We start from the raw sequence: 135556 nt of genomic DNA on the forward strand, positions 1-135556 counted from the left end.
TGTAATTGACATACAATGAACTGCATGTTTAAAGTGTGCAATTTGGTAGATAACTGATGGATGGATGTATACCTTCTGAAACGATCACCACGATAAAGCTATGAACCTATCCACCAGCCCCAAAGTGTCCCTCTGCCCCGACCATCGATCTGCTTTGTCGCTACAGATTAATTTGCATTGTCTACAGTTTATATAAATGGAAGCTCACACAGCGGGCCCTCGTTTTTGCCTGGCCTCTTGTTCTGCATATTTGAAATTCACCCACGTTGTTGAGTGTATCAATATCTGGTTCCTTTTGATTGCTCAGTGGTATTCCACTGTGTGGATGTACCAGTTTGTCCCTGTTGTAATCACGAATTCCTAACTTTGTCTTTTTTTTTAAAGATTTTATTTTTTTTCCTTTTTCTCCCCAAAGCCCCCTGGTACATAGTTGTATATTATTCGTTGTGGGTCCTTCTAGTTGTGGTATGTAGGACACTGCCTCAGCGTGGTTTGATGAGCAGTGCCATGTACGTGCCCAGGATTCGAACCAACGAAACACTGGGCCACCTGCAGCACAGCGCGCCAACTTAACCACTCGCCACGGGGCCAGCCCCAAACTTTGTCTTTTTTAAGAGGACTCTGGCTGGCTCAGCGGTGTAGTGGTTAAGTGCGCCTGCTCTGCTTCGGCCGCCTGTGGGTTCGCAGGTTTGGATCCCACGTGCAGACCTTCGCACGGCTAGGCCCAGAGGGCCTTCGCGCTGTGCAACCGGGACGCCACTGTGTGCCCTGTCTGAGCATTCGCCTCCTTACAACCTCTCCTGAGGTAGGTGCTTGCAGTGTCCCCTTTTACAAATGAAGAAACTGAGGCACAGCGGGGTTCAAGTCAGCCGAAGTCACGCAGCTGGTGATGGAGTTTTTCACAGCATCCTATCACCGGAAAAAGAACGAGAAGGCTCGACAACTAACGCTGAGTATGTAATGTGTGCTTTGTGATTTTCCGAATTTTTGATACATCAGCCTAAATTCTTATTTCCTGTTGATAAATGTCACAAAGAAAAGCAAGGCCTTGCCCGGGAAGTTGAAGTCGCGCATGCGCCTTCCCTCCCTCCGCGCCCGGAGCTCCGAGCGCGGGGACGCTCGGCACTGCCGGCCCTTTCCGGGCGGGACTTCAGGACGCGGGGCCGGAAGTCGAGAGAGGGGCCGCCCGGGCCTCTTCCGGCGGGACGGCGGCCGTTGAGGCCGTTGTGGAGGCGGCGGCGGCTCTGCGCGCTGGGTCCCAAATGGAAGCGGCGCCGGAACCCAGGCCGGGGCTCTGCTGCAAGCCTGGCGGGCGGCTGGACATGAGTCACGGCTTCGTGCACCATATCCGAAGGAACCAGCTCGCCCGGTACCGCCCCGCCCCGCGCCGCCGCCCCCAGCCTGGCCCGGCCCGGCCGTCCCTGACTCCCGCTCGGCTCCCCGCAGGGACGACTACGACAAGAAGGTGAAGCAGGCGGCCAAGGAGAAGGCGAGGAGGCGGCACACGCCCGCGCCGACGCGGCCCCGCAAGCCCGACCTGCAGGTGTACCTGCCGCGACGCCGAGGTGAGGCCGCCCGCCTGCTCGAGCCCGCGCGCTCTTCCGGCCCCGGGCTCTCTGCCCCGACGCTCTCCTTTCTCTGTGTGGAAAAAACCGCTTCTTAGTCCCCAAGGCTCAGCTCACCTCGTCCCTTCGCGGAACCTCCTCGACGCTCCTCAGTCTCCGCTCAGGAATTTCGCAGAACAGGGAGAGTTTATGGCTCCCAGTTAAGCATCATTATTATAGGACACACGTGGAAGCCGGCAAGAAGCTGTCTGTCTGCCGGTTTACCCCACCGTGCTAGATTTTCCTATTTCCACTACCTAACGGAAAGCCTGGCCTAGCTGTAGGCGACCAGGACATAATTGTGGAATGAAGCCCAAACCCCGTAAATGGCCTTTTTCCCCAGCTTACCTGCAACCAAGAGAGCACGATAGTTAACATATGGCACTAAATTTGTTGAGCGTTACTTAAAGTGCTCTTAGATCTTACGTACATTAATTCACTTAGTTTTCAAAGGACCCGGTAAGATGGGAACTGTTATCATTTCTATTTCACAGTTAGGAAACAGGCACAGAGAGGTTAAGTAACTTGGCCAAGATCTCAGAGTTAGTAAACGGCAGAGCCTGGATTTGAACCCAAGCAGAGCTCTATCCACCTCTCCACTATTTTCCAACCCTACTCACTAGACAAATGCATTGTGTACCTACTATGTGATAGGACTGTGCTGGCCCGGGAGCAGGGGTACAAAGGTAAATGAAACTCCTGATTGGCGGCACACTTCACACACACACACGCACACACACACACACTGTCCATAAGAAGATTGGGGCTTTCTTTACAGTATGTTTTCCGATGTCATCTCTGTGGGCAGGGGCTCCAGCAGCCTTTCCCTCTTCCCTCTCACTCTGGTTCATCCTTCCAGATGTTTCTACCCACCCAAGCAACCCAGACTGTGAGGAGTCCGGTGAAAGCAGCAGTAGTGGTGGCTCCGAGCCAGAACCTTCTGGCCATCAGCTCTTCTGCTTAGAATATGAGGCAGACAGCGGAGAGGTCACCTCAGTTATCGTGTATCAGGTATGCCTCTTGGAAACAGCTGCAGCCTGAAGGTCCTGGGCCATGGTAGAAATCACTGCCAGACCCTGAATCATTGTTTTCCTCAGTGCCAGTGGGAAACGTCTGCTCCACATGGGAGCAGAGACTGCTGGGCAATACTTTTGAGCACAACTCACTTCCATCCTACAGTGATTCTCAGTGGGCAACAGGGAGGGCTCTTGGCCCCCAGTTGAGAATCACTATTACAGGGGACACCTGGGAAGTGACAGGCACTGGTGAGAAGCCATAAGTCAAACGGAGTTCTGTGAGAGTGTTATCTAGGAACAGGGCAGGTCGCCTTTCCCGAAGAGGCCAGGCCCTGAGCTTCCTGACTCTTCCCCCACGTAGGACGATGATCCAGAAAGGGTGAGTGAGGAGGTGTCAACACACACGCCTCTGGATCCACCCATGCGAGAGGCCCTCAAGTTGCGCATCCAGGAAGAGATTGCAAAGCGCCAGAGCCGACACTGACCAGGCTGAAGGCATTCTCTCCAGGCTGGATTCACTGCCCAGGGAGCTCACCCCTAGTTTGGGGGTGCCAGGACCAGTCTGAGCTGATCTTGAGACCCCCACAGAGCTGCCACATCCAGAGGAAAAGGGTGTTGCAGGGACTGTGCATGGCCACCTCCCTCGCGGCTATCCTTGTACATTGGCCCATTTGACCAGCCTAATATTCTGGAATTTTTTGAGAATTTTATCTGGCTAGCTTGGTGTTCTGGAAGCAGGGGTTACAGGGAGAGCTGAGTTTTATGAAGCATTGTGCCAACATGGTGCTTTTTCACTGAGGTCATATGCTGTAGGACACCTGGCCACTGCTGTTCCACCCAGCTCCATAAGCCATGTTTGTTTTATGATTTCTTTCTATGTGCTTCTGCTCACTTCTGTGTTTCCCTAGATCTTTTTTCAACTCTGTTTCTTTGTTCTTTCCTTTCCCTTCTCTTTTTGTCTTCAGAATCCATCACTTCCACCCCACCCCCACTTCCCAACGTGACTGTGTACCTACAGCTACTCAGGACTTTTAGAGGTGGGGAGTTCTGGGAATCTGCCTTTCTGACAAGCTCTCCCAGTAATTCCGATACCAATAAAATGGGAGATCTTCAGTTTTGAGCCCTGCTTGCAAGCATGTTTCCCTCCCCTTCCATGGCTTTTGCAAGTTTTTCTCATGCTGAACCACTTTGCACTGTCTAAATAAGGAGACCTAGGAAGATGATGCCAGATTTCTTGCAGCAAAACTTGCCTTGGTTAGGGCTATAATTCCAGCTTTCGAGCTCCTCTCTAGTGGTGAACAGACCATCCCCTGCTCAGACTAAAGGGAATTAGCAAAACAAGCTTGAAATTAACTCTCCAAATGTGATTTCACAGTCTTGAATGTATGTACAAGGGAATTCAACATTAGCAATAATTGCCTGTTTGGAGCCTAGTTGCCAAAACGAAAAGAAAAGACCCAAACAATGCCCCAGAGAGAGTGAAGTGAGCTGCTCTCATTTGCCAGTCTCATGCCCCATGCTTCCTCCTTTCCTATCTCTCAAGAGTATACAAACTGAGATCCTTAGAGTAAAGATCCCCAGGAATATCACTGCTTTCACCTAAGTGAACATTTTTCCTAAAGCAGGGTTAGGCTAAGGTCTGAGAAGTCCACAAGACATCCTGCACACTAAAGTTCCAGGCCACTTCAGTTTTCCAGCAAATCGGCCCAACTTCATTGACTTGAAGTATAGGATTTAAGTGAGCCTGTCAGCACTGAGACTTGTTGAAACCAAAGTCCCCCTGCCCTGGGGGTTTCTCAACATCAGGGTCTCAAGATCATTCTGGTTGTTCCATCTCAGCAGCTTTTCTCTTAAAGGACAGCTGACGACACTGTTGGTTTGTGCCTTACACCCCTGAAAACCTACCACCTCAGATATGAGGCAAGGCAGCTACTTAAACTACAACCTTAAACTGCAGCAAGCCACAGCTTGCAGTGCCAGTAGAATGCTGGAAGGTAAGTGAGGTGGGTAAGTTGAAGGGCCTGGTTGTGAAGGCATCCAGGACCAGACTGCTGCTGACCCACAGAGCTGACCCAAGGTTAATGCCTTCGACTTGCCAGTCCTGGACTCAGTTCTTCTTTCAAAGGAGAAAGTCTGCACTCTACTTACTCAGCTGGGCTAGAAGTGCCTTTTGACTTATAATGTTAACTACCCTCCAGAGCCTTCTGGGTCAAGGAGGCTATGCCATACTTCATCCCCAATCTTCCTACAGCTCAGAGGAACAGTCATTTTAGTCGTCCAGCTCTTCAACTGATTTGACTTGGACATAGGATTTCACTGGAACTCTTAGGCTTCCTAGACCAGAAGTTCTTTTTGGGTCCATCTTCTCACAGCTGGATGGCCTGTTTCCTGGATTAATTATAGAATTTAGAGAGAAGACCAGAGGAGAAGGTTGGGAGCATGGCACCTCAAATTTTAGCCTCCATTCCTGTTTTGTGAGAAGGGAAGTGTGCGCCTGTTGTGTCCTTTTATGTGTTTATCATGTAATCCCCACTCTCAGATAAGAGACTGATGGGAACTCCTTGCTTGTAAAGTTTTTTTCTCGAGGTGCTTTCTTTATTAAGTGCATATAAAATATTTTTCTCCCAAGAAAGCAATCTAATTCTTAGCTAATTTAGGCAGTATGATTATATAAAGCACTAAGCCTGGTACTTAAATGAGAGGTTGTCCTTTAGACTAGGAGGCCTGCTGATGGTGACAACTGCCATTGCTCCAGGCATGCCTGATATGCTTCTCTGGTGATGACCCTCAGCCAGTTGACACCCTTTTAACTCAGGCTCATTGCTTATTGCTATTCCTCATCTGGGGTCCAAGATGGTACTACCCAGTTTATTCACCAGACTTGCCTCCAGACATCTTCCAGCTGTTTTCAAAGATTGGTGCTTTGCCATCAAGGAGCATGGCATTTCCCACAGGCTCTAGAGCTGTCCCACAGAGGACTCTTCCCTGCTGTTTGATGTGGTGGCAGCAGAAGTGGACCAGCTGGAGCTTTCCAGCAGGCTGCTTCAGAATCAACACTCATTTGACTAGATACATTCTTGGCTGTCTAAAAAAAGTCTGGTAGCCTGATAGACGTATCTCATACCCATCCAAAAGGAAGTGGTCTTCACTTACTGAGGGTAAGCCGTGGATTTTAAGGCGCTGTGTTGCCTGGGCCACAACGGGTGGTGTTACAAACAGAAGGAAGCTACGGTTTGCAGAGGCTTTGGGCTGTGCAAGAGTAAACACTAAAGCTTGAGTTCCAGCCCGCTGGCAAGCATGGAAGTGTCTGAAGAACGTAATGCAAGAAGGGAAAGAAGAATGTAAAGTTTTTTGTACTGAGTGAGAGTGGGAGCCTGCGGAGTCTGGCCAGCCAGTAGGACCGACGTGAGCAACAACCAGTGCTTCTCCCTGTGGAAGAGCCTCTGAAGGGGACATTCTGTCTCCATGGTCCACTCTGAAGGCACTGCCAACTAGAGATTAGCCCATGGAGCTGGAAGAAACCCTTTGGGGTAGTGAGTATCCAACCTGTGCGTTTGGCAGGATCCGGGAATGGTAGAGTAGTGGATTCCCAACTGGTTCACAAGTGTAAATAAGGCCTTTGCATATAGAAAGAGGAATAAGGACAGATTACTTTCCTACCTCTGAGTCTTTTGGGAGAATCACCATGGGATGTTGACAGTTACTTTAAACATTTTAAGCTCCCTCATTGAATTCCTGTCCTGTCCCTGAGGAATCTGATGGCCTAGAAGCCATAGGCACCCACCCCAAATTTCCTTAGTAGTTGGAGTGATGCTAGAAATGAAAACCTTCCGAGTGAATGGCTCCTCTGCCTTCTCAGAGCCACCAGGATGAGAGACTGGTTGCACTGGTCATGTTGTGATGTTAAATGTATAAAAAGCCATACATTCTGTTTTCTCATTTCCAGCATTTTTGCTGTGTGGATGAATAAAGTGAAGTGTACGAATTATTTGAAAATCCTGGAAGGAAATTACTTTTCAAAAACAGTATTCTTTTTAACCAATAAACTTAACTATTTTTACAGCACAGTTTTTGCCAGGAGTGATGAAATCACTTGTGTACATATGAGAAGTGAAGATTAAATGCCTGCCTTAAAATCATTCAGCATTTAAATCTCATCTCTTACTTTGCCTGTTTTAAGAACTGTCCTGATTAGGGCATAACAACTAGACACACATAGCGTTAGAGCTGGAAGGGACTTTTAAAGACATAAGGTGGCCCCTTATGGGTGGCCCCGGGGCTAAGTGGTTAATTTAGCATGCTCAACTTTGGCGGCCTGGGGTTTGCTGGTTCAGATCCTGGGTACGGACCTACAGACCATTCATCAAGCCATGCTGTGGTAGCTGGCATCCCACGTAGAAGAACTAGAAGGACCTGCAACTAGGATATACAGCTATGTACTGGGGCTTTGGGGAGAAAAAAAAAAGGAAGATTGGCAGCAGATGTTAGCTCAGGGCCAACTCCCTCACCAAAAAAAAGTATATGAAAAGAAAGACATAAGGTTCTATTTCTTACCTGATATGCAACTCCTCCTACCAACTACCCAGGAAGAGCCTTTCTGTTATAGGGAGCTCTATTTTGGGGTAATTTTATTTGAGGGACTATTCAGATCGTCATATTAAGCCAGTCTGCCTCATCGTAGTTCTCAAGTGTTTGTCATACCCCCACTGTGTTAGAACAGTCAGTTTAGAACCCGAGTAGTCCTCTTCGGCCTTCCCCATGGTAATGGTTGGGCAGGAACTGAAACCCAGTTCAACAAGATATAGTAAGATTAAGAATCGCAAAACTTCCAGTGAAGTCGGAAATGCTGAGTTCACAGCACCATTGGGCAGATGAGAAAAAGGTGCCTGCTCCAATGGGAACACACCTGGGCAGGAAGATGGTACATCTCTGAATTAGAAAGAGGTACCCCTTTGTCCGGGGGCACAGAGCATGACCAGCAGAAGGTGTACTATTTTATAGTGCCGTTGTCTGTCCCCCCCCACCCCCAGTACAGGGCCTTGTTTCTGCAGATTACCTTTGCCTCACCAACACTGCCAAACTTAAGCTCCCCAGCTCCTGGCAGGCTGGATCCATGCTCCCTTCAGGTAATGATTTGTCAGCCCCAGTGTTGTCTCACAAGGGCTCCACAGGGCTGCCTTCTAGAGTGACAGGCATGCTTCCGGTATGTGAAAGGAAGTATTCCCCCCTACCCCTTTTAATCATGGAAAGAACGTTCGGAAGGGCACTCTTGGCCTGTAAGTTTTGGTGAAGATGGTGGGTAATTTATTCTAGCACTATTCTGTTTCCTTTTCCCAAATTGCCTTGGGTCTCCCGCCTTCATCTCCTCTCTTTTGCTTACCAACACCTGGCTACGTGTGTCTACTTAGAATGGATAACCATTGGTCTCTGTGGCCTTGCTTCACGTGAGTGTTCAGCAGTCAGGAAACATGTTTTGGGCACTGACTTCTGGACAGTAGTCTGTACTTGCACCCTTGAAAATTAAAAGTATCTGATAAAAGTAGCCCTCCTCCAGAGTTTGCTGAGCCGAGGGAAGCAAAAGCCAAATCCAGGGCCCTTGAATTTCTTAAGGAAGAGCCAAAGGTTTGTGCTCACCCAAAGGTTTGTGCTCACTTCTCTGCGGACCCGCCTAGCCTTGGACAGAGGCGAACACTGGGCGCCACACAGAGATGTTCCCCGAAGTCTCACTACAGGCTGGCGGGTCCAGGCTGCAAAACGCGCCCAGCGGCGGAGGGAGGCTTCCTTCAACCTTTGCACATGACAATCACAGGTGGAGCTTGAGGGCTGTGCAGCCCCGGAGCCTCCCGCCTCCCGAAGCTTCCACCGCAGGAACAAGGCAAACGAGACTATCCTTCTCTCATCTCGGCGTCAGAGCTTCCTTTCGGGTCCCACTCCACAGCCCTCCGCGCTCAGATCCCCCGAAGTTGGGGCGCCGCCCACGTTTCCACCGTGACGCGGGCGCGGGGGCTCGGGAGTTGTAGTCTCGGCCAGGGCGCGGGCGCCGGGGCCGGGGCCGCGCGGACTCCACGTCCCGGCGGGCGGCGCGGCGGGGCCTGGGGCGTCGGGGGCGGGGCCGCTCGGCCCTTTAAACCTTTCAAGGCTGCTGCGCGGGCCGCAGCCGGAGACGGCGCCACGCGGGGGCCGAGAGGTGCACGGCGGCGACGGTGGGCGCTCCGGGGAGGTGCGTACTGGCCCCTTCGTTTCCCCCGGACCTCCAGGAATCACCCGGGGAGGCTCGTGTCCCCGGATCCCGGCCATGGGCTCCATGCGCCCACGCGAGCGGGCGCCGGGCTGGGCTTCCCACGTGAACCCGCCTCTTCCCTGGGGCACCGATAGTCAGGTGGTTGCCTGCGCGCGGCCGCCGCTCCACCAGGGCCCCGGACCCCGTCCCAGGCTTTCCTTGGCGTAGGCCCCCTGACTCCTAATTCCAGCCCCTTTCTTAGCCCGCGTCCCTCAGGCGACGGGCGGTGGTGATTCCCTTTCCAGATGTTTTGGCCCCTACTGAGTCTCTGAGCACGCCGATGGCATTTGGGTGGAACGCGGAGGCCCCTGGTGGATGCCACAGGGTGTCCACGTTCTGGCGGGGCTTAGGCCGAAGTGTGGGCCCTCAGAGCCCCAGCGAGAGCTCTGAATCAGGTGTTGACCACCTTCCTCTGCCCCTCACGGGCTTTGGCCAGTCAATGGACCCTGGACTTTGACCTGTTTCTCTCCACCAGGCCCGGGCAGCTGATGATTTTGGTGAAGTATCTTGAGGTAGCTGCGCCCGCCCCCTCTTCCTCACCTACCTCTTATCCTGCCCCCAACACCACCACCACCCTGGCTCCCCTCCCTCATGACCGCCTGGATCCTCCTTCCTGTCAGCCTGTCAGCATTCTCCATCACTGGCCTATGGACTGTGTGAGTAAAGAGGGGGAGGGGAAGGACAACTAGGGGACAAAATGGGCCTAGGCTGGGGAGGGACAGGGCCCAGTCAGGACCCAAAAGGAGCTTGACGACACACACAACGTCCCTTGTCCTATTGCAAGCTCCAGGGTGGTACCCAGGGTCACTCTGGCCAAAGCCTGGCCTGGTGCCTGGACACACAGCCCCTTGGGACAAGCTGGTACCACTGCTGTCCAGCATTGTAGCCCTGACAGACATACTCCTAGCCAGCACAGTTTCTGGAGGTCCTCTAGTTGGGGGCTGTGCTGTGGGTTCTGGTGTGATGTCAAACCTCAGGGCCACACCAACCTGAGTCCCCAGCTGAATGAGGCCAGAATTTAAGGGAGAAGAAAAGAGTCAGTGGGGGTAGGCTGGGCTGGGAGGGTCACAGGGGCAAGGTGACAGTTCTGCTCCCGCAGGTATGCCATGGCCGTGATGAACCGCCACGTGTGCCCCGTGGAGAACTGGTATGGCGCACTCTGCAGACAGCCTCATTCTAAAGCTCCCTTCATCTCTGTTCCCTCTTGGGCCGGGGCTGCTGTGAGCCAGACGGAGACCCTGGGCTTCACTGCTCTTCTCTGACATTGGCAGCGCCTGTCCCTCCCCAGGCATGGCTTCGTGCCCATCTACCTTCTTCCCACCATCCTTTCACCCCTTTGGCTTCTGTCTCAGGCAGGCCCTGGGAAGCGGGCTCTTCTGCCCGTGCCAAGGGAGGTCTGGGAGGGTGGTCTCTGAGAGGCCTGAGGCTACAGGCTGAGGGCCTGGGGGAACCCCTTTCCCCCAGTCTATTCTCTGTCCTGCCTACCAGGTCCTACAACGAGTCCTGCTTTCCTGACCCTGCTGAGCAAGGGGGCCCCAAGACCTGCTGCACCCTGGATGATGTCCCCCTCATCAGGTAAGGCCTGGAAACTGGGCAGGTCAGGGAGACCCGAGGGCCAGTCAAGCCCCTCAAGCAAAGGCCTGTCCCTGGTTCTCAGGAATAATTATGTTAAGAGCACTTAATAACAATAGTACTTGCCAATTACTATGTCCCGGGCACTGTGCTGAATGCTTTACATGCATAATGTCATTTAATCTTCCCAGCATTGAGGCAGCGATTGTTTTCACCATTTTATAGGCAGGAAACAGACTGAATTATGTCATCTGTCTAGGCCACGCAGCTAGTTAAGTGGAGGCACCCAGATTTAAGCTCAAGCCCTCTGATTGCCCAGCGCAAGTTCTGGCTCAAGAAAAGCCAGTCCCGCTGCAGGCCTTGGCAGTCTCAGGGAGTCCAAGAGTCTCGGGGTCTGCTGAGCAATCCTGCGCACTTCCTTACCCGTCAAACACAAGCTCTGCTTTGGGGGGCCCCAGCCTGGGGCCAGTTGTTTGAGGGACACTGGCCCTTCTCATAAATCAGTGGCTTGCCTGCTACACAACAGACGCAATAGAGCAAGAGAAAGCAGGTAGGCCAGAATGGGGGCCCTCTGGTGCTCCTGCCCCTCTCTCACTTTGTCCTTGCCCCACCTCCTCGCAGCAGGTGCGGCACATACCCCCCAGAGAGCTGCCTCTTCAGCCTCATTGGCAACTTGGGTGCTTTCATGGGTGAGTTGTGCCCTCAGCCCCCCTAGTCAGCCCAGTCCAGTCCACCCCCACACCCTCCCCAGAAAGGCCCAGGAAACCCTTGCTCAGTGCAGCCCACCCCACTGAGGGCTAAAGCAAGAGGGGCCACTTCTCTCCAAAGGCTGACTATCAAACACAGCCATCCTGCTGGCTGGAGCCTGAGGAAACCCAGTTCACCACCCACCCATCTGTTCCCTTCCGGTCCTCAGAATGTCTGGGGGGAAGCTGGCGGGCTTGCTAGGCTGGAGGAAGGCGCCAGTGCTGGCCCCACCCATGCTGTCCTCCCCCAGTGGCCCTGATCTGCCTCCTGCGCTATGGGCAGCTTCTGGAGCAGAGTCGTCATTCCTGGGTTAACACCACAACGCTCATCACAGGCTGTACCAATGCTGCAGGCCTTCTGGTGGTCGGCAACTTCCAGGTACGCCTGCCTTCCCACCTCTTGAACTTGAGGGCAGCCCTTCAAGGTTGGGGGTTGGGGGAAGGAGGTCCTAGGAGGGAAAGGGGGGAGAAGAGGGACAGAGGAGGTGCGAAGGGGGATGGAGGGGTGGGGCTGCTTCACAGATCAGCCCCTCTCTGGGCTCAGGTGGATCATGCTAAGTCTCTGCACTACGTTGGAACTGGCGTGGCCTTTGCCGCCGGGCTGCTTTTTGTCTGCCTGCACTGTGCCCTCTCCTACCATGGGGCCACCGCCCCCCAGGACCTGGCTATGGCCTACCTGCGGATTGTGCTGGCAACCATTGCCTTTGTCACCCTGATTCTCAGTATCCTTCCAGGTCAGGGCAGCCAGGAACTCATCTTCTAGCCTAACCCTTCTCTCACCCAAGACGAGGGGGGAGGATGGCACACCTTCCAGATAACACTGCCCAGTATTCTATTCTGCTCCCCCTCCCAGGAGGTGAGGCCTGATCCTTTGCCCCAGCCTAGTTATATATCTGGGAAGACAGAAGGGGTGTCGCCAGGCTGCCACACATCCTACTGAACATTTCCTTAGCCTCATTCCAGGTGGTGTCTTTTTCATCCATGAGAGTTCTCAGCTGCAGCATGGGGCAGCCCTGTGCGAGTGGGTGTTTGTCATCGACATTCTCATTTTCTATGGCACCTTCAGCTACGAGTTTGGGGCAGTCTCCTCAGAGACACTGGTGGCTGCACTGCAGCCCGCCCCTGGCCGGGCCTGCAAGTCCTCTGGGAACAGTAGCACCTCCACTCACCTCAACTGTGCCCCTGAGAGCATTGCCATGATCTGAGGTCTGGGGAGGGTGGCTGGCCCAGCCTCCGCAGCTCCCCACCCCATATCTTCTTTGCATTTATTTTGTACCAAAAACTATTTTAAGAAAGTATTCTGTTGGGATATAGGCTTCTTCGCTCCTGGAGGAGTGACCATCCCACACCCACCTGTGCCATAGAGGAGCGGACCGTGGCAGCCTGAGCTGCGCATGACCCACTCCCCAACTCTGCAGTGTTGTTTTTATGTTTAAAGGTCACATATCCTCATTCACCCAGCCAGCCCTTCAGGTGCCTTCTACTCCCCAGTGCTGAGGCCAGACCACTGGGGTTTCCTGCTGCAGGAATTGGGGGCTGGGAACAGCAAGAAGGATAGAAGTCAGGGGGGGCGGGGGGTGAGCACATCTTAGTCTGTGAAAAGGCCCACTTTTGGGCCCACTGAGTTGCACTGGGATTCTTCACTCTGCCCAGTACTTTCTTTAGGGCAAATAACACAGCAGAACCACGTGGGTATTTTAGTACTTTTTTTTTTTATATCTATTAAAAGAATTCTAATTTGCATGTTTGTAGTCTGTTCTGGAGAGTCAGAGAGGGCCTGATTGAGGATGGCTTTCCCTAGGCAAAGGACAGGAGGAAGCCCCTGCCCCCAGGGAGAGACTTGAGTGCCCAGTACTCTTTTTGAGACTAGGGCTGCTAAGAACAAAGGATGCCAGGTGCTATCCAAACACCCCTCCAGGGCTGGAAGCCCTTTCCGGGCCTTTAAGCAGTCTAAAGAACTGACCTGGTCTCATCATTTCACACTTCCTTCCCCTGCTCAGAGTCTGGTTTGAAGTTTGATTCCTTAGTATGGGATATGGGGAGGTGGGGAGAGAACAACTTAAAAACATTAGAAGCAATTTTCACAGTGGAGCTAAGGAAAGCCCCTAGGATTCCAAGGTTGACTAAAAATTGCAGGGGGAGGGGGATCCAGGCTAGTTTTTCTTTACCATCTTTAAGTAGCTACTGGCTGCCAGACCCAGACACATTTTGCTTTCTAGCCACGAAGACAGAGGCCCAAGCCCTGGATGATCTAGTGGCGAGGTTCTTGACCTGGGCTCCACTGACCTCAGGCCAGACAAGGCAGCAGGCTTGGCAGGGAGGGATACGCAACCTGAGGCCTTCTGTGGTTCAGGACCACCTTCCCCATTAGCAGTAGGGACCTAGTGGAGGGTGCAGAGGCCCTGCCCAGACCTCTGAGCAATGCAGCCGCAGGGTGGGTAAAGAAACCTTTAATGAGGATTCGTGGTGCAACAGGAAGATGTTGTGGAAGACCGGTGCCCAGCCCCAGCTGTCTCATGTGTACATGGCTCCATGGAGGTTCTCGAGTCGGTGCTTCTGCTGCTGCTTGCGAGCCTAAAGGAAAGAGGGCACGCTGGGAAGGGGCCATACCTGAAGGCCTGTGGGTGAAGGGATGGGGCAGGTTCTCACTGTTTTCAGGCCCCTAGCATCTGTATTGCCAAGGCTCTTGCCCCTCACTAAAGACACTGGGAAGGTGGCCAGAACCAGGGACCCTAAGGTCTACCCAACCCTGCTGAGGTGTGGAATGCAAGCATTGAGGACAGGGACTAAGGGAGCCCCATCACCACCCCCTCTGCTTACCCCAAACCCCTACCTTATCTCGTCTGTGCTCCTCATAAGTGTCATCATCAGTAGGCAGTTCATGGCGGCACAGGGGGCAGGAATTTGTCTGTGAAAAGCAGGGCAGTGTTCCAGCCCGGGTCTGGTCTTCATAAGCTAATATCAGTCCCCTGCTACCAATTCCCACTCCTACCCCTCTTCCTTCCCTGATCCCCCAACAGTCCATAAACAGAAAGAGGCTTGAGAACTGGGCCCAGGGCAGGGTGCAGGCTGGGAGAAAGGAAGCAGTACCTTGCTTAGCCAGGGCAGAATGCAGTTGGAATGGAAGAGGTGATGGCAAGGCATCTCAATGGCAGTCTCCTCCTCCTCAAATTCCAAAAGACACACGGGGCACTTGAGCTCTTTAGGAGGGAGTGCTGATCAGGAGAGCTGCTACAGGCCCTACCTCCCAGCTCCCACTCCTGAAGGACACTCTTGCCCCAACCTGGCCTGGAAAATTAAGGGCCAGACCATAGTCTGGCTGGGGTAGGAAGTGGGTCTGGCTGACCTGCCCCAAACAGCAGAAAGAATTAGTGTTCTCACCAGCCTGAGGGCCCCTGATGACTGTCCTAGGGAGGTTCTCAACCACAGTCTTAGCAGCAGGTGGAGGCAGGTGGTGATCCCAATCTACAACCAACCCCAAGTCTTCAAAGTCCATCCTATTGAAAAGTGACCTGGGAAGAAGGATGCAAAGTCAGAACCAAAGAAAATCATCCTTTCTCTTTGCCCTCACAATCCACTAGGCGTTAACAGATACATACCCTGCCCAGTTAATAGTAATCATAGCTACTCCTCAGTAGTGCTCACTAGATAAAAAGCAGTGGGAAATGATTTACAGCTACTATCAGACAAACCCAAGCACGCAGGCCGTTTATTCCCATTTCATACAGGCAACAGGCTCAGAGAAGTTATTCAGGCCACGCAGGGATAACCTGGTAAAGCCAGATTCCAAGTGGCAGTGTCGACTTCCGTGCTTGGAGTTCCTAACGAACGTATTTACTCACACCCTCAGGCCCCTACCCCGCCCCCATGACCCGCCTCCTCCCCTACTTCCTGGGGCCCTCCTCCTCCCGCCCGTGACCCCACCACCCCCCTACTCTCCGGCTCCAGTCTGTCCCAAAATCCCCTTGCCCCGGCCCGCTCACGAATGATCCAAATGATCAACTTCCCCCCGAATCTCGCCGCCGGACTAACACCCCAGACTATTTATCCGTCCTCCCCAGAATCCGCTGCCCCAGATAATCCGGCTTCTCCAGCCAGCCCCAGCCCAGAAACCTGCTGCCTGGGCCCCACCTCCCAGCCACCCACCTTGCAAGCTCCAGCAGCATGTTGGTTCGGGCCTCCTGCTCGGTATCCAACGGCTCGCAGTCATGTTCATCGAAATAGGACGCCATGGCAGCCGGGTTGGCTGACACAGCCCTCACAGCCCCCGGTACTGCGGCCTCGCGGTACTAACCAATAAACTGGCGACTTGAGTGAGGATGACCAATCAGAGCACCCGAAAGGCGGGCACAGTGGCTCGTTAGACGCACGTGAAGCGGAAGTATCAATTTTGTAGCTTCTCATTGGCTCAAAAAAGTCAGCTGACCAAAGGCTAAAGCCAATGGCAGAGCCCGGGGCTGGTCAGGAAGCGGCTGTTCTGGAGTCCGAGTCTAGGTTAGGTACCTGGAGATGACGTGTGGATCGGGTCTGTAGCACCCGGAAAAGCCAAGTATTTGGGATGTGGGGGTCCTCAGTCTGCTCTGCGGCTCAGAGGGCCTAGGCAGTGCAAGATGCTAGAGACCTCAGAGAGAGGGAGGCGCTGGCCCAGGGGCTCAGGGTTCTGCGAGCCTAGGGAAAGAGCCTGGAGTCAGGGTGCTTCCCGCTGCTCTGCCTTGGACCCCGCTGGACACTTACGCACCCGCTGGGTTCTAGTTGGTTCAGGGGTTGGCGCTTGATTCCCCCTAGATCCCCGCAAGACAAACAAAAATGTCCTGCTCATTTCTTCTGTGTTAGGCACAATAATAAAATGTGGGGCAAACCTCCCCAGCTGACAGGGGGAAGATCCCTGCCGGGGAACCTGGGGCCTTACCTGCTCCTGGGACTATCTATGTAACCTTCAGCCCATTGCTCAACTTCTCCCCTAGCTTCTGTAAAACTAGTGTCTTGAATTAAATAAGTTGTTTGCATCCCTGACTACCCATGAATCTCCTGGAGAGAGAAGGAGAGAAAAGGTTGTAGCTTTAGAAAAAACCCGTGTCTGATAATCTCAAAGACTAATTTCACTGATCCGATTTAACTGAACTGGGCATGGTAGTTTTACAGGTGATTCTATTTTTTTTTTTAACATTTAATTAATTTACATTACATGGAAACAGTCTTAAGAGGATTTTTTTTTTAGGAAGATTAGCCCCAAACTAACATCAGCCACCAATCCTCCTTTTTTTTTTTTGCTGAGGAAGACTGGCCCTGAGCTAACGTCTGTGCCCATCTTCCTCTACTTTATATGTAGGACACCTGCCACAGCATGGCTTGACAAGCAGCATAGGTCCGCACCCAGGATCCAAACCGCCAAACCCTGGGCTGCTGAAGCTGAACGTGCGAACTTAACTGCTGTGCCACCCGGCAGCCCCTATAGGTGATTCTATTGTGAGGCAGGGTTGAGAACCACTGTACTAAATGATTTGGATGATAGCTACCATTTATCTGGCATCTAGAACCCATTACATTGATGGATATTTTACACACAGCATAAATAATCCTCACAATTGTCCTCGGAGATAAGTATCATTATCCCTTTTTACATATGTAAAACACAAGTCCCAGAAGTGGCTTGCCCATGTTTGCACAGCCTCTAAGTGGTGTTGCTGACCCTGGCAGAGCCAAGGGCTTTCCTCCTTCTTCCCCAGGAAAGGAAGAGGGTAATGAGCCCAGCCGAAGTAACAGGATCTGTGAGGGTAAAGCGCCACACAAGTCTCTGGCTTGTTCTTGTTTCTCAGTCAGCCCTCACTCTCCCGAAAAGGAACTGCTTCTGTTAAACCCTTCACCCTGAATTCCCCTTCCCACCCACACTTGAGTTTGAGATGGAGTGAAATAGCCCAGGCAGAGGCTGCCCTGCTTCCACCATCTTGGTAGGGCCTACTTTCCTTCTTCAACGGCCTTCACCCAGTGATCTTTCCTGTGGCCCAGAAGGCAGTGCTGACTTGGCCCTCTGTGGCCCTGGAGCTTTGAAAAGTCCGAATTCTTTCTTACAAGGCAAACGCCAGGCCATCCTTTGTGAGTCGGCATTGTAGCACCATAGAAGCCCTTCCCATTTTCATTGCTGCCTGCCTCATCTGTAATTTGGTGTAAAGTTTGAAGAACGTGGGCAGTGAAATTGAGGAGGAGGAGGCATTCAGAGAGGGAAAAGTCTACCTGAAGGTGACAGTCTCATGATATAAAAATCTTTGAAGTGCTTGCCTCATTGTCATACCATGTAGCATCCCACTGGTTCTCTGAGCATCCCCAAGACATCAGAAAAATAATAGATTTCATTCTCAGAGAAACAGGCCCAGAGGACAATGATTGAAGGGTCTGGTTTGGGGGCTGTTGTGTCTTTACACCTGCACTCCGAAAGGATCTGTCTGTGAGGGGTGGATCAAGTAGGGAAGGGAGAGAAGGGGGCCACCTCCCAGGGATGGAGTCCTTTGGCTGGTGGACTTTCTAAGCAGTCCTGGGGTGGAAGCAAAGCAGGATGAACCAACCTGGACACCTTCAGACATGCACACACATACACACACACACACACCAGCTTTTAACCAAACAGCAGCTTTTACTGAGCTCCAGGTGAGGCTGGCCTGGCATGGCCAGTGCAGCAGGCTGCCCTCAAGGGCCAGTCTGTGGCATGATAGGAGATGCAAAGGTGGACACATTGGGGCTGCCCTTCAGCACTCACTGGGGTGGCTCAGATGGGAGCAAACGCCAGGGTTCTCTGGAGACTAGAACCAGCCAGTGCGGTCATTCGACCTCTCCTCCAGGCCAAGCTGGGTCAGTCCCCAGGCCTTGAGATAATGCCTGTGTCCTGGGCCTGTGGGACACTGTTGTCCTTGCTTGTCTGTGGGAGAAAGACGGCCAGCAGCACAATCAGGATGATGAGCAGGACAAAGCCCACCACCAGCCCCAAGCAGATCCGGCAACGGATGTTCTCCCAGCGCTTCTTCTGGGCCAGGGTCTTGGTTGTCTTGCTGAAGGCTGAGCTCTGTGGATGCCCCCCAGACACAGGGTAGGAGTTAGTTGTTCCCCCAGAGCTCCAGAGCCAGCTCCTCCCAACCCCACCCCAGCATGGCCTAGTTTCCTCCTGAATCCTCCCCATCCGGTCTGCTCCCTTTCTCCACACAGCTTGTGCTGGGACCCTCCCAGCCTGACTCCTGGTCTTGGGCACTGGTGTAGCCCTTGACTCACAGCCCTGTGGACTCACCCCCAGTTAACAATGCCAGTCCTTAACGTTCAGGAAAGTCCACAGCTTTAAACCAAGGACTTATTACTTCATGAAGCCTACCCATTGCATATCTAGACTCAGGGTGCCTCAAGAAACCCACAGGCCCCACACTGGCCCCCAAGCAAGCCTCAGGTTCCACGAAGGGGCTGGAGACCCTGAGCACAGCCTGACAGCTCCCTCTGAAGAACCCCTGCAGCCTTTCCCTCCCTGCTCCCTGCTTCCCCAGGCCTCACACCATGTCCAGGAGTTGGTCTGAACGCTGCTCCAGCTCCGCCAGTTTCCCATCGCGTTCCAGGACCTTGTCGAAGTTGTTGAGCATGATTTCCGTCACCTCCTCCGCCTGCCGCTGGCACCGTTCCAACTCATTCCCTGCCTGGGCATCAAGCCCAAGGTCAGGGCTGCAAGAGGCCCCCATCTGGCCCTCATCCTGAGACCTAGAGGCCTCCTTGCCCCCACTGTGTTTGTGTGTGTGTGTGTGCGCGTGTGCGTGCGCACGCAAGCCTGTGTGCACGTGCACGCACACACACATGCAGTGTCTGAGTAGGGGAAACAGCATCTTTCATGTAAGGGTATGATATGTGAAGAGTGAAGGGCCGGCCTCCTGGCTGAGTGTGGCTCACCTTGGTCTCACAGGCTCCTCTCCTTGGCCATCAAGGTAGGTCCTGGGTCAGCCTTGGCTTCAAGCATCTCAGCTTACTCTAAAGTGCCTCAGGATGGGACCTTCCCAGGACCCCAGCCTCCCACAAAGCAGACACTTTTCCCACCTGCTCTAGGATGGCCTCTACCCAATGTATGCCTGCCTCATGGCTTCCCATTGGCCTAAGGAGGCAGCAAAGAACAGGGAACCAAGCTACTTGGCTAGAAGCCAGACAGGGAGGAGATCTACCCTACAGAGCTAGAAAGGTAATTTGGGACCACCACACGTCATAACCTCTGCTTAACCCCACAGACACACACAGACACAAACTGAGATCAGATCTCCCTCCCTGGGCCTCTGACTGGTCAGGCCAGTTCTGCCTCATGGCTTGACCCTACATCCACATTAATGCTCGAAGTTGATTCCCTGTCTGCCTGGGAACCTCAGCCTTCCTGGCCTCTGGTCTCCAGCCTTCCAGCTGGCCTGGATCTTCACTAGGATCCAACTCACTGAGACAAGACCAACTCATGGATTTCCCAGCCTGGGCAGCAGCCTCTCCTGACAAAATAATCAAGCTCATTTCAGAGGACTGGGAAGGGAGGTGCAGGGTCCAAGCCAGGGGAGGTTGAGAGGACAGGAGAGAGGAAGAAAGCACAGGATACAAGCAAGAAAGGAACTGGGCTTTGGATGCATGCAACTGAGAGAGACTCAGGGCAGAAGGCCCTAGCGAGAGCTGGAGGTCCAGGAGCAGGTCCAGGGACATGTCAGGGAGATGCATACCAGTGGATTAACAAACCACAGTAACTCCTCCCAGCCTTGTCCCCCACAGCCCATCCCTGTTTTCATCTCCTCCCCACAGAGCATTGGCCAAGCTCTCTTTCCTGCTAAACCGTATTGCCCATTGTCTTCAGCAAACATTTTGGCACTTGACTGAATTCCACTTAAAACCAGAGAAAGGGAAGGGATCTTGTGGTCACAGAGGGCCACCTACTCAGGCAAGAATCCTTATTCAGGATCCTTGCAGCTGTCTTGCACACAACCTCCAAGCATTCCCAGTATATGAGTCCTAGCTCCCCAACTGGACCACAAGCTCCTAGAGGGAGGGCAGGGGCCAGTGCCCTGCCTTTGTCTGCCACCATCCCGGGGAGGCAGAACAGCACTGACCATTGCACGGACTCAGTGAGGGGGTCAACTGCATTTTAGCCTGTCCAAAAGCAGCTCTGATTCTCAAGAGATGTTATCCCTGTGTGTTTATCTAGCCCAGCAGGAGTTTCGAGGGGCAGGCATCTGAAACCCAAGTAGGTCAATATTTACTCATGAGCTAGAAAAGCAACCTCTTTGAGACGGGGCAGGCAAACCACAGCAGAGGGGTGCACTCACAGACTGGGGGAAGCAGTAACTGGGGAACAAGGAAGAATGATGAAGAGAGCAGAGAAACTGCACTTGTCTCTACCTTTTCCTGAGTCAACCATCATCATTGCTATTATTACTGCTATTTTACTCAACAAGGCTCCATTATTTGGAGCCTGTCACATTCAAACAGTCCAAGGCACGCACACACCCCCCATTCAAATAGTCCAAGGCAAAAACCTGGAAATGGACAAAGATTCGAAAATGAGAATCACTACTAAAGATGGGTGGGACACTGGATATTATTTTTTCTACTCTGAATGCTACAGCTGTTGTTATCTTATTCTCCAACATGGGGTGACGTTGGGTCACATTCTCCAGGAGAGCTGGCTGTGCCTCCTGCTGCAGTCTGTAGCCTCCTTCCCCCACTACAAAAGTCAGCCCTTTCCGGAGCCAAGATGGGCCCAGGAGTAAAAAAAACATTCACTCCAGGGAGCACAGAGGCCTCAGGCTCAAGTCTCTGGCCCTCCTTGGCCCCACTCAACCAGAGGAAAACAGACACTGTATGCACAGGTCTCTGCTGGCACAGTGAGAAATAAAGAATTACAGGTGTGGAAGGAGGTAAGCGACCAGAGGGCAAGGCCACGCCGCCTCCTGCCACAGTGAACTCAGCATAGTGCCTAGCACACAATGGATGAGCAGAAAATATTTTCTGAATGAATTGCGCCTGTTCTTAAGAAGTCACTATAGGTTGGGGGAAAGAGACATATATGAGACAATCAGAGAAAGTAAAGAGTTACACTGTGAGATACAAATAGTGAGGGTTGGAGTGGCCCACAGAGAGGGGGATTCTTGGAACTGCGATGGACAGGATGTGAGCCCTTGATGGATGGGGTGGAAGTGGGGCATTCTCGGCATGAAGAGACAGACAGACGCTCAGGACAGTGATGGAGCAGGCAGCGGGTAAGGGTGGAGGGGCAAGAAGGGGCCAGAGAAAGCAGTAAAAGTCAAGAAGAGGAAGCTCCCTTGGAGGGAGGGATAGAAGGAGAACTAGTGTAGGTTTCTGAGCCAAGGGTAACACTGAAGAGGTGCTTCAGGATAATTTCTCTCTTGGTGGTAGACTGGCATGGACAGAAGTGAGAAAACTCAGGGCAGAGAGGCCACCCAGAAGGGGTGGAGAAGTGCCACCAGCAAGGGTATGAGGAGATGTCCGCCAGGCTAGCGGGGAGCACAGAGCAGAGAGAGGAAGGGAGGGTGAGACAGGAACTTCCAAGCCCTGCCAAGGGCCTGCAGGACTTAAGGTTTCGAGCCGGGGGAGGGAGGGGCAGCAGCGTTGTTGGCAGACAGAGGGTGGTAGTTACACAGGAAATGTTCTTGATAGACCGCTACCCTCTGAAGAGAAGATTCCTCTTTGATCTGAAAACAAACCTCTCAAACACCTCCCTGTCCGAACTCTCCTGTCTCCCCTCTCTTTTGGTTAGTGCCTAAGACACCCTCTTCCAGCTGTCATGGTCATCATAGTCAGATGGCCCCGGGCAGCAACCGGGTGTATCAACTCCTTCCTGGGTCAGCACTCACTCACGTGAGCTCAGAGACTAAGAGCAGTTCTTTACATTGGGGCCCTGGGTTCCTTCAAATCCTGCCTCTGCTGCTCACCAGCTGAGTGACCGAAGACTGAGGACATGACCTTTCTGACCCTCCACTTCCTCATCTGTAAAGTGGTGACAATAACATCTACCATAATGTTGGCTAAGGCATGTGACATATTATAAATAAAGTGCTTAGCACAATACCTGACACATACTAAATGCTCAATATATAACAGCTATTATTATTGATGTAGCTCAAGTTTCCTTAGTTTATTTTTTTGCAGTCAGATCCCAAGAACTACACAATACTTGTGGTCAATAAAACCTCTTATATATACACAGCCCAGCAAGCTCTTCCTTATCGCACTTAATTGCTTCTAACCTAAATAGAGAACTTGACATGGGCCTTTGATAACCTACATCTAGTTTATTTTCATCAGGCACTACAGGCTGTTGAGAAGGTTTTATATCTTGACAGTAATAACATCCACTATTCAACGGGCACATACTCTGAGCTAAGCACTGTGCTGCTAGCTGTTTGCTTTATCTCATTTAATCCTCACAACAATCCACTGAGGACAGTACTATTATCCCACTTTTATAAGAAACTGAGGCTCAAAGGGGTTAAATCCACCCATCCAAGGTCACAGAGCCAGTGAGTAGAAGATCTGAAAATTGAACCAACATACACTCCAAAGATCACATTAACCTTAACCCCTGTGCTCAGCTGAATGCAGGTCGAGGTCAAATGCTTTAGCTGGCTTGTTAAAGACTCACTAGACCCCTTGATGCTGCCAACTCAACTTGTATATGTGTGAGGGAGGTCCATGGCTCAAAACCCAAATTCTTTGGACAGTGCATGAGAGGACCATCTATAAGATGAATGAATTCAAGTCACTACCCATTCAGTTTCCATCTTTCCCATCACTTTTTTGTTCCTACTTTATCCCTGTACCCATCACCATGTCTGGCACAAAATAAATGCCCAAGAAATACTTGTTGATTGAATGAACGAGAGACGAAGAGAAGAGAAGGGAAAGGAAGAAGGACCAGGGAGGGAAGGGGGATGGGAAAAAGGAAGGGAAAGATTGAGGGGCAGAGAAAGGGGCAGGAGTGAAAGAAGAAACAGAGGATGGGGCTAGGAGATGGGTAGGAGAGAGAGGTCAATGTACCCTCCCCCAGGCTCTGATCCACTGTTTGCCTCACATGAACCTGTAAGAGTCCTAGAGTTTTCCAGTCCCCCCCAATAAATTGTCCTGGCCTCAGCCTTCATTTCAGGAGCTTCCTCTTCTCCCCAAGTGCTAAGAGTCAGCTGGAATCCGACCCCCAGGCCCATCTGATCCCTTGCCCTCCATGCTAGGAAGTGGGCTCTGGGCTCTGTCGCATTCTCCAAGCCTCCCTCAGTTTCCTGGCGTGGCCTTAGAGCTCAGCACCATCTTCCTGCCCTGCTTCCTCTTCCTGCCTCCAGTTCCCTGGAGATGAGGCCATCCAGGCATCACGACCCCTAGCCAGGCCACATCCACTACACTTCTGCCAGCTCCTCAGTGGCCGATCTTAAAGCTCCAAGCCTGCTTCCTGCCAGGCCCATCTTCCCAGAGGTCCCAGAGAAGAGGGGAAGCAGTGGCACCACCTGCTTCTGATACCTTTGCCATGGAGATGGCAAGTGAGGACAGAGGCCAGAGTCTGCAGCAGGAGTGGAGGATGACTCAACTCAGGAATGTGTCCCTAGTTATGGGTTAGGAGGGACTCAGGCCTAAGCCACACTCTGATAACTTCAGTGGAACTTTTATAGTAAACATCTTCCTTTCTTTTTCCCCAGAGGAAGGAGTTTGCCCTCCAGCACCCTGCCACGGGGCTGGCATGGCCCCCACCACCCCAGCTGCTCAGGTTTCCAACTCCCAGCCCGGCTTGGCTCCTCGCAGCTCCAGGAAGGGCTGAAGAGGTCATCACATTACCTACCACTTTTGGAAGCAGGTTTTGAGTGCCGGGCGGGCCTCTGTCATTAACCTCACAAAGACCCAGCAAGGCAGGTATTGCTGACCCCACTTCACAGATGCGGAAGAAAGGCTCAGGGACGTTAAGTGAGTTGCCCCGGGTCACAGTCCCGGTAAGTGGCCACCACCAGGCTCTCAGCCTGGAGTCTGACTCCCAACCCGGTGCTCGTAACCACTTCGCTCAGGGAAGTGGGCAGCCCGAGTCCCGCTCACTCCGCCCGCACAGCCCGGACCGGGAGCACGCCGCATTTTCCCTCCCGGGGAGCGCGGGGAGCGGAGGGTCTGGCCGCGGTCACCTCGCCGCCGAGGGGACCAGCGCAGGTCCCGAGGGACGCCCCCTCCCTCGGACTTCAGACTTCTGCCTCGCACCCCCACGCTCTCCCTCTGCCCCTCGCCCGCCGGCCCCGCCCCGCCCGGGGGCCTCACCATCGCTGCAGCCGTCGCCTGGCCCTCTCCAGCTCCTCTGCCCGCCGAGCGCCCACAGCGCCCGAGAACCAGGAGGAAGCAGAGGGGCGGGGCGGGGCGGACCGCCGGCCCAGCAGGGGCGGGGGGCGCGGGGCGCGCCTTCCCCTAGCGGCTGCCGAGACCAAGTCAAATCGAAAGCGGCCGGCGACGGCGATCCGGGTCGGTCGGGCGCCTCCTCCCGGGCCGCTGGCGCCCAGCTTTGGGTAACTCCCCAGCCTCGTGAATTAGGAGCTACGGCCCAGCAGCCTGGCACCGGGTCTGCACGCTGGCCACTCCTCGGGGGGCCCAGTCTATGAAATGGGCACAGTGGAGTGGGCTCTGGAGCGGGCTCAGGAAGTCCTCCCTGGGGCTGCATCCAAGATCAGGTAGATTGGGTTTACCTGGGGAGGCATCATTCATTCATTCAACAAGCATCTGTATGAGTGCCATTGTGGGCACTGTGCTAGGCGCTGGATACCCCTGAACAGCCAGGTGGGGTCTTTGCCCCCTTGGTGAGTGCGTCTCACCCGCAACCAAAAACCGACCCTAAAAGAGTTTTGAAATGAAAGTCTATTCACAGTAAACATTGTGAATGCACTACCTGCCACTGAATTGTACATTTTTAAGTGGTCGATTGCATGTTATATGAATTTCACCTCAATTAAAAAAGAAAGCAGACCCCCGTGAAGAAGGTGCTAGTTCTAGCTTTTCTGTAGTGCCCTCTTCACCACGAGGGCAGGTGCAGCCCTGCCCTGATATGACCCTGCTCCTCAGTCAGAGGATGGGTGAAGCTGGTGGCCCCTCGAGAGCCTTCCCTGGGTGAATCCCCAGTCCATACCTTCTCCTCTCACTGCTGCAGAGACGTCACCAGTCACCGATTCTCCACCCCACCCGATGTCACCATATCTCAAATGTGGCCCCTCTTGAGGAAGGGGGTTGAGGGCTTCCCTCCCTGTGCTTGAGCCCTTGAGAGCACAGACCTGACCCCTACCCTGGACTGTCTGGGTCCCAAAGAAGAGGTTTCATCCCAGTTCCTTAGACCTCGAGTCCAGGAGTGGATTGAGGAGAGAGAGAATGGACATAGTTGTGGCAAAGATTTCCCCAAGGGTCTCTTCCATGCTTTCCCCCTCCCTCCCCAGTTTTCAGAGCATGATTCCAGAACCTGACTTGCCAGTATGAGTCCCAAATCCTATGTCCCAACCCTTCCCCTTCCACACTCCCTCCCCAAAACAGGTTGTTTTCAATGCTAGAAAGCCTATGGGGGAAATAGGAACAGAGATGGCAAGAACCCTTCCCCCGAACTAATGCAGACTGGGCACTGGAAAGAGTGACAATGACGGTGGAACCTGGTGGGGAGGACGGAGGCCCAAAGACAGAGAGGCCCATTGTACATGGAGGGGAAGGAAGGCCACAGGCCCTGTCCTGTGACACTGACTGTGCCCAGCCACGGGACATGGAGCAGAGATGCTCGCCCCCTCAGGACAGCTGAGACCCAGAGGCCCTGCTAAGTCCCAGAAGGGCAGGGGCAGACAAAAGGCAAGGAGGCCTTTACCCAGATCCCTAAATGCTCTGTCCAGATAGACCTCATGTCTCGGCTAACAGTTCCAGCAGAAAAGTAATAAAGGGACATGGCAAGACTTAAGGGGGACACTTAGGAGTCTTGCACACCAGGCTAAAATGCCATAAAGGTTTTGAATTTTCCATATGCCAAGACCCCCAGAAAATTCTTGTTCGTGAGACCTGTGACAATGAACAGAATAAGGAGGAATGAAGAAAGACAGGGAGGCCCCGTCTTTCTTCTCCAAACATATGCTCTCCAACAACCTGGGCCTCAGATAGGAGAACCTTAGCCAGAGGGTGTTCTAAGGGAGAAAAGAAATAGAAGGTCCAAAGGAGGACTGGAAAGGGAGGAAGTGCCTCACACATGTAGGGACACTGAAAGGTCTTTATTGCCCACCGGCCACCAGCAGTTTCCCAGCCACAAGCTGGGCCCTCTGGGTCTCTCCAGCCAACTCTGAGGACCCATGAAATGCAATCACAGTCCAGCTCTCTCCTTCTGGGGGACCAAAGTGCTCCCTGGGGCAGACATTGTGGCAGAGGCGCCTCAAAGTGAGGGGTAGGAGGACCGAGCAGCATTCCCTGTGGAGAAGAGTAGGAGAGAGGGCCACTCGTGGCACCGGTTATGGAGGGTTGCCCCGAGGAAGAGGGCAGGGTGGGAGGGGGCTCCCTAAGTTACTTAATGGATGACACCAGTGGCAAAGAGCACAATGAGGAGGACGATGATAAAAACAATCACGCAGATGAGGACAATCATCTTCACGTTCTTCCACCAGAACTTCCGAGCCACCTTCTGCGACGTGGTCTTGAAGTGTTCGGACTGTTGGGGATAAGGTAGAGTGAGCCAGAGGTGCCTCCCACTGGAACAGGAGTACAAACAGGGGCCCATGTGTGATACACCTAAACAGTGAAGTGGTAAAGTTGAGGTAACAGACTGTTAAATAAAAACATGTTCTGTCCTCCTACCTTGACAAATATACCTTCATAACAATCTGGTGGGCCAGGTTCAAGTTTAGAATTCTTGGGCTCCCCCTGGGCCCCTGCCTGCCTGCTTCTCTTCTTACCCCTGCACTGGTCATGCCCAGTAAAGGGCCTTTTACACTCGCTCACACCCAGGGACACAACACTGGCAGCACAGTCCGCCGTTGGGAGGCAGACACTGGGGCCGAGGGGTGCAAGCTCCAGGTGGGCACCTTTCCTTGGTTCCATGTCTCCTTGCCCATGGGGACTGCTGAAGCTGAAGAGGGACCAGGGGGATATGGAGGTTGGAAGTGAGGGAAACTGCTCTTCCTCTCCCAACTTGAGTTGCAGAAATTAAGTTTCCCTGGGCCATGCTCCCCAGGTAAGGTTGCAGAAAGAAACACTGAGTCCCAGGAAGAAAAAGAAGCTCTACCCAAGATTACACACAGGACTCAGAAAGCCACAGCCAGTCCCTCGCCATAGACATAGAACCCTAGGCTCCAGCCTTTGTTGAACTTTAAAGTTACTCCCTCCCTGAGCAGCTGACTGGAGAGAGAGAAGAATGAGATCTAGCAAGATGTGTGGGAGATATTATTCTAGCCTTCAGCCAGCAAGGACCTCGGCATCAAAGACTCACTGCGCTTCCCAGATTCTTTTTAAAGCGGACTCAGCAAGACTCTAACAGTTTTCCACCCCGGGCCTAAGAACTGGAAAAGGTCAAAGGCCCAGGGAGGATTTTCCAGAGCCAATATTTTTGTCCTGGGGAGGTGAGGTCCAAATGGTTGTCAATGGCAGCCTTCAAAGGGAAAATCAGTTTCATAGGAGAGAAGCCTAAGAAAGCACGGGCTGGATGAGCCATCTATCTGTCTCAGAAAACGCCTCCAAGGGTCAGCCCCTGTGCCCCAACCCCAGTCACTGGACGCATTCCCTGGACCCCAGTACCGATCAGCGGGGTAGAGCAGAATCAGAGGTGGGGACTCAGATCCCATCAATTCCTAAAACAGGTGAAAAGGCAGACTTCCCTCCTATCCATTTTGCTCCCAATACCACCAAACCTAAACCCCCAACAACCCTCCCTTGCTCTCTTTTTCTCGCTCCCGTGGGTTCTCCATCTCACTGTGGCTTCCAGATCCTCTGTCTTGTTGCGGAGATGGTCCAAGTTTTCTCCTCGGGCCAGGATCCGCTCCACATTCTGGGTCATAATATTCTTGACTCCCTCCACCTCACTCCGCAGGTCCCGCACACGATCATTTCCTTCACCTCCACTGCCCTCCTCCTGGACAGCAACACAGGGGTTAATCGGGCCAAGTGGAGGAACTGAGACTCAGCCTCAGAGGCTAGAGGAGGGGAAGACCTAAAGTGGGCCTAGTGTTTTGTAAAGCTTGAAATGTTTACAAAGAGAATGTTTTCATGTATTACTCATGTAATCAAAACTAAATGCCTATTTAAGCTCCAGAAGATGAGAGCTGTCGCTAGACAGACCAGATCAAACTTCTTCTTGGGCCCTCCCTGACAAAGAAGAGAGGCATACCACTAATCCCTCTCCCCTGCTTCTTTGCTCCTCAGAGAGGGTCAGAGAAGACGGCTGAGCTGGCATCTCACAACGCAGAACCCCGGCGCTATCTCCCAATTCCCAGATCCCACAGGGTCCTTATTATAAACGTCTGTGCTGGCCAGCAGAATGCCCTCACCTAGCCCAACTCCCCCTCTCTCCAAGACATCAGCTGGAGAGCTGCTCTGCCTCTGGCCTCCCGGGCAGCCTAATTGCTGTGACCCAGAGCAACAGCAACTAGGCTCCAAGTATCCTCACAAGGCCCCAAGAGAGAGCCGTTGGGCCACAAACTTCTGCTTTCCCCACCACCTAGCACCAGGCGCAGGCACCACGCCACTGCCTGCTTAAGCAGATATTAAATAAAAGCAGCAGGCTGGGCAGTGGGGAAAAGAGAAAACAAGTCTTCTCTGGCTGATGCCTCATCATCACGCTTCATGATAAGGTTTTTAAACGAGGGAAAAACGCTATTAAGCTCCTCCCTCTCCGACCCACAGGACCTCCAGACACAGGCCAGGGATGTGGATCCAAACTAGATTATCGCAGAGAACCAACTTCTGGTTCTTTTACAAACCCTTAGCTCTCTTCCTCATGTTTATGGAGGGGAGGCCGATTCCCTGGACTGGAGGAGAGACAAATATTCGGAGTTTCTGTACAGGGATAAAGTGAAAGGCAGAGGCGAAGAGCTCCTGCCGCTGGGCTGGAATCTGCGCTGGGAACAGCAGAGGCGCTGCCCAGAGTGTCACAACACCCAGCCGACCGCGCGGGCTGGAGGAGGAGATGAAGGGCCGCTCGCTTGGCAGCTCACTGCCTGGAACTTGGATTCCCCAAGCCCATCCACCGAAGGCCTGCTCCAGGCCAGCACTGAGGTCAGGGAAGGAAGTCTAGAAGGAGGAGGAACACCCGCCAGGGCAGCTCAGAGCTTTGTGGCGCCAAGTCATCAAAGAACAGAGGCCACAGTCAGTGCCGGCCCAACCCTCTGACTTTGCCACCAACTCTCCTTTCCCGATCCCCAGCCCACAGGCCCCTCTGGCTTGTCTTTAAATCAGCCCCTTCCTAGTTCCCAGCTCACTCACCATGTCTCCGAACGGCTGGGGCCTGTCAGCAGCTGAACTTGCTTAGTCTGTTTCCTCTTGGGGCGGCCCTCGGTTCACTTCCTGCTTGCTCCAACTTTCAGCCCGCCCCCGTCTACCTCGCATCCCGAGCCGCTCCAGCCACACCTCACGCAGGTTCCCCCAGGTAGGCGGACACCTTCTACTGCCCTCCTAGTCTCCTCCCAAACCAGGGCTTAGGCTTAAAGCAACAGGGCTCCCTGGCGCCAAAGGTCTTTTTAACTGCTTAGGAACAACAACAAAAAAATCAAGCAGCCCTCCTAGGTTTCCTGAGGCTGGGCCTCCTGAAGGGAAGGGGCAGCCATCTCCTTTTTTCATGTCCTGAATACCTGAGCCCAATTCTTAGAGACTGAAATCGACTGTAAGCACCCTGCCCGGCCTAGTTCACAGGGAAACAAAACGGAAATACGAACATTTTTTGCTGGACAGCCATTGTTCCCATGTCCGTGGGTGGGCAGAAAGCACTAAAACTCCCAAATGGAATGCTGTGATCCGGACTCTGGTGTCAGAGTCTGAGTTACTAGCTGCATGACCCTGAGTGAACCTCTTTGCCTCTCTGGGTTTTGCAGGTGCTGATGCAGACCTCAGAGAGCGCTGGTAAGGAGTAAAAGGATTGCACAGGTAATGTGCCCAGCGCAGTGCCTGGACCGAAGGACTGTCCACTGTGCAAATCAGGAAACAATGGCTCCCTTCCTTCCAAAATTCAACAATCCTACATTTCCATTCAGGGGCCACCATGGGAGTTGGTGAGCCCACTCAAAAACGGTCAGAGGACTGCCCTATAAACCAGAGAGGGGGCCCGGGACAAAGGATTTTTCCACCAACCGGGCTCCAGGCCAGAGAAAATCCACTCTTCCCGGATGGTGTTTATCAAGTCAGAACAGTAACAGAGACATGCAGAAGGGAACATTCCTGTCCCATCCCAGTTCCAAGGGGGAAATGTCAGCTTCTCTAACAAATACTTTTTTTTTTTTTTAAAGATTTTATTTTTTCCTTTTTCTCCCCAAAGCCCCCCGGGTACATAGTTGTATATTCTTCATTGTGGGTCCTTCTAGTTGTGGCATGTGGGACGCCGCCTCAGCATGGCTTGAATGAGCAGTGCCATGTCCATGCCCAGGATTTGAACCAACGAAACACTGGGCCGCCTGCAGCAGAGCGCGTGAACTTAACCACTCGGCCACGGGGCCAGTCCCTCTAACAAATACTTTTTTAAAAGGTCTAATAAAATTTTGGACCTCTGTAGCACTTTGAGACACTTTATTCTAATTTATAATGAAATCTAATTCCCAATTAGATGATCATATTTTGCAGCCCTGAATTTTGGTGGACAGTACCAGCCTGCTTTCACAGAGAATGTGGCTGCCCCACTCCTCACCATCCTTAGAAAGGCTACAACATGGCCAAGTGGAGGCAGGTCAGAATCCTTGATCTATACTTGTGCTGTCCAATACAGAAGCCACTGACCACATGTGCCTGTTGAGCACTTGACATGTGCCTAGTCTGAAATGAGATGTGATTTAAGAGTAAAATACACACCAGATTTCAGACTTATTATGAATAAAAGAATGTAAATATCTCTATCTCATTAGTAGTTTTATATATTGATGACATGTTGAAATAATATTTTGGATATATTGGGTTAAATAAAAAAAAATATTGGGCCAGCTTCATAGCCTAGTGGTTAAGTTTGGCATGCTCCACTTCAGCGGCCTGGTTTGGTTCCTGGGCATGAACCTATACCACTGGTTGATGGCCATGCTGTGGCGATGACCCACATACAAAATAGAGGAAGATTGGCACAGATGTTAGCTCATGGCAAATCTTCTTCAGCAAAAAAAAAAAGCAGCCCTAGATAGTATCGACAAGAATGAGTGTGGCTCTTAAAAAAAAAAATTATAGGGGCTGGCCCTGTGGTGCAGTGGTTAAGTGTGCACATTCCACTTCGGCAGCCCAGGGTTTGCTGGTTCGGATCCCAGGTGTGGACATGGCACTGCTTGGCAAGCCATGCTGTGGTAGGCATCCCACATATAAAGTGGAGGAAGATGGGCACGGATGTTAGTTCAGGGCCAGTCTTCCTCAGCAAAAAGAGGAGGATTGGCAGCAGATGTTAGCTCAGGGTTAATCTTCCTCAAAAAAAAAAAAAATATATAAAATTAATTTCATGTGTTTCTTTTCTCTTTTAATTTGGGTAGTAGAAAAATATAAATTACAAATGTGGCTCAAATTACATGTCTGTACTTCTACTAGAAATGGTGATCTATACCTTAATATTTATGTGACCTTGGACAAACTTACGTAACATCTCTAAGCCTCAGTTACCTCACCGTCTGTGCCTGGCACTTAAACATCCTCAGTAAACGGTGGCTGTTGTGATTACTATTATTAAGAGTTTCATATTCTAAGTGAGGTAGTGGATAGGGGAACATGAGTGGTACCAAGAAACAAAGGACCAGAGTAGGAGGACTTAGGGGAACAGGAAGAAATGGAGGGGGAACCCCAGCGTGGGAATAAGGTTGAGGAGTTCGGGGTCTGGTATGCCCCTGCCAGCCTTGGATGTACTTTGGTGTCCCTCAGGGAGCTGACCCTTGGCCTAGACCCAGCAACCATCGGGGGGGTTCCAAAGTTGGGCCTGTGACCTCTTCACCCTCATCTTCACCCGGCAGAATCCCTGCAGGCTTGGCCTCACCTGTGCAAACATTACGATGTTACCCTTTGTCAGAAGACCACCTTGCTAATACCCTCACAAGGTGAGACATTCAGTAAGGCATTGAACAACACATTATGAGCAGCAATGGGCAGGGTACAAGAAGAGAAACAAAAGTCATGGATTCCTCTCCAGTCAATGAAGGCCCTCTCCCAGGAGAAATGGAGTGTCAGTAACTGTGTAAGGAAAAGATGCTGGGCGGTAGGAGTTGCAGCGAAAGAAGCCATGGTAGTGTGATAGAGAGTGTTCTCAGTCCCCCTGTGATCAGAAGATCTGCGTATCAGCTCTACTACTCCCTGGCTGTGTGGTCTTGGGCAAGCCACTTCCCTCTGGGAGCTTCAGTTTCCTCATATGAAAAATGGGAATAAGAATGAAAGATGCTTTGCAAGGTTATTATTAGGATTGAATGATATGGGTATATATTTCTATATTTCTGCTAAAGCACTTTACAGATGAAAAAGGAGACTAATAGAGAAAATGGAATGAGAAAATAAGGGAAGAGGAAAATTAACAGCCTGCAAAGCAACTAGGCAAACTTTGGGGTACATTAGTATATATCTCAGTCTTCTTATTTATGGCCCAAGTGGGCAGTTTACTCCTGTACCTCTCAGGGAAAAGGCTAGAGAACAAGGAAAAGGCACATTCAGGAGGCTCAACTGGAATTGCTCCCTGAAGAATCATAAAGCTCTCATCACTGCCAAGGCCTCTTTTGTGTCCAAATCCTTCTTTGTAAGCTGTCACACAATGGGCCACCCCATCTGCGACACAGTCACCCCCCATCTCTCCCAATATGTTCTCTTCCTTTCTGACCATGCTCTTAGAACCCAAAGGTTCTGCCCTTGGCCGTCTTCTCTTCTGACTCTGCACTCTCTCCTAGAGCAACAGTTCTCTATGGGGTTGATTTTGCCCTCCAGGGGACATTTGACACCATCTGGAGACATTTTTGGTTGTCACAACTAGAGGGGTGTGCTAATGGGTAGAAGCCAAGAATGCTAAATTTCCTACAATGCAAAGGACAGCATTCTCGACAATAAAGAGTTATATAGACCAAAATGTCAATAGTGCCGAGGACCTCCGTCTCCCTAGGGAAGTGCAATGCCTTTACATTTTCAACAGCCATTTATGGACAAGCCCCAAATCTTATCTCCAGCCCTGTGCTCTCCCTCAACTCTCTCAATTGCCATTGCTGCCTTTCCAATGCCCTGCACAGTCCAGAGACACCTCCAACAGCCAAACCAAACCCTTTATCTTTTCCCCATGTTCCTCCTCCTGGGTTAAACTCCCATGCTACCAGTTTCCCAAGCTAGGAACCCCTAAGCCATCTGACATATGCAATGGAACATCACTAAGTCTTGATTCCATCTTGGTCTTGTCTCTCATATCTACCCCTTCCTTTCCACACCAACTCCTGCTTCCTAGGTAATGCCAGCATACTCTCTTCTCGGAATAATTCCATTCACCTCCAAACTAACCTTTCTTTGTCCATCCATTCCCCACGGGGCTGCCTGTTATCTTCCCAAAACACAGATTTGAGTATGCTCCACCCTGCCCCAAGGGTAAGGCCCAAACTCCTTAGCTTGGCATTCCAAGACTGTTCTCAACCCGCTTTTTGAAGCTTACCTCCCATGAGCCTCACCTCCCAGCCCCCCAATCATACCAAATTACATGCCCTTCCCGAAACACACCATCCCTTTTTATATCTTTGCTCAAGTGGACTTTTCTCATGATGAATGAATATGCTGCTTCACTCATCACAGCCTATGAAAAGTCTATTCATATTTAAGACATTGCTTCCATGAAGCCTTCCAGATTTCCCTACTGAGGTTAATGTCCTCTTTTTTTTTTTTGAGGAAGATTAGCCCTGAGGTAACATCTACCACCAATCCTCCTCTTTTTTTGCTGAGGAAGACTGGCCTTGAGCTAACATCTGTGCTTATCTTCCTCTATTTTATATGTGGGATGCCTGCCACGGCATGGCTTGATAAGCAGTGTTAGGTCCACACTGAGATCTGAACCAGCAAACCCCGGGCCACCGAAGCAGAGTGCACAAACTTAACTGCTATGCCACTGGGCTGGCCCAAAATAACTTTTTTTTTTTGTGAGGAAGATTGCCCCTGAGCTAACATCTGTGCCAACCTTCCTCCATTTTATGTGGGATGCCGCCACAACACGGCTTGAAGAGTGGTGCTAGGCCTGTGCCTGGGATCCAAACCTCCAAACCCCAGGCTGCCGAAGCTGGGTGCGTGAACTTAACCATTATGCCACTGGGCCAGCTCCTAACATCCTCTCTTTTTTTTTGTTTAAGATTGGCACCTGAGCTAACAACTGTTTCCAATCTTCTTTTTTTTTTTTCTCTTCTTCTTATCCCCAAAGCACCTCAGTACATAGTTGTATATTCTAGTTGTAGGTCCTTCTGGTTGTGCTATGTGGGATGCCACCTTAGCATGGCCTGATGAGTGGTGCTAGGTCTGCGCCCAGGATCCAAACTGGTGAAACCCCGGGCTGCTCAAGCAGAGTGCACCAACTTAACCACTCGGCCACGTGGCTGGCCCCCTAACATCCTCTTTTGATCTCTGTCAGATTTTATCTTTCATAGAATCCATAATATGCTTTGCCATTAACTGCATACGCATTTGACTCCTCTGAGACTCAGTTCAGTGAAGGCAGGGGCTGTGTCTTTACTTTACCCCTCATAGAAAATTACATATACCCCTCTCATAGTAGGCACTCACTAAATGTTTGGAGTACTGAATTGAGAGATTTGAAAGAGGGCCTCTTTCTTCACAGTCCAGACAGAAAGATAATTTTCATTAGACAGGACCCATGAATAAGTTTCTTTTCTACATTTTGGGTATTTTATTTCTATTTTATTTGTATTAAATTTTATGGATAAATGAATGCTAAATGCCACAAGTATATTGTATATTGGTCCTGAAAGGATAAACTGGAGATCAACTCTTTGAACAGAAACAAGTTAAAATCATGGGATGGAGAGGTGCTGAGTTAGCACAGCTCATTTATTAGCTGCATTTCTCTTACCCAGAATGCTCTCAGTTCACCCAACTATTAAGAATTTTTTTTTAAAGATCTTATTTTTCCTTTTTCTCCCCAAAGCCCCTGGTACATAGTTATATATTGTAGTTGTGGGTCCTTCTAGTTGTGGCACGTGGGACACCACCTCAGCATGGCTTGACAAACGGTACCATGTCCACACCCAGGATCCAAACCAGCGACACCCTGGGCTGCCGAAGCAGAGCCTGCAAACTTAGCCACTCGGCCACAGGGCCGGCCCCCTATTAAGAACTTTTGATTTCCCTCTTTCCTCTCAAAATTGTACTCATTCTTCAAAGCCCAGCTCAAGTTTTCAAAAAAACTTTCCTGATTTCTCCAGTCATAATTCACTTTGAACCTCATTTAAGACTTATGACTTTTTACATTCTATTATTATTATTCTATTATTTCTATATTCTTTTATTATGTTTACTTGTCCTTAAAGTCCTATAAGACAGGGGCCACAACTTAATCATTTCCATTTCCTCCTCTGTAACTTGTCCAGTTCTTGGCATGTAACAGACCATAAATGCTGGACTTAGTGGAACCATCTAATTTTGAGTGGTCCTAGAAGAACTAGCCCAAACTTCCCGACCCACACTGAATTCATTTGGACTGGGGTTTGACAGCAGGTTAAGAGAGCCATCCCCTAAACGGATCTATGGCTTCTAGTGACTTGTCCCGCCTTACCTGTTAGGATGCCCTAGAAGTGGGCCAGACCTTCGAGAGCAGTAACACTGTTAGCCCAGTGATTCCACCTGCCAAACACATCTGTCCCCAGTAATCCCTACTTTTACATCTACCCCTGCCATTCTTTTCCTTGTTAGGATAGCAGTTCTCAGCACATGGTCCATGAACTTCTACAGTCTTCCACAACAAAACTACTCCTATAATAATCCTGAGATGTTATTTGCCTTTTTAACTGTGTTGACATTTGCGCCAAGCCAATGATGCAAAAGCAATGGTGGGTAAAACTGTTGGCAACTTAGCAGGAATGAGACAGTGACACCAAACTGTAGTAGTCATCATTGCATCGCTCCCTGCCGCGCCGTTGCAATTTTTTAAAATGCCATTTTCAATTAACACCCTTAAAGAAGCAAAATAAAATTATTAATTTTATTAACTCTTGATACTAGAGTACACACCTTTTTACTATTTTGTGTGAAGAAATGGGAAATACGCACACAGCGCTTCTATATACCCAAGTCAGTTGTTCTGACACAAAGGACTTGGGCAGTTAAACTGTGAGCTGAAATAACTTTTGTTTTTAAGTTAATAGACTTGATTTTTTTGAGTAGTACAGACGGTTCCCATACACCCCTTCACACTCTCCCAGTATTAACATTAACATCTCTCCTATTATTAACATCTGGCATCCGTTTGGTACATTGGTAACAACTGATGCACTAATATCAATACATTATTACTAACAAAGTCTATAGTTTACATCAGGGTTCACTTTTTGCTGTACATGTATGCTCCATGACACCATTAGAGGATCATACAGAATAGTCTCACTGCTCTAAAAATCCTCTGTGCTCCACCTATTCAGCCTTCCCTGCCCCTATGCTTGGCAACTGCTGATCTTTTACTATCTCGGTAGTTTCGCCTTTTCCAGGATCATATAGTATGCAGCCTTTACGGATTGGTTTCTTTCACTTAGCAATATGCATTTAAGCTTCCTCCATGTCTTTTTGTGATTCGATAGCTCATTTCATTTAATCACTCAATACTCCCTTGTATAGATGTGCCCCAGTTTATCCATTCACCTGCTGAAGAACATCTTGGTTGCTTCCAAGTTTGGGCAATTATGAATAATGCTGCTATACGTTCACAAGCAGGTTTTGTGTAGGCATAAGTTTTCAACTCATTTGGGTAAACACCAAGGAGCACAATCACTGATCATATGGTAAGAGTATGTTTAGTTTTGTAATAGACTGCCAAACCATCTTCCAATGTGGCTGTACCATTTTGCATTCCCACCGGCAATGAAGGAGAGCTCCCACTGCTCCACATCCTCCTCAGCATTTGTTGTCAGTGCTTTGGAATTCAACCATTCTAACAGGTATCTCGTTGTTTTAATTTGCAATTCCCTAACAAAATAAGATGTTCAGCATCTTTTTGTTTTTTGAACTAAGGACCATTTTATTTGAAAAGACATCGGACAAACTATGGTTATTCAAACGGGCACATTTGGCAGATATTTTCTCAAAAACGAAAGGAGTAAGCCTGTTCCTTCAAGGAAAACAACAGACAGTATTTGATGCCAACGATAAAATTTGACCTTTCAAGTGAAAACTAGAATTGTGGAAAACTTGTATCTGTCGCTGTGAACTTGGCAGCTTCCCAACATTTAAGAGACTGTGTTTGGAAAAGCTGCATAATTCAGTGAACCAGTGTCTTCCAAATGATGATATGTATGATTTTACAAAGTCATGCATGCATAAGAGGTCCTTTCAAAATGCGAGATATACCAATGATTTTAATGTAATAGAGCATAAAGTTCCTTAATATGGTTTCAGATTCCACATCCGACTAACCTTTAAAAAACTACCACTTCTAAGTTTAGGTGTTGTATCAAAAATATCCCCAATTATCTAAAAAGGCTATTAAAATACTTCTCCCTCTTCTAAGTATCTGTGAGGCCAGATTTCCTTCATCTACGGCAATCAACACCACTTTACAATAGATCGAATGCAGAAGCAGCTATGAGAATCCAGCTGTTTTCAATTAAGCCAGACATTAAAGAGATTTGCACGCGAAACAATACTACTTTTCTCATGCAATTTTTTTTTGCGGAAAACATACTTTTTTCATAAAAATGTTATTTATGTAAACATGTAATGGGTTTATTCCTTTTTGTGTGTGAGTCAATACATATTTTAAACATTTGTCAGCGTAAATTTCCAATAGGGCAAATACGGAAAAAGAAATAAAAGGTCTTCAGGGTTCTCAATAATGTGTAGCGGTGTAAAGGGGTCCTGAGACCAAAATAACGTGAGAACCACTGCTCTGGGATGCCTTCCTCTTATCCTGCGGGCCAATCCCAGTGCGGAGAATTCCAGTGGTGTCGCAGACTCACCTCTAAGAATCTCCCCTGAGGGACCACACTCTACTCACTGCCCCTGCTCTGCATCCCCTCCGCAGTTACGCTGTCCTGGTGTCCCCTGCTGCTTTCAAACCTCTCGTTCTTGCCAGGTACTGGGAGAGGGAAGAAAAGAACTCGCACACGCTCTCTAGGCTGCGGCAGCCCTTCCAGGCGCGTCCTCAACTCGGCGGTCACCCTCCCTGGGGAAGAGTCTGACATTTGCGTCCGCATCGCTCACGTCAAGGAGCACCGCAGGGACGCAACAACCTGCAGAAGCCTCATGGGAAGTGGGGGGAACTCCGAGTCTGCTCAGGGTTGAAAGCGCGGAGGGGCCTCGGGAGGCTTCTGGAACGAGACCGGTCCCGCGGCGGAAGACGGCGCGTGCCGGAATTGCCGCAGCCTCACCATCACCAGGTAAAGCGACCCCTTTCTTCGCGCCTGCGCCGCCCCGCCCCGTCTCCTCGCTCCGCCCCTTGCCGCCAAGCAGGGAACCCGGCGCCGCCGGCCAGGGCCCGTCACGACAGTCCTGGCGCTTCCCGGCAGGCCGTCTGGCTGCTGATGTGTCGGGGAGGCGGGGATTAGGGGAGGGGCTTCTCGCCACGCCCTCTGCTCGGAAGGGGCTGCTGCGGCCGACCTACCTAGGTAGAGCCATGGCGGAGCCTTCCCTGTCCGCGCGGGCCTCGCCGGACTCAGGTAGGCTCAGAGCCCCACCCTGTGGCGGACAGAGAGGGGCGCTGGTCTCCGAGGGGCGGGGCAGGAGGACTGCCATGTGAGACTTGCGGAAGGGGGCCTCGGTTGGGAAGGGACTTGTAGAGAGAGATTGCCGTCTGCGGCTTCGGGGTGATGATGACATTCGGGGGCTCTTTGCGGTGAGGGGGCTGTGGTCTAGGGGGGTTCTGGGGCATTGGGCGATCCTGGAGAAGGGGCTGCCCTGCAGGGATGTTTCTGATCAGAGATCAGTGGGAGAACCCAGGTAGGCAGAAGCCCGGGGGCTGCTGGGGCTGTGATTTCTGCTGTTTGGGCAGGAGCCTGTTTTTAAGCACCTGCACCCCAACGCGCTCATGCACACTTTTTCCATTTATTGCTTGCAGATAAAGCACAGAAAGACAAGGCTGGACAGACCTCAGGGCCCAGTCAGGGCAGCCGAATGGGGAAACTCTTGGGTTTTGAGTGGACAGATGTGTCCAGCTGGGGGAGGCTGGTGACCCTGCTGAATCGACCAACGGATCCTGCAAGTCTGGCTGTCTTCCGTTTTCTCTTTGGTAAGTCCAGTTTCTGGGAGGGGCCAGTGTGGTTGGGGGTGGGAGAATGATAGTCGTCCCTTGTCCATTTCTTGGTTACTTAGTGGACTTACCCTTTTCCTCAGAGCTGAAGATATTGATATCCTGGAAGAGGTCTTTGTGGAGTTAAGGATCAAACCCAGCTTTGTCTCCTCTGATTAGGGTTTGGAGGCCAGAGATGCTTTGATCTGAGGCTCTAGGAAACAGAGGGGCAGAGGAACAGGGACCCATTTTGCTTGTGGAGTGAAGTTGCCCAGGAACTATGCTAAAGACTAGACTCCAGAGAAATAGCAGAGGTGACAGGGCAGACGTTTTGACTGTGACTCCCTAATGTGGAGCTTCCTAACTCAGAGGCCACAGCATGTGTGCTTGGAATGGGTTGCAGATGTGCTGAGATATTAATCTCCTTAGCCCAGTGGTTCTCAACTAGGGGCGATTTTGCTACCCCAGGGACACTTGGCAATGTCTGTAGACATTTTTATTTGTCACAACCTAGGGGGAAGGGGAATAGGTGGCTACTGGCGTCTATGTAGGAGGCAAGAATGTTGCTAAATGACCTGTGATACGCAGGATAGCCCCTACCTGCAAATAATTAACCAGCCCAAAATGGGGATGGTCCTGAGGTTGAAAAACCCTGCCTTGACTGGAGCTGGCTTCCTGACCTGAGTGGCCCCTTCTGTTTACCTCAGAGTGTTAGCCAAATACTGCTGTTTTCTCTCTGTGCCCGGAAAAGGTCACGAAGCACCACCTAGAGCACTTTCTGTATCCCAGTAGGACAGACCTTTATAAATATAACTATCAAAACCTGAACAACATTCATAGCATTTTGTTCACTTCTCTCATTTAACCCTCTCTGTAACCTTGTAAAATATTATGAGCCCCATTTCACAAGTGAAGAATTGGCTCAGTGTGAGGTGCAGTGGCTGTCTGAGACCACACAACTGGCCTAATACGTAGCATAGAGTAGGCACTCAGTAATTATTGTTAAATGAATGAATAAATGGCAGAGTCACAATCAGGAGAGAAGTCTGACCCTGGAGCTGGGTGCGCTCGACTGTATTCCAGTGTATTCCACTGCTTCCTTTGCTGAGCCTAATTGCCCCCTCCTCCACTGCCTTCTTAGGGCTGTTGATGGTGCTAGACATTCCCCAGGAGCGGGGGCTCAGCTCCCTGGACCGAAAATACCTGGATGGGCTGGAGGTGTGCCGCTTCCCCTTGCTGGATGTCCTGCAGCCACTGCCACTTGACTGGATGTATCTTGTCTATACCGTCATGTTTCTGGGTGAGGGAAACTGTGGGATAGATGGGAGTATTGATTGGCCTGCCTAAAACACAGAAATACAAAGCATGTTGATGAATGACCAAGGTCTTGGGTTCCTTATTTCATTTCTGCTGTGACTCATAATTTCATCTTGCTGACCTGTGTATCATCTGAACTGTGACCCCATAACTCTTTTTAAAAATATTAAAATAACATTTAATTTTCATTTAGTTTTACCTCACTATGGAATGTCTGATGATTTTTCTTAATCCCACCCACAGCCTGTCCCAGGGGAGCTGGGCCTGTGGTGACCCTTTGACCTCCTAATCCTCTCCTCCACAAATCCCAGGGGCACTGGGCATGATGCTGGGGATGTGCTACCGGATAAGCTGTGTGTTATTCCTGCTGCCATATTGGTATGTGTTTCTCCTGGACAAGACGTCGTGGAACAACCACTCCTATCTGTATGGTTTGTTGGCCTTTCAGCTGACATTCATGGATGCAAACCACTATTGGTGAGTCTAGGGGAAAAGATTGGGGGGGGTGGCTGGGTCAGGATGGTTACCAGTGATAGGGGCCCAGTGAAGTCCTAGAATTTGCCCCAGCAAGCATATTTTCAGCCATTCTTTGCAAAGGTTGGTTACAAGGTCACACTTTCATTTGGATGGATTTGGGAGGGGGAAGGGTCAGCGAGGTTGGGGCACTTGGGATGACAAAAAGCAAAATGGCTCCATTCCCACCCCTTCACTCTTGCCATATTTCCCCAGGTGCCTTGATCTATCCACTTCCTTTAATCCTCTTAGAGAGAAGAAGAGAAGACTAAAGCCAGACATAGCTGTTTTCAGATACTTCAAGGGTGGTCATGTGGAAGAGGGAGCAGACTTGCTCTGTGTGAGCGCAGAGGGGCAGAGTTAGAGCCCAGAGTAAAAGTTGCTGTGAGGCAAAGCCATGTCTGAAGGAGAGGGCCCAGCAGGGCAGCTCAGCACTGCTGTCCTGGGAGGAGGCGACCCTCCCCCACCTCTCGTTTAGGTGACCATCTTTCAGCGCAGGTGGAGAAGGGATTTGGAGACAGGGTGGCAGGGCAGATGACCTTTAAGGATTCTTCCCAGTATGAAGTGAAAAGCAAATATGACATGTCAGTAAGATGGTAAAGGAAAAAAAAATCTCAAACATTGAATTCATTAGTGATTTATCAGTCATTAATTAAGTTTCATTCATTAGTACACAGATACCCCTTTTGTAAACCTGTCAATTCATTCAGAATAGCCAGCTCTGATCATGTAGAATTAAGAGGCAGTTTTGACAGAAGATCCCTGAAAAGTTTCATTTGTATGACTTTTTACACAATTTGAAAAAAATACCTATCACTTACTGAGGGCTTTCCACATGCCGGGCACTATACTAAACGCTTAATTTTTCTTCATTACAACCCCATGAGGCCCATAGTGCTATTCCCGTTTACAGATGAAGAAACTGAGGCTTAGAGAAGGAAAGGATTTGCCTAAGGTCAGATAGCAGGTAAGAGGCACAAGTGAGAATCCAGGTCTCCTTCACTGCAGACTCCAGGGCTCTTGACAATAAGTGTAAGCTACCCCTTTCCCAGAGACTCTGCTCATTCGTTGTCTTCTTGAAAACCTGCTTTCCTTCTGCTTCCCCACAATACATCTAGTTTTAGTAGCCTGGGTTTATCAGTTCTCTCCCAAGGTAAACTGTTAGCAGGTACGGTCTGCCACTAGATCCTGGCATCCAGGTCTGTGAAATGTCAGTTTGTCTTGGATATTGATTTTTTTTTTTAATGCACTGTATATATTTACATATAGCTTTAGCTTTTCAAACACTCCTTCAAATTCATTCTTTTTCAAATTCAGTTATATTCTAGCATTGTAGTCTTTTTCGTGATTTGTTCCATTAGAACAAACTAATTTGCTAACTAACTAATAGTAAATGCTGAACTTTTTGTTGTTATAACTCACTAGTTATATTTCTGTTACGACTTAATCACTGTTATAATTTGTTCATTTAATTCTAAAGGGCCTTAGGAAAGCCCAGAGGACCAGAGAGGATATGGGAGATGTCCTGGGATAGGTAGATTATTATATTTTAAAAGAAAGGTGGAAATGTGGCTGCACTAAGGAACTCTCCTCAATGCTTACTTTCCTTGGCCTAGGTCTGTGGACGGCATGCTGAATGCCCGTAAGCGGAATGCCCATGTGCCCCTTTGGAACTACACTGTGCTGCGTGGCCAGGTACAAGATTTTAGGAAAGAGGGAGGTGTTCTTCAATAGCCGTTGTCAGCATGACCATCCCATTGCCAGGCTGCACTCTACTCTGCCTCCCTGGGTCTTCTCATTTTTCCCTTTGGCTGGAAAGCTACGCTTGCTTTTCTGTTGTTTCTAATCCTTTAATCTCTGGGTTCTCTCACCTTGTCAAGGAAAGAATAGAGCTTTGTCCCTGCTAGAGTAGAATCCTCATGAGGGAAAGAATAACGTCTGTGCTTCATGACTTTCCTTGGTGCCTAATGCTGTGCCTAGCATGGGTAGGATGCCAACAAATACTTGTTGGATGAATGAATATCAGAGATGAGTGAATAAAAGACTGGATCTAATCTTCCTTGGGCCCTGAACTGAGATCAGAACTTATTTAATTTTTGACTGTCTCTGGAAAACAAGGTTCTTTTTTTGTTTGAACATTCATTTTGCATTTTGTGTTTGCAGATCTTCATTGTTTACTTCATTGCGGGGGTGAAAAAGCTGGACGCAGACTGGGTTGAAGGCTATTCCATGGAATACCTGTCCCGGCACTGGCTCTTCAGTCCCTTCAAGTGAGTGGCTGTCAGGGCAGAGGCCTTGTTGAGGCACAGGTACCAAGTGGGTGACTCGCCTCTCTCAGGTCTGCAGTGATGGCTGCTGTTCCTACTTTGCCTGAATTTGCCACATGCTTTCCTCTGTCCGCTCATTTTCCTACTCAGCAGAAGGCAGAGTTGATGATAGCAAAATATCTAGGCCTAGCTGCTCCTGGGAGACTTATGATATGGGTGGGAACAAAGGGAAGAGAAATGAAAAGAGGAAAAGAAAGAGGCCGAACTAGGTAACTTGGTGGATGAGTCAGTGCCCCAGCAGTTGTCATGGGGGCTTGCCTATGTCCTTAGGTTGCCACCTCAGCCTCTTGCCAGAATTCTTCAATCAGTGTACCAAGAAGATGGACAGTGTCCCTGCCCTGACAAAGCCATTGTTACCAACTCTTTACCAAAAAGAGGCTTGCCTCTCTGATTTCTCTCTTCCTCCCATTTCTTCTTTCCTCTTCTTTTACCGTGTTGTTTTTCCTCTTCGCTGTTATTTCCCAGTTCCTAAAGGTTGACTTCATTATTATGTTAGTCACGCATTCATGTCTTAAAGTTTTTTTTCCTTTGTAACCTCCATGAAGAGCCTGCCCTGCACAGCACACACACTTCTCCATCAAATTTTGCCCTAGGAGATCTGCCCTTACTGCATAGGGTATCTTGGAAAACGTTGGCCACCTAAAGTGTGTGGAAATGAAAGGGGTTGGAAAACTCTACTCCCATAGGGTGTCTTTGTGCAGAGTTCTTCTGCCCACCTGCTGGGGTACATGCTTTGGCAAGGACAGGGTAGCAGAGGTATGTTTGCTGTGAATGCTGGGTTCTCTAGTGGGCAGGTGCCTGACCTTTGTCCCTGGTGTCTGCAGACTAGTGTTGTCCGAAGAGATGACTAGTCTAGTAGTGGTGCACTGGTGCGGCCTGCTACTGGACCTCTCAGCTGGTTTCCTGCTCTTCTTTGATGCCTCAAGATCCATTGGCCTCCTCTTCGTGTCCTACTTCCACTGCATGAATTCCCAGCTTTTCAGCATTGGTCAGTACCTATAGTCTGGTAGATAACAGGAAACCACAGGCTTCCAGGGAGGGACTAGCCAGAGGCATTGTTTAGGAGTGTGAGATGGTGATGGGAACGGGCTGAAGTGAGCCAGATGCAGTCACTGTGAAAAGGAAAGAAACGGGGAGGAGAGGATTGGGGCTTCCGGGCTCAGCTACTGTGTTGTGCAGTAAGGAATCTCTGGGAAGTAAGTATCCTCTCATTGAGAACTTCTTTGCTCGTAAGTGGAATACCTAGAAGAGGCTTCCTAAGGGAAGAGAGTTGAGGGGATTACCCACGTTCCCCCCAACCAAACTCCTGAAATGCTTATTTTCTTCCTGCTTTCCTAGGTATGTTCTCCTACGTCATGCTGGCCAGCAGCCCTCTCTTCTGCCACCCTGAGTGGCCTCGGAAGCTAGTATCCTACTGCCCCAGAAGGCTGCAAGAACTGCTGCCCCCCAAGGCCGCCCCTCAGCCCAGCACTTCCTGCATGTATAAGAGGAGCCGGGCCAAAGGTGGCCAGAAGCCAGGGCTGCGCCATCAGCTCGGTACTGCCTTCACCCTGCTCTACCTCCTGGAGCAGCTCTTCCTGCCCTATTCCCATTTCCTCACCCAGGTGTGTATGGGCTGGGGCTTAGCTTGGAAGGTGGCAGAGGTGACAGCAGTAGGGAAAGAATGGGACTGGTTTTGTAGCCCTTCCTCACTAGAGGATGTGAGAACCATTGAGCTGATTCCCTCTGCCCTGCCTTCTCAGGGCTATAACAACTGGACAAACGGGCTATACGGCTATTCCTGGGACATGATGGTACACTCCCGCTCCCACCAGCACGTGAAGATCACCTACCGTGATGGCCGCACCGGCGAGCTGGGCTACCTTAACCCTGGGGTGAGACATCTGATGCTGACAACTCACTGTTCTTCAGGGGCCCCTTGAGCTTTAGGGTCTGGTTTGGTCTTAAACACAATCATAAAATAAAACAATTTTGGGCCCACTCTGCCCTTTCTCAGGAGCCAGGTTGAACCTTCTTTTATGTGGGTTGAAAAAGGGCAGTGTCATTTATTTCCTTGAATTGAGATTAGATTTAGGAAAGGTAAGTACCACTTGCCCAGCATTGAAAGATTCTTCCCCAAAGACAAATTCAGGGTTTTTTTCCTGGTCAAAATGGGCAGCAGGCAGGGATCTCTCTGTGCCATTGGCAGTGCATGAACTGTCTGGGAGGTGATAATGAGGAAGTGGGACTAATGTGGGGGTTTGGGGCAGGTATTCACACAGAGCCGGCGATGGAAGGATCACGCAGACATGCTGAAGCAATATGCCACTTGCCTGAGCCACCTGCTTCCCAAGTACAATGTCACTGAGCCCCAGATCTACTTTGATATTTGGGTCTCCATCAATGACCGCTTCCAGCAGAGGTGGGCAAGGGGAGCAGAGTTGGGGGAAAAATGAAGTCCAGCTCCTTTTGCCAAGATGAATAGCCCATGCTCCCCAGTGTTGTCTTGCTTGAAAGGCTCTCCTTCTCTGGTGCATGTCCCTGTTGACCTGGTTGTGGGCAAAGCTGATTACTTCCAGCAGGGGGCACCATCATCCAGAAGGAAAGGTAACTGACTTGTTCTTTTAGAAACCATTAACACCGTTCTCCTCAGGTGGCCACTAACCCCCATTCTTCCCAATGCTCCAGAATCTCTTTCCCCTCCTCTTTCTGCCCCAGATTGGCAATAACATGTTGACATAGGCCATTTCTTCTATCAGGAAACCCTGTTCCCTCTATCTGGAAACGGTGATGAAAGGAACAGAACCGGAAGTTCTGGTGGGTGGGTGGTTGTGGCCTCCTTAGAACATGGTTTTCTTTCCTAAGGATTTTTGACCCTCGTGTGGACATTGTGCAGGCCACCTGGTCTCCCTTCCAACGTACACCTTGGCTACAGCCACTGTTGATGGACCTGTCTCCCTGGAGGGCCAAATTACAGGAAATCAAGAGCAGCCTGGACAACCACACGGAGGTGGTCTTCATTGCGGATTTCCCTGGTATGGAGCAAAGCAAGGGGAGGCTTTGCATGTGGTAGAGGGAGGAGGGGGCATTCCTGGTGGGAGGAATGTTTTTGAAACCTGAAGGGTGGTAGTGGTGACCATATGATGTCTCTGTTCTGGCTGGGAGTGAGTTCACTCTACCATGGGTGGGGATGGATGGGGAACTTTGTTGCCTCTGGCAGGGCTGCACCTGGAGAATTTTGTGAGTGAAGACCTTGGCAACACTAGCATCCAGCTGCTGCAGGGGGAGGTGACTGTGGAGCTGCTGGCAGAACAGAAGAACCAGACTCTTCAGGAGGGAGAAAAAATGCAGGTATTTTGTTGGCATTAACAATGACAGAAAAGTTTCAATAAGTGGAGTTAATTTATTATAGACTCAAAATACTTTACTATAGGAGTGATGTAGTGGGAGCTCAAAAAGCAAGGGCCCTGGGGCTGTGAATAACCTCATCCAGGATTCTAGGGATGAGTTCTTTTGGACTCCAAAACCCGATGAGAAGAAAGATGCCTGGAGGCGAGGGCGGGGGAGGGGGGTGTAGTGTAAGGAGCCCATAGGCTGGCTAGGGAAAGGCTAGAGAGTGAAATCCATCCATTTCTTCCTGCTTGTCAGTTGCCTGCTGGTGAGTACCATAAGGTGTATACGATATCACCCAGTCCATCTTGCTACATGTACATCTATGTCAATACTACCGAGCTTGCACTGGAGAAAGACCTGGCATATCTGCAAGAATTAAAGGAGAAGGTGGAGAATGGAAGTGGTGAGTACCTGAAGATTGGGGCTGACAGGGAGTGGGGGTTGTGAATGAGGTCTAGCCGTTAAAGAATGAGCTTGAAGTCTCTAGCTGGTGAAAGGGGGATCTGAGAGAGAGAATTCTCTCTCTCTCAGTGATTCCTCTTTTTGCCATCTTCTGGGCAGAAACAGGACCTCTACCTCCAGAGCTGCAACCTCTGCTGGAAGGGGAAGTAAAAGGGGGCCCTGAGCCAACCCCTCTGGTTCAGACCTTCCTTAGACGCCAGCAAAGGCTCCAGGAGATTGAACGGCGGCGAAATACCCCTTTTCATGAGCGATTCTTCCGCTTCTTGCTGCAAAAGCTCTATATCTTTCGCCGCAGGTAAGTTTTCCCCACAATACTTGTCATTGCCGTCAGATGTTTGCAGTCTGGGTAACTTTTCTCTGGTGAGGGTAACAGTAGGGACTCTCTCCCAGGAAAGGACATTCTAGCACTAAATCCCTCTTTTTCACTCTTTGTTCTCTTCCCCCTGATTTAATGGAAGAGTAAATGATCTCTGTCTGATGGCCTGCTGTCTTGTTCTGCCTCAGCTTATCTTCCACCTCCCTGTAGGTTATTCCTACCCGACCCCGGAATCCTCTTCCAGGCTCTATAAGGAGTAGGGTGCCCTTCCAGCTGGGATGTAGGGGTCACTGGGAGGAGATTTTCATTTATGCCTGGGTGAGAGGAGGTAGGACCATGTGGGCCCAAAGGGCTTAGGCAGGAATTCCAATGTTGAAACAGGAGTATGGACTGCATGGCCTTTTCCCTCTTTTTCAGCTTCCTGATGACTTGTATTTCACTTCGAAATCTGGCATTAGGCCGTCCTTCCCTGGAGCAGCTGGCCCAAGAGGTGACTTACGCAAACTTGCGACCCTTTGAGCCAGTTGGAGAGTCGAGTCCTCCAGACACAGATTCTTCAGATCCTCCTGAAACAAATGCTGACGCTGTCCACTCAGAGCTCTGAGGGGGCCAGACGTTGGATACAGATATGGGAGCAGCCAGTGACAAGACCATTACCTACACAGCGGAAATTTATTTGAAAATATTTCAGATATTTTTTACATTTTTCTTCCTTCTCCATAGCTATTTTAAATTCAGAGATGATAGCTTAGAGGAGCCAAGTAAGTAAAGCAAGGATAATAATTTATCAAGCCAAGGTTGAGGGGCTAAGAAGGGGTTAAAAGCAATGTGAAAATGTCCTTCTAGGATAAAGGGGTAAGAGTCAGGTTTAAAGTGACTGGCTCCTTGGGGAAAGAAATTTAATGTACCATGATGAAAATACTAGCTGACTCTTCTCAAGTGCTTGCTGTGTGCTAGGCACTGTGAAGCACTGTGCCTACATTATTACATTTAGTCCTTAATAGCCATTGTGGCCCCATTTTACAGTTGGAGAAAGTGAGACTGAGAGGTAATGTGACTTGCTCAAAGACATACACCTAGTAAGGGACGGATTGATGGTTTGAACCACGAGTCCATTTGATTTAAGGTCCTAAATACCCTGCCTCTTGTAATTTTCAGTATCACCAACAATAATTCTGAAATAATGTAGCTTAAAACTCGTCTTCGTAATTATGATTAGGATAGTGATCAGGGTCTAAACGCAGAGTAATTTTCTCACTACAGCTCTAGTTCCTTCTTTGTTCCTAATATCTATACAACCAGTAAGTTTTTCACCAGCAGTTATGCAAGTAGTTAGAATAGCACAAAGTTAAACTAATAATGGAATTTAGATGATTGGTAGTAGTATTTCTCTAAAAATAAGCTTAGTATATTTAGCATTATCATAGCCTTCAGTAAGCAGAACGTGAAGTAAGAATTAACCAAACTTGGTGAGGGTTTAGGGAATGTTTATAGTCACTTTGTACGTTTGGATGAACAAGGGTGATTCAGGAAGCTTCTCAATTCCGTGAAAATTCAAAGGCCTGGCACTGGGCTAGGAAGTGAGAATGCATAGAGTAATAAAAATAAATAAAAGGCCCCTGCTCGGGTCTCGTGGCAGAGACTGGCAGTAAATTGGCAGTCCCACCAACTTTGATAAAAGATTGCATCTCTATTTTCAGGCTTCTCTTCCCATGCCCCACCCCACCCCCTTGGACAGTGGTCTCAGGATTCTTTCCGAGGCAGCTGCCTTTTCACTGTACACACTTTGGATGATTATGTCCACTCCATGGTTCTCAGTGATCCTGCTTAGATTTCTTTCCTATGCCCTAGACCTCTATCAGCCAGCCCTGGTGGTCTAATGGTTAAAATTTGGGGCTCTCACCACTGTGGCCTGGGGTTCATTTCCCAGTCAGGGAACCACACCACCTATCTGTTGGTTGTCATACTGTGGTGGCTGAGTGTTGCTGTGATGCTGAAAGCTATGCTGCTAATATTTCAAATACCGGCAGGGTCATCCATGGTGGATATTTTTCAGTGGAGCTTCCAGAGTCAGACAGACTAGAAAGAAGGACCTGGCCAGCCACTTCCAAAAAAAATGGCCATGAAAACCCATATTGCACTAGAAGGCAAGAGGATGGCACAAAAAGACCGGGCAGGGTTCTACTCTGCTCTACACAGGGTTGCTAGGAGGTGGAATTGTCTTGACAGTATTAACAAGACCTATGTACCTAACCAGTCCCACCTGGATATCCCAGAGCTTTCAAACTGTCCTAAAAAGAACTTACATTCATCCCCAGTCCACTTGCTTCATTAATGAATGCCACTGTATTTTTTTGACCAAGTCATTTGTGAGTCATCAGCCATCTCTGGTACCTCTGTGTTCTTTCAGCCTTTATCTTGGAATCTAGTTAGGGATAGACCAGAGCAGGGCTACCATGTGGTTGTGCACCTTGGGCCCGAATAAGGGCACCACAGAGGCCAAGTAGGGTCTGACAGTTAAGTCCCTCTAATTCATACAAGGCACTGTATGGGTGAAACACTGGTTTTTGACCCTTTTGCATCTCTCTCAGTGACACTGTGTGCTTTGCCAGTAAATTAAGCTATCTTCTGTTCCCCTCATCCCTTCTTCCCTAATATAGGCAAGGATGCTGCTTTCTCCAAACTGTTAGTGTACCTACCACCTCTCTGACTCATTTTTCCCAGTGGAAATATTGGGGTGGGGTGGAGAGAAAAATGGGCCTAATACTGATTTTTAAAAAAGCTGTTCAATGGAGATCTTGGTTATTCAGGTTTCAGGAGGAATCAGGCCCTGTGCAACTACAGCTGTCCTAGGACTGGGTTATCACCTTCCTTTTTAGTATCCTTTCTACCCCCAGCATTTGGATATTGTCTGACTGATGTCACCCCCTTTGAAACTTTGTAGGATGGCTGGTACAAATTTTTCAACCTAAACATGAAATATTTGACATTGCTTTACATAACACTCACACTTCATGCTTGTTCAACTATTTGTAATGACCTTCACCCCATTTTATGCCTTTGCTTCTACTCTCTCTAGGCTGGTTAATGCTCCTCCACTTTCTTATCTTTAGGATTCTTTTCCCCCAGGGGCAGAGAACAAGCACCTGCAAAGTGAGTCATTAGTGTGCACATCCCTTGAGGGCAAGGATTTTCCTAGTAAATATTGAACCCAAACTTAAGGCAGTTACTTTGGTGCTACCACCAGCCTACAGGGACCTACTCATCATTTCCCTTATTTGGTCAACCTGGTTGTGTTCAGCCGGTAATGCATTATCTAAGCTTTTCGAAATTTATTCGCAAAGTTGAGATTCTCAACTTTGAGTAGGTTACAGTTGGATACTCCTAAATTAGACTTAAATCTTACCATCCCTATGATTTCTCAATTTTTAGACCTCCAGGTAAATGGGTACAAGCAAGCATTCCTCGAGTCTCACATTTGCAGCAGGCACCCGGTAGAGTTGAACCACCTGACTTCATACATGCTGGTAAAAACATGTGCCAAGTGGCTCCAGCCTATACTTTAGCTCCTAGGCTTGAGAAAGGATAGTTGGAGTTGTTTGAGCCTTCTATACAAACTTCCACAAATTTTTTGAGGAAGATTAGCCCTGAGCTAATTACTGCCAGTCCTCTTTTTGCTGAGGAAGACTGACGCTGAGCTAACATCCGTGCCCATCTTCCTCTACTTTATACGTGGGATGCCTACCACAGCATGGCCTTTGCCACACAATGCCGTGTCTGCACCCGGGATCTGAACCGGCAAACCCCAGGCTGCCAAGAAGTGGAACGTGCAAAATTAACCACTGTGCCACCTGGCCGGCCCCCAAACTTCCACAAACTTTGAGTAAGCCTTTGGAAAGTTGTATCTTTGCTGTTAATTTTAAGTTCCATTTTAGTTCATTCATTCTATCTTTTTAGATTGAAAGCTGGTCTCTCACTGTTTCAAAACACTTTCAAACTGTAATGTGTACTGAGCATGTAACTTGTAGCCTGTAACATTTATATAAAGGGATTAATACTTAAGGTACATTAAATAAACCCATTTTTCCACGTTAGTCAAAAAGATGAAAAGTTAATGTTTTAAGAACTGAACATTACTACTCTCTCCACATTATACTCAGTGGTTTTTATGCCTTTAATGGTTTTGAGCCCTTAGACAATTTAAAACACTACTGGTGGTACAAGAGTGACTGCTGCAACAAGGAGACATGAATTTTGGCCATTGCATTGGCCAAAAAAGGCAATGCGAGACAGAGGTCAAATCATTAACTTTCTTCTTAGTGCTAAGGATAGGCTTTACAAACCTACTAAATGCCAGCAGTCAGGGTCTAAGGATTGAAGCGATTTCCCTGAATCATGGGTAGGACTGCAATTTTTCAGGGTTAAAGAGTATGCTCTCAGATCATATTCATAACCAAGACACTTTTAAAGAATAATGGACACAGTTAAGGTAGAACCTAGCATTTTATTTAGATCTTCATTAAACTGTTGGAATTGAGAACCAGACATACGTAATAAACCTCCAAAAATAGATCCTGAAAGGCACTTTCTGCTTAGGGCAAGCAGTCATGGAATAAGCATGTAAACAAGCTGGCTTCTCTGTACCACACCAGCCAAGTCAGCTTTCTCCATGGCCAGCCGCACCAGCTCTGCCCTCCCTTCTGTTAACACCAGCCAGACCCCCCGTAGGTCTAACCCAAGGTTTTTCTGTAGGACACCTTGGCCTACCTGGGAATGCTGGAAACATGTTATTAAAGGAATCATGGTGTTGAGGAAAAAAAAAAAAAAAAAAAGAAGAAAAAAAAACTTTTAAAAGCTGCCATCTGAGGTGATGGCTTCTCTGTACTTACGCCATACCCCAGAATACAATAAATAAGCAATTAGAAAATGTTCAAGTATGAAGGGATTTCCTCCTCCCCGCCAAAAGCACTGCTCTCTGAAGGAAGCTGGTTTCTCTGTAGCTACACCAGCTGTTCAGAAAGCTCATTGGACCTGGTTTTGAAAATAAAACAAAGTTAAAACCCTAGGAGGAGTTATTGTGCAGTGTGGAATACTCAGTCTTTCTTATAAAGAAAAAAAAAAGTTATCTGGTACCAAAGTGTGCAACCTACAGACCCTCAGGTACTGCCCTGTGACTTCTCTGTATAACATCACAAGGGTGCCAAGTGCCTGTTATCTAGAGCTAGGAGTTGGTGGTTTGGCTAGTGCTGAACCCATGCATAGAATTGGTTTACTAAATAAAAACCTTATTACGTACGTCCTCCAAAAGACAGCTGAAAAGTGGAGAGATTTTGATTTGGTGCTGTTTTAAGAGATGGCAATTAAGAGCATAAGCACCAGGGAGATGGTTTAATGGTAACTGCCTTTTTTTTTCTTTTTAATGTCAGGCTAGAGCTCCAGCTGGAACTTGCGTTACATGCAAGAATGATTGGATAGGGAACACTCCCTGACAAAGAGCTACATAATTAGAAATGGATCAAGTTATAGGGAGGATAAGGGAAGGCTTCACATTCATAATAGAGCTCAAGACATTACAAATTCATGCTGACAGGGCTGTGGCATTGCCAGACAGAGGCTATAATGGAACTACAAGTACTTTACGTGCACATTACAAGGACATTTTTCAGCATTTGGTTGGGAAGTCAATGCAATTAGGATTTTAGAGGGTTGGGTGATAGGGCACAAAGGTTCAATTTCAAAGCATTATTTACTACAGTGTTGTTGGTTTGTTTCTAGGCAGTTACATGGATCACCTATGCTCACTAAATTCATTATAATGGTGAACAAAACACCTAGGGACAGAATAGCAAGCCCAACTTACAGTCCCCCACACAAGCTAAAATTCATGTCATTGACTAGAGTGACTGCAACTGATTGGGAGCTGAAAGAGGACAGGAAAATTTAGGAAGAAGGGCCCTTTCCCTCAGAGCTTGAAGGCTTCTCTGTAGCCTACGCCAACAAGTCTGGGGAAAAAAGGCTAACACTTTCAATATTTAAGCTTTTTGGGCACTTCCCATGGGAAGCTGTCCCTACCAAAGTGGCCATAGGCTGCAGTCCTCTGATAAATTGGCTTCTTCAGATCCAGATCCCTGGAATATACAAGTCCGTAACTTAATATGTAGCATTCAATTTAAATAAAGCAAAACAATCAGCAAGACTCATTTTCAAGAGTTCTGGCAAATGAGTTCAGTTCTCTGGGGTATGCTAGGAAAAAAGTTTGTGGCAAAAAATAATTTGTTACTTCCCTGGTGTCCAAACTCCTTGCACAGTCCTTATTAGTAACTATAGTTCTTGTTTTTCCGTCCCTGGCTCAACAAATATGAAAACTTGTCATTATTCTGAGAAATTTCAAGTATCAAAAGCTCATCTGAGATCATGGCATACTTACCCAGGTCCCATGCCCACACCCTAACACGGTTATTTTCTCTGTTACCAGCCTTGGACATTCCATTTATCTGTACTAATTTCTGTTAAGTAAACATCCTTAGGTAACATGAGCACAAAGCCCAATATAAGATGTGGACTTTCTAAAGTCGTTAGTCTAAGCCATGGAGCACTATAATTTTACGTTTTTCTTAATTTAAGCCTTCACTGCAGGAAATTTAAAGGATAACATCAACACCTTCTAGAAATTCAACTTCCCCACTGGATGAGTCTTTCTTCACACCTTCACCTTCTCAGATTTGAATATATCTCAAATATATATACACGCACCCACACCCTCATCATTTTTCACTAGCAACAGGCTTTACCATCTTTACCTGACAATGACCCCAGGGCGGAGGTCAAAATTCTTCTTCACAATCTCTAATAGCTCTCTCTCACTCTTCTGAGAGGTGCCATAATGGAAAATGGAGATAGACAATGGATGAGAAACTCCAATAGCATAAGAGACCTAAAAGGATTCAAATGTCATAAGAGTCAGTGATCAAAAGACACACACACTTGTGTAATACAGTGGTATAAAAAAAAACGTAGATCACTACACTAAATGCCCTCCCATTTACATGCCTTTTAATCACTCTGGTTATATAAAAGTATATACCTGCACAAGAACCCTTCTGCACAGACCTCCTTTAACAAGGGATTTTGCCACCCAACGAGCAGCATAAGCAGCTGAACGGTCCACCTTGGTATAATCCTTTCCTGAAAAGGCACCTCCTCCATGAGCTCCCCAACCGCCATAAGTATCCACAATGATTTTCCGGCCAGTCAAACCAGCATCGCCCTGAAATTACAGGATTTTAGTCACTTTATGCCTAATCCTTTCAAATATGTAGTTCTAGATCACGTTTGTTAAATGTCTATTCTGTATCACTCAGCAAATATCCTCAGGAGATTCACATGTAGGCTTCAGAAAACCTAGAAAAAAGGTGAAAGTAGCCAAATTTCTGCAAGTAACCATCACAGAAGATGCAAAAAATAACCTCAATTGACACCGTAAGGCCTTACCTGAGGCCCACCAATAACAAATCTGCCACTTGGCTGTAGATGATAGATTGTATCCTCATCAAGATATTTTGCAGGTACAACGGCTTTGATGACTTTCTCCTTTAGGGCATCCCTCATCTCATCGATACAAACTTCTTCATCATGCTGAACAGATATAACAATTGTGTGGACTCTGATAGGAAGCACAGCACCTCGATCCTGCATATATTGCACAGTCACCTTGAAGGCAACACAGATCCATCAGTACAGTTAGTCTACTGAACAACAGCTCTGTTCTTGGTTCTTTACTCTAAGTTACAATATAACGAAAGACAAATGCTATTCATTCTTTTTTTAGTTAGCTTTATTTAAACAACTTTACTGATGTTCTGTGCCAATGTAACATGTGTAATCTAGCTTTATGATCATCACTTACTTGAGTTTTAGAATCTGGGCATAACCAAGGCAAAGTGCCATTGCGGCGCAGTTCAGCCAGTTTGGCATTGAGCTTATGTGCTAACACAATGGTTAAAGGCATACATTCCTCTGTTTCATCAGTGGCATAACCAAACATCAAACCCTAAAAAAGGAAAGGTCACCAATGTGATCAACTGAAGCGTCAGAATTTAGTCTTAGAAAAGATGCAAATAGCGTCTACTAAGATACCTGGTCTCCTGCACCAATGTCTTCCTCATTTCGGTCAAGATGAACACCTTGAGCAATATCTGGTGACTGTTGCTCCAAGGCTACTAGCACATTACAAGTCTTGTAATCAAACCCTATAAATAAAACAATGTGCCTTGTTAAAAAAAAAAAAAACACAAAAAAAAGGCCACACGGTCAGCCCCATGGCTGAGTGGTTAAGTTCACATGTTCCACTTCAGCAGCCGGGGGTTTGCTGGTTTGGATCCTAGGCGTGGACCTACACACTGCTCGTCAGGCCATGCTGTGGCAGCACCCCACAGAGAAGAACTAGAATGACTTACAACTAGGATACCCAACTATGTACTTGGACTTTGGGGAGGGGGAAAAAACAGGCCACAGGAATGCCTTCCATTTGCAACAATTATCTGGAATTCTAAACACCACTAAAGAAATAAAATACAACTACAGCTTAGTACTTTTAAAGAACGGAACAGGGGGCTGGCCCAGTGGCTGAGTGGTTGAGTTCATGCACTCCACTGCAGGCAGCCCAGTGTTTCGTTGGTTCGAATCCTGGGCGCGGATATGGCACTGCTCATCGAGCCACGCTGGGGCGGCGTCCCACATGCCACAGCTAGAAGGACCCACAACGAAGAATATACAGCTGTGTACCAGGGGGCTTTGGGGAGAAACAGGAAAAAATAAAATCTTAAAAAAAAAAAAACGGAATAGGACTGGAACAAAAGGATAGGGAAACTACACAACTGGAGTTAAAGATTAGCAGTAACAATGTAGAAGACAGAGCTAGAGAGGGTTGAAGAGAACATCTGAAAAAAGGAGGAGCTTAAAAAATCCAACTCATTAAAACACACCTTTGGAAGAATCATCATATCCAATGTGTTTTATGGTTTCACGAACCACTTTCTGGTAGTCAACAGCAGCTCTGGACGTAATTTCCCCAGCAAGAAGGATCATTCCAGTTTTAGCAACAGTTTCTAATAAGAGAGAGATTTACACTCAAATGTCACTTTTATAAAGTAGTTTTCATGATGTTACCTTTTCATCAGTTGATAAGCAAGCTGTATTCTGAACCTACCACAAGCCACTTTGGCATCAGGGTCCTGTTGAAGGTGGGCATCAAGGACAGCATCACTGATCTGGTCACAAATCTTATCTGGAAAAAAAAATTCTTGGCTCAATTTCTTTAACTTACTGTTACTCTAACACCAATTTAACTATTTTCAAGTGTACAATTCAGTGGCATTCCAAGTATGGAGATCTTAACTGCTGTCTAATTAAAGCACTGCTTTACCAGAAGCCATTTGCCTGAAGAATAAATGCTGTATACAGTACTACATGTTACTTGAAAACTTGACACCATGGTCTTAATATAGCTGTACCACCAAACTTACCAATTCTATCTGCTAGAACTCCCCGCATGTTTAATATATTTTAACTCATTATGATATGCACTTTACACCTTACAAGGACTTCAGTCCCATCTCTAAAGTCTTTCAGACATTTTGAAAAATTAAGTTCCCAGGCAAAACAATTTCCACTGTTAAACAGAACAGCGACATAATTGAGATCAAGTGAAAGTAGAAATAAAGTGGTTCATTTCCAAATCTAGAAGTAAAGCAACGAAACATTTAGCTTTACAGTATCTCCAAAGACAGTAACACGTTTATTCCAAAAATTTAAAGTATGCATTATAAATCTAACCACCAGAAGAGTAAACTGTTTGTCTTGTTATCAATTTCTCCCTGATCCTAAAGAACACCAATTAGGGCAACGAGAAATGATGTCAATTAAAGAGTTAAACAATGAAAGTAAGAATACCTTACGAACAACAGGCATAAAAGAGGAATCATTTGATTTTGTTTTAAGACTAGCCCAGGAACAGGAGCTGAATGAACAGACTGGGATATGCCCAAAATGCATTCTGAATCCTTGTTGATTTTCTCATCACTATATTGTCGTCTATTAAAAATTGGGAGAGGAACAGAAATAACCCCCCAAATGTCACTTTCCTGAATTTTCTATAACCATCCAAAACAAAGCAAAATATGTTGCAGTCAAGTCAGAAGCTCAAGACAGTCTACAAACTGTTATAAAAGCTTGTGACTTAAATGATTAAAAAGGTGGGTCAAACACGTGCGATGCTCTCAACATTGGGGGGGGGGGGGACCCAGTCGAACCAAAAAAAAAAACCCCACACCACAGCAGAATACCTCTAGGTTGCTTGTGGGATTTCATCACAGGCACGGTAGACTTACTAGAGAGAAATGGATGCTTCGCCCATCAGACTAAATAACTATGTCATGGTGGTCATCCTAAGAAAGGGCAGAGGCAGTCTAGCAAAATCGTGATCTTCACTAGGTGACGTCTGCAGGCTGAGATTCAAAGTTCCTTGAAATAGCTTCTCCCGTTCACGTGTAAATCGATCCCCATAATGGCGGACCAGTGGACAAAGCCCGGAGGAGGAACGGTGAAGGCAAACCTTGCCTAACGGTAAGCCCCAGCCTTTAAAAGGAAACCCAACGCAACGGCGGCTTACACTTAATTCATGCTTCCTAGCCTTCTCCCGCATGGCCCAAATAAGGCAGGCCTTCTCCGACGCGCGCTATATTTAGTTGGAGGCTGTCACCTTGAAGACGGGGCCGCAGACCGCCTAAGGGCACGTCCGTATTCCGCAGCGTGTAGTAACGACCCACGCCAAGGAATTCATGGGAACCAGGCGGCCCGAGGCGCGGGCCCGGCTCCGCAGACCCGTGCGCTCCCGGGCCCGCCGGCTCCCCCGCGCACGGCCTCCACATGCGGCAAGCACGTGGTTGCGGCCGCAATGCGGGGCGCGCGCTCCCGACGGCCGGCCGCGAGCACGCGGGGCGGGTCGCCCACTCGAGGGTTTCCAGCCGGCAGGGCGGAGAGGAGGAAACAGTGCCCTCCCCGGGTAGAGCACTGGCTGCCGCAGCCCCCGCCCTTCTCATTTCTGGAATCTTCCGCATGCCGAGGCGCGCGGCCGGATGGGAGGGGACGAGAGGAGAAGGCGGGGGTAGCGGCGGCCACGCGCTCGGCACCGGCGGCGCCACGAGGAAGGCGCGCAGCCGCCGCTCTTCCCACCGCCCGCCGGGCGAGGGCAACCAGCGGGATGTGATGGGCACCGCCGCTCGCAGGTCCCGGCCGGCCGGCCAGCCCCAGCGCGGCCCGACGCCCCGCCCCACGCGTCGCTCCAGGCCCCGTCACCTCACCTGGGTGGCCTTCCCCCACGGACTCTGAGGTGAAGAGGAACGTGCCCTCCTCGATGAATCCCTCGTGGAAGCCGTTGAGCTGCCCGTTCATGGTGGTGTTGGTGACAGTGGCGGGGAGCGAAAGCGGCGCTGAAGAGAGAAGCGAGCGGCGAGGAGACGACTGCGAAATGCGCAAGCTGAAGACGACGTCCTATTCAGCTCGGGCGGGCGGCGCGGAGCGAACGAGGCGGCGGGCTCTGCGGCCCAGCATTTATATACAGCGCCAGCGCGCGCCCGGCTCGGGCCCCGCCCCTCGGCGCCGCGCGCCAATGCGCCATTCGCGCGAGCGGAGAGGGCGGTGCTTTGAGGGGAGCGCGGGCTGAACCACTCTGGCAGGCAGGGGGAGGGAGCGGAGGTAACGCGCCCCTCCTGCGAATATGTAGCTATCTCAAGCAGTTAGAACAAGGGGTAAGTGGAAACGCAAGGATACTGGGTCGTGGTACCCTTCTGTGCTGAAGGTGGAGGGTAAGCGACAAGGGTTTTGTGGGCCTCCCCCCCTGTGCTGTGACATGGCACCTCCTTTCCGACCGTTGGCCAGGTTATCTGGCCGCGAGATCGCGTCCCCCAGCGGCGGTGGCGGGAATCGGCGAAGGTTTTGTCCTCTGACTCTTCCCGAGGGTCTTTCCGGCCGCCCCGCCTTTAGATGCTCGAGTGACGGGGAGCCAGTGGCCTTCAGCCATGTGAAAGTGGCCATCTTGGCTGGTCAGCGTCCGATTCTTCGCACGGCTGTATTCATCCCCGCGCTGCGCGCTGCTGGCGGCTGGAAGTCCTGAGGGGGGCCGCCTGGTTGCTAGTAATGTCTTGGTTCATGCCTCTGTGGTGAAAATGGCCGCAGAGCAAGATAAGGAGAGTTCTGTCATCCATTTAAACGACAGCTGTCCTCCTTTCACCCCCAGCGCTAACGTTTGTGAGAGAGGCCCTTCTCCCTTGCTGACACCGCAGTGGAGGCCGCGCTCCGGCTCCTTCAGCTCCGGCCTTTTCTCTGTCCAAGAAAGGAGGCCGCTCGCAAGGCTGACCTTGCACTTGCTGACTTTCCCATGTCTTTGAGGAAAAACCAAAAATCGTTGTTTAGAGTGTCATTTTCATCTTCTGTTCAAGAGACTGTTGAATGTTTTTCTTCGGAGGGGGGGAACCCTATTTAGCCCTTGTATGTGATTAAGCAGATCTCTTGACAGGGTGAAATGGTCTGTTTCATGAAGCTTTCCCTTTAACATGTCCACTTGCGTTTGTCTCAGTTTTGCCCATTAAAGGAATTATACGAAGAGAAGGAAAAAGAACAAAACTTGAGCCAAGAAGGAGTAGGGAGTCAGGAACCGATTTCATGGAGTCCCCGCGTGGAAGGAGCCCACACGTGGAAAGGAGGGCGGGGGTCACTTCCTCTCGTACTGAGGCTGCGACTCGGTGCAGGTCTGGCAGGGGCTGCTGCTGTCCCGGAGGCCCCGAGCGTATTAACATCGGGTTTAATGATGTTAGTAGGGAACGCCTGCTCTTAGGATAGGATGCACCGTGCCCTGGGGAGATGAATGCGACCCCTTGTAGCAGCCTTCAGCTGCCTCTCGCTCGTAGAATTAGGTAGATTCTGAACAACAGTCCTCTCCGCGGTCTGCGGGAGGAATGGTGGGAGTCTGCCAATTAGGAAGCAATGGAAGCACTTGGGCTGTGCTAGGGGCTTTGACAAAGAAGGTAAAGAAAGAGCTCATCTCTAGACTTCATGACGGCATTCATGGTCACTCCGAGCAGGCAGCTAGAAAAGGTTAGATCACAAAAGAGACAATATATGTTATTTTTATTTATTGGTGTTTGTTTCAAACTAACTTAATGGAAAAATAACTGTATAAGACTAGTTCATAATTTTTTGTGTGTTTTAGTGGATTTCACCTTTTTTTTTTTTAAGCAGAATGCCAGTTTACTAACTCACAATGACTAATAAAATTGCCAACTGGAACAAATTGCGTGTGTAGGCTGGTCAGTGCATTATCTCCTAGCAGAAAACTCTATATGGGAAGCCAGAATATAATTAGAAGGTTATTTGATTAATATGGAGTCAGAACAAGGGGATTAGTTAAATTCAACGATTAGCTCTTTAAACCCTGATACCCCTATGCTACCAACTCCACAGTGACGCTGTTCCTGCCAAGGAGATTAGAATCAGCTGTTCATACTTGCTTACCTACTTCTCTTTCTTGCCCAGAGTACGTGTAATGTAGTAGTTAAGAGTAAGGGTTTTGGAGTCAAACCTCTGCCACTTATTAACAGTTTTGAGCAAACAACTTAACCTGTCTACACTTCAGTGTCTTCAGTCTGTAGAACTGGGATAATAACAGTACTATCATAAGATTGCTTCAAGGATTAAATGAAATCGTCCAAGTAAAGTCTTTAGCACAGTATCTAGCACATAATGGCTATTTTTTTTAATGTTAGCTGGAACAAATAACCCTTTAGTGGCTTCCACTTGCTGTTAGGGTAAAGACTAAAATCCCTACACACCCTTAAAGGCCTGCGTGTGATTTGGCTGCTACGTCTTCAACCTCATCTTGTGCCACTTTCTCCTTTCTGTCTTCTACTTTGGATTTCTTTTAATTAGTAACAGTTAAATTTATTGATTGATTAGTATCAAAACAAAGCAGGACACATTTTCATTGATTGTATATTTTTCTCATTGTCTTTTCCTCCCACAAATATTTATGAGTACCTCGTCAGGGCTGGTGCTCTGACAGTCCTGGTCTCTGCCCACCTGGAGCTCTAAATGGGGGAGATTCCGGACTAACTCCTCCTCATCCCTCCCACCCCAGCTCAGCTGCCGCTTCCTGTATGAAACCTCTACCTACACAGACTTCTCACAGGGTCCTGTGTTTTCCTATGTGGCACTAAGTGCTGTTTGAAATTACAGATGTGATGATTATTCGATGAATGTCTCAACTCCCAATTAGGTTTGTAAGCTCCGTGAGAATGAGAAGGTGGTCTGTTTTGTTCACGCTTTGTTGCTGACTGCCTGACACACAGAAGGCGCTTAAGAATGTTTGAGGAGAGGGAGAGAGAAGACAGGGAGAAAGAGAAGGAGACAAAAGGAAAAAATGAATAAATATAAGGGATGGCAGAAGGAAGTGGGGAAATGAGAAACCCTGGGGATCATGTAAAATAATGCAGAGAGCTACTGCTTTGTTTTAGTCACAAGCATAATTAATAAATTTGAGAGCTCTTTACTAACAGGGAAGCTCATTGCCATCCTGTTCTGAGAGGAATGAGATTTCTGATTCCGCATATTAGTGCCTTAAGGGTAAAATAAACCAGGAGAAGTTATTGGTTTATTTCATGTTTAACATTAATGAGCTTTGTTGAATGTGAAATCTAAAGCACATAGAAAAAGTCTAATCACTGCCTAAAGGCTCCAGGTTTCTCAACCCAGAGAATGTTAATGTGGCAGTAGTCCTACGAAAGGGGCAAGGTTGGGATTAGATAAACTGGGTTTGTGACTCAGGCAGCAAGTATAACTCCAGGTCTTATCAGTCTGCCACTCAAGGAGAGAGTTCCAGTTAAGTAAGAAAAAGTATTTGCAGTGCAAGAAGCTGTTGATTTGGCAAGAGAAAAGAGGAAGATGATACTAGGTATTATCAAAGAGCAATAGGGAAGATGTGGAGATGTTGAGAAGAAAGCTTCTAGGCTGTGAGTCTTGAGTACCTTCTACGTCATGACAGGCCAAGAAGAAAGAAATCTAGGCCAGATATCTCCAAAATTGTGCCAGTCCTTTAGGGCCAAAGCTCAGACATCTCAGATGGCCTCAGAAGCAAGCTAACTCTAGTGGGATCTGAAAGAAGTAGTATGTGAACCCCTCATTTTTAGGCTTCTTGTAATTTGTTTTTGTTTCTCTGGTTTTTTTCTACTGATACTTTAGTCTTTTGACAGTCTCGAAGTAGTGAGGGATGGAAGAATGCATAGGGTACAATGAAGAAGATACTGAAGGAGACAATAGTATAATGATGACAATATCTATGATTTATTATGACAGGCACTGTTCTAATATCTATGCCTCACAACAATTCTAATGAGGCAGGTACTGTTTCTCTTCCTGTTTTACAAACGAACAAACATGTAATTCTCCCAGGTCAAATCAGAAGTGGAGCTGGGACTTGAGCTTGGGTCTGATCTCTAAATTCATGCTCCTTGTTACAAGTCAAACAACAAATACTTCACACTCCCTGAGGTAATTAATGGTAAGATTTGGTTTGTATCATTCTATACTTTTTTCTGTGAAGATGCATCCGCGCACACACACACACACACTCACTCACTCACACATTTTAACTGAAACATGGATTTTTCTCTTAACAATTTTCATGGTCATTTCTCCCGGACGCTGTGTAGAGATATAAATCATTCTATTTCTCTCTCTCTCTCTTTTTCATATCGTGGTAAAAGAAGCATAACTTAAAATTTACCGTTTTAACCATTTTTAAGTATACGGTTTTGTGGCATTAAGTACTTTGACATTGTTATACCAAATCATTTCTTTTAATAACAGTCAAATATACTTAGTATGACTCTGCCATACAGTTCACTCAGTTGTTGCCTTATTGGTTGACGTTCAAGTTGTTTCTCATTTTTGCCCTATACACAATGCTGATGAACCTAACATCTTTATACATATACTTTTGTGAACCAATGTTTTTATTTTTGTGGAAAAGACGTCCCAAAGTGGGATTGCTGAGACAAAGATTATGCACACTTTTACATATTAGTAGTTATAACCAGATTACTTTCCAAATGGTTGTCAAACTCACATTCCTACCAGTAGGGTATGAGAATATCATTTCCAACTCTCTCACCGATGCTGAGTGTTATCACTCTTTTTGATTTTTGTCAGTATGACAAATGAAAAATCCAGAAGCCACAAAGGAAGAGATTGATAGATTTAACTACATAAAAATGAAAAATTACTGTATAAGTAAAATCCAAAACAAACAAATGGGAGAAAACATTTGCAGCACATGACAGACAAAGGGTTTGTACCAATTGCTAAGAAAATGACAAACAGCCCAATGAAAACCGGGAAAAAGAATGTAAGTGAGTAATTCACCAAGAAGCAAAGGCAAATTGTTGATAAACATATGAAACGATGCTCAACCTCATTAATAGGGAAATGAATTAATTCATTTGTATGGTGAATTTTGGAAAAACAAAAGTGCATAGAGGAGGGGAGACTAGAAGGAAGAATCTAGATAATAGGATGCTCCATCTCTAGTTTCCCCCTTAGTTTGGCCTCTGATAGAGCTTTCAGGATTCTGATGATGCTTTCCAAAATTTCTAATGGCGCCATTCATGGAGGTGTACAGTGTCCAAGCACTAGGATTCAAATGTCTCTCCTACCCAAGTATGGATGGAGTTCTCATGATTGAACCAAGTCTACCTGTGGCCAAAGATTACTATCAGCACTCAGGGACTCCTGTAAGATTTACTCTCACCATTTCTGTTGCTGCTTAGTTCAGCCACTTGGCCATTGTCTAGAGCCATGGCTATTCCCTTGAATCATCAGTATCTTTGTTGGGACAGGTTGAGATTGTTTTTGCTATCGTGTAGACTTACCACATGCCATCCTCAGTTTTCATCTGAAGGCAGGTGCCATTCCCCATAGACAACATATCATTTGGAGACTTACCTCTTTAGACCCCACCCTAACACTTCAGGAAGACACATACCCACCTCTTAAGACTGGTTGCAGTTTAGGTTTGCCCTGAACTCAGGGCTGAATCTGCCCTAGATGATTGCCGGCTTTGTCCTACTGGTATACCTGCTTGCTTTTGCTTCTATCTCCAGTTTTTTTTGCTTGGTACCTGGGCCTCCTGACCTACCTTTTCATCTCTGACTCTTTTTCTCCCTTTTTTGGGCTCAGTGTGTTTGGACTAACCTCTCACTAACTGATACTGGATTTGGCTTTGGGATCCTTCTTTTGTAAACTGCCTCCACAGGAAGCCAAAGGAAGATTCTGCCCCATGCCCCTGGGTAAATGAGGATGTTGGGGTAGAAGTAGGAAGGAACTCCTGTATCCTTTATCTTGCCCAACTCTGCTCTGTGAGAGGACACAGCTGTCCCCAGGATGAAGAATGCTGACTTGGTGGGGCACTTGGGAGCACCAAGCCCTGTCCTCAGTGGTGTTGCCTTCACAATTCTCAGAGACCTGACATGCCTGCCAAGTATTTTGCCATACTCTGAGAACTTTTCAGTCCTTCAGGCTACTCAGTCTCCAGGAAGCCTGAGTAGTTGGTGTTCTTACGTTATCATTTGACTGAGAAGGGAATCCATGAAGGCAAATATAAGAGATTTTGGTTTTACTGCACTCTGTGATTAAAGGCCTAGCAGAGGAAGAGTATAAACCAGGCCATGGTCAGGATCAACTGAGGCTGAGATCTTCTCAGCTGCTGGGGAGCAGAGTTCTAGTCTTTGCCCCCTAACTTGATCTGGAGTGATGTTACCCTTTATGTGCAGTCTCAGAGGGTTCATGGCACCTATCACAAGGAAGAAGGTGGTCTAACAGAGTGATCACCAGTATGTCCTACTGGAATGATCCTCTCTATGGGTTCCTACATTGATACCCTCTTTCCAGGCTTCCAGCTGGATTGGAAGCATCAACCTAACTCTCATGGATTAGGTTATATGCAGATTAGAACTGGCAGGACCTGTTTTTGGAGTCCCTTGACAACCGCAACAGCTAGGATTCAGAGTATTGGGCAACCTTTCTCAAGTATGTAATTCAGAGGAAGTGTTGTGGTTTCAGCTCTGGCTGCACGTTAAATCAGCTGATGACTGGACCTCACCCTAGACTTATTAAGTTAGAATCCCTGAGTTTGGGATAGGCCATAGGTATGTTTTAAAAGCAACCCAGGTGATTCTAATGAACAACCAGGATTGAAAACTGTTGGGCTAGCTAATTGTTGGTTTAATCAGTGGTAATAACCCTACGCCTTCAAGAGGCCTGCAAGATCCATGTTATATGTGTGATAAAAGTGTCATCCTTCAAGACCATGGACACCTTCGCCAGAAGCAGTGGGTTCTCAAACTTTAATATGCATACAGATCACGTGGGGATCTCATTAAAATATGCATTTTAGCAAGAGTCCACAATTCTGATTAGGTGGTGCTGGTCCTGCTGGACTAAGGACCACACGTTGAGTTGCAAGGATCTTAGACTAGGAGTCTGCAAACTGGCATAGGGTACCCGTGGGACTACATGAAGCTTTCCAAGGTCCGTCCAGACATTCATAGTTTTAATTGAATAAATTTCCAGATCCCTAACTTCCATATGGACTATTTTCTAGAACTGATCTGCCTGAGAATGGGCCTGAGATGGAAAAGTAGGTTCTCATCCCCCATTCTCCTTTCATAGTGGCCCTTCTCTTAAGTATATTAGAGCAGGGAAGACCTCTCACCCAGCAGAATCTCACTCTGGGGTGCTAAACAAAGGAACACACTAAAATATTGGTGTAGGTATTGAGAAAATGAATAATTCTGATGACTGACAAATCTTTTTGCAAGTTAAATCTTGTCTAATCCTTTGTTTTCTACACAATTGGATGACTTAATGGCATTGTTAGCTGACAGATCGTTAAGCATAATTTTGGATGCTAGATCACTATGAGCTTTTTGTTTGTTTGTTGTTGGGTTTTTGTTTGGGCGTTTAACTCAAACAGAATTAAAAATATTTAGTAAAATTGTTCTAACAAAACTTCTTCCATAACAATCTACTTATTTATATGAACAAGTTTACTCAGTGCTTACATTTATAAAAATGAAAAATAGGATTAAAATCAATAATGAGCTCTTTGTAACAATGAGTAATATTCTTCCATGGATTTTTAAACTAATTGGGAAAAACGTGCATGTCATAACACACACGAACATATATGCTTATGTGTTTGTCCTTTTTGATTGATAATTATAAAAAATTATAATATATTTGTTATTTTGATCAACTGTGTACTGATTATTGTATTGATAAATCAAGCCAAAGAAAATTTTGCTAACTCTTAGACTTTTTTTTTCTGCTTTTTCTCCCCAAATCCCTTCAGTACATAGTGGTATATTTTTTTTAGTTGTGAGTCCATCTAGTTGTGTCTTGCGGGACGCAACCTCAACCTGGCCTAATTAGCGGTGCCATGTCTGCGCTCAGGATCTGAACCAGCGAAACCCGGGGCCGCCAAAGTGGAACACGCAAACTTAACCACTTGGCCACGGGGCTGGCCCCTAGAGACTTATAATAAACATTTTAAAATATTTCAATTTACTTGCATATTTTGGTACAAAGTAGGTGATAGGGTGATCAATAAAAGGCTTTCAAGATAAAATATACATTATTTATGTATAAATTTTGTTGGGGAAGTAAGTTGGAGTTCATAGAAAAAAAAGAACAATACAAATTATCTATTAAAGAAGAATTTGTTCATATATTTTTAACTTTACTTTTTTTTGTTCATTTATTTTGAAAATGATGGTATTAAATCTCTGTAGTATTTAGATTTCATTGGATATATTTAAGAGCGATGGTTTATTATTTTTTAAATGCCAATATTTACAATATACTGAAAAGTACAACCTTTTCAACTATACTATCTGTAATGAAAAACTTTGGATGTCCATTTAAAAATGTACTGGTAGCACATAATTTCTTACAATTATTTTTGGAGTAAAATGCCACAAAAATTTGAAGACCACCTACCTAGACCCTTTGAGAAGAGAGGGTACCCCAAGAATTCTGCCTCAGATTATTCAAAAATGTCTTTCTTTGAGTTTCTGTAAAAGTGATTGTAAAAAAGACAACCCAGGATGGTCCAGGCGGAAACTTCATGTGAGCCAGGTCTAGGTAGCATGTGGAAATATTATCAAAAGTCTGATCACTCTCTAGTCCAAAATACTTTGTCGATGCTATTAATCAGATATTTTGCAGGGGTTCTCCAACCTTGGCAGTATTGACATTTTGTACTGGATAATTCTTTGTTGTGGGGAGCTGTTCTGTGCATTATAGAATATGTTCCTGTGTCCCTGGCCTCTACTCATTAGATGCCAGTAGCACCCTTCCCCCACCCCTACAAGCTGTGACAACTGTAAATGTGATCCCCAATTGAGAATCACTGAGCTATTGGAAATATTGCAGGGTTATTGTTAATGCAGAAGTTCTTAAGTCAGGGTCCAAATTGCCCATACCCTGTCTGGAAGGCAGCTTTGCTTTCGTTCCCTTTGAGGATTGGAATGAGGTTGTAAGTCCCTAAAAGGCTTACAGGATGAAGCCCACAGCCCTGCAGAGTATAAGGCCCCTGTCTATGGTCTACTCCAGACTTGAGTCTGGTTCTGACAGGGAATAGTCCCACTTGGCTGGGCTTATGGACACTGGATGTGGGAGCACCATGGGCAAAGAGGGGTGGTGAGCAGATCTGAGGCTGGCCACTGTCCTCACTGCCTGGAGGCAAAGCTATAGGTAGTGGTGAGATGGCCTCCCGGCAGGAGAATCAAGAACAGCAGCTAAGCATACTTATCTGATCTAATTGAGCCTAAGCACCATCCAGGAACACAGGAAGTGTGTGTGGCCCCTTACCTTTATTCTAGGGGCAAGACATATCTGCTCTCCTTGCAGTTGGTCCTGGACTTTGACAGGAAGTGGCCCTTGCTGGACAAGTACCTGCTGGATAAAATTGCTCAAGACCTGCAAATTCACTACCTGTGGATAGAGCCACAGGTAAATGCCAGCTCCCCATGGCTCGGTGGCTCATAACCTTTTTTTTGGTCTGAAGAAAGCTATGGATCTCTCCTTAGAAACATGTACCACACATACTCACACACACGTAATTGTATATATAATTTCTGAAGCTCAACCATATACTACAAACTAAGAATCCTTTCTAGTATCTCTTATAAACTTAAATTCACATTCCCTAGTATCCTGCAGTCCCACCTCTGGCAATCTATTCTAAAGAAATATTAGCATTCAGGGCCAGCCTGGTGATGTAGTGGCTGTTTGTGCCCTCTGCTTTGGCAGCACTGGTGTTCGCCAGTTTGGATCTCGAGTGTGGACCTAGCACCACTTATCAAGCCGTGCCGTGGCGGCATCCCACATATAAAATAGAGGAAGATTGGCACAGATGTTAGCTCAAGGTAAATCTTCCTCAAAAAAAAAAAAGAAATATTAGCATTAAATGTGTAAATATGTGTGTGTGTGTTTATATCAGCATTATTTATAATAGCAAAAATATAGAAATGGCTTAAATGAATACTAACAGGGAAATTGAAAAATTATGGTACTTAATTCACAATGGACCATTATGCAGCTATTAAAGAGAATGAGGTGGAACTATATCTACAGATTGAACATAGGTCCATGATATTCTGCTATACAAAAAAACATGTTGCAACAATATAGAATATCATCTTATTTTTTAAAAAATTATTACATATCTGTAAGTACAAATACATATAATAAATAAATGTAATTCATAGAATAAATCCTAGGAGCCTAAACACCAAACTTTACAGTGACTACCTCTGTGGGGTAGGATTAACGGTTTTCCTGTATTCATGCCTGTGTTATTTGAAATTGTAAAAACTTGCAAGAACTATTTCTGTAAGTTCAAAAGACAAAAACGATTAGGGGCCAGCCGGGTGGCCAAGTGGTTAAGTTCACATGCTTCGCCTTGGTGGCCCAGGGTTTCGCAGGTTTGGATCCTGGGCACGGACACGGCACCGCTCATCAGGCCATGCTGAGGCAGCGTCCCACATGCCACAACTAGAAGGACCCACAACTAAAAATATACAACTATGTACTGGGGAGCTTTGGGGAGAAAAAGGAAAAAAAATAAAATCTTTAAAAAACAAAAAAGATTAATAGCAACAAAAGTGGATTATCTCCAGGGTGTGGAGTGTGGTAGATGAACAGGCTTCAGCGTAGTTGGCTCCCCCAGGTAGAGTAGGCATTTTCCGTGGAGCATCTCCCATGGGAAGCTCCCAAATAACAGTTGACCTGCTTCTGAGGTGCCAGCACCACTGCAGAGCCCTCTGTGAAAAGAACAGCTCTCTCATGCTCCATTGTGTTGATTCTTATGAAATCATTTGTCCCCAGAGAGACCACAGAATTTTAATTTTTTTAAATATAGAAACTTTACAAGATAGCCTATATAGACTTCTCTCTCACACACACACACACATACACACACATGCACACACACATGCACATACACTCTGGAGACTGCCCACAGTCCCAGCCTAAGTTACAGTGTTCTGAGATACCCTATACCAGAATATTTATCTACTCCAGCGTACACTGGCCTAGGCATTCCTTTGTATTAAGAATTTTACTTGGAGATTGGACTACATTCATGGTATCTGGACTGTGGCTCGGCCTTGAGAACCATCTCTTATAAACTACCCCATGGGTAGCCCTTGCAGGTATGGCTTGTGTGTACAGACTCTGTGCTCTCCTTGGACTCCTGCCCATGCCAGGCCCACCGCTGACACCAACGACACTGTCAGGTCTGACCCTCTCCCTTTGCCTCCTGCCATGCTTCCATCCTGAAGTTCCCTCAGACACACTTGGGAGCACAGGAAGTGAGGGAATTGGGTGTGTTGAAGACTCTAGTATAACATTCAGTGTTTGCTCTTATTCTAAGCAAGCAAATCATCAAAGACAATTTTTAATAGTAAATGTATCCCATGTGGGTTTTCCTCTTGGGAACCAAACAATGAATACAGATATCCCTTCCTCTTCACCGTTATTTCCTTAAGATTATTTTTTATATATAAAAGTAATAAAGTACATTAAAGAAAGTTTGGAGGAATAGAATTAAGAGTCCAGAAATAAACCCACACATCTATGGTCAATTGATTTTTGACCAAGGTGCCAAGACCATTCAGTGGTGGAAAGAACAGTGTTTTCAACAAATTGTGCTAGGACAACTAGATAGCCACAGGCAAAAGAATGAAATCGGACCCCTGCCTCACACCATACACAAAAATCAGCTCAAAATAGATCAAATAAATGTAAGTGCTAAAACTACACAACTAGAAGAAAACATAGAAGTAAGTCTTCACTATCTTGGACTAGACAAGAGTTGCTTAGATATGACACCAAAAGCACAAGCACCTAAAATAAAAAGAGATAAATTGGATTTCATCAAAATCAAAAACTTTTCTGCATTAAAAAAACTATCAATAAGGTGAAAAGAAAACCCACAGAATGGGAGAAATATTTATAAATCATATATCTGACAAGGTCTAGTATACAGTATACATAGGGAACTCTTACAACTCAACAATAAAAAGACAAGAAACCTAATTTTAAAATGGGCAAAGAATTTGAATAGACATTTTTCCAAAAAAGATATGCAAATGTCCAATAAGCTCATGAAAAGATGCTCAACATCATTAGTCATTAGAAAAAAGCAAATCAAAACCACAATGAGATAACATTTCACACCCACTAGCATGGCTATAATAAAATAGATGGACAATAACAAGTGTTGATGAGGATGTGGAGAAATTGGAATCCTCATACACCGCTGTGGGAATGTAAAATGGTGCAGCTGCTATGGAAAACACTGGTAATTTCTCAAAAAGTTAAACATACAGTTACCATATGACCCAGCAATTCCACTCCTAGGTATATACCTGAGAGAGTTGAAACATGTATTCACACAAAAACTTGACCACAAATGTTCATAGCACGTTTTCTATAATAGCCAAAAGGTAGAAACAAACCAAATATCTATCAACAGATGAATGGATAAGCAAAATGTGGTATATCCACACAGTGAATAGTATTTGACCATAAAAAGGAATGAAGTACTGATATATACAACATGGACAAACCTTGAAAACATTGTGCTAAGTGAAACCAGTCAATAACAAAGGACCCCATATTATATGATTCCATTTATATGAAATGTCCAGGATAGGCAAATCTATAGAGACAGAAAGTAGATTAGTGGTGGCTTGGTGCTGAAAGCAGAATGGAATGATTACTAATGGGTATGGGGTTTCTTTTTAGGGTGACGTTCGCACAACGCGTAGAGAGTGGTCAGATGGTTGGGCCAAGCACCAGTATACAGAAAGCTCCAAGAATAGGCCCTTATTTTCAAGAGCCACGCAATCCTCTTCGACTGACTGAGGCTCATACTTGGATGATGGTGAAATGCGTGGAATTCTGTCAATCTATTAACTTCTGTGGGAGACTATAGTTCAAACACTCAGACTCATTAATTTTAACACTGTAGAGGCGGAGGATATAAACAGTCTACAAGAAACACAAATGGCTAATAGACATCTAAAAGGTATTCAACTTTACTCATAAAGAGATGCTTTGCAAAACAAAAACATTCCATTTGTCATCTATCAGATTGGCAAACAAATAAAAGTTTGGTAATGCTCAGTATTCACAAGTTTATGGGAAAATGGGCACCCTCATACACTGGTCCTGGGAGTGTAAACAGATTCAACTCTTCTGCAGGGCAGTTTAGCAATGTCTATCAACATGTTGAATGCTTGTCCTTGTTGACTCAGCAATTCTACTGCTAGGAATTTGCCCTAGGGAGATACTGGCAAAATCATGTCCAAGGATGTTCACTCCAACATTGTAATAACAACAAACTGGAAAGCATTTAGATATTCATCAGCAGTGGATCAGTTAAACGCATCCGTGTAATGGAAAAGTATGCAGTCATTAAAACACGAGGTAGAACTGTATATGCCGACATGGAAAGATCTTCCAAAATTGTTTTGTTTAAAAACAAAAACAAGAACAAAAATAATGTGCACAGCAATATAATCTCATTTGTGTTAAACTTAAAAAACAGATGTACAGGTATATTCAGACTTTTTTTCAGGAAGGATACATAAGAAGTGATGATAACTTTTGGAGAGTGGCACTGGGGGTTGGAGGGAGGAAAAGATAACTTGTGCTTTTTATTTGATGCTTTTCTATAATATTTTTTTTAAAGATTGGCACCGGAGCTAACAACTGTTGCCAATGTTAGTTTTTTTTCTTCCCAAATCCCTCCAGTACATAGTTGTATATTGTTTTTAGTTGTGGGTCCTTCTAGTTGTGGCATGTGGGACGCCGCCTCAGCGTGGCTTGACAAGCGGTGCCACGTCTGTGCTCAGGATCCGAACCAGCAAACCCCGGGCCACCGAAGTGGAACGAATGAACTTAACCACTCGGCCATGGGGCCAGCCCCTAATATTTGATTTTTTAAAGTTCCATGTAAATGTAACCCTTTTCTTAAAATAAATATTTTAAAAGCAGACAGGAATGTGGAGGGATAAAGAAGACAGAGACGAGGGATCCCTTAGATGGGAGACTACGGTTTATCTTGACACAGGACAACCCTGTTTTAGCTGAATTAATAAAAGTGTTGTGACCAGATTATTTGGGATTTTGGAAGACCATGAGGGCAGCAGCCTGGAGGAGGGAGGGGAGATGTGAGACCAGAGTCAGGGGGACTGGTCAGAAGGTTTTTGCAATAGAACACGTCTCAAATTTAGGAGGTGTTAATGGGGATGGAGGGACAGCCCCAGACAGGAGAGTTATCAATAAGGGAAATTGACAGCCTTGGTGCCTGATTAGACGAGAATGGGAGGCCCAGTGACCTGCCTTGGGCTGCTAAGCGGATGGCAATGCTGCCTAAGAAAACACTCGGAAGGAGAAGGTTAGAGACCAGAAGAAGGTGGGGAAGAAAATAGTGAGTTCAGTTTTGAACATGTTGAGTTGAAGAATGTGTTGAATTTGATCGTTTTGAGTAGACATATAGGTATGGAGCTCAGAGAATTCTGAGCTGCAGGTGGAACGATTCAGATCAGGTGGTAGTCAAAACTGAGTATAAGCAAATCGTGTAGACCAAAAAAGAGACTCAGTTCAAGGTGGCACTCTAGAGATCACTTACGCTTAAGTGTTGGTAGAGGAAGAGGAACCCGAAGTGAGGCTGGGGTGTGATCAGAGCCATGAGAGGGAAACAGGAGGAAGTGGGTCACGGACGGCTGCTCTCTGGTCCTGGCTAGACACCGTGGCTGATTTGTTAAGCTACCCCTCACTAGTGCCAATTCTTTTGCTTTTGCCACATCTGCCCAGTAAAATCCCAGCCCTGGATTTTCTGTTTATGCTCCTGAAAAAGGCCATCCAACCAATGACACTGGCCCCACTCCACATTAATAGTTTATACCCCCGCTGGGCTTTCTCTGTACCACCCATCAATTTATTTTTACTTCCTTGGTTGGCTCTGGCTCTCCCAGTTATTCTAAATTATCACCGTGTTCACGTCTCACATCTCACTTCCACTCTCATCTTGGTTGCCTATCTTGTCTTCCTATTTCAGGGACCCAACGAGATCCTCAGGGGTGAGTGCCTTTAACATCTCAGCCCTCTCTGCATAAATGTATGTAAAACACTATTTACCTTCTTTTCCAAGTATTTAGCCTCTGAGGATGAAGTTCAGCTCCTGTTTAGCTCTAGAGTCCCTGTGGGAGGCCTCGCTGACCCTGCTCTATCTCTGAGCTCCTTTTTCTATCTTTATTGCTGTAACACACAGTACATATTTGTCTATCGTGGCATTTACCATGCTGAACTAAAGTCATCTCACTGTCTGTCTCCTTCAATTAACTTGATCCTATGCATGATATTTTTTCCCCCTAAGTTCTTGATATATAACATCCAAGTAGAAAAATGCACATGTTGTAAATGTATAGCTCATAGAATTTTCAAAACTGGACATACTCATGCAGTCAGCACCTAGATGAAGAAACCAAACATTACAGCTCCCTAGAACCCTCCTTGTACTCTTACATTCTCTATCTCCCTCCCCAGGGAACCACTATCCAGTCTTTCAACAACAAAGGTTAGTTTGGGCTGTTTTTGTAAAATAAAAAAATAGACCAACAATAGTGTGTACTCTTTAGTGTCTGGCTTTTTTGATGAACGTCACATTCATGAGAGTCATCCATGTTGTCGCATGCAGTTGTAGATAGTTCATTTCTGTTGCTGTATAATATTCTACCGTGTGAATAGGCCACAATTTATTGATCCATTCAAGTATGATGACGAGCTGCTGCATTTGGGGCTATTGAAAATAGCAGGCACTGTGTTTTATTCATCTTTATATCTCCAGCATTTCACACACACCTAGCATAATGGCTTGTGTATAAACAGGTGAGAGAACTTAAGCAGTACTTTTCCACTGTATTCTTGGATGGTCATATAATACCTGAAATATTAGATTCAGTCCTGGGTACCATGTTTAAAATGTTAAGAAAGAGTCATTAATAACTTGAGTTGTCCATAGAGGGCAACCATGGTGGTGTGTCTGGAAGCCATACAGTATCAGGTATGGTGGAAGGCACCGAAGACATTTATTATGGAAGTGAAACAAAGGGGATCAGATATGGACCAGATTGCTTTTGAAGACAGCACTGGGCCAATGGCTAAAATATTCGGAGGAAGCAACTTTCTGCCCAATAATAACCATGATACTGGCTCATATTTAGAGAGCACTTACCATACACCAGGCTCTGGCATGGGCTCAGTACCTGGTATCCATTAGTTCAATACGAGAATGACTCTTTTAGTGATGAGACTTGAACACGAGCTGCCTGGTGAAACTGTGATCACTTCATGGCTGCAGAAACTGATGATCGTGAGCCCTGGGAAGTTACATTTATAGACTCATGGTTTGTCTGAAAAGCCTTCCTCTGACTTGGCTCCCTGCCCTGCTCCCATCCTAATAGAACTGCCTTCCTTTCCTGAGAGCGGCCTACTGCTCCGTCCCCCTGGGTCCCATCACAGCAAGCAAATTATAAAGTGTTTCTGTCAGGAGCTTCCTTCCACTCTAGGCCCGCCTGTCCTGGCCAGGCCCCTCTCCTCTTCACCCCAGGATGCGCTCTCCTTCTGATGACTCAAAACTTTCACCTGCATGGATGATAACTTTGGCTGCGGCAGTGGCCACAGTAGGCCTGACCCTTCGGGCAGCCAAGGGTTATCCTAAAGTTTGTTTGGGACAAAAAGTGTGAGGTAGGAGCAATGAAATTTAGAAAGTGCCTGGAAAAATAGCTGGAGAACTCCTTCTCTAGATGTATCCATCCAATTTAGCCCTCAGAAAGAAAAAAAGCCCCGACAAATACATCTGGGTTGCTGAATGCAAAAGGCATTTGTTAGGAGAAGCAAACTGCTGTCATTCTCACAGGATACGCTGTGCTGCTGGCCCCAGGACAAGATGCTTTATCTCGCCATTGGCGCCTGAGGCCAAGGCCTGGCAGCTGCAGAATCACCAAAAAGACAGTGGCCTGAGTGAGACAAGCAGGCGTTGTGAGGTGCTGGCGGCTGTGTCCCCACCTCTGTCCGCCCTCCCTCTCAATTTCTCTGCTCCATTCCCTGCCCCAGAACTCTGCTCTCGCCTCACTCTTGTTTCTTCTGAATCCTTTATCATTATTATTATTATTATTTTTTGGAAAGGGCCTAGAGGGAGTCCAAGATTTAGGAAAGTGGACAACATATGGGCAGATCCCAGAGGCCTCATTCTCCCCGACTCCAGCCGCCATAATCCTTGTCTTCTATTTCTTCTCCTCTGCTGGACAAAGCCAAACACAGAATAACAGTGTTAACAGGATAAATATCAGCAGTCTTGACCTTTCTCTCTGGGTCCTGGAGTCTCCCTGACTCCCAAGCTCCGACTTGCTGGTGCTTAAAGTGGATTAGCACTTCCCGTAGGCTGCGGGGCCCTGCGCTCGGGCTGGATGGGAATCAAAATAGAGATTACCTTATTTGACTTAAAAAAATTTCCACTTGAAAGATAGAATCCCCCAGAGAAAGACAGTGGGGCTTACACATATACAACTTTAAATTGGATTTTAAAAATAGTGTGCCAGCTGTTTGCTAGGTCGTGCTTTAGGTTCTCGTCCTTGATCAACGTTGGATCCATTTGGGAAAGGAGGCCAAGAGGGGACAGAGGGACTGCCAAGGCCACAGGATCCTGGATGCCTGGGGACTTTCCCAGGAGTCCTGGCAGTTGTTGCCATGGGCTTTAGAAACCCTCCGAGCCCTGGCACCAAGGTCTGCATCTCACCCGGAGAAATGACAGAGCTCAAACCACCTCCCCGAGACCTCACCTCGTCCCTGAACTGCCTTTTCTAGGCCAAGGTCTGAAAAAAGAGAAATGAAGGACTGTTCTCAGCTGGAAGGGTCTTTCACACTTTTTGTCACTAAATATTTATTTTACTTCTTTGTATCACCTTCAAATGATGCACACAGTGGCCATCTGCCCAGAACTCTCACCCCCCTCCTCTATTCCTGCCTGACTGCCCTTCATCTCTCAGGTTTCAGCCAGGAGGTCACTTTCTAAGGGAAACATAAAGGGCAGCCAAATGTGGTGCTTAAGAACACCAGTATGCCCAGGTTTGAATCCCGGCTCAGCACTTCCTAGCTGTGTGATCTTGGGCTAGTCACTTAACCCCTCTGTGCCTCAGGTTCCTCATCTGTAAAATGGGGATGATGAGAGCACCTATCTTCTTAGGGTTGCTGTGAGGATTCAGTGAGTTGATATACGGTGTACAGAATGTGTAAAGTGCTTAGAACACGGCCTGGCACACGGTAAGCATCTACTCATGTTACTCTCTAAAGTACATCTCCCAAGCTCAGTTGCCTGGGGCTGCCCTTTACTCCTTTATCCTCCTGTGCTACTGTGCAGCACCTGTCCTCGTTTATCTTCACTGCTTCATTATCTGTCTTCTCCACAAGGGCAGGAACCACGTCGGTCTTGCTCTCCACTGTCCAATCCTCACAACCTAAACAGTGTCCAGCTCATGAGATACTCAAGAAATGTTTGTTGGCTACAATAATAAAGGAAATGTAAAAAAGAAGAAATGCTAAATGACAGATGTGATCCAGAAAACAGAGAAACTTGGGGCTCTGGGTCGTTTTTCCCCATCTATATTTGCTCTGTATATATACTTGGCCTTTTCATTTTGTTTGTCTGACTGCTAAACAAAGAGAGAGTTGATGAGTTTCAAGTTCCGGGATTATGAGGATAAGGCTTTGTAATCACGTCCTTTGCAGGAGACTTCCACCCCCATCTAGTTTTTCAAAATCCAATTAAATATTAAATGCATACAAAAGGATAGATCATATGAGCAAAATATTAAAAAATGAACACCCAACTACCTGCAACCCCCCTTAAGATATAGGTTACAACCCACACCATTGAAGCCCCCTTGTGTACCTCTCCCCATCCCTTATACACTCGTGTTGATTATTCTCTTCCTTTTCTTCATAATTTTACCCTAAAATGCCTATTCCTGAACAATATACTAGTTTTGCATGCTTTTGACCTTTATATAAAATAAATCATATAGTATGTATTCTTTGATTTGCATTTCTTACCACTCAACATGATGTTTGTGACATTTGTCTATGCTATGGCATGTGGCTATATAATATTCTATGATGTGAATACTCTGCCATTTTCTTCTCCATTCTCCTCTCAATGGACATTTGGATTTTTCGCTTTGCTGGCAATGCTGCTATGAACATTCCTGCAGATGACTACTGGGGCCCATGTTTCTCTAGGGTTATTTCTGGGTCCTAAGATTTATACATTTTCAACTTGTCTAGATAACGCTAATTGATTTTCCAAAGGAGTTTCAGCTTCCCATCTGGTCCCAAGCCTCTGTCCCTGCTACATCCATCTTCAGGTTCTGTCAGACCTGTTGGAAAGGGGCTTTGAGGCAGGGCCAGAGAGAAACCTGTCAGCTCGCACTGCCGTGGCCCCCACTTCTGGGCACAAGAGGTGACAACCTGGCCTGGGTGACTTAGAAAACCTCCCTGCTGGCTTGAGTGAGTTCTCTCCAGTTCACAAGCACCGCTCAGAGCCCCACAGGCAGGAGCAAGCTCTGTTGACCCAAAGCCAAAAAGCCCATTGAAAACCAAACAGATATCTGGAAATAGCCTTCTGACTAACCCATTTCTTTTCTTTTCAAGTTTTAATTTCTTCAGGTAACTGAAAGTAGTATTAAAAAACATTAATTTCCTTGTTATAGCTTGCCTTTGAACTCAGTTTTTTAAAATCCTGAAATGTCTTGATTGTAGTAGGCTTTCAACAAATACCGACTTTTATTTTGGGGCATTTGCTGCCTTCATCAGTAGGGTATTCAGGGAGCTGTCTGCCAAAGCCAAAAGTGGAAATCCTTTCTCCTGTTTTCTCCACTCTCTTCAATGGTTTTATGTTGCCCTTATAATAATAATTTGAAAGAGAGATGTGACAGTGAAACCTGATGAATCCCTAAGACCTGTTGTGACTTTCTCCTGGAAACGCTTATGTGTTTGATCACTGGCTGCTCAACAGGGCGTCCTGGCCCGGCTTCTCTGTGGAGGAAGGCACTCAAAGTTCATTGGTCACTCATACACCCTTTTGAGATGGCGCCTTATGCTTCAAGAAAGTAATTGTACTTGGGGTAGTTCGTAAGCAAAATCTGTTGTTAAAAGCCATAAGTTATAGAAATAAGCCAGTATTGTGCATAAACGTAGTCACACCTAGTCTGGGCTGAGGCCTCAGTCACTTTGATTTCCTAATTCATCCTTTTTCTCCCATCACATGCAGTCACAAACTCTTGCCAATTTGTCCCTTATAATGTTTCTCCTGCCCATTCCATCATTGTGTTTGGGCCTTTTTCACCTTGTGCTTGAATCACAAGGGATCGAAATTATCTCCCTGCTTGAGTTCCTCCTAATTCTACCCCACTGCTGCTGGATTAATCTTTAAAAAATAAAAACCAATCAGCAACAAAACCCCACACTTAATAACTATTTTTCCCATGAGACCCCTCTTTTCCACCCCCTACTCATTGGCTTCCACAGAATAAAATCCAGAACCTTCAGCCAAGGCGTGCAAAGCTCTCCCCAAACTCCTTTGACCTCTATGGCCACCTCTGCAGAAGCCTGTACAAACACACCCTGCTTTCAGCACAGTTTCAGGGCTCAAGGCCCCTGAAGCCAACCACAGCCCAGGGGTTCCGAGCTCGTGCTCTGTGATACAGCCCTGTGTTATCATCTACTCCCCGCCGTCACACAGCTCTTCTCCAGCACGCTCCGCACGCCAGGTTCTTCAGACACAGCCGGCTTGTGTCGGCCTCCACAGCTTTGCTTGGGGTTTCTCCCTACCCAGAACCCACCTCTCTCGGCTTTGGTCTCTCAGGTCTGGCCCATCCTTCAAGGCCCCACCTGTTCGAAACCTTCCCTGACTCTCTCAGCCTTTGGCCATTGCCCTTTCTTCTAGACTTCTGTCCTGACCCAGAATCTATAGGTATTCCATACAGACCACCCAACTGGACTGTAAGCCCCCAGAGGGCAGGAATCACGATGTGTAGGCAGGCCAGTGCCTTCCATGGATTCTATGCCAATATATGTTGCATTGCATAACATGATGGTGAATGTGATAATGAAAGGGGAAAAAAATGAAAGGATGATTCCCTCTTTCCTTATTTCAGATTAGGCCCTCCTTCCCCCTTCTCCCAAAAATTCTGCTAAAAAACACCCAGCATACCTCCTTTATCTGTCTTGTATAAAATGAGGAATCAGGGGCTGGCCTGATGGTATAGTGGTTAAGTTCATGCACTCTGCTTGGGGGGCCTGAGGCAGCATCCCACATACAAAATAGAGGAAGACTGGCACAGATGTTAGCTCAGGGCCAATCTTCCTCAAGCAAAAAGAAGAAGACTGGCAACAGATGTCAGTCTTCCTCACCAAAAAATAAATAAAAAATAAAAATAAAAAATAAATAAGTAAAAATGAGGAAGCAAAATTCCAGAGAATAGAGAAGTTGAAAAAGCAAACTACTTCATTTCTTTTAATGACTCAAATAGTCTAGGAAAGATAAATAAACAACCTGGACCTGAGACAAAAGGTCGTTGGCTGCAGAGGGAGGCAATCCAGGTGCTTCTGAGTCTGAGCTGAGCCAAAGCCTGGGTGGGACAGCCAGAAAGGTTTCTGTTGCTGAAGGAAGTCTGCAGAGTGAGTGATAAAGGGAAGCTGATTACAAAACAAAATGAAACAAAAGGTGCCAAGTTGAACCTCAGGGGTCATCCCTAAAATACCAATGGGTTAATATGGTTCTTGAAAAAATGTTTTTAGGGGCTGGCCCCATGACCCCGTGGTTAGGTTCACGTGCTCCGCTTCAGTGGCCCAGGGTTTCGCCAGTTTGGATCCTGGGCGTGGACATGACACCACCCATCAGGCCACGCTGAGGCAGAAGCAGTGTCCCACGTAGCACAACTAGAAGGACCCACAACTGAAAAAATATATATATATGCAGCTATGCACTGGGGGGGGGGGATTTGGGGAGAAAAAGGAAAAATAAAGTCTTTAAAAAAACGTTTTTTAAGAAAATGCGAGCGTGCACAGGAGTGCACACAAACACGTTTGATAATGGTGGGAAATTCATGGTTGTAAATCCTTAGGGCCTTGAGCAGAGACCCCATCTGATTTGGGACCTGCAGGGCCTTGACAGTCATCTCATAGTGGTGTAAGCTTCCGTTTTGAAGGGTAAATACACTTCATTTAAAGGGAGAACAAATATTCTGGGAAGGACGTGTCTTTAACAGGAAGGAAAATCACCTATCCTAATTTCCTGGGTTATGTTGCAAATATTTAGGTTTCTTTAAAAGAGCGGGAAAAAAATCTGTCTTTTTTCTTCAGTCTCTTCATCACTTCATCCTGCCCATCTCTGCAAAACCCATCTTCAAATTCTTAGGTGAGAAAGGCACCTCAAAAATGCGTGATGGTGGGGCCAGCCCCGTGGTCGAGTGGTTAAGTTCGCACACTCTGCTTCAGCGGCCCAGGGTTTCGCTGGTTTGAATCCTGGGTGCGGACATGACACCACTCATCAGGCCATGTTGAGGTGGCATCCCACATGCCACAACTAGAAGGACCCACAACTAAAAATACACAACTATGTACCAGAGGACTTTGGGGAGAAAAAGGAAAAATAAAATCTTAAAAAAAAAAAACATACGTGATGGTTTTCTGTTTCCTGATGAATGGGATGAGGGTGTTATCAAGCCTGCCTCTGAGGCCCAGCTGTCTGGTCCATTCCTACCTGCCTAAAGTTGCTTCCCCTTCCCCACAGCCAGCCTCCTCCCTGCTGGGTGCATGAGTGTCCGCACCGCACCCCTGCCCCCAGGCTCGCCCGGAGGCCCGGCTCTTCCTTGCAGTATGAGGCAGATATTCCAGTGCACAGGGAGCTGGGAGCTTCCTGTCCACCACACAATTTGGCAACTGTAACCCCCTCTTGAATGATTTTTCTGTGGGTTACACTTAACTGCCCGGCTAAAGGGTAAAGTCCTCGAGGGCAGGGACTCGTCTTATTCACCAACGAACTCACTTCTGTGTCTGGACGGCAGCCAGCCTAGGGTGGCTAAAATCTCTTCGAGCCAGGTTAATCAGGACATGTGGCCCTCCTGTGCCTTGTCCCCTCACTGTCCTCCCCCAAGACGAATGCCATTTCCCTCTGAGTCTCAAATCAGGGCATCCCTCAGTGCCCCCACTTATCTTAAGCAGATAAGAATAATCAGAGATGACGTATTTGAAGCCTTGGGGGAGCAATTGCAAACAGCCCAATTTCCTCTACAGGGGACTCTCACTGTCATCTCATACGCAAGCAAAGGAGGCAACTACCACTCCCATTTTACAGATCTGATAAAAACGTTAGAGGGATGAAATGCTTTGTTTAAGGTCACACATATAAGATGTGTCAGAACTGGCACTTAAAGTCAGGACCTGTCTTTCAAGTCTGACAATACGCTTTTTCCTACAACAGGGTTTGGTGGCCATAGTAATAACAAAGCTATTTTTATTTATCTAAAATGAAAAGTAAATTTATGTTTAGTTTTTTTTTTTCTGATAAAATGCTAATCATTACCATCCTGATGAATGCAAAATATTGAAAATGTTTCTGTCTTGTCTGTCTTCTCTCTCTGAATTTGGGATAGATTTTAGGATTAAAGTATCGCTGGCCACCTCACTTGTTTATGTTTATCACAGTGAAATCTGATTAGCCTTTTGGGTATTGAATGAAAACGCACGTGCATTTTGCAAAAACTACTTAAAGTGTCTGCATATTGGCAGCAGCATCTTGACGTATAAAAGATAGCATGTTATTTTTAGGCATTCTTGGAACTGTGAAACTTAGAAAGCACAGTTATTTTAAAAAAATGTTTGTTTATGCTTTGACACCGTTATAGTCCTTATGAAAACACTGTGGAACAAGTGTGTGAGGACTGGCATTTTTATCTCCACTTTAGAGATGAGGAAACCTAGGCCATGATGCCTAAGTTGACCAGGGTCATCCCGTGCAGTAGTGGCTGCGTTAGTCACAGTCGTGGCAGGAAACAGAGGACACACTCTGAGTGATTTCAGCAGAATTCAATAAAGGAACTCTTTACAAAAGTGGGGGCAGGGTGGAGGGAAATCACAAGGGACAGTGTGGTGGTGTAGGGAGCAACTGGGCCTGTGAGGGAGAGAGGAGGGCACAGTTACCAGAACCTGGAGAGACCCACGGTGGGAGGGTACAACAGATCTGGGAAGAAGTCAGGGGAACTAACACCCAACCTCTCTCCTCTCTGGCCTCACTGAAGCTGGGGAGCAAGGGAGCCTGTTGAGATTCATACAGGTCAGCCTCCTGGGCCACAGAGCAGGACAGGGATGAGTAGGGAGTAGCTCTGAGGTTGGTTGAGCAAACGAAAGATATCTAGCACAGAGGTGAACCACGATTAAACCTCAGACTTCATGTCTCCTGTTTCTTTCTATGCTTTCTGTAACACTGTGGCTTAGACACACTGGGTCCTACCAGGGAATTCCAGAGCAGTTCCTTCCAGAGATGACGCTTAGGCCCACAGCATCCCTCAGCATTAAACTTGAAGCTAGTTTGCTAAAAACCTTACTGTGAGTATTAGCCTCTACAGGAGCTGCGAATGAGACTGAGTCAGGTAGCTGGTGTGTAGGCCAGGCTAAGATGGGGAGACTGGCAGGTTGAGAAAGCTCGCTCTGAAGTTATCACTGGTTCTTAGCCATCACAGCTTTTTTTTTTTGAGGAAGATTAGCCCTGAGCTAACATCTGCCGCCAATCCTCCTCTTTTTGCTGAGAAAGACTAATGGCCCTGAGCTAACATCCATGCCCACCTTCCTCTGCTTTATGTTTGGGACGCCTGCCACAGCATGGCTTGACAAGCAGTGCATAGGTCCATACCCGGGATCTGAACTGGCAAAGCCCGGGCCACCAAAGCCGAATGTGAGAACTTAACTGCTGCACCACTGGGCGCCACTGGGCTGGCTTGGCCATCACATCTTGACAGAGATGCCCTAGAGCCTTTAATGCAGCTACAGTGGGCATTAGCCACAAAGCTGCAAAATTTCAACAAGAAAAGGATCTACTATCTTTTGCATCTGGCAATTAAAGTGTCTTGAAAGAAAGACTCCATCTCACAGCATTGTCTGTAATGATATAATTTGCACTTGGCCAGATGGCTTTACTTTTAGGTAATGCCCCTGGCATGAAACTCCAGGTTTTAGGAAAAGGAATCCTCTCTGGGCGTTGAAGCATTCTACCTTGGATGAGTTCTTTATTCACCGTTATCCTTAGTTTGATGGAGGTGAAAGTCATAAAAGAGTTTAATGACAGTGACTTCTTCCAAACACGGGAGCTATGAGAACAGTGTATGAGAAATGCAAAACCCAGTGTTCTCATAGAACACAAACTTACCCAGAAGTCATGGAGAAAGAATTCTCGTTTCCTGTCCTAGCACAACAGTTTCCAAAGAAATGAACCTATGGTCACATGCAGCTCTTATGTTCTGAGTGTCCATAAGACATAAGTTATGTCCCCAAAAGAAGCATAACTGCTAGAGTCTACAGTGACTCTGCTAAGAGTTAAGCAAAATCACTCCTCCCACCCCTCACCTAAATAAGGCCCTGTGCACTATGCATTTCCCCCCAAGACAGGAAGGTTTTTCTCAGCTCCACTCTTAAGCAGTTTCCCTAGTACCATTGGAAGTGACTGAAGAGGCACAAAGGTAAACCGATGAATTCCCATGGCAATGGCTCTGGCACAGTGGTCTCCTTGCTGCTTCTGCCTCAGGGATTTTGCACTTGCTGATTCCGCTGTTCCAACCACTCTTACCCTAGATCTCTGCATGGGGTAAGCAAATACTCAGACATGGAGTTGCTGCATCAAATGATAATTCTATGTTTAATTTTTTGAGGAACCGCCATACTGTGTTCCACAGCTGCTGTACAGCTTTACATTCTCACCAGCTCACCTAATCTGCTTTTACTTATATATCTTGTGTAGTGTCTGTCCCCACTCTTACTTGAATATAAGCTCCACAAGGGGAGAGATTTGCTTCCCAAGTGCCTAGAACCTTGCTTAGCAGTTGGTAGTTGGTGATTGGTGAGTATTCATTAAGTGAATGCAACTGATTCAGTGCCTCTGACCTCATTTGTATCCTAAACCCCTTCAAGGCCCAACCTAATTGCAATGGAACCTTCCTTGGCCCAGCTTGTCGGATGGCTCCCTTCTTCCTTGTGCATGCCTCTTGCAACCCCTTCTCCTTTCTGCTTTGTATCTGGTCATCTATGAACTTGCCCCATCTCCCCCTTTGAATCCCAAGCTCCTTAATGTTAGGGAGCACGGTTTGTTTATCATTGGTGTTTTGCCATCTTTCTGGCCCATGGGATATACATTCAACACACACTTATCAGAGGGATATTCTAAACACCCAAGCTACATAGTGACACTGTAGGGGCCAGGCTTGAGCACTCCAGAGCTCTCTCAAACCAGCCCCTGAAGAATCCCTGGCTGCTTGACCTTGGCACACACCTCCTTCTCTGAGCCTGGTCCTCCTGTGTCTGATGAGTGGGTTGGACCAATGACCTCTCAGGTTCCTCTGAGACATCAGGTGTGCTGTGGGGCCAACCCTTTGGCAGGAAGGATACAGCCCCCATCTTTGAAAGCCCACTGTCTGATATGGACAAAATAAACATGTAAAAAATGTTAAGGACTAAAAGCAAGCCTGTGCCCCGAGCAGCCCTTGCCTGGGTGGATACGTGTACCTGGCGTCTCCCTCTGCTGGGCCCACTCTCCACTGCTGGAGCTTCAGAGCACAAAACCCCAGGAAACTCAAGGAGAATGCAGGCACTTCCCATTCTTGTTAAGAGGAAAAGAAAAAAATCCTTACAGCTCACATGATTTCATTTGGTTATTTTAAACTGTTTGTTTTTTCTGTCCTCTCCCCAGGGAATTAACATTTACAGGCAAAAATCAGACTTCGGGTTCTGTCCTCCTTTGCTCAGCTATTTGTGTATAAATATGACTTGAGTAAAGTCTCTAAAGGACTGCCGATCCTGCCCACCCCATTCCCATTCCTTCTTACTGCCTCAGAAAGACTTAATGAGTTTACACCCAAGAGTGGAACGTTTCAATGGCACTTAAAGCCCTTCGTATATTTTTAAAAATCGTTTCAAATGTATGAACAATGCACTAACAATTTGACAGATTATTAAAACAAATCACTCATACTCTCACAACCCTAACATAACACTTTATTTTTACCAGCTGCCTTTCAGTTTTAGCCCTACAAGTATATAGTTTACATTGTGCTCATCAGACCAAGATACAATCTTGGATTCTACATTTTCCTGTTAACATCCAGAAACAAATACACATTTCCCCAAATGTATTCTTCTTAAATATCACAATACAGGAAATCCAAGTCAAGTCGATCACTGATTGCCCAGTGAGTTGGTACTGGGCTGTATAGGATACAGAAAGATGAAAGTTGTCCCTCCCTCAAGGAGTTTACAGTCTCATGGAGAGATAAGACATACATACACGAAACAGCCTCAGACAGCCAATAACTGCATGGAAAGATGTGTGGTACAGATTATGATGCACTCATGGTAAGCAGACATTCCAGGAAGTGGAGAGTTTATCAAGGGTTGGGAGACTGGGAGAAGGCCACCTCCCCCTGAAGATGAAAGAGGTGATTTAGCTGTGATGAGCACCTTTGAAAAGGCTGAGGGAAGGGAGGGGAGAGATCGTTCAGATAGGGAAAACTGAATGAAGGCATGAAGGTGCTGAATACAGGGGACATATGATTAATTTGGGGACCACGGAGGCAATTAGCCCAACAAGTACAGAAGGTGAATTTGTTGGGGAATGGTAGAACCAAAGATAGGAAGGTGGTGAGAATGAGGGAGAGATTTGGAGTTTCCTGAAAGCTGGACAGAAGTACAAAGTTGATGTCACCAGGCAGAAGGGGGATATGGTGGAATAAGTGCTGTAGCCTCATTGGTCTAGCAGGGGCGGGGGGAGGGGAGCAGCCGGGTTGTTGTTGTTGCTGTTCTTTTGTTTTTGGGATGAAGGAGATTTCTCCTGCTAGATGTAGCCAGTAGGTCAGAGGAGAATTAAGACGCTGGAAAGCAGCAGGTCGAAGGCCCCAGGCCTTGGGAAGGGGTGGCACAACAGGACTCACAAGGAAACGTACAGGTCAAGTCAGGCCCTTGCCCCTCTGGCTCACTGCTCTGTTCCTGCCCAGAACAGTGCCTAGCACAAAGGGAGTCCTTGTAAATATTTGCTGAATGAGTGCTGAATCAAGTCTAGTTTTACAAACTTTCTGTAAAAGTTCAGCACATCTCTATTTCATCTCCAGGCCTCAGTGTCACCTCCCTAAGATGGAGTTATTTTTTCAAGTGCTCCTAGTGGTCATTTAGGACCAGGTCAGGCCAGGAGGCCACGTGAGTCTCAATAGTTAATGATCCTGAGCCTCGCTGAGTGAGGCCTGTAAGGATTGGCACTTGGGGTCGATGACTTGAGATCCCAGTTAGTCATTCTGGCAGCTGCTTCCTGCCTCCCTTCCCTCATTGCCTTCTGTTTGGGCCTCTCTGTGATGGTAAGAGGATATTGCCTGGACTCATCAATAATTACCACGAGAAGGCAGCTTACACAGCAGCATGTGTGCTCTCGTCATTAGACAGATGAACTGAGTCAGGCCCAGAAGGAAGCGGGACTGACCAAAACCACATGGCTGCCTGGTATCAGCTCTCAGTCCAGCCTCATTCATGCAAGAATTTAACAAATATTACTGAGCACATGCTATGTGTCAGGCACTGTTACAGTGTTGGAGATACAGCAGTGAGTGAACAGACAAAACCACTGAGGTGGGAGACCAATCATCAACGAGATGAGAAGGTAGATGGTGAAGGGTGCCAAGGAGAAAGCAGGTGAGTGGAGGGTGAGGAGTGATGGGGGCTTGCAGTTGTAGAAAGGGTGGTCGAGAAAGTCTCAGTGAGAAATCGCATTAGAACAAAGCACTGCCCAGGAGGCAGAAGGGAGCATGGGGCTATCTGGTGAAGAGTGGCACACAGGCCCTGCGGCAGGAGTGGGCCTGGCATGTTTCAGGAACAGTGAAGAGTGACATGAGAGGAGAGCAAGAGGAAATGAGGCCTGAGGGGTACCAGGGGCAGTTGGTGTGGGGTCTCAGTGTCCTTTGGCTTTTATTCTTCCTACTTGCTGCCCATAGTCTAATTCATGACCCTACCTTTTCCTGTTGACTCTCAAGGGCACTGGACCTCCATGGGGAGAGGGGAGTATGGGGCAGCCAACAGGTCTCTCAAAAGCACATAGCAGTGCTGTGGGCAGCTGCCTGGACCACTTGTGCCAGGCCCACCTCTATGCTGCTGCTCCAGAAGTCTTTCAGGCTGACAGGGCATAGTGGCCTCCCATTTTAGCATAAGGAGAAAGAGCACAGATGCAAAGGGAAGCCAAGTCAACTGAGTATGCAGAACCTGCAAAATATGAGAGGGGAGCAAGTTCAGCTGAAGTCAGTGCAAAGGGCTGAGTCAGAGGCCAGCAGCACCCACGCCTTGATTGAGTGAAGAGTAGAACCAGATATATTCATGTAAAAGTGCCTGGCAAGCAGTGATGCCCTAATGGCAATCCATTTTATTAGCTCTGGCTTCTAATTTCTAGTGTCCCATGCTTCCTGCCGGTGCCTCACGCCCACGTGAATGAGGCCTCTGCTCCAACTGGTTTGCCAGGGATCGGTGTGGATGCCAGGCCCTGGGTGGGCAGCTGAGACAGTCAGTTGATCAGCACTGTAGTTTTAGAGCAAGATCCTGCCGGCCAGGCTCCCATCCCTCAGAAGATGCTGTTTTATGCCCTGTGGCAGAGCCAGGTGGGCAGACCAATTTCCCTGGGCATCTCAGCCTCTCCTGGTGACCAAGCCCTTCTGTTTTGCAGGTGGCCCTGAGAAGGAGAGAGCTGTAATTGAGGGCCAGACCGTTATCAGAGTTCAGTCAAGCTGGTCTTGAACTCTGGCTCTGGCCATGATCCTCATCTATGTGCCCTCCATTCCCTCCCCCAAGACAATCCAGTTCAGGAGTCAAGGTCAACTCAATTCCACAATAACTTATAATTTTCTAGCTGCCAGGCACTTTATCTGTTGAGGCAATACTAAGATTGATAAAGCATGAACCTTCCCTTCAGGGATATTGAATCTCTTGTATGTGTAGGGTGCACATGTGTGTGTGTGTACACATTACCTCACACTTGCTTGTGGGAGACAGCCTGGGATATTAGTAGGAAGAATCCTGAACCAGAGCGAGATGGCCTCGTCCCAAGTTCATGTGGGCCTTTGGGTCTACCACTTGTCTTCTTGAAGTCTTAGCTTCCATTGCTGTTCAACAGGGATAATGAAACTTGCCCTGTCTGCATCAGAGGGCTTGTCTGGAGGACCAGATGGGGCAATGTCCACAAGTGGTAAAGTACTCAACACACACAGGGGATTGTACACTCACGAACGTTCACACTATGTTTGTGAATACAGAAATGCATAGTTATCAGCATGAGACAAAAAGAACAGGCTAAAATCCAAGAAAGGGCACCAACGGGAGTAGAAGAAACCTCTAAAAAGGATGCAAGATATCATTCAAATACATCTCCCTGTGTGGGTATATTGGTTGATATAGGACTGTGCATTGCCCAGACCCCTAAAGTCCCAGCTCTCCAGAGTCCCTCTAGCTCTCCAGCAGAGCAAAAATGTCCCTCCCAATTCTCAGGAGGCTGCCTCCTTCCCAGGTCAAAGCCATCATTATTGCTAGCTACAGATGTTATGGAGCAAATACCAAGGGTGGGGCATTGGGGCTACAAGGAGATTTAACACTTATGAAGTACACAGTACCATATACACAACACCATGCAAACATTTTACAGTCATTATCTCACTTTATTGTTGACCATAACTCTGCAAGGTATTATCTTCATTTTATAGAATAATAATAAATAATACTTATTAAATGTTTACAAGTGTTTAACATGTATTAATGCATTTAATCCTCACAATAGCATTATGAGGTAAGTGCCATTATTACTTATCTCCACTTTTTGGAGGAGGAAACTGAGGCAAACTGAGGTTAAGTAACTTTGCTAAAGTCACACAACTGGTATGTGGTTGTCACCAACTGCCTATTGTTGTTCAGATTAATTCCCTGCCCTTCCTACCCTCTGTGCTATATCACAGAGGACTACATTTCCCAGGCTCCCTTGCTTTCTGGCTTTCAGGTTGATTTAGCCAATGGGAAGCACTAGTGGAAGCTTGGAGAGCGGCAGGAGGAGAGAAGGCAGAGTATTTCCCCCCATCTCTCTCTCTGCTTCCTGTAATGTCTCTGGCAACAGCTTTGTCTCCTACATGGCTCCTGTATCTGCCCTACATGCCCTGGCTCTGTGGTCCCAGCTCCCATCAGGCAGCCTTTGTGGAGTTGTAGGTCTCGACATATGGCTCCCACTCTGACCTTTAGCAACATTATCTCCTCCTCCTGCTGCGCCTCCAGTAGAGCCGCTTCCTGTTCTTGCATTAGGCATCTTAGTCCTTCCATCTCATATCACCAATTCCCTGTATTAAATCCCCTCTGCTTGAAAGACCTAGAAGACTTTGTTTTCCTGAGTGGACCTTACTGCTATCCAGACAAAATGACTGTAGAGCCCATAGTCTTAATCTTTCCAGATGAGAAAACAGACTCAGACTTACTCTAGGTTGTAAAACTAATATAGTATAAAAAAGAGTCAAGAAAAATTGGGAAAATAAAAAAATATGAGAGGATGTCCTTTTAGATATCAAAACATACCTTGAAGCTACAGTAATAAAAACAATGTGGTATAGACATAGAAACAATGGAACAAATTAATGGAAGAGAATACAATCCAGAAACAGCCACTGAAATAAAAGAGTATTTCACTTGTTCAAGGAAGTGTTTCAAATAAATAAGGAAATGCTACTGGAGGAATTAAGTGACCCATCAATTTGGGAAAAGACCCCAAAATAAATTCCAGATGGACTGAGGAGCTAAACCATATGAAAATGCTAGAAATAAATACAGGAGGACTTTTTTTAACCTTGAGATTAGGAAAACTCTTTCCAAACAAGACTGAAAATACAAAAACCATAAAAGGACAAAGCTGACAGGTTTACAATTTACATAACAATTTAAAATTTAAACTTTCAGTGTGGAAAAGAACTCAAAGCTCTAAATAACTTCTTGCCTAACTGGCTGTATTTGGGATCTCCGGAGTGCTCTGAAAATGGGGAGGGAGGCTGGGATTCAATTTCTTGGGTGATTTTCTTGTTCCTCGAATGGGAGAAGTTGTACATTTCTAGCGCTTCACCCAGCTCGAGGCACAAGGAGCCCCCTCACAAAGGTGGGGACCCTGCTTGTTCCCTCATGGGTGGTTTTCGATGAGTCCCTAACCTACAAAAATGAGATAAACTCAAGCCAAAGGTGTTTGGAAAGTGGAGATGAAGAGGGTGGGAATTCTGTATCCTTTTTAAAGAAAGTTATCCACTTGGTCTACTTATTTGCTCATGAATGCTCGGGAGAGGGCAAGGAGGATAGAACAGAGAAGGTGCCGAATAACTGAGAAGTGGGCGTCTACAGCAGCACAGGAGAGGAGACATCACCCAGAGCAAGACAGCCAAACAGAGCACCTCGTTCTTAATTAGCTTATATTAATAAGTGTGAGGCTTTTCCTCTTACAGAAAACTAGCGCAGAACCACTTTACTTATTTTCCTCCTATGGTATACACTGGGTCTCAAAACTGTTTAAATTATTTTGTTTCTGGTTTATCTTTTTCCACATTATTTTTTTTCTGAATTAGAGTTTTTCTTTATTTTCTTTAAATACATACAGTAGGGGCCGGCCTGGTGGCCAGCGGTTAAGTGCGCACATTAGGCTTTGGCAGCCCGGGGTTTGCCAGTTCGGCTCCCGGGTGCGCACATGGCACTGCTTGGCAAGCCATGCTGTGGTAGGCATCCCACATATAAAGTAGAGGAAGATGGGCACGGATGTTAGCTCAGAGCCAGTCGTCCTCAGCAAAAAGAGGAGGACTGGCAGTAGTTAGCTCAGGTCTAATCTTCCTTAAAAATAAATAAATAAATACATAATACATACATACAGTAAAAAAGTAAAATAAGTTCAAATATTAGAGGTTTCTGGTCCAATTACTAATTGGAGATTTTGCCCTGACTCAGAACACTGGGCATTTTGTCCACATGTGCTTTGTCCTGAGGTTTGTTAGCCTGGTAGATGTATTTAATGAAATCATTCATATAAATAAGCCTTGTTTTTGTTAGAAAAAATTTGAAAAGAATGTAGTAGGTCTATCCAAAGATCCAAAGAATATCAATGATGCTTTTATTCCCCTCCACCCCCAAAAAACTCCAGTTCCAAGACGTATATATAATACGGTCTCTTCTTTGTAAAAAAGAGAAAAATAAAAAGAAACTTACACATGACGCATGTATGTGTGTGTATACAAAGGTCTGGAAGGACACCTGGCAAGCTGTCCACAGTAGTTACTCCCTGGTGAGTGAGGAATGAAGAGATTTGCTCTTTGCCTTATGCATTTCTGTATTCTTTTTTCTTCAAGAAGCATATGCTACTATGTAATTTTTTATTCCAGTAGAAAAATGTAAACAAAGCTAGTGAGGCACAGTCACGATTTGAATCCAAGCTTCCTCCTGATCCCAGGCACACACACCTGCAGCAAAGAGCCTCAGCCCAAGGTTGCTGAGTGAGGACCGTGTGAGAACACTGTCTCAAGAGTCTGGTTGTGGGAATGACCACTGAGCCATGGAGTGAGTGAGAAAAGAGATCGAGGACCTTCCAGGCAAGGGGAACATGAGGGGAGAGAGCAGCAAAGGCCTCAAGGCAGCCTGGGATTAGCAGGCTATTAGAGACAACCACTGGGCAGGAGGGCTCAGGCAGGCGGGTCCTAGTGGGTGAGTGGAAAGTGAGGAGGAAGCAGGTGTGGAAGGACAAGGGACTGAGACTTGATCTCTGGGGGTTGGGGAGCCAGTGCTTTGAGGAGAATGATCTAGACAGCCATTCCCAAAGTGTGGTTCAGGGACCCACATGGGTCCTTAAGACCCTTCTAGGGAGCCTGTAAGTTCAAAACTATTTTCATAATAATACTAAAATATTATTTGCCTTCTTTACTTTCATGTTCTCATGAGCGTGCAGTGGTGTCTTCCAGAAGCTACATGACATGTGATGGCATCATCACCCTGATGTTAACATGTAATTTTTTTAGTGAATTAATAAATATTTTTAAAACATGCCATTTTAAATTTCTAACACAGTAACTATTGATAGATATAACCCACATAAATAAAACTCTTTGGAGTCCTCAATAATTTTTAAGAGTGTAAAGGGGTCCTGACTCCCAAAATTTTGAGAACTGCTCATCCAGAGAAAGCGGGAATGAAGAGGAAGGGACTGTGGTAAGCAGCTTCTAGGTACAGAGATTTTCAAGCAAAATGTTTAAGGTGACACCTGTTTTCTTCTTGCTGCTTGTAGTAAAATGCAAGAGGAGATAGATAAATTGAGGAAAGGACTATTAGACAAAAGGGAGCTAGGATTTGATGCTTTCACAATTCTCAGCCTCTTCAGAGGCAAAGGCTGCTAAAATTAAGAAATAGCTTTTGAGAAAAATTTAAGTCCAAGGTGCCTTCCAACACTAGTCGAGATAGAGCAAAGGGTGTGACTGTAAATCCTTCACTAAGATCTCAGAAAGATCAAGGGGACTACCTCAGTGTACCATTCAGGCACACAAAGGGCCTTTTAAAAACACATATGCGTCACAGATTCTCTCAAGCAACAAGACCTTTAGGGAGCTTAAGGACATCATTGTTCCTTTGCAGTCTCAGCAGGAGGCCAACAAGAAGAGCTTGTCTCACAGAGATTTATGGGTGCAACTTTTGTCTAATGGAGTGAATTCCAATGAGAATCATAGGAGACCCACAAAGTTTTTGTGAGAATGATATCAGCAAAAATACTGCCAACTTAGACTGAAAGGAACAGAGACAGCACAAACTGAAAAAAGGCCATTGGGCCTCCAAAATCCTGCTGGCAGGAAAAAGGCCGAGAAAACTACTCAGCTGCAAACACATGTGTTAACTTTCATGAAAACAGAAGGCTCAGAGGGCAGAACCAAGAACCCAGAGGGCATAGCCAAGAGCCATGGAGAATTATTCCTGGTCCTTGAACCTAATTAAGTAACTCCCAACACTTGCCTGGCTGGATTTTGGAATTGCTGTGAACCTTTGTGAGACTCCTTTGTGGCTCCTGTTTCCCCCATTTTTGAAAAGAAATGTCTACAGCGTTTATTCTATTCCTGTTCTACTAATGCGTATATTTGGGGGTAGGGCAGATAACATGTCTAGTTTCACAGGTCCACAGACTGAGAGGAAGTACATTTAAGGAACTGTACCTAGAGGCCTGATCCACACTTAGTCCTGATTTAAATGATGTAATTCTGGATTTTGAACTGATGCTGAAAGGGGATGTGACTTTTGAGGAACTTGTGAGGGAGTAAATATATTTTGCATGTGAGAGGGGATGTGAATCATTGGGGTCCAGAGGGAGATCTATAGTAGGCAGCTTCTAAGATGGCCCCCAAAGATCTCCACCTTCTGGTTTTCATGTTCCATATAATCCCTCCCCTTGAGTAGATGTGGTGACTCCATTCTAATGAATATAATGTTGGTATATCACTGTAAGATAAGAAATTTGTTTTTTTTATTGTAGTACAATATACATAACATAAAATTTACAATCTTGACCATTTTAAATGTATAGTTCATCAGCATTAAGTACATTGACATTGTTGGGCAATCATCAACACCATTCATCTCCAGAACTTCTTGTCTTCCCAAACTGAAACTCCATACCCATTAAATAGTAACTCCATACTCTCCCACCCAGTCCCTGTTAACCACTATTCTACTTTCTGTCTCTATGAATTTGACTACTCTGGGTATTTCATATAAGTGGAATCATACAATATCTGTCCTTTTGTGACTGGTTTATTTCACTTAGTGTAATGTCTTCAAGGTTCATCCATGTTATAGAATGTGTCAGAATGTCCTTCCTTTTTAAGGCTAATAATATTCCATTGTATGTATACAGCACATCTTGTTTATCCATTCATCCATTGATGGACACTTGGGTTGCTTCCACTTTTTGGCTATTATGAAAAATGCTGCTATGAGCATGGGTCTACAAATATCTTTTTAAGTCTTTGCTTTCAGTTCTTTTGGGTATATACCCAGAAATGTTTGTTGTTTTAAGCCACTAAATTTTGGGGTAATTTGTTGTATAGCAATAGATAACTAATAGAGGAGAAAGTTTGAAAGATATCACAAAGAGAAACTTCCTTTTTTCCCAATTTTATTATGAAAATTTATTTTCTATGAACATTTCCTAATGCACAGAAAAGTTGAAAGCACTTTTCAGTGAAAATCCATATACCATCACCTAGATTAAACTATTAATAGTTTGCTATTTTCTGTATAAATTAGGTCAAATCAAATGCAACGACTATTTTAGTAGGTTAAGAATGGTACAATATTGGTAAATGTCATACGGTTCAATCTCATATTTTTCTATATTTTTTCTGGACCATTTGAAAGTGTTTCAGACTTAATGATATTTCACCTCTAAAAACGTATGCATCTCCTAAAAATCAAGATATTCTCCTCCACAAGTAAAGACCATTATCACATCTAAGAAAATTAACCTAATGTTGCCTAAGAAAATTCCATAATGAAATCTAATATATATATTCCATATTCTAATTTCTTTGGCAGTCCCTAAAATGTGTTCTGTAGCTGGATTTCTGAGCTAGAAAATATTGTTCATACGCTGTATGTGGTTATTATGTCCCTTTGGTCTCACACACATTAGTTCTGAAAGAAGGACTCTCAGCCCTCTGTCCATGGTCTTCAGGGGATATCTAAGAGTCCTGAAAGCTAATATACAATTGTGCGTGTGCGTGTGCACATGTGTGTGTGTATTCCAGTGAATAGATGTGCTTTATTCTGGGAAGAGAATCCAAAGCGCTCCTTAGATTCTCTACGTGATGATACACCAAATGATGAGAACTGTGCTGTAAAAGGGGAAGATGATTGACTTGACGAGGGAGAAAAGCCAAACACCATGACTGAGCAACAGCCCACCAGGACGTTTAGGGGGAATGACATGGCTTTCGATGAGTAATGTAATCTCTTTGTTTGTCTCTAATTGGGGGATAGTAATACTGGTCTATCTACCTCAGTAGGAAGGTGCATGTGAAAACACTTTGCACATCAGAGATGGCTCAGAGACCATCAAAATCTATGCCAATGGTAGTTTCTAAAATTACAGGGAATTTAGGTTTCTGAGACCTTTGTACCCTGACTCACGTCGCAGTGAGGAGAGTAGGTGTGAAGTCTTAGGCTGGTGGATTGCAGCTCCCCTTCTAGTCACACTGTGGGTGATGGAACTGGAGAGAAGGCAAGGTCTGGGCTCGTCTCCTGATTGGGGTAACACGTGCACTTTCACATCTCAGTTGCTCTTGCATTGCCTGGCTGAGGGGCCGCCTGACAGCTTGACTAGACTCCTGCCTAGAAGTGGGATGGAATGGGAATAGGCCAGGACTTGTTATTTAAGCCTTTACCTAGGGACGTCACTTCCCTTTCTCACCTTAGGTAGAGTGCGAAAGTTACTTCAATACCCTTCCTATGGGAAATGGTAGTCTTATTTTTCTATGCTTCTTCCAGAGGCCTTGGAGTACTGAATATTTATAAGGAAATTTGTGCCTGGGCCAGGCTGGGTGTGGGGAAGGGGCTGAATCAGGAGCCACGCTTCCTTGGCCAGCTATCTGCCCATGAAATGCCAGGTGTTCTATGGAAAGTAGAGCCCTCCCCCTATAAAGATTGCAGTCGAGGGGAGAGAGCTACAAAGCCATAATGCTCTCTGTTTTAATGAAAGCACCCTCATTATTGATAATAAGCTTAGGAAGATTTATTTGGGCAAATTCCTAACAATACTTCCTCAAAGTTCTATGCCAGCTTTTGTTCTCAAATGCCAGGTGTGAATTTCTCAATGTAATATCTTTAGGAAACATGGCAAGTTTAAACACACCCATTCTACTAGTGCTCACCACCGAATTCTGTTTTATGTTCTCAAAATGGTTAAGATCTTTTAAAGGGTGTTCATTAATCTCTCAATAGCTTTCTATTTAATAGCTAGGAACTTGAGCAAGCTATGTGAGCCTTATAAAACCGTAGACTATTGGGAGCCAGTAAGAAGATGAAGTCCAACAGATGTGAGTTTGGATTAGCTGGTGACCTAATAGTTGGTAAGCTATTTAGCATCTCTAAGCCTTGGTGTCCTCACTTGTCAAAGGGGGACTCCAACTTCATTCAGCAAGTACATTTTGAATGTTTACTATGTGCCAGGCACGGTTCTAGGCACCAGGGATATAGGAGTAAACAAGACAGACATGCTCCCCGCTCTCATCGAACTTATCACAGGACACAGATACAAACAAAAGATTACAGATTAAGTAGTTAATTCCGATTGCAATAACAGCACCTACCTCAGCAGATGTCAAGAGGATTAAAAGAGTCAGTCAGGCAAATTCTAAACTGGCGTCATAATACCATTTATTAGTTTTGCTAACAGCCCTAACTGGTGTAAATATGTGTTGAGTATTAATTTCTCCTTTATTTTTTGCATATATTTAAGTGGTTAGAAATAACAGCTGTCATATGACTTAGATATGTGTGTCTTACAGCAAACGGGAAGGCAGGTATTCCTCCTTAGGCAGGGGACATTGTCTTCCCCACCTAAGGAAAGAAGCTAAACTCGTTGCTAATTGCTTTTGGGAAGAACAGTTTAGTATTAACATTAACTAGACCCACGGTGCCTAACCTGTGAGCCTTGAGCCCCAGAGGAGTCGAGGGTGTGGCCACAGAGTTTTGCAAAGGGTCTCTGAATCCTGATGTGCACCAAGTATTGTCTGTCGACACAAGATAACCAAGAACCGTTCTATAGATAAGAGAAATAAAGTGAGTTTTACTTGAGCCAGAGTGAGGATTATAACCCGGGAAGGCCTTAGAAAGCATTGCAGAGAAGTATGGTTTTCAGTACAGTCTTACATCTTCTTAGAACAAAAAACATACGTTAAACACACCCAGGATATATTTTCTTTTTCTTTCTTTCTTTTTTTTTTTTTGTGAGGAAGATTGGCCTTGAGCTAATGTCTGTGCCAATCTTCCTCTATTTTGTATGTGGGACGCCACCACAGCATGGCTTGATAAGGGGTGTGTGGGTCTGCAGCTGTGACCTGAACCTGCAAACCCGAGGCCGCGGAAGTGAGCACACGAACTTAACCACTACACAACCTGGCCAGACCCCAGGATATATTTTCATCAAAGTTTCAAAGAGGTACTTAGTTGCAAATTAGCAGGTCAACAAGACCCTGATTTTGGGAAAGGGACTAATCCAGGCATTACCAATAGGGTGTTACCAATAGGACATAGGAGGGGAAGTATGCATTCTTATCTTAAGAGAGTACATTCTTTTTTTTAGAGGAAGATTAGCCCTGAGCTAACATCTGCTGCCAATCCTCCTCTTTTTGCTGAGGATGACTGGCTCTGAGCTAACATCCGTGCCCATCTTTCTCTACTTTATATGTGGGACGCCTACCACAGCATGGCTTGCCAAGCAGTGCCACGTCCGCACCCGGGATCAGAACCAGCAAAGCCGAAGTGGAACATGCACACATAACTGCTATGCCACCAGGCCAGCCCTGAGAGTGCATTCTTTAATGGTTAAGTAGATGTACAATGTATGTTTGATAGGCCATAAGTCAGGCTCTTTAGTTCAAGCCAAATCAGTTTTGAACCCAAATAGTGACCCCATATACCTCAATATGGGAAAATCTCTTGTCGTGTCCATAGAATGAAAAACATATTTTGCCAACATATGGACATCAGTATAATCTATGTAGATACTGATATTATTAATGCAATATAGATTCCTTTAAATGAATTACTGAAATCTTATGAACATTTTCTCATTACACATTTTCTCAATCAAATCTTGTCCTACCTCTTCCTGGCTTAAACCATCTAACAGCTCCTCATTGCTCAGGGTAAAGTCCAGATTCCCTCCCAGGCACTGCAAGATTCTGTTGACCTCTCTTGGCATCTGCACCACCCCACCCCTGTCTCTCCACCAAGCTCTGACATGAAGGCTCTTCCAGGCTATGGCTTAGAGCCCGCAGCGCTCAACTCAATACTTGTTCTGGCAGGAACAGATCCAGGGCTCCTGAATGGGGAAAGACATTGGTCCTTCCTGCAGGCATCATGCCATTTGAGGGGGGCATGGGTCTACACGGGCACCAGATCAAGCAGTTCTCACCTTGGGTCAGTCAGTTCTCGCCTAGACCACCTCTCTCCCAGGCTCCTATTCCATTTTCTCTCTCCTCCTTTCCCTCTGGGAGTCGTGGAGGCCCAGGAGTAGGTGAACCTGGTGCTGAGGCCTCGTAGCTTCTTCCTCCGTCACTGTTGCATAACCCTGCCTCACTGTGTCCCTCCAAACAAGTGCGTGAGCCATTTTCCAAATTAAAGCCATTTTTCTTTCAAGGGTTTCATAAATAAACAACCTTGGAATGTACAAAATTTCTTGACGTCAGTTTTCCATGGACCTCCTTCAATGTTATGTGGAAACCCAAGCTCTATGATGCCGTGCATGTGAATTATTTGAATCCCTAGGGAGAGAGTTATTGATAAAGATGGGTAGAGAGGCAGTTTTTACTCCTCTCCCCACCCCTAAAACCCTCCAAAGAATGAAAAAGAGAAACAACTCCATTATATATATATATATATATATATATATATATATATATATATACATGTTGTGTGTGTGTGTGAGGAAGACTGGCCCTGAGCTAACATCCATGCCCATCTTCCTCTACTTTATATGTAGGACGTCTGCCACAGCGTGGCTTGATGAACAATGTGTAGGTTCACACCTGGAATCTGAACTGGAAAACCCCAGGTCGCCGAAGCAGAACGTGCGAACTTAACCACTGTGTCACTAGGCTGGCTTCTCTGCTTTGATCTTGAACTGCCCAACCTCCAGAACTGTGAGAGATAAATGTTTGTTGTTTGAGCTGCCCAGTCTATGGTATTTTTTTTTTTTTTTATAGCAGCCCAAACAGATTAAGACAAAGCCTGTTGTGGCTGGCCCCGTGGCCGAGTGGTTAAGTTCACGCGCTCCGTTGCAGGCGGCCCAGTGTTTCGTTGGTTCGAATCCTGGGCGCGGACATGGCACTGCTCATCAAACCACGCTGAGGCAGCGTCCCACATGCCACAACTAGAAGGACCCACAACGAAGAATATACAACTATGTACCAGGGGGCTTTGGGGAGAAAAAGGAAAAACATAAAATCTTTAAAAAAAAAAAAAAAAGACAAAGCCTGTCTTAGCAAGTGTTGCCACTTCCTACAACCTGAAAACTGGGGGAATATGGCCCCAGACAGAGGAGAAGAAAGATTTGGTGATAGAGCATTTGAAGAAAAAAGTCAATTTAAAATTGTGGTCTGTCCAGATCACTTGCCTCATCTTTCCCTGAACTAATTTTTAACAAATAGCTAGTCTCTTTCAAAGATAAGCAATGATCAGAAAGACTTGTTGATGCAAAATAACCAATAACCGTTCTATATATAAGAGAAATAAGGTGAGTTTTACTCGAGCCAGGGTGAGGATTATAATCCGGGAAGGCCGTGGAAAGCGTTCTGGAGAAGCATGGGTTTCAGCACAGTCTTATATCTTTTTAGAACAAAGAACATACATTAAACTCACCCAGGATACATTTTCATCAAAGATTCAAAGAGGTATTTAGTTGCAAATTAGTAGGTCAACATGACCCTGGATCTGGAAAGAGACTAATCCAGGTGTTACCAATAGGACGTAGGAGGGGAAGTATATGTTCTTATCTTAAGAGTGCATTCTTTAATGGTTAAGCAGATGTACAACGTAGCTTTGATAGGCCATAAATCAGCCTTTTTAGTTCACGTCGAATCAGTTTTGAACCGGAATAGTGAGCCCATATAACTCAATACGTGAAAATTTCATCAGACTTATGCATAATTAGTGCAACTTCAGTTAAACAAGCTGATATTTATAGGCTCTCCTCCCCAAAACCCTGCTAAAATGACAGTGAAGGATTGTAAAAGGGCTTATCTCCTACAGGAGCCAGGAGACATCAGTAGATGAGAGATTTCAACAAATTTTTGAGAAACAGAAAGAGGATGGAGTAGCAAGAGGCAAATAAATTAGCAAAGTGGAGAAAGATATTGTTTAAAGTGTCTGCAGACCCCATGAAGGCACCAGATAGTGTGCAAAGTGGGGGTGAGGCACAGAGTGAAAATAGCTGAATGTTAGATCATAGGCCCTGTGATACAGTGATTTATAAGAAATATATATATTTGGTCATTCAGATGACTGAAATATGTTTCTCATATATATTTGGTCTCATCCATAGTTCCTGGCTCACAACTCCCAAAACCCTTAGAATTGCCTAAGTGTAGAGAGTGATCAAGGTGTCTTTTTTATGATAATAATGCAAACTTTGGAAAGCATCTCTCAGGATGGGTGCTGGTTGCGAGAACCAATCACATTGCAAGTTTCAGTCCTACCTCTTGATTTCCAAGGCGGGTAGAGGGGCTTGAGGTTGAATCAATCACCAATGGCCAATGACTTAGTCAATCATGACTACCTAATGAAGTCTCCATAAAAACCCAAGGGGACAGCTCGTTGGCCTTTTTTTCAGAGAGCTTCTTCGTTGGGAAACCAGAGGGCCTCCATATCCACCGTACTGGGCCCCAACCTCCATGAGGACAGAAGCTCCTTTTTCCGGGACCTCTCCCTATGTATCTCTTCATCTGGCTATTGATTTGTATCCTTTACTATCCTTTGTAATAAGTTGGTAATCTAGTGAGTAAATGGGTTTTCTTGAGTTCTGTGAACTGTTCCAGCAAATAATTGAACCTGAGTTGGAAGGAGTCAATGGAATCTCCAGTTTGTAGCTGGTTGGTCAGAAGCACAGGTAACAACCTGGGCTTGTGACTGGCGTGTGAAGTGGAGGATGGTCTTGTGAGACTGAGTCCTTTACTGGTAGAATCTGATTCTACCTCTGGGCAGGTAGCATCAGAGTTGAGTTGAATTCTCAGACACCCTGCTGGCTCTGAGAACTGCTTTTTGGTGTGGGGAAGCCTCCACGTACATGTTTGGATTGGTCCAGGAATGCTTTGCAGGCCCCTTCTTCCACCTCTTAAAGCAAGATGACCACCAACCCGAGCAGGAAACTGTACATTCAGTCTCTGTAGAAACTAAATCTGAAAGGCTCTTTACTTGGGGACACAGACCCTAAAGGGGCTGGTGATGTCCTGTGGAATTAAGAGTAAGTCTGCTCTATCGTATGACCTGGGAATTCCACTACTAGGTCTATACCCAAGAGAATTAAAAACATAAGTCCATACAAAAACTTATACACAAATGTTCGTAGCAGCTTTTTCATAATAGCCAAAAATGTGGAAATAACCCAAACGTCCAACAACTGATGAATAGATAAACAAAAAGTGGTATATTCATACAATGAAATGTTATTTGGCCATAAAAAGGAATGAAGTACTGATACATGCTACAACGCAGGTGAACTCTGAAAGCATCATGCTAAGTGAAAGTAGCCAGTCACAAAGGTCCACTTACTATCTGATTCCATTTTTACGAAATGTTCAGAATAAGCAAACCCACAGAGACAGGAAGTAATTAGTGATTGCCAGGATCTAGGAGGAGAGGAGAATTGTGTGTGTGTGTGGGGGGGGGGGGGGGGTTGACCACTAATAAATATGGGATTTCTTTTTGGGGTAATGAAAATGTTCTGGAAATAGATAGTAGTGATGGTTGCCTAACTCTGTGAAGATACTGAAAAGCATTGAGTTGTATACTTTAAAAGGGTATATTAAATGGAATGTGAATTATATCTCAATAAAAAAGAGAGAGTGAGAACCTATTAGATCCTCCACAATTTTAGCTTTGAGTCTAGAGAGCCAAAATAAGAGACTTTCAATTATGCAGCAATTTACAATAGTAAATGACTAGAAACAATAGAGATGTCCAGAAAGAGATTGGGTTAAAAAATATGATACATCATGCCAATGGAATGCAATGCAACTACTTAAATAACGTGAGAGAGATATATTCAATGACATAAAAATGTTGTTGTGATATATGACATAAAGAAAACAGATTGTAAAATATTATGTATATTCTTGTCTCATTTTGTAAGGAAAAATTATGTATGTATCTGTCTGGAAGTATAAATACCAAAATGTTAACCATGGGGCAAAAACAAAAAAGGAAAAAAAAAGAGTAAGTCTGTGTCCTGAACGGTGGAACCTCCAGCTCCCTTCCCTCACTCTGCTCCTAGGTCATAAGTGGCCCTCACCTCCCAAAACAGGAGAGACACATAAGCAAAATACAGACGAAAAACACGTAAGAACAGGGATTACTACAGGAAACAGAGAGTCCAGCAAGTAATCCTCTATGATCTTGTTGACACAAAATAACCAATAATCATTCTACAGATAAGAGAAATAAGGTGAGTTTTACCTGAGCCAGGGAGAGGATTATAGCCTGGAAAGGCCTTAGAAAATGTTCCAGAGAAATATAGTTTTCAGTACAGTCTTATATCTTTTTGGAATAATGAGCCTACATTAAACACACCCAGGATACATTTTCAAAGTTTTTCAAGAGGTATTTAGTTGCAAATTAGTAGGTCAACAAGACCCTGATGTCAGGAGACAGACTAATTCGGGCATTACCAATAAGGGTGTGACCAGCAGAGTATTACCAACGGGGGTTACTGGTTTTATAGGAGAGGAAGTCTGCATTCTTATTTTAATGGTTAAAGCAGATGTACAATGTACGTTTAATGGCCTTAAATGAAGCTTTTTTTTCTTTAGTTCATGCCAAATCAGAAAAGTTACCCCATATACCCCCGTATGTGAAAATTTGTTGTCATTTACTCCCCCCCTTTTTTTTTGAGGAAGATCAGCCCTGAGCTAACATCTGCTGCCAATCCTCATCTTTTTGCTGAGGAAGACTGGCCCTGAGCTAATATCCATGCCCATCCTCCTCTACTTTATATGTGGGACACCTGCCACAGCATGGCTTGCTGAGCAGTGCCATGGCCGCACTTGGGATCCGAACTGGCGAACCCCAGGCTGCTGAAGCGGAATGTGCACACTTAACCGCTGCAGCACTAAGCCGGCCCCACCTTTACCTCTTTTGATCAATAATATTTTGATAGAAAGCATTGATGATCAAAATTTTGTCCCTCAGTGCCAGGGTGGTTGCTGCCTGCCCTGGGTTCATCATGTCCCCCAATACTAGTTTTTTATTTTGTTGATTTTCCCAGTTATCCACATTGGGGGAAATAGTCAGACATAGTGGACAAGAGTAGAGGTATATATTAACAGGGGAAGCATTTCATAGGTTAGGTAATTTGTCAATTATTTTTAGATTATCACAGGAACATTTACATGTGCTTTTACACGACTTCCTACAGTTACATTTTTTATAACAATTATAGAACATATAATTCAATACTTGAAATGATTAGCATAAAAATGAGTTCTTAGGCATAGTCTTAATCAGAAAAGGAAATTCGTTCAGGGTTGTAAGATTGACCAACCATCTCAAGTTGCTGAGCAGTCATTACTCTAGCCTGCACGCCAGTCTTACAACACTGAGTAAAGAAGATGATAATTAGTTAGAATATTATGCCTAAGACAAGAATTCTAAGGAGTAATAGAAATAGGAATTGTTGTGCCAGCCCCGGTGGCCTAGTGGTTAATAGCAGTGCTCTTTGCTCCAGTGGCCCAGGTTCACTTCCTGGGCACAGACCTATACCACTCTGCTAGTGGCCATGCTGTGCTGGCAGCCCACATGCTAAAAAAAATAGGGGATGATTGGCATAGATGTTAGCTCAGGGACAATCTTCCTCAGCAAAAAAAAAAAAAAAAAAATTGCAATCAGGATTGCAAAAGGGAGCCAATACCGGAAGGGAGCCAACTAAACAAATCAAGACTAAGTGTTGGGTTGCTTAGGGCATTCACCTACTTTTTCATGTGCTTTAGCAGAGATGACACACTGGAAGATTCATCAGGTATAAAAACATAGCATTCAGTTTGAATGATTGCACACACACCACCTTGAGACAGAGTTAAAATATCTAAAGCCACTCTATTTTAAAGGATAGCCTTTCTCATTAAAGATATTTCAGTATTTAATAAGGCTATTCCTGCTTGACTATCACTAAGAGCTTGTTGAGTAAATTTAGTCAGGGCTTCTATATGTGATACGACATCTTCTAGCCCCAAAAAAGGAACAAATATAGGAGCTAGGTGGTCATAGCAGTGAAACACTGAATGAGCCTGTCTGTCCTTAAGGAGAGGAGGATTGGCAATAGCTGTTAGTTCAGGGCAAATCCTTCCCTGTGCATCCGAGAGAACCCAGGATGCAGCATCCCAGCTATCCAGCCAGTAGCCAAGGCCAGAGATTTGCTCCACATAGCCATTGGGTTCACTTAGGAGCCACCCAGCAAATGCCTGGCCTTCAAGAACAGTCTGCTCCAAACAACCACTTTCTTGAAGTATGATAGTATTGTGAAAACCTTAAATGGACAAAATTAGCTAAGCACTCCAAGAGTTTAAATCAGGAGATATAAGGTTAAGAATACTGGCCTGGTCTGGAGTCTTGGGACAGCTGTCTACAACAGATGCTGTCTTCTTCTCATCCTGATTTGGAGGTATTTCTCTTGGTCAGTTGAAATCAGGTGTCAGAAGCAGGAGTTGAAATCCACTCAGGTGGAGGAGAGGTTTTTTAATGAGAAATGGGAATCCATGAGCCTATGCCCCTTAATTTTGCAGCACATGGACTGGTTAAAAGTACCTGCTATGGGGGCTGGCCCCGTGGCCGAGTGGTTAAGTTCGCGCGCTCCCCTGCAGGCGGCACAGTGTTTCGTTAGTTCGAATCCTGGGCGCGGACATGGCACTGCTCATCAGACCACGCTGAGGCAGCGTCCCACATGCCACAACTAGAAGAACCCACAACGAAGAATACACAACTATGTACCGGGGGGCTTTGGGGAGAAAAAGGAAAAAATAAAATCTTTAAAAAAAAAAAAAAGTACCTGCTATAGTTCTTTCCAATGGGGCTGCAGAGTCTCTTTTATTTGATGCCTCTTCCAACAAATAAGTTCTCCAGGTTGTAGTCCCGTGATCCTTAAGGTCTTCGTCTCCCAGGAGCTCTGGGTGAAAGGAATCAGCTACCAACCTTTCATTTCTTTTAAGCACCTCAGTGAGACCCTGGCAACAATGTAATATAGCTCCCTTAAGCAAAGTTGGTTCATACATTTCTTCTTCTAATTATCATTTCAAAAGGAGGTAGCCAATGTTTACTAAAAGGTGTAGGTCTAAGATTAAGAAGTACTAGTGGAAGAGCTTTTGGCCATGAGAGATTAAATGCTCCTGAAAGCTTTGCCAATTGAGTTTTGATTGTACCATTAGTTAAAATGTTACATTATTGGCCAAATGTCACAAATAGATTTAATCATTTGTCCGATGGGATGAGCTCCCCAGTCACTGAATAACTCAGTAGGAATTCCCTAAATAGGCATTATCTTTTCTAATAATTTACCTACTACCAAAGCCGTCATTCTTCTTCAGGGAAAAGCCTAAAACCAATGTGAGAACACACAGATCATTACTAAGATAGTTATGTCCTTGAGATGGTGGCATCTGAGCAAAGTTCAATTGCCATACCTCAAAGGGTCCCTTAGGAAGGGAATAGTGACCATGTGACACATCAAGTGTTTTCCCAGGGTCATAGTTAGGACAAAGAGCATACACGTAGTACAATGAACATATGTGTTACGAGCCACTGTGGGAGAAAGTTTCCAAAAATATTGTTTTCCACACAAAATCATCTTTTTCAGGTTCCCAGTGGGTACCTGATGCATATGCTGGAGCAGAGGCAATCGTGCTCCAATAGGCCCTATGGTTTGTTATCAAGCTGGAACCACATCTGCATGGTGACATCAAAAATTCCCCTTTTTGTTACCACTTTTCTTTCTCTTCTTCCTTGGTGATTTCTTGAGCCTGTAGAAGGAAGTCTTCCACTGGGTTAGCAGAGTTAATAGAAAGTAGTGGGCAGAGCCAACCCTGTGGCCAAGTTGTTAAATCATGTGCTCTGCTTCAGTGGCCCAGCGTTTCACCAGTTCAGATCCTGAGCACAGACATGGCATTGCTCATCAAGCCATGCTGAGGCAGCATCCCACATAGCACAACCGGAGGCACTCACAACTAGAAATACAACTATGTACTGAGGGGCTTCATGGAGAAAAAGAAGAAGAAGAAAAAGAAATAGTGGGCATTCTCAAGGCTGGACACCACATCCAGCTTGATAATGTCCTTGCTTATCCTTTAATTAAGACCCATCTGTAAACCAAATTAGATAATAGAATGCAGTCAAGGTGTTTTCCTCCTCTGGTGCTGGAAGCAGGGTAGCAGGGTTAAGATAGTGGATAATATTTACCTACACGGTATAACCTAAGAAGATTTATCATCATTTACTTGACAATGCTTCCCATGCAATTTAGCATACAAACAAGCCTCATTCATTCAGTATCTCCCTCTTGATAAGAAGAGAGAACAAATTTCTTTGAGAAGTTCCAGGGGCCCTCTGAAAATTCTCAGAGAAATTTAAGTCAAAATAAAGACTTCATTTAGGATTTTAATTTTGGGGAGATTGTCAAAAATTTCAAAAGGCTTTAAAACACTTGGTCAAACAAGATCAAGTATCTGCTGATCTTGGGTTGCTCTGAAACATTGGTTGCTGTGAAATAATGCTTAGTTATCCATTTAGGCAAAGAGATAACAGATGCTGAAGGCAAACAGTTAAAAAAAACACCTTAGTTCTTTTAATAGAGAGATTTTCAGCCTCTAGTACACAGGAAATTATTGACAACATAGCGGTTAAAGTTCAGTGCGCTCTGCTTCGGTGGCCCAGGTTCAGCTCCTGGGCACAGAACCACACCACTCGTCTGTCAGTAGCCATGCTCTGGTGGCAGCTCACATAGAAGAACCAGAAGAACTTGCAACTACACACAGTTATGGACTGGGGCTTTGTGGGGGAAAAGAAAGAAAAAAGGCAGAAGATTGGCAACAGATGTTAGCTCAGGGCAAACCTTTCCCTGTGGGGGAAAAAAAACTTCATGAGACATTACACAAAATCAGCCATCATTCTAAGCTGTTTTGCTGACAAATTTTGTGACAGATATATGAGCTTATTTGACTAATAAACCCAAGCTGTGTGTCTGTATGATATCCAATGCTGATAATTCTGAGGACATGCCTATTTCAATCAAACCAGCAAACTTAAACAAGCTTTTGTTTACCAAAGATTGTTTCACATCATGTTAACTTGAAAGACATTTGGGTTAGTTTCTATTACATTTAGAAATACTTTACATATTTCTACAAGACAATTAAAGAGCTCCTTCAGAAATTATACCATTCAGAGGTAGAAAAATATCACATGTACAATATATAGGCACACACAAACACACATACAGATGCAATGAAGATTTTATAGCCTTAGTTTTAAAATGTTTTCTTAGATTTTTGGCAAGGGTACTTTCATAGAAGTCTGCATCTCCAAAAGCTTTCTTTCCTGTTTTTTTTTTTTTCTTCCAGTCTTAGGAATCTGGGATGGTCTAGATAATAGCTCCTGGAAAGGTCACAAATTTTTGAGATTAACAGGAGACTGTTAGTTACTTATCAATGGACTGACACGCCCATCCAATTACATTTTCCTTAATTTGCTTCTTTCCCTCTGGGTACTTACTTATATCTTAATTTCAGGAAGAAGGTCTAAAAAAATTCCTCTCAGGCTCTGAATATCAGGTTCCAATTTGGCTGCATTTCTGATCGTAAGTTACTAAATCCTTTCAAATACCTTGTCAGGTTTTAGCTGGGACAAACAACAATTATTCACGGCAGCATTAAACAACTCTATTAATTTTTAATTTTAGTTTCCCCCTGACTGTTTAAGGGTATCAGTTTCCCAGAAACTCTCTCAGAGTCTCATTAACCCTGGGAGGGGCTCATATTAGGTCCTCCTATGCAGGCAGATTATGAGGGTGTCCTTAAAGCCATGACTTAATAAGTGCACTTCTTAAATGATCTTACCTAATTGGAACTTTCCTTCTAATGGCCTGTGTGCAAGTTTTGGAGGCTCAAAGGAGCCTCAAAGTGGCCTTTGTAATTTTAAATTATCCCAGATTATCTTGATCCAAGGATCCAGACATTTACATTTATCCCCATTTTGTTAAGCACTTGCAAGTATCCACTCCATCATATGTACTGTACACAAGCCTGGCAGAGTTCCATGGGAAGGTTGCCTGTTCAGGAACTGATCAACTTTTAGAAGTGTGATTTTTCCATTTTCTTTTAGTTTCTTTTTACTTTAAAGTCTGAACAATTCCTAAGGACAGTGTAGTGGGTCAAGAGTGTGCTGTTTATGAGTGTCACTCCCTAAAAAAGTCATGAACACTCTCTTACATGTCTCGTTTTTTCCCGCCAGCAGTCTAAAACTAGCAGGGGTGCTTAGAGCACATGGAAGACGAACCCCCATATGCACATCCCTGGATGAGCCATCAACTAGTTAAAGTGAATGATCATGATGGAATTCCCTATGGGACCACTGCATGTTGAGACTCAACCTCAGACACTCCCACTAGGCTCTCAGTCACCTGAGAATGCATTATGACTGAGGGAGCTGATGTCCCTTCTCTTTGGAGCTGAATGAGTTTTCAGTCTCTCATTTTGTTGTTAAACAATTTGTTCAGACTTTATAGACACGATTCTTTCCAATTTAAAGCAAAATTAAAAGGGTCAGTTTGTCCCATCATCCCAAAGTTCCCCCAAGGCTCCCTTGGCCTAGGAAATTCCCCCTAAGTTCCTCTTACCTAGGAAATGTACTGGTACCCCCTTAAGACACTTAGTCATAAGACTTGAAATAGCTCAAGTAAAGTCAGGACCTACAACTTAAATAAGGAGGTCTGGGATTCACAAGAACTCACTGGGGGCACCTGAAGAGTGCCATGAAGCTGGAGGGGCTCAATGTGCCCACCTGGTACCAAGCGCTGGTTCAAAGTAGACTCCAGGTGGTCTCTAGTGGGTTTCTCTGAAATTCTGTCCACTATGCCAAGGAATTTTGACACAAAATAACCAATAACCATTCAATGATAAGAGAAATAAGGTGAGTTTTACTTGAGCAAGAGTGAGAATTATAACCCAGGAAGGCCTTAGAAAGCATTCCAGAGAAGCATGGTTTTCAGTATAGTCTTACATCATTTTAGAACACAGAGCATGTTAAACACACTCAGGATACATTTTCAAAGTTTCAAAAAGATATTTAGCTTCAAATTAGCAGGTCAACATGACCTTGATGTCAGGAGACGGACTAATCCAGGCATTAGCAATGAGGTATTACCGGTAGGGTGTTACCAATAGGGCATTACTGGCTTTTTACAGGGGGAAGTGTGCATTCTTATTTCAATGGTTAAAGCAGATGTACAACGTATGTTTGATAGGCCTTAAATCAGGCTTTTTTATTTGGTTCAAGCTGAATCAGTTTCAAATCAGAATAGTTACCCCATCTACCCCCCATATGTGAAAATCTCTTGTCAATCGCAAAGAATTTGAGAGGAAATAGTCTCATTTTGGCAAGACAACTCAAAAAAAGATGCAAGAAGGCAAAGAAGGATTCTAAGGCCACAGAAGGAGATGATAAGCAGGCTGGCCCAGTTCAGAAAGAAAGGAAGAAAAAAAAAATACCAATATTATAGAGATAAATACCCTGTTAGAATCAATAAAAACTGGAATAAACACAACTGAAAAGTTTTCTGAATGAATACAATTGAGAACACAAATGAAAACAAAATGAAACAGAAACAAAGCATTGTAAAAATATTTAGAGGAAAGATGATTAACATGGAAGATGTACAAAGGCTACAAATGCAGATGCAAAGGTTAAAATAAGAAAGACATACAAAAAAAAAAAAGACATACAGAAAATGTATCCTTGGTGTTCCTAAAGTAGAAAACACAATAAATGAAACAGAAAAATATTCACAGATGTTATAGAAGAAAACTTTGCTGAAATAAAGATTCAAATATGCAGATTGAAAGAACAGATCATATCCCAGGAAAAAACTGACAGTAATTGATCATAGCAAGGCCTGTGAGTTTTTCTCCAGTATTTTTTCTCCCTTCTTCCATAATAGTAATTAATATTTTTAGCTGGATATATGGTCACCCAAAATGAAGACTATATTTCCCAGTATTCCTTGCAGTTAGGTAGGATCATCTGATCAAGTTCCGTCCAACGGAAAGTGAGCAAAAGATTAATATGTGCAACTTCTGGGTAAATCCTTAAAGGGAAGGAATGTGCTCGTCCCTTTTGCTTTTCCCCTTCCTATTGGCTAAAATATGCATCTTGGTCTATGTGGACAAGGACAACCCCCTAGGACTGGTATAGCAACAAAATAGAAAGACCCTGAATCCCTGAGGATTTTGTGAGAGCTTTGCTGCTATATCTATTTATATCATTAAATGATAAACAAATAAATTTCTCCCTTGTAAAGCCACTGTTATTTTGAGTTTCCATCTGAATTTATATCTGAAATAATACACTGATTAAGGCATATATTAGTGAAGTTGCTGAATTTCAGAGAGAAAGAATCTTAAGTGTGTCCAAGTAGAAGAAGCAAGTCATGTACAAAGAATAAATATCAGTTAACCTTAGGCTTTCCTCAAAGCAACACTCCATTTCAGAAGACAAAAGAGCAATGTCTAGAAAGACCTGAGGGAAAGAACAACTGAAGAATTTTTACCCAATTTGCCCTTTAAGTATAAAGACGCAGACCTTTTGAAGCGTGCAAGAATCCATGAGACCTATATGAAAAATAGAATACTTGATGACAAAATTCCACCAATGAAGGGATGACTCCAAAAAAAGGAATGAAGAAGTCATGATAAAAGAACAATAATGAGCACCAGATCCATTTAAATCAGAATCAACCAGACAATTGTGGTTAAAAAATGGAATGTAAATATTAACCTTTCCAATGTGAAAATGATATAACCAACACAATTAGAATGAGGAGGCAAGGAGAGAGAAAATGGGAGAAAGTGTGTGCATTAATTTCCTCATGTTTCTTGGCTGGAAGCCAATAGATATTGCCTAAAGTTGAAACGTGCTATTTTTAAAAATGACTCAAAACTCTTAATGTAATCCTGTCTTCATAATTTAAAGGGTTGTATTTAGGAACCTGTATTACTTGGTGTCAAGAAATATTTTCTGAAGTTCAAGAATTCCTTCAAGTTTTTCCTCCTGATAAATTTCATGCTTTTGTTTAAAAGAAAATCGTGGGGCCCAGGCCCATGGCCTAGAGGTTAAAGTTCCACTTGCTCCACTTTGGCGGCCTGGGTTTATGGGTTCGGATCCTGGGCACAGACCTACTCCACTCACCAGCCACGCTGTGGCAGTGTCCCACATACAAATTAATAGAGAACGGGACTGCCCAGTGGCACAGTGGTTAAGTTCACACGTTCCGCTTCGGTGGCCTGGGGTTTGCCGGTTCAGATCCCAGGTGCATACCTATGCACCACTTGTGAAACCATGTGGTGGCAGGTGTCCCCACATATAAAGTAAAGGAAAATGAGCATGGATGTTAGCTTATGGCCAGTCTTCCTCAGCAAAATAAGAGGAGGATTGGTGGCAGATATTAGCTCAGGGCTAATCTTCCTCAAAAAAAACAAAACCAAAACCAAAAGAAACAAACAAATAGAGGAAGATTGGCACAGATGTTAGATCAGGGCTAATCTTCCTCAGGCAAAAAAAAGAGGATTGGCAAGGGACATTAGATCAGAGCAACTCTTCCTTAGCAAAAAAAAAAAAAAAAAATGTGATCCCATTTTTTGAAATGCTGTTATGGATGTGTCCATTCTCTGTAAAACTATTTCTCTTTTTCACCTACACACACACATACACGCACACACACAAACACATGCTTTCTTTCATTTTCATCCTTATTTGTATATTTGCATATAGAAACACCTAGAATGATGGTCCCTAACTGTCAAGGGTAAACTGTCTCTGATGGCAGAATTGAGATCAAATTTATTTTTGGTTCTTACTTTTCTTTCTGACAATTTTTGGCATGCTTCAAATTTTTCTAATACAGTAAAAGTTCAATAACCAAGCATAGATCAGATTTAGAACATGAAAGATTATTACATTTTCTGGGTATTAGTCTATTGCTATTTCAAGGCATTGTAACTTCACAAATCTATTTGTAATGTACTTCTTGAATCTGTTCTTTGCCTTAAGCATATAATGATTTAAGTAATTCTTTTTTTTTTATAAAGCAATCCTGGGAAAAAAGGACCAAAACAGGAGGCATTCAATCCCTGACTTCAAAGCATACTACAAAGCTACAGTAATCAAAACAGCATGGTACTGGTACAAAAACAGGTGCACAGATCAATGGAACAGAATTGAAAGTCGATAAATGAAATCAGACATCTATGGACAGCTAATCTTCAACAAAGGAGCTAAGAGCATACAATGGAGAAAGGAAAGTCTCTTCAACAAGTGGTGCTGGGAAAACTGGAAGGCCACATGTAAAAGAATGAAAATTGACCATTCTTTTTCACCATTCACCAAAATAAACTCAAAATGGATCAAAGACCTAAAGGTGAGACCTGAAACCATAAGGCTTCTAGAAGAAAACGTAGGCAGTACACTCTTTGATATCAGTATTAAAAGGATCTTTTGGGACACCATGTCTTCTCAGAGAAGGGAAACCAATAGAAAGAATAAACAAATAGGACCTCATCAGACTAAAGAGCTTCTTCAAGGCAAATGAAAACAGGATTGAAACAAAAAAACAACCCATTAACTGGGAAAAAATATTTGCAAGTCATATATCTGACAAAGGCTTAATATCCATAATATATAAAGAACTCACACAACTCAACAACAAAAAAATCAAACAACCTGATCAAAAAATGGGCTGGAGACATGAACAGACATTTCTCCAAAGAAGATATACAGATGGCCAATAGGCACATGAAAAGATGCTCATCATCGCTGATCATCAGGGAAATGCAAATCAAGACTACACTAAGATATCACCTTACACCCATTAGAATGACAAAAATATCTAAAACTAATAGTAACAAATGTTGGAGAGGTTGCGGAGAAAAAGGAACCCTCATACACTGCTGGTGGGAATGCAAACTGGTGCAGTCACTATGGAAAACAGTATGGAGAGTCCTCAAAAAATAAAAAATAAAACTACCATACGATCCAGCCATTCCACTACTGGGTATCTATCCAAAGAGCTTGAAGTCAGCAATTCCAAAAGTCCTATGCACCCCAATGTCCATTGCAGCATTATTTACAATCACCAAGACATGGAAGCAACCTAAGTGCCCATCAACAGATGAACGGATAAAGAAGATGTGGTATACATATACAATGGAATACTACTCAGCTGCAAAACAGAACAAATTCATCCCATTTGTAATCACATGGATGGACCTTGAGGGAATTATGTTAAGTGAAATAAGCCAGTTAGAGAAGGATAATCTCTGTATGACTCCACTCATATGAGTAAATTAAAAATGTGGACAAAGAGAACAGATTAGTGGCTACCAGGGGAAAGGTGGGGTGAGGGGTGGGCACAAAGGGTGAAGTGGTGCACCTACAACACGAATGACAAACATTAATGTACAACTGAAATTTCACAAGATTGGAACCTATCATTAACTCAATAAAAAAAAAAGATTTCATTTTTTTCCTTTTTCTCCCCAAAGCCCCCCAGTACATAGTTGTATATTCTTCGTTGTGGGTCCTTCTAGTTGTGGCATGTGGGACGCTGCCTCAGCGTGGTTTGATGAGCAGTGCCATGTCCGCACCTAAGATTCGAACCAACAAAACACTGGGCCACCTGCAGTGGAGCGCGTGAACTTAACCACCCGGCCACGGGGCCAGCCCCTACGGAATTCTTAAACTAAAATAGTACCCTCTAGTTCTATTACAGTCACGTGCCGCATAATGACATTTTGGCCAACAGACTGCGTATGCAGTGGTGGTCCCACAAGGTTAGTACCATATGGGCTAGGTGTGTGGTAGGCTCTAATATCTAGGTTTGTGTAAGTACGCTCTATGATGTTTGCACAACGACGAAATCGCCTGACACATTTCTCAGAACATATCCTCATTGTTAAGCAATGCAAAACTATGTATTATAAATGTAATTGGCTATAGAAAAAGCACACTAATAATTCAATACGTGAAAATACAATGCACAATGCAGATTATAATTCAGTATGCAGCCGATGCACTACCTATGTGGAGTTGATCTGAAAGTGAAATAATTGCTTGCAGGAGGTTTGTATGCAGCACGCTCTTTGTCTTTAAAGAGGTATATTTATAAACAATTTAGAAAAACTACTGTATTTGTAACTTGAACTGAAATTTCTTTTTATTATCTAGAGCTTTCATAGTATGCACAATAATTTAACTTAAATTTCTGTACTGTTCAAAACTTAACCTAAACAGTTTACTCTGTAATAAAAAGAAAATTCACATGTTCACACACCCACTCAAAATATACCTTAAAATGACTGTGGTAGATGTTCATGGCTGAATGGAATTCCATCAGATGAATTTACTTGAAAATTCTCAATTGTTAGACAGTAAGGTCATTTCTAATATTTTGCTAACGTATAAATAGTTTGCTTACATCCTTAATTATTTCTTTGGGATAGATTTCTATAAGAATCCCTAGGTCAAGGGAATGTATATTCCCAAGGTGTTTTATATTTATTGCCAAGTTGCCTTCTAGAAAGGCCTAACTAATTACACATTCCACCTACAGTTTGGGAGAGAAAATTCTTGCCTCCCTGCACCCTCACTATCATGGGGTGTTATTCTAGGCCAGATGAACTCTGAACTTTCTTCTCAGGCACCTAGAGAAAAGCCTTCACTAACTAAAGACTTTAACTACTATGTACCTCCCTAGAGACCGGTTGGTGGGGGCAGCGCCTTGGACCTTCTAAAGAAGCCTTGGTGCAGCCCAGCATCCAAGTGACTACACCAAAATGGCCGGATCTAGCCCTTATTCCCATGCTTTGCTTTGCCATTCATCAACAATTTTCTCTAGACTCTGCTTCTTGAAGTTGTCTCCAGATAGTGCATGCTTTTGTCTGACCCCATATTGTGTTTAAATTGCTCAGTTAATTTGCACCCCTCCCAACCAGATGTGAGTTCCATGAGGGCGGCAAGCACATCTGTCTTTCCCACCACTGAACTCCCAGTGCCAAGAGCAGTGCTCGGCATGTCATAGCACATTGATTAAGGGAACTGTTGGAAGAGACTGAGAATCAGAAGCCACTGAGGGGTTAACTAGACACCTCAGAGTCCACTAGTTGTCTCTGCCTTTTCCTCACTCTCCACATCCAACCTGTGAAAAGCCAACTTTTGTCTCTGAAAATCATTCCCTCTACCCCATCCCCATGTGCTCCCCTGTCGACTTCAGCTCCTTAGTCCATATCACTTGAACAATTAGTTTGCCCCTTAGTCATTTTGCTTCCCTTGTCCCCCCACCTTAGTTCATTTTTTCTCCCATTCTATGGTTCTGTTTTGAACATAAGGGTCTGATCCCATGATACCTCTGCTTACAAACCTCAAGCTTTCCCATTCCTTCCAAAATCACCAACCTCCTTTCAGTGGCATTTATTGGACCCTTCACCACCTTATTTTGGCCTTATCTCCTACCAGGACTCTGAAAACCCTATTTTAAAGACGTGCGTCACTGTCTCTGTGAATCTTTCTCTCTCTCTAGACAGAACTCATTGCTACCTCAGTTCTCCCCCCACAATTCTTTCTTCACATCTTTATAAATGGCTTTTTTAATGGTATGATATTCAGTTAATTATTGATGCTTTCCTAAAATTTGTGAAATCTTTCAGGGAAAGGACTGTGTCATCTTCATCTTTGTGTTTCTTGGCCCCAGAAGCACCTGCCACATAGCGAGGGCTTGTAGCAGAAACTGCTAGTTGTCTACCTCAGCATTCATTCATGATCCCATTTTGGGTAGCAATGTACCCAGCTAAAAGATAACATTTCCCAGATTCCTTTGTAGCTCAATGTGTCCATGTAATTAAGTTCAGGATGTTAAAATGTAAGCAGGGAGAGTAACATCAGCATCATGGCAGAATAAGCTGTTCCCTTAGTCTCTTTCCCCAAGTTACAACCAAGCAGACATTCATTAACCAACAGAGGATTCCCTACAAAGCACAACGGGACATCTGAGAGACCCACACAGCCGTACATCTGAAGGTGGGGGTACTGGATCCCCAGGAAACAGTGGAAGGAGGAGAGCAGACCCCCTTCTTCTCCCCAGCAGCGATCTAGGTCGTGGGTCCTCACACAGCAGCTGGTGCATGACTACAAGAGGAGGCAGGGGAGCAGGCAGGCCTGCATGTGAACACTTCCACTTTTGGAGTTGCAGTCCAGCCTGCAGGAATGTTCCACACCGAATGGTGTGGCTCAACCAGCACATGGGCACCCCCACCAAAAGCAGCAGCCCAGGTGAACCACCCATGAGTGCAGAGCAGGCCCATGTGTGCAAAAGACAGCCCCTCCCCTCCCATCTAGTGCACTAGCTTGCCAGTCTGGCCAAGGCAGCAGTTCTGCACCAGAGCACTTGAGCATGCATGATGCACGTGTGACCCACCAAACAGCTGCAGCCAGTAGGCAAACGCAAATGATCCCTAGTCACACAACTTCCAGCAGACGCAGTGCGTTCAGAAAACACAGCTCCTGCTCCCCTCCCCCCACCCCCCACAGAGGTGGTAGGTGGAATCTGCAACTTGATGCTACCACTATGTGGTGGCAAAAGATTGCTTCATCATGTGGACAGCTAATCTTCGACAAAGGAGCAGAGGGCCTACAATGGAGAAAAGAAAGTCTCTTCAACAAATGGTGCTGGAAAAACTGGACAGCCACATGCAAAAGATTGAAAATTGACCATTCTTTTTCACCACACACCAAAATAAACTCAAAATGGATCAAAGACCTAAAGATTAGGCCTGAAACAATAAGTCTTCTAGAAGAGAATATAGGCAGTACACTCTTTGACATCAGTTTCAAAAGAATCTTTTCGGACACTATAACTCCTCAGTTGAGGGAAACAATAGAAAGAATAAACAAATGGGACTTCATCAGACTAAAGAGCTTCTTTAAGGCAAGGGAACACAGGATTGAAACAAAAAAACAGCTCACTAACTGGAAAAAAAAATTTACAAGCCACTTATCAGACAAAGGGTTAATCTCCATAATATACAAAGAATTCACACGGCTTAACAACAAAAAAACAAACAACCCGATCAAAAACTGGGCAGAGGACATGAACAGACATTTCTCAAAAGAAGATATAAATATGGCCAATAGACACATGAAAAGATGTTCATCATCGCTAATCATCAGGGAAATACAAATCAAAACTACACTAAGATACCGCCTTACACCCGTTAGATTGGCAAAAACATCCAAAACCAAGAGCGACAAATGTTGGAGAGGTTGTGGAGAAAAAGGAACCCTCATACACTGTTGGTGGGAATGCAAACTGGTACAGCCACTATGGAAAACAGTATGGAGGTTTCTCAAAAAGTTAAAAATAGAAATACCCTATGACCCAGCCATCCCATTCCTGGGTATCTATCCTAAGAACCTGAAATCAGAAATCCCAAGAGTCCCTTGCACCCCTATGTTCATCGCAGCATTATTTACAATAGCCAAGACGTGGAACCAACCTACATGCCCAGAAACTGATGATTGGATAAAGAAGATATGGTATATATACACAATGGAATACTACTCAGCCATAAAAAAAGACAAAATTGGCCCATTCGCAGCAACGTGGATGGACCTCGAGGGTATTATGTTCAGCGAAATAAGCCAGTCAGAGAGAGACGAACTCCATATGACTCCACTCATAGGTGGAAGTTAACATATTGACAAGGAGATCTGATCGGTGGTTACCAGGGAAAAGGGGGGGTGGGCGAAGGGCACAAAGGGGGAAGAGGTGTACCCACAACATGACTAACAATAATGTACAACTGAAATCTCACAAGGTTGTAATCTATCATAACATTAATAAATAAATAAATAAATAAATAAATAAGTAAAAAAAAAGAAAACAAAAAAAACTTCAAAAAAAATTAAATTATGTAAACTTACAATAAAATTGATTTTATTAAAGATCAAAAAAAAAAAAAAGATCGCTTCATCAAACACTGTGAAGAACTACATTAACACTCCAGAGCAGAAAGAAAATGACAAGTCTCCAGAAACCAATCCTGAAGTCACAGAAATTTACAATCTAAATGACAGAGAATTCAGGGGCTGGCCCAGTGGCATAGTGGTTAAGTTTGTGTGCTCTGCTTCTGTGGCCCGGGTTTCACCAGTTTGGATTCCAGGTACGTACTAATACACCACTTATCAAGTCATGCTGTGGCAGGCGTCCCACATATAAAAAGTAGAGGAAGATGAGCATGGATGTTAGCTAATCTTCCTCAAAAAAATACAATAAAATAAATGACAGAGAATTCAGAATAGTTGTCATAAAGAAACTCAATGAGTGGGGCCAGCCCCACAGCATAGTGGTTAAGATTGGTGTGCTCTGCTTTAGCAACCTGGGTTCTCAGGGCTCGGCCTGGTGGTGCAGTGGTTAAGTTTGCATGTTCCACTTCGGTGGCCCAGGGTCCGCCAATTCGGATCCTGGGTGCAGACATGGCATCAGTGGGCACACCATGCTGTGGTAGGTGTCCCACATATAAAGTAGAGGAAGATGGGCATGGATGTTAGCTCAGGGCCAGTCTTCCTCAGCAAAAAGAGGAGGATTGGCAGCAGTTAGCTCAGGGCTAATCTTCCTCAAAAAGAAAAGAAAAGAAAAGAAAACTCAGAAAGGTAGTTCAATGGACTCAGGAATAAAATTAACGAGCAGAAATAATTCTTCACCAAAGAGACTGAAACTCTAAAAAAGAAGCCAGACAAATTCTGGAGGTGGAGAACACAATGAATGAGATTAAAAAATAGTCTACAAACCTTAAAAAACATAGCTGACGCTATGGAGGACAAAATTCGTAATTTAGAGGACAGAAACATAGAAATGCTTCAGGTGGAGGAGGAGAGAGAACTAAGACAAAAAAAAAAAAAATGAAGAAACTCTCCATGAAATATCCAACTCAGTTAGGAGATGTAACATAAGGATTATAGGCACTCCAGAGGGAGAAAGGAGCAGAGAGCTTATTCAAAGAAATAGTAGCTGAGAACTTCCCAAACCTGGGGGAGAAACTGGACTTACAAGTATATGAAGCCAATAGAACTCCTAAATACATCAATGCAAAAAGATCTTTTCCAAGGTGTATAATAGTAAAACTGGAAAAAGTCAATGACAAAGAAAAAATTTTAAGGGTGGCAAGGCAGAAGAGAATAATCTACAAAGGAACTCCATTAGGCTTTCAGCAGATTTCTCATCAGAAACCTTACGGGCTAGGAGAGATCGGAATGATATGTTCAAAATACTGAAAGACAAAAACTTTCAACCAAGAATACTCTATCCAGAGAAACTACCCTTCAGGCACAATGGAAACAATGGAGAAATAACAGCTTTCCAAGATAAACAAAAGCTGAAGGATTCATCACCAGCAGACCTTCATTACAAGAAATGGTCAAGGACGGCCTCGTACCCGAAACAAAGATGCAAAGGTTTACAAAGCCTTGAGCAAGCAGGTAAATAGACAGATAACATCAGAAAGTTGAGGCTCTCTTCAGAATGTGTTAGCCAACACTTATAACATAAGAGATAAAGAGAAGAAAAGTGTCAAAAATAATTATAAAAACTTCATTTTAATCACGAACTCACAACACAAAACAGAATAATTTGTGACAGCAATAACTTAGAAGGGAAAGAGGGAGGGGATGGAACCTGCTTAGGCTAACGGAGACAAGAGACTATCAGAAAATGGGCTATCTCATTTATGAGATCTTTCTACAAACCTCATGGTAACCACTAAACAAAACATCAGAGCAGAAACACAAATCATAAATAAAGAGAAAATTGAGAAAACCATCACAGAAAACCACCTCACTGAGATGGCAGTCAGAAATACAAAGGAAGAGAAACAAGGGAAATATAGGACAACCAGAAAACAAGAGATAAAATGGCAGTATCAAGCCCTCATCTATTAATAATCTAAGTGTAAGTGGATTGAATTCTCCAATCAAAAGACACAGAGTGGCTGGATGGATTAAAAAACAAGACCCAACAATATGCTGCTTCCAGGAAACACATCTCAGCTCTGAAGACAAACACAGGTCAGAGTGAAGGGATGGAAGATGATACTAAAGCAAATAACAAGCAAAAGAAAGCAGGTGTTACCATACTTATATCAGACAAAGCAGACTTGAAGATAATAAAGACAATGAGAAACAAACCGGGGCAGTATCTAATGATGAAAGAGAGATCCCACCAAGAGGACATAACACTTATGAATATATATACACGTAACACAGGAGCACAAAAGTATATAAAGCAACTATTAACAGACCTAAAATGCGAAACTAACAGCAACACAATAATAGTAGTGGACTTCGACATCCCGCTTACATCAATGGATAGATCATCCAAACAGAAAGTCAACAAAGAAATAGTGGATTTAAATGAAACACTTGAACAGATGGACTTAATAGATATATATAGAACATTCCATCCAAAAGCAGCAGAATACACACTCTTCTCAAGTACATATGGAACATTCTCAAAGATAGACCATATGTTGGGAAACAAGACAAACCTCAATAAATTTAAGAAGGTTGAAATCATATCAAGCATCTTTTCCAACCACAATGCTATGAAACTAGAAATCAACTACAAGAAAAAAGTTTGGAAAGTCACAAATATGCGAAGACTAAATAACATACTACTGTACAACCATTGGATTAATGGAGAAATCAAAGGAAAAATTTAAAAATACCTGGAGACAAATGAAAATGAAAATACATCACACCAACTCTTACGGGATGCGGCAAAAGTGGTTCTAAGAGGGAAATTCATAACAATACAGGCCCACCTAAACAAACGAGAAAAATCTCAAATAACTAACCTTAAACTACACCCAACAGAACTAGAAAAAGAATAACTAACAAAGCCCAAAGTCAGCAAAAGGAGGGAAATAATAAAAATTAGAGCAGAAATAAATGAAATAGAGACTAAAGAAACAGTAGAAAAGATCAATGAAACTAAGAGCTGGTTCATTGAGAAGATAAACAAAATTGACAAACCCTTAGCCAGACTCACTAAGAAAAAAAGAGAGAAGCCTCAAATAAATAAAATTAGGAATGACAGAGGAGAAATTACAATGGATAACACAGAAATATAAAGGATTATAAGAGAATACTATGAAAAACTATATGCCAACAAATTGGATAACCTAGAAGAAATGGGTAAATTCTCAGACCCATACAACCTCCCAAAAGTGGATCAAGAAGAAATAGAGGATCTGAATAGACCAATCATAAGTAAAGAGACTGAAACAGTAATCAAAAACCTCCCAAAAAACAAGTCTAGGACCAGATGTCTTCTCTGGAGAATTCTACCAAACATTCAAAGAAGATTTAATACCTATCCTTCTCAAACTATTCCAAAAAATGGAAGAAGATGGAATGCTTCCTAACTCTTTCTCTGGGGCCAACATCAACCTGATACCAAAACAAGACAAGGTCAACACAAAGAAGGAAAATTACAGACCAATATTGCTGTTGAAGCTAGATGCAAAGATCCTCAACAAAATATTGGTAAACTGAATACACCAATACATTAAGAAGATCATACACCATGATCAAGTGGGATTTATACCAGGGACACAGGGATGGGTCAACATCCACAAGTCAATCAACGTGATATACCACATTAACAAAATGAGGAGCAAAAACCACATTGTCATCTCAACAGATGCAGAGAAAACATTTGACAAGATCCAAAAGCCGTTTATGATAAAAACTCTCAATAAAATGGGTATGGAAGGAAAGTACCTCAATATATTAAAGACCATATATGACAAACCCACAGCCGACATCATACTCAATGGGGAAAACTGAAAGCCATCCCTCTGAAAACAGGGACAAGACAAAGGTGTCCACTCTCATCACTCTTATTTAACATAGTACCAGAGGTTTTGGCCAGAGCAATTAGGCAGGAAAAATAAATAAAAGGAATCCAAATAGGCAAGGAAGAAGTGAAACTCTTGCTGTTTTCTGACATGATCTTATATATATAAAACCCTAAGAAATCTATCAGAAAGCTACTAGAAGTAATCAACAATTACAGCAAAGTTTCAGGGTAAAAAATCAACTTACATAAATCAGTAGCATTTCTATACTCCAATAACGAACTAACAGAAAGAAAACTCAAGAATACAATCCCATTTAAAATCACAATAAAAGGAATAAAATATCTAGGAGTAAATTTAACTAAGGAAATGAAAGACCTATACCTTGAAAACTATAAGACATTATTGAAAGAAATTCAAGAAGAGATGAAGAAATGGAAAGATATTCCATGCACATGGATTGGAACAATAAACATAGTTAAAATGTCCACATTACCTAAAGAAATCTACAGATTCAATGCAATCCCAATCAGAATCCCAATGATATTCTTCGCAAAATAGAACAAAGAATACTAAAATTCGTACGGAACAACAGAAGACCTCTAACAGCCAAAGCAATCCTGAGAAAAAAGAACAAGCCTGGAGGTATCACAATATCTGACTTCAAAATATGCTACAAAGACGTAGTAATCAAAACAGCATGGTACGTGCACAAAAACAGACACACAGATCAATGGAATAGAATTGAAAGCCCAGAAATAAAATCACAAATCTATGGACAGTTAATCTTCAACAAAGGAGCCAAGAACATACAACGGAAAAAGGAAAGTCTCTTCAATAAATGGTGTTGGGGAAACCGGACAGCCACAAGCAAGAGAACGAAAGTAGAACATCATCTTACACCACATACAAAAATTAACTCAGAAGGGATCAAAGACTTGAACATAAGACCCGAAACCATAAAACTCCTAGAAAAAAATATAGGCAGTACATTCTTTGACATCAGTCTTAGCAGCATCTTTTCAAATACCATATCTACTCAGGCATGGGAAACAAAAGAAAAAAATAAACAAATGGGACTACATCAAACTAAAGAGCTTCTGCAAGGCAAAGGAAACCAGGAACAGAACAAAAAGACAACTCACCAACTGGGAGAAAATATTTGCAAATCTTATATCTGACAAGGGGTTCATTTCCAAAATATATAAAGAACTCATACAACTCAACAAAAAAAAAACCCGATCAAAAAACAGGCAGAGGATATGTACAGTTTTCCAAAGAAGATATACAGATGGCCAACAGGCACATGAAAAGATGTTCAACATCATTAATCATTAGGGAAATGCAAATCAAAACTACGAGATATCACCTTATACCTGTTAGAATGGCTATAATTACCAAAACAAAGAACAACAAATACTGGAGAGGTTGTGGAGACAAGGGAACCATCTTACACTGATAGTTGGAATGCAAATTGGTGCAGTCACTATGGAAAACAGTGTGGAGATTTCTCAAAAAATTAAAAATAGAAATACCATATGACCTACTTATCCCACTACTGGGTATTTATCCAAAGAACTTGAAACCAACAATTGAAAGAGACTTATGCACCACTAAGTTTGTTGCAGCACTATTCACAAGAGCCAAGACTTGGAAGCAACCCAAGTGCCCATCGACTGATGATTGGATAAAGAAGATGTGGTATATATATATATATATATATATATATATAGACAATGGAATACTACTCAGCCATAAAAAAGACAAAATTGGCCCATTTGCAAAAACATGGATGGACCTTGACAGTATGATGTTAATTGAAATAAGCCAGACAGAGAAAGACAAACACCATATGATTTCACTCATATGCAGAAGGTAAATAAACACGTAGGTAAAGAGAACTAATTAGTGGTTACCAGCAGGGAAGCAGGTTGTGGGTGGGCAAAAGGGGTAAAGGGGCACATATTTATGGTGAGAATTATACAATGTTAGAAACCATTGTGGCCTCAATAAAATAATTTTTTTTTAAATGTAAGCAGAGGGGTTGGCCCAGTGGCACAGTGGTTAAGTGCACACGTTCTGCTTCGGTGGCCCAGGGTTTGCCAGTTCGGATCCTGGGTGCAGACATGGCACTGCTTGTCAAGCCATGCTGTGGTAGGCATCTCACATATAAAGTAGAGGAAGATGGCCACAGATGTGAGCTCAGGGCCAGTCTTCCTCAGCAAAAAGAGGAGGATTGGCAGCCGATGTTAGCTCAGGGCTAATCTTCCTCAAGAAAAAAAAAATGTAAGCAGAAGTATTATGTGAGACTTCCTGGAAAATCCCTTCTCACTCTTCCTCTTTACCTCTACCTGGAATGCAAGGTCATAGCTGTGGCTTGAAAAGCTATATTGAACAGTAAAGGATATTGGGTCCCTGATGACCAGAAAGACACCACACAAATCCCGGTTTCCCTACTTCCGGACTTCTTTTCCTCTCAAATGAAACACTGCTGTTAGCTTTTTTGTCTTGTATGCAGCCAAACATAATCCTCCTGACTGATTTAGTCAGGCAATACATGTTTTTGTGGGTTTTTTTTTTTTTGAGGAAGATTAGCCCTGAGCTAACATCTGCTGCCAATCCTCTTTTTGCTGAGGAAGACTGGCCCTGAGCTCACATCTGTGGCCATCCTCCTCTACTTTATATGTGGGTCGGCTGCCACAGCATGCGACTTGGCAAGTCTGTGTAGGTCTGCACCCAGGATCCGAACCGGCGAACCCCTGGCCACCAAAGCAGAATGTGCGAACTTAACCGCTGCACCACCGGGCCGGCCTCGGCCCCCAATAAATGTTTTCTGAATGTGGAATAACTCCAAAATTATGTGATTTCTGTTTTGTCTTATCTACCAACCTACTTAGAACAAGATTTAGTACTTTATTATATCAATCCATCATCACAAGATCCTTGAAACATTCATTTCTCTGACCTTTTACTTGAGCTTTGGTCTGTCTTTATTTTTTAATTATCTTTGTCTATATTTTATTAATTTTGTAAAGCCGATTCAAATTTGTCTAAGAGGTAGGTGGGATAAAAATTGTAGATAAATCAAATTGCAATTTGAGAGGTAGACACTCAAAGCCGTAAGCCCAAAGGTGGGGAGCATTAACCGCACCTGAATGCTGGAAACTCAGAGGCCTGCCCCTCCAGCCCTTCCCCGAGGCAGGGCAGGCTTCCTGCACTCAGGGTTTCTCAACATCTCTCACTGTGACACAACCCCCGAGGGAAGTTTGGTTTGGTAAATAGGTGGGGCAGATACTGGTAGGAAGGCTGAGCAGGGGAGAGAGGAGGTGAGGAATGCTGAAAGGTGTCTGGAATGGAAGACCAGGGGCCTGTGGCATGGGGGAGGAGCTCCAGGCCCAGGGATGGGAAGCGATTAGCCGGAGATCACGTGGCTAAGGATTCAGCTATGATTCTTTTAGTTTCAAGCAACAGAAGACAACTCTGCTGAGCTGAAGCAAAAAGGGAGAATTTATTAGGAAGAAAGCGGTGTTGCTGCTGGCACCGGTGGAAGACTTTTAGGTGTTATATGTTGACTTCTTATTATAGAGGGTGAAGACCGACTTCCCACAGAACACACCCTGCCCCTCCCACCCCCACCTCTCAACGAGCCTAATGGATTATGTTTCCTTTTTGCACAATTCTATTGTCTCCAGAGTTACTAAATATCTTGTTTTTCATTTGCCTGGTTTTCTATATACTTATTTATTGCTAATTCACTCCCAAACTCTCCCTCCCTCCCTAGTGGTATTAATCTCTCAAAGTGTTCAAATGCAGTAGGTGTTCCATCAGTTTCATCATTTGAAGAACTCTCTCCCAGGGCCTTTGACCTGAGCCAGTCTGTGCAGGCTGCTCTCTAAGTCTGCTGTATAGCATGGTCATGGGGTCTCACTCGGCCGTCATCCTGAGGACTCCTCTGCACACATATTTAAGAGTGGGACCCAGAAAAGTTAATTGCAAGCCCCATGTGCATATGGGGCTTGTCAACTGGGGAGTATTATGTTATAATATTATATAGTATTATTACATAATATTATTATGTTATTCCAGTTTCAACATGTTCAATGTGTTTCCTGGTGTGTGTTGATTTATGTTAGGGAAAATCAACTATGGGGAAAATTAGCTCTGTATCTCTGACTCCTCTGGAACTAAAAGTGGATGAGGCTTGGGGTTGGCCCAGTGGCATAGTGGTTAAGTTTGCATGCTCTGCTTCAGTGGCCTGGGGTTCTCAGGTTCAGATCTCAGGCATGGACCTACACACCACTCGTCACCATGCTGTGGCGGCATCCCACATACAAAATAGAGGAAGACTGGCACAGATGTTAGCTCAGGGACAATCTTCCATCTCCCTCAAGCAAAAAGAGGAAGATTGGCAACAGATGTCAGTTCAGGGCCAATCTTCCTGACCAAAAAAAAGTGGATGAGGCTTGAGCCAGCCCTGATGGCCTAGTGGTTAAAGTTCAGTGTGCTCCACTTCAATGGCCTGGGTTTGGTTCCCAGGCATGGAACCACACCATTCTTCTGTCAGTAGCCATGCTGTGATGGCAGCTTACATAGAAGAACTAGAAAGACTTAACAACTAAAATATACAACTACGTATTGGGGCTTTGGGGACCAAAAAAAAAAGAGGAAGATTGGTAACAAATGTTAGCTCAGAGCGAATCTTTCCCAGCAAAAAACAAAGTGGATGAGGCTCAGTATGTGTGCGTTTAAGGATGGTCCTTTATAAACTAGGACTATGACTGCTTTTGTTTGCAATAGCAGAATATCCAACTAGCGGGAACTTAAACCAGGGGTGAGCAAACTACGGCCTGCAGGACGAATCTGGACTGTCACCTGCTTTTGTAGAGCTCATGAGCTAAAAATGACTTTTAAATTTTTAAATGATTGAACAGAAATCAAAAGGAGAATAAGATTCTTATTCTGATATTTTAAGATTATATAAAATTCAAATGTCCCTGCCCATAATAAAGTGTTATTGGCACAAGCCATGCTCTTTCCTTTACGTGTCGTCTATGGCTGTTTTCGTGCTATGACAGTAGAGTTGAGTAGTTGTGATAGACACTGTACGGCCCACAAAGCCTAAAATATTTACTACCTGGCCCTTTACTGAAAAACTGTGCTGATCCCTCATGTACAAGATTAAAAAATTGTTATTTACTTGTTAGAAATCTGAAGATTGGCATTTCTTGGGTTTAGTTCAGCCGTTCCACAAAGTCCAGTTGCTGAGTTCCATCCTTAAAATTCTCGTGGTCTTCTCCTCATACTCGCAAGATGGCTGCATCAATTCTAAGCATCGCATACTCACAAAATCACATCCAAAGGCAGGGAACAACAGGGAGGCAGAGAAGGGCTTCATTATCATGCTTCTTTAAATTTATCAGAGAAGGAAAAATTTTCCCCAAATTCCCCTAAAAAAGACTTCCTCTCAATCTCGTTGGCCAGCTATAGGGCACTAGGTCACACGACACTCCGAGCTGTAATGGAAGTGGCTAAGGGAGAAGAGGGTAGGACATGGCCATTGGATAGCTGCCTATGAGTGACTGCCACATATATAAGCTATGGCTAAGGCCAGGTGGTGGAATAGCGACAGTGGTGGGAGAGCCAATGGTACACATCTCTTTCCTACTCTGCGTTTAGTGATATCACATTGGTAGTTTGAAGTTGGTTGAAAATGACCATGGTGAAATTGGCAAACACCATAAATCAAGCAGTTTTACCAGCAGACTACTGATTAGGGATGATTTTCATTTTGCTTATACTTTTCCAAGTTTTCCATAATGAACATTAATTAATTTTATAATCAGGAAAACACATTGCTTTTAAAACAAAAGAAGCCTTACCTTACACCTTATAAAAAAATTAACTCAAAATGAATGAAAGACCTAAACATAAGAGCTGAAACTATAAAACTCTTAGAAGAAAACAGGGTAAAATCTTCATGACTTTGGGTTTGGCAATGATTTCTTAGATGTGATACCAAACACACAGGCAACAAAACTAAAAATATATAAATTAAACTCCATCCAAATACAAAACTTCTGTGCATCTAAAGACTCAATCAAAATGAGAATGAAAAGGCAACTCATGGAATAGGAGAAAATATTTGCAAATCATATATCTAATAAAGGGTTAATATCCAGTATATAAAGAACTCCTACAACTCAACAACAAAAAATAAAAAAACAACTCTTAAAAAACGGTCAAAGGAGGTGAAAAGACATTTCTCCAAAAAATACATACAAATGGCCAATCAGCACATGGAAAGATATTAAATATCATTAATCACTAGGGAAATACAGATCAAAACCACAATGAGATACTACCTCACACCAATTAGGATGGCTACAATCAAAAAAAGCAGAAAATACCAAGTATTCTCGAAGGTGTGGGGAAATTGGAATCTGCACTGTTTGTGGGAATGTAAAATGGTTCAGCCACTATGGAAAACAGTATATTGGTTCCTCAAAATATTAAAAATAGAATTATCATATGATCCAGCGATACCACTTCTGGGTATATATCCGAAAGAATTGAAAGCAGAGTCTCAAAGAGATATTGATCCATGCACGCTCATAGCAGCATTATTTACAATAGCCAAAAGGTGGAAGCCAAGCAAGTGTCCATCAATTACCCCATGATAAATGGGTAATCATAGAGACAGAAAGTAGAATGGTGGTTGCCAAGGGCTGAGGGGAGGGAGCAAGGGGGGTTGTTATTTAATGGGTACAGAATTTCAGTTTTGCGAGATGAAAACAGTTCTGGAAATTGGTTGCACAACAACGTGAATGTGCTTAACGCTACTGAACTGTACACTTAAGAAAGCTAAGGGGGCTGGCCCCGCGGCCGAGGGGTTAAGTTCACGCACTCCGCTTCGCTGGCCCAGGGTTTTGCCAGTTTGGATCCTGGGCGCGGCCATGGCATCGCTCATCAAGCCACACTGAGGTGGCATCCCACATGCCACAACTAGAAGGACCCACAACTAAAAATATACAACTATGTACCGGGGGCTTTGGAGAGAAAAAGGAAAAATAAAAAAATCTTTAAAAAAAAATGGCTAAGATGGTAAATTTTATGTTATATGTATTTTACCACAATTAAAAATAAAAATTTTTTTCTGGGCATGGTGTCTAGAGGTTTTCAGAATGGTCTGGCGTTTGACATACGTCATACGTCATAGGCCATCCTACAGTACAGCCTCTAACAAAACTAGGCTGTCCCAAACCCGTGGTAATAGAATTGTTTACCTGGATACCAAGAAGCTTGGGAAAGCACCAAAGTCTGCATATGGCATGTGTCCAGGCTGACTTTGAGGAGTTTGTGCTGTGAGACTTAAAGTTCTCATGAGGTTGTCTAAAACAAAAAACACGTCAGCGGGGCGTGTGGTGGTTCCATGGGGGCTAAATCTGTCTGTGACAGGATGAAGCATGCTTTCCTTATGGAGGAGCAGAAAAACATTGTGAAAGTGTTAAAGGCTCAAGCACAGAGTTAGAGGGATAAATTTTTAAAATGAAGCTTTTTTGAGTTATTAAAAAAAATTTAAGGGCAATTTAAGCTTGAGGTGGGGGGTAGAGTTAAAGAAAACATTTTTTGAGTCCAGATGAATCTAGACAGATTGACTTCAGAAGTAGCTGAGGACGTCAGCTGGTAACTCAGGCTGGATGCCGAAATCCCTGAAGTCCAGGAACAAGACTTCCTGGCTATTTGGTTAGAACAGAAGTATAGACAGTCCCGTCCATTTCCGATTTGGGGGGCTCTTTTATTAAACAATGAAGAATGCCAAGGTAGGATTACAAAATTGCAGTATATTTTAAATGTTCACCTGTAATTGACTAATACTTTAACATAAAAGATGCAATAAAATATAATTGTACTATTCACAGAATTTTAGTGAAATATGAATCCATTGTGCATTTTAGGCAGCAAGACCAGTCACTAAGCCACACTTTTAAATCTAATTGATAAATATCTTTTTTCATTTCTCTCAGGGCCTCTCTGTGACTGTATGTTTAATCCTATTCGGAAATAACACCAACAGTCTAAATTTGAGACCTGTTGAAAAAGTGAGTGAGGCCCAGGCGGAACTGCCCTCCTGCCCACCGCCCTATAGCTCCTTGCATGATAGGGCCAAGATGTGGTAGATATGTACGAGGGAATACTACTCAGCCATAAAAAAGACAAAATCGTTCCATTCACAACAACATAGATGGACCTTGAGGGTACTATGTTAAGCAAAATAAGCCAGACAGAGAAAGACAAACACCATACGATTTCACTCACATGTGGAAGATTAACAAACACACGGACAAAGCGAACAGTTTGGTGGTTACCAGAGGGGAAAGGGGTTGCGGGGGGTGAAAGGGGTAAAGGGGCATATATATCGGGTGACTGACAAATAATAATGTACAACTGAAATCTCACAATGTTATAAACTATCACAACCTCAACAAAAAGAAAAAAGAAAAGACCTTCTCCTGAGAATTTACTTTGGTTTCACGGGTTGACAGAGATGTTTCCAAATGTCTAACCCTCAGTCTCCTGCTCTTTTCTCTCTACACGGATTCAGCAATTGCATCTATACGGATGTGTCTAAACCCCCACCCCTGCCCGACCTCTCTGGTAACTCCAGTCCCACATTTCTACAGGTCTGAACAAAGTTCCACTTGGCGGTCCGACCAAGGCTGGCCCCAAAGCTCAACGCTCCAAATTGACCTCATCATTCTTCCTCCTCCCAGGCTTGAAACCTAGGAATTATTTTCAACTCCTACCTCTCGCTTGGCACAGGGATCCAGTTAGTCACCACAGTGTAGTCACCCGCTGCTGGTAATGACTTTCACACTCATCCCACTGTAGCTGGCTGTGAGATGGCAGTGGGTGTACAACCTGTCACACAAATCAGGCAGGATGGAACTCCACCCGGAATAGACTGGCATCGGCGTGGAAGTCTGTTACAAACATTAAAGGTGATGTGTGTTGGGGCTATGGGAGGAGATGAGAAACTGTAGTCAAGGTCAATGCCAGAATCGCAGGATGGGGGGAGTCAGACAAGCAGGGCAAGCCTAAGCATTGAAGTCGTGAGGTAAGAGCAGACCTGGGAGCTGAGCTGGTGGGGGCTCTTGGGGAAGAGGATGGAGCTCTCACTGGCTCCTAGGGACTGAGTTTTGCTTTGGGGGGTGGGGATGGGATCCCCTTGGGAAGGCCGCGCCTCTGCTTTCTCAGCTGTCTTGTGTCCAGGCCTTGTAGAACTGTGTCTCTCTAACGCATTTCCTCCTTTCCCTCCTCCAGCCTCCACCTCAGTTCAGAGTGATCCCTTATTTGCCTGAAATTTGGGAACAGTCTCACTACCTGGCATCAGGCCACTATGCATACAACCTTGGAGGGGGAGCGACTAACATCTACTGCACACCTGCCGAGGCCTTTTGTGTATTTTATCACACTCACCCTGGCAGCAATGCATGAGGTAGATGACGACATCTGACATTTGTTTGACGCCTTTGGTTTTTGTTTTATTTTCAGTAACACTAGTTCATTTGATCCTGTGGCAACTCAGTGAGGTGGCCAGAGCCCTATTTGGTGGATGAGAAAACTGGGGCCAAGAGGAATTAAACTGATACCCAAAGGCACCCAGGTCCTCATTACTCAAAGTGTAGTCTGTCAGTATCACCTGGGAGCTCATTAGAAACACAGGATCCCAGGCCCATCCCAGGCCACCAAACCAGAATCTGCATTTTAACAAGAACCCCAGGTGATTTGCCAGCACATTAAAGCTGGGTAGTTGTTGGAGTCTATACTGGAAACCAGCCTTACATAGCTAAGTTAGCGACATTTAGCAATGTTTGACACAAATACCCCAAAGTGACCTGCAACTCTCAGAGTCAGCCATCAGTGGGGAGTGAAGCTGACAGAGTCAAGGATGGACGGGGAGAGAAGAGTGGAAAAGGGAATTCAAGTCATGGGGCATTTGTGGAGGTTCTGCTGTGTGCCCGCTGTTGGGGCTCCAAGCATCCATAGCAAGGAGACCCCAGAGCAGAGAGTGAGGCTGGGGAGCAAGACACGGAACCCATCAGGGAAGACTGCACCCAGGACACGGGGGCAAGCTAAGTGGTGTGGCTGGACAGCTAGTGCTGGAGAAGGTGCTGGTCCACCAGAAGAGGAGGGCCTCCCTGAGTGGAGGCAGAAGGAAGGCAGGACGAGGCAAGCAGGCCTGGGGTGTGGCGGGCCCTTCAGACCAGACAAGTGGGTGCGGGTTCCGTCTAGGAGGCAGTGTCTTCGGAAGGCCTTGGCTGGAGGATATCTTATGCTCATTTCTCCCCCTTTGCTTCCCTCAGCAGTCTCTCCTTTCTCAGGGAAACCTCTGTGTTTACAATCTCCCTTAGGCCATTGCCACTTGTAGACCTGCTTCCACCACTTCTCAACATCCAGAATGAGTCCATCAGGCTCCTTTCCCTCCTTGTGAGTCTCAATAAAACCACCACTTTTCACGCAGTCGCTCAGCCACTCACCTTGGGAGTGGTCTCTGAGTCCTCCCTTTCTTATGACCTCCACATTCAGTTTGATTGCTTCTGCCTCTGAATTGTCTCTGATAAGAGCCCTTTATCTCTAAATGGTCTCCCTGCCTCCAGCTCACACCCAGGAATCTCTGGAGGCTTCCCTTGAGTCCAAATTCCACAGCCTGGGATATTGTTCTTAGCTCTCCACACCTTCCTCCCCCCGACTGTACTTCTCACCTTGCCCAGCCCTCCTTTTGAGAGAGACATCCCCATCCCCCACCTCCATCCCTCAGATGCTTCTTGCCCATTCCTGCTAGTCTGTCCTCTGCCTCGAGAGACCTCCTGTCTTGGTGTCTTCCCTCCAAAGCCTGCCTGTCTTTCTATACCCATTATATGCCTTCGCTTCTCTTATGTTGAGATTAGAACCAAGGATTTGTGACTAGTGCCCAGATTATAATGATGTTCCTTCTTATGCACAGATGTCACAGAAAAGACTGGAATAAAGTAACAACACGGTAACCATGGTGGTCTTTGGATTTTGGGCAATTGATATTTTTTCTTTATACCTTTTAAAAATACTTTCCAGGCTGAGCACATTATTATGCTATAGTTATATATATATAATTATATATATTATGCTATAATTATACAGAGTACATAAACTTTATTATGTTTCTAAGGAATGAATTGAAGCTAGGGAGAGGCTAACGGGCAGGATACTGTTCAGGAAGGTGGCGGTTGGGCGAATCCAGGT

General features: G+C 45.3%; 7 protein-coding genes, 1 long non-coding RNA gene and 1 pseudogene across 17 annotated transcripts; 5 read left to right on the plus strand and 4 right to left on the minus strand.

Annotated features, from left to right (window-relative positions):
* The first annotated feature begins 1116 nt into the window (after positions 1-1116).
* Positions 1117-6759, plus strand: C15H2orf68 (chromosome 15 C2orf68 homolog). The gene is made up of 4 exons (XM_001497354.5): positions 1117-1369; positions 1447-1565; positions 2464-2615; positions 2982-6759. The coding sequence occupies exons 1-4, from the start codon at positions 1263-1265 to the stop codon at positions 3102-3104; spliced, it is 501 nt and encodes a 166-aa protein (XP_001497404.1). The 5' UTR covers positions 1117-1262; the 3' UTR covers positions 3105-6759.
* Positions 2478-12961, plus strand: TMEM150A (transmembrane protein 150A). 4 transcript variants are annotated; one of them, XM_023618793.2, is made up of 8 exons: positions 2478-2615; positions 9376-9556; positions 10000-10047; positions 10389-10475; positions 11094-11161; positions 11470-11597; positions 11763-11940; positions 12182-12961. In XM_023618793.2, exons 2-8 carry the CDS (start codon positions 9492-9494, stop codon positions 12421-12423), a joined length of 816 nt encoding a protein of 271 aa, XP_023474561.1. In that variant the 5' UTR covers positions 2478-2615; positions 9376-9491; the 3' UTR covers positions 12424-12961. The 4 variants fall into 4 exon arrangements, with proteins under 4 accessions (XP_023474561.1, XP_001498826.1, XP_070091297.1 ...); XM_001498776.5 differs by lacking the exon at positions 2478-2615 and adding an exon at positions 8722-8840; XM_070235196.1 differs by lacking the exon at positions 2478-2615 and adding an exon at positions 8722-8840 and having other exon boundaries at positions 11097-11161.
* A 692-nt stretch (positions 12962-13653) lies between these two features.
* Positions 13654-16494, minus strand: RNF181 (ring finger protein 181). Its single transcript, XM_001498803.6, has 5 exons — positions 15365-16494; positions 14600-14730; positions 14309-14418; positions 14052-14126; positions 13654-13792 (listed from the first exon to the last, which is right to left on the minus strand). Exons 1-5 carry the CDS (start codon positions 15448-15450, stop codon positions 13733-13735), a joined length of 462 nt encoding a protein of 153 aa, XP_001498853.1. The 5' UTR covers positions 15451-16494; the 3' UTR covers positions 13654-13732.
* A 1332-nt stretch (positions 16495-17826) lies between these two features.
* On the minus strand, positions 17827-24752 carry VAMP5 (vesicle associated membrane protein 5). Of its 2 annotated transcripts, XM_070235198.1 has the most exons (4): positions 24509-24690; positions 19133-20739; positions 18748-18885; positions 17827-18272 (listed from the first exon to the last, which is right to left on the minus strand). In XM_070235198.1, the coding sequence occupies exons 3-4, from the start codon at positions 18829-18831 to the stop codon at positions 18063-18065; spliced, it is 294 nt and encodes a 97-aa protein (XP_070091299.1). In that variant the 5' UTR covers positions 18832-18885; positions 19133-20739; positions 24509-24690; the 3' UTR covers positions 17827-18062. The 2 variants fall into 2 exon arrangements, with proteins under 2 accessions (XP_070091299.1, XP_001498892.1); XM_001498842.5 differs by lacking the exon at positions 19133-20739 and having other exon boundaries at positions 24509-24752.
* Positions 24753-26453: 1701 nt separating this feature from the next.
* VAMP8 (vesicle associated membrane protein 8) lies at positions 26454-29807 on the minus strand. The gene is made up of 3 exons (XM_001498881.6): positions 29669-29807; positions 28161-28319; positions 26454-26903 (listed from the first exon to the last, which is right to left on the minus strand). Exons 1-3 carry the CDS (start codon positions 29669-29671, stop codon positions 26763-26765), a joined length of 303 nt encoding a protein of 100 aa, XP_001498931.1. The 5' UTR covers positions 29672-29807; the 3' UTR covers positions 26454-26762.
* On the plus strand, positions 29759-52218 carry GGCX (gamma-glutamyl carboxylase). Of its 6 annotated transcripts, XM_070235194.1 has the most exons (17): positions 29759-29831; positions 30274-30325; positions 38658-38961; positions 39639-39809; positions 40951-41109; positions 41438-41603; positions 43256-43334; positions 43803-43909; positions 44791-44954; positions 45305-45570; positions 45709-45840; positions 46216-46367; positions 46811-46980; positions 47166-47296; positions 47594-47741; positions 47900-48095; positions 48534-52218. In XM_070235194.1, exons 4-17 carry the CDS (start codon positions 39695-39697, stop codon positions 48718-48720), a joined length of 2172 nt encoding a protein of 723 aa, XP_070091295.1. In that variant the 5' UTR covers positions 29759-29831; positions 30274-30325; positions 38658-38961; positions 39639-39694; the 3' UTR covers positions 48721-52218. The 6 variants fall into 6 exon arrangements, 3 of the variants coding, with proteins under 3 accessions (XP_070091295.1, XP_001498941.3, XP_005599919.2); XM_001498891.7 differs by lacking the exons at positions 29759-29831; positions 30274-30325; positions 38658-38961 and adding an exon at positions 39017-39240; XR_011425949.1 differs by lacking the exons at positions 29759-29831; positions 30274-30325; positions 38658-38961 and adding an exon at positions 39039-39240 and having other exon boundaries at positions 46216-46552; positions 48534-49796.
* Positions 52219-52600: 382 nt separating this feature from the next.
* On the minus strand, positions 52601-60856 carry MAT2A (methionine adenosyltransferase 2A). Its single transcript, XM_023618791.2, has 9 exons — positions 59477-60856; positions 57325-57402; positions 57101-57223; positions 56253-56365; positions 56023-56166; positions 55608-55826; positions 55201-55383; positions 54917-55050; positions 52601-54244 (listed from the first exon to the last, which is right to left on the minus strand). The coding sequence occupies exons 1-9, from the start codon at positions 59565-59567 to the stop codon at positions 54142-54144; spliced, it is 1188 nt and encodes a 395-aa protein (XP_023474559.1). The 5' UTR covers positions 59568-60856; the 3' UTR covers positions 52601-54141.
* On the plus strand, positions 58666-115888 carry LOC138917646 (uncharacterized). Its single transcript, XR_011425952.1, has 2 exons — positions 58666-58739; positions 114461-115888. It is a non-coding gene; the product is annotated as an uncharacterized lncRNA (long non-coding RNA).
* Positions 115889-131457: 15569 nt separating this feature from the next.
* Positions 131458-131804, plus strand: LOC100629406 (large ribosomal subunit protein eL34-like; annotated as a pseudogene).
* The last annotated feature ends 3752 nt before the right edge of the window (positions 131805-135556 follow it).

Source organism: Equus caballus, chromosome 15, assembly GCF_041296265.1.
Source record: "Equus caballus isolate H_3958 breed thoroughbred chromosome 15, TB-T2T, whole genome shotgun sequence".
Classification (NCBI taxonomy): Eukaryota; Metazoa; Chordata; class Mammalia; order Perissodactyla; family Equidae; genus Equus; species Equus caballus.

Bases quoted from the DNA above. Each gene is read 5' to 3' on its own strand.
- C15H2orf68 (XM_001497354.5), top strand. From the start codon at position 1,263: ATGGAAGCGGCGCCGGAACCCAGGCCGGGGCTCTGCTGCAAGCCTGGC. The intron at 1,370-1,446 runs GTACCGCCCCGC...GGCTCCCCGCAG, and splicing joins CGAAGGAACCAGCTCGCCCG to GGACGACTACGACAAGAAGG. The intron at 2,616-2,981 runs GTATGCCTCTTG...TCCCCCACGTAG, and splicing joins CCTCAGTTATCGTGTATCAG to GACGATGATCCAGAAAGGGT.
- TMEM150A (XM_023618793.2), top strand. From the start codon at position 9,492: ATGACCGCCTGGATCCTCCTTCCTGTCAGCCTGTCAGCATTCTCCATC. The intron at 11,162-11,469 runs GTGAGTTGTGCC...GTCCTCCCCCAG, and splicing joins CAACTTGGGTGCTTTCATGG to TGGCCCTGATCTGCCTCCTG. The intron at 11,598-11,762 runs GTACGCCTGCCT...CTCTGGGCTCAG, and splicing joins TGGTGGTCGGCAACTTCCAG to GTGGATCATGCTAAGTCTCT.
- RNF181 (XM_001498803.6), bottom strand. From the start codon at position 15,450: ATGGCGTCCTATTTCGATGAACATGACTGCGAGCCGTTGGATACCGAG. The intron at 14,731-15,364 runs GTGGGTGGCTGG...CCTTCTTCCCAG, and splicing joins ATGCTGCTGGAGCTTGCAAG to GTCACTTTTCAATAGGATGG. The intron at 14,419-14,599 runs GTGAGAACACTA...TCCCTCCTAAAG, and splicing joins CATCAGGGGCCCTCAGGCTG to AGCTCAAGTGCCCCGTGTGT.
- VAMP5 (XM_001498842.5), bottom strand. The intron at 18,273-18,747 runs GTGTGAGGCCTG...GGGCATCCACAG, and splicing joins CAGACCAACTCCTGGACATG to AGCTCAGCCTTCAGCAAGAC.
- VAMP8 (XM_001498881.6), bottom strand. The intron at 26,904-28,160 runs GTGAGATGGAGA...TATCCCCAACAG, and splicing joins CAGAGGATCTGGAAGCCACA to TCCGAACACTTCAAGACCAC.
- GGCX (XM_001498891.7), top strand. From the start codon at position 39,198: ATGGCGGAGCCTTCCCTGTCCGCGCGGGCCTCGCCGGACTCAG. The intron at 41,110-41,437 runs GTGAGGGAAACT...CACAAATCCCAG, and splicing joins CTATACCGTCATGTTTCTGG to GGGCACTGGGCATGATGCTG. The intron at 47,742-47,899 runs GTGAGTACCTGA...TCTTCTGGGCAG, and splicing joins GAAGGTGGAGAATGGAAGTG to AAACAGGACCTCTACCTCCA.
- MAT2A (XM_023618791.2), bottom strand. From the start codon at position 59,567: ATGAACGGGCAGCTCAACGGCTTCCACGAGGGATTCATCGAGGAGGGC. The intron at 57,224-57,324 runs GTAGGTTCAGAA...CTCTCTTATTAG, and splicing joins TGATGCCAAAGTGGCTTGTG to AAACTGTTGCTAAAACTGGA. The intron at 55,827-56,022 runs GTAAGTGATGAT...GTTGCCTTCAAG, and splicing joins GCCCAGATTCTAAAACTCAA to GTGACTGTGCAATATATGCA.